We start from the raw sequence: 115,812 nt of genomic DNA, 5'->3' as shown, positions 1-115,812 counted from the left end.
GGCAAATTATGTGTCTGAATCGTGAAAACGTCATCTTCGGTGTCAAGATCGGTATCTAATCTGTTATTGCCGCTGTTACGGCCTGGGTATATTGTCACAGATTGCTTTTGTCGCAATCTTAACCCGCCTCTAACCCGCCGACCCTTGTTTAAACGAGTCGGCCCTCCAAAAAATGTCAAGATTGGTCTCTAAATTCTCTAAATCGTAAAAATGTCATAATCAGTGGCAAATTATGTGTCTGAATCGTGAAAACGTCATCTTCGGTGTCAAGATCGGTATCTAATCTGTTATTGCCGCTGTTACGGCCTGGGTATATTGTCACAGATTGCTTTTGTCGCAATCTTAACCCGCCTCTAACCCGCCGACCCTTGTTTAAACGAGTCGGCCCTCCAAAAAATGTCAAGATTGGTCTCTAAATTCTCTAAATCGTAAAAATGTCATAATCAGTGGCAAATTATGTGTCTGAATCGTGAAAACGTCATCTTCGGTGTCAAGATCGGTATCTAATCTGTTATTGCCGCTGTTACGGCCTGGGTATATTGTCACAGATTGCTTTTGTCGCAATCTTAACCCGCCTCTAACCCGCCGACCCTTGTTTAAACGAGTCGGCCCTCCAAAAAATGTCAAGATTGGTCTCTAAATTCTCTAAATCGTAAAAATGTCATAATCAGTGGCAAATTATGTGTCTGAATCGTGAAAACGTCATCTTCGGTGTCAAGATCGGTATCTAATCTGTTATTGCCGCTGTTACGGCCTGGGTATATTGTCACAGATTGCTTTTGTCGCAATCTTAACCCGCCTCTAACCCGCCGACCCTTGTTTAAACGAGTCGGCCCTCCAAAAAATGTCAAGATTGGTCTCTAAATTCTCTAAATCGTAAAAATGTCATAATCAGTGGCAAATTATGTGTCTGAATCGTGAAAACGTCATCTTCGGTGTCAAGATCGGTATCTAATCTGTTATTGCCGCTGTTACGGCCTGGGTATATTGTCACAGATTGCTTTTGTCGCAATCTTAACCCGCCTCTAACCCGCCGACCCTTGTTTAAACGAGTCGGCCCTCCAAAAAATGTCAAGATTGGTCTCTAAATTCTCTAAATCGTAAAAATGTCATAATCAGTGGCAAATTATGTGTCTGAATCGTGAAAACGTCATCTTCGGTGTCAAGATCGGTATCTAATCTGTTATTGCCGCTGTTACGGCCTGGGTATATTGTCACAGATTGCTTTTGTCGCAATCTTAACCCGCCTCTAACCCGCCGACCCTTGTTTAAACGAGTCGGCCCTCCAAAAAATGTCAAGATTGGTCTCTAAATTCTCTAAATCGTAAAAATGTCATAATCAGTGGCAAATTATGTGTCTGAATCGTGAAAACGTCATCTTCGGTGTCAAGATCGGTATCTAATCTGTTATTGCCGCTGTTACGGCCTGGGTATATTGTCACAGATTGCTTTTGTCGCAATCTTAACCCGCCTCTAACCCGCCGACCCTTGTTTAAACGAGTCGGCCCTCCAAAAAATGTCAAGATTGGTCTCTAAATTCTCTAAATCGTAAAAATGTCATAATCAGTGGCAAATTATGTGTCTGAATCGTGAAAACGTCATCTTCGGTGTCAAGATCGGTATCTAATCTGTTATTGCCGCTGTTACGGCCTGGGTATATTGTCACAGATTGCTTTTGTCGCAATCTTAACCCGCCTCTAACCCGCCGACCCTTGTTTAAACGAGTCGGCCCTCCAAAAAATGTCAAGATTGGTCTCTAAATTCTCTAAATCGTAAAAATGTCATAATCAGTGGCAAATTATGTGTCTGAATCGTGAAAACGTCATCTTCGGTGTCAAGATCGGTATCTAATCTGTTATTGCCGCTGTTACGGCCTGGGTATATTGTCACAGATTGCTTTTGTCGCAATCTTAACCCGCCTCTAACCCGCCGACCCTTGTTTAAACGAGTCGGCCCTCCAAAAAATGTCAAGATTGGTCTCTAAATTCTCTAAATCGTAAAAATGTCATAATCAGTGGCAAATTATGTGTCTGAATCGTGAAAACGTCATCTTCGGTGTCAAGATCGGTATCTAATCTGTTATTGCCGCTGTTACGGCCTGGGTATATTGTCACAGATTGCTTTTGTCGCAATCTTAACCCGCCTCTAACCCGCCGACCCTTGTTTAAACGAGTCGGCCCTCCAAAAAATGTCAAGATTGGTCTCTAAATTCTCTAAATCGTAAAAATGTCATAATCAGTGGCAAATTATGTGTCTGAATCGTGAAAACGTCATCTTCGGTGTCAAGATCGGTATCTAATCTGTTATTGCCGCTGTTACGGCCTGGGTATATTGTCACAGATTGCTTTTGTCGCAATCTTAACCCGCCTCTAACCCGCCGACCCTTGTTTAAACGAGTCGGCCCTCCAAAAAATGTCAAGATTGGTCTCTAAATTCTCTAAATCGTAAAAATGTCATAATCAGTGGCAAATTATGTGTCTGAATCGTGAAAACGTCATCTTCGGTGTCAAGATCGGTATCTAATCTGTTATTGCCGCTGTTACGGCCTGGGTATATTGTCACAGATTGCTTTTGTCGCAATCTTAACCCGCCTCTAACCCGCCGACCCTTGTTTAAACGAGTCGGCCCTCCAAAAAATGTCAAGATTGGTCTCTAAATTGTCTAAATCGTAAAAATGTCATAATCAGTGGCAAATTATGTGTCTGAATCGTGAAAACGTCATCTTCGGTGTCAAGATCGGTATCTAATCTGTTATTGCCGCTGTTACGGCCTGGGTATATTGTCACAGATTGCTTTTGTCGCAATCTTAACCCGCCTCTAACCCGCCGACCCTTGTTTAAACGAGTCGGCCCTCCAAAAAATGTCAAGATTGGTCTCTAAATTGTCTAAATCGTAAAAATGTCATAATCAGTGGCAAATTATGTGTCTGAATCGTGAAAACGTCATCTTCGGTGTCAAGATCGGTATCTAATCTGTTATTGCCGCTGTTACGGCCTGGGTATATTGTCACAGATTGCTTTTGTCGCAATCTTAACCCGCCTCTAACCCGCCGACCCTTGTTTAAACGAGTCGGCCCTCCAAAAAATGTCAAGATTGGTCTCTAAATTGTCTAAATCGTAAAAATGTCATAATCAGTGGCAAATTATGTGTCTGAATCGTGAAAACGTCATATTCGGTGTCAAGATCGGTATCTAATCTGTTATTGCCGCTGTTACGGCCTGGGTATATTGTCACAGATTGCTTTTGTCGCAATCTTAACCCGCCTCTAACCCGCCGACCCTTGTTTAAACGAGTCGGCCCTCCAAAAAATGTCAAGATTGGTCTCTAAATTGTCTAAATCGTAAAAATGTCATAATTAGTGTCAAATTCAATGTCTGAATCGTGAAAATGTCATATTCGGTGTCAAGATCGGTATCTAATCTGTTATTGCCGCTGTTACGGCCTGGGTATATTGTCACAGATTGCTTTTGTCGCAATCTTAACCCGCCTCTAACCCGCCGACCCTTGTTTAAACGAGTCGGCCCTCCAAAAAATGTCAAGATTGGTCTCTAAATTGTCTAAATCGTAAAAATGTCATAATTAGTGTCAAATTCAATGTCTGAATCGTGAAAATGTCATATTCGGTGTCAATATCGGTATCTAATCTGTTATTGCCGCTGTTACGGCCTGGGTATATTGTCACAGATTGCTTTTGTCGCAATCTTAACCCGCCTCTAACCCGCCGACCCTTGTTTAAACGAGTCGGCCCTCCAAAAAATGTCAAGATTGGTCTCTAAATTGTCTAAATCGTAAAAATGTCATAATCGGTGGCAATTCTGCAGAATTATATAAACAACATGATTATAGAATTCTGTCTAAGAATAGAATCATAATAGAAAAAATGAGTACGATAAAAATTACATAAAATATGAAAGGCAACGAGATATACTGAGTAATCAGCTAAAACACTCGCAACAATTCTGTAATGTATTAAGTAATTTGCATTGAATAGATCGGATTGACAGGATAAGACAATGCACAATGTAAGCATCTGCCAAAAGGGATGGACTTCTATGAGAAACTGGCCTCCATTTATCTATTATTTAACTATATTGTTTAACTGTTGTTTAACTATATTGAAAGTAGTCACGAGTGGCATTGTGGAGATTGAAATTGTAATTTTAACAACAGTTTCTGGTATTAAAGGTCTTTAGCTTAATTTACTAGCGTTAGTATAGCAAGGGGAAAACAATAAGAAAAACCTTGCCGTCTTATATCTAGGTTAGTAATAAAGAAAATAAACCAATCGTCTCTCCTCCTTCTCCTCCACGGTTGGTCGCATCACTAGGGGTTGCGAAACCATAAAGGAATAATAATGCGCTGCCTCCGAGCTGAAGTGAGCAGCCTATTTAAGGTTTGCTCCACAGGTTCCGATTTGCACCTGGGAAATCTATAGGCTGGAAAGTCAGCCAGAAAATGGGTGAGCCTGCGCAACTTCTCCACCGGCGTCTCGTCCGGCTCACGTGGGTGGTGAAGAACGAAGAGGTTCTCGCCCACCACGTGTTTAGCGAAGTGCACAGTGTCCCACAACGCGTACTTCGTCAAGTCTTCGGGGGGTTCCGAATGCCACTCATCACCGAACGGATCGTACGGCCGGGGATGGAGTTCCTCCTGCACCCTATTGTGCAGGTCCCAGAGACGAAAAACGTCTCCGAACTCCATCCCGTCGACCGGACCGATCCCGTCCGGTTCGGCAAAGAATGTCTCTGCCAGAACCAGGAGTGATGAGAGATCCGTAATGACCCCGTGATCCGACGAACTTGGCAAAATATTGCCACCCCCTTCCTCGAACCGAGAATCTCCCAGCAGGGAAACCAGAACTGAGGAAACGCGCACCGACTCCTCGCTTTCCGTCGGAAGGGTGATCTCGCGAATACCCTTGACGGAAAGAGAGTCGTCGCCAGGCTCCTTTCCTCTGCGGAATCGCCCCCTCAAGTTCCGCCACCAACTCCTCACTTTCTCCATAATCTTCACCCTGCAACAAACAAAAATTAAATTACATTGTTAATCAATGCAATATAATTTGTATTGCAATTTCAAGCATGTTGGTTGTCTCAATCTTTCTTGTTTTGCACAATTTCTATATAATCAAGGTTTTAATATACAGGGGAGGGATGCAAAAGTAGGTGTACAGTTGTTGTTATGGAAAAAACCATACAGGGAGAATATAGGAAGAAAAACATTTCTTTTTATGTACAAATTAAATCACAAGTAAATAAGGAATACGAACTAATAAAAGGTAATAATACTGAAAACCAAACATTTGTATTTCTCAGATTCTCTACTTTTGCATCCCCCGTAGTGCAATTAATTAAATGGTAAAACGTTTAATGACAGAAGAAATATACGTAATAATTTAGCCATTATTAAAATAATTTTCTATTAATTTAAGAACAGAAATTTGTTTAAAGGTATTTGAAATGAAGTTGACCAAACGTCCAGTTCTAAATTCGGCCGAAACGGATATTTTACGTAATTGTCTCGAGAATTAAATCTTACGTCACGGATTACGTATACATAATAACGAAATAAATTCGAAAATGTAAAAAAGAACGAAATTCCGTTCGCCGCTCTCTCGTAATATTTATTTAATCGAATATTCGATTAATTATAATATTAATTACGACTGGCTTTAAACGAAAATTAGAACATGAAACGGCTAATTGCGAGTTAAGCCTAATTGGAACGGAGCCCGTTTCGGTGGTTTGAATCTTTGCGGATAACCCCGGAACGGACGGCCGCCATATTGAATAAAGTAAAGGATGCTTACCTAAAGAAGAACAAAAACGGTCTCGAGCAAAAAAAGCAAACAGGCTCCGAAAAAGCACCAGAACACAAGAGCAAAGCGCAGGCACGTCCGCACCCAAGAAAACTGAAACAACAACTGCGACGTTTGCCATTGTCATGTGTTGTAACAATACTTTTATTCTATTGTTGACGAAAAAAATATTTTTTTAAATTTTAAAATAAATTTTTTAATTAAAAATTGAAAAAAAACGCTCCGAGAGCGGGAAGGGGGTGCTCTTTCGTTCAGTTAGAATGAAAAAAAAAACAAAAGAAACTCAGCACTGGCAGAAGGCCGGAATTTTCGAAAATTATCGGAGACATTGCGATTATCTATCTCCTTCCCAGCAACATTAGTTAATTATAACAACAACATACCTGAATTTTATTTGACGAGTTTTTTCTCTTTATTCCGAACGTTTTCAACCTATTTTGATAGGCCATCCTCAGGTTATTATTCATCGTTCCAAAATAAAACCTTCTGTTCGAATTCATCTCATTTAAATTTTTAAAAGCAATGTCAGCAAAATTTTTTTTATATTACATAAAATAAAATAAAATAAATATTATTAAACATGCTGTTAACTTAACACAATTAAATAACCAATTACACGAGTCTAATATTATTAATAAATTATAACATATAAGTTCCAGTTCATTCCTTATAGATTATTAAAACCCAGTTATTTCGATCTTGTATTTCCATGCTGTTGGTAAAGCATTGGCATCCTTTGCATTCAGGCAGCGGTTCCTCATTTTACTTTTGTATATCTCTATTTTTTCCATTTCCATCGCAATGGATGGCGAGTGTATCGTTCTGACGATCTTCGCTTCATCCCATTTAAACATTGTTCCGTCTGACTGTGCCATGCTTGCCAGGATCGTCTTATTGAGTCCTTTATTAACACTGTATTTGCGCTCCTTTACACGTACCGCTAGGTTTCTTTTGGTCACCCCTACATATTCTTTATAGACCCCTATTTGTTAGTTTTCAAATGGAATTCTGTACACTCCCGCTTGCTCCTCCACCCTTATTTTGTCCTTATCGTTCCCAATATATATAGTATATATATCGGGCGCTCGCTTGTAAATTATTTTTGCGTTCCGATGTATATAGTTTATTAAGGAATGATTAGCCGTTTTATGTTCTAATTTTCGTTTGAAGCCAATCGTAATTAATATTATAATTAATCGAATATTCGATTAAATAAATATTACGAGAGAGCGGCGAACGGAATTTCGTTCCTTTTTACATTTTCGAATTTATTTCGTTATTATGTATACGTAATCCGTGACGTAAGATTTAATTCTCGAGACAATTACGTGAAATATCCGTTTCGGCCGAATTTAGAACTGGACGTTTGGTCAACTTCATTTCAAATACCTTTAAACGAATTTCTGTTCTTAAATTAATAGAAAATTATTTTAATAATGGCTAAATTATTACGTATATTTCTTCTGTCATTAAACGTTTAACCATTTAATTAATTGCACGACGGGGGGATGCGAAAGTAGAGAATCTGAGAAATACAAATGTTTGGTTTTCAGTATTATTATCTTTTATTAGTTCGTATTTCTTATTTACTTGTGACTTAATTTGTACATAAAAAGAAATGTTTTTCTTCCTATATTCTCCCTGTATGGTTTTTTCCATAACAACAACTGTACACCTACTTTTGCATCCCTCCCCTGTATACTAAAACCTTGATTATATAGAAATTGTGCAAAACAAGAAAGATTGAGACAACCAACATGCTTGAAATTGCAATACAAATTATATTGCATTGATTAACAATGTAATTTAATTTTTGTTTGTTGCAGGGTGAAGATTATGGAGAAAGTGAGGAGTTGGTGGCGGAACTTGAGGGGGCGATTCCGCAGAGGAAAGGAGCCTGGCGACGACTCTCTTTCCGTCAAGGGTATCCGCGAGATCACCCTTCCGACGGAAAGCGAGGAGTCGGTGCGCGTTTCCTCGGTTCTGGTTTCCCTGCTGGGAGATTCTCGGTTCGAGGAAGGGGGTGGCAATATTTTGCCAAGTTCGTCGGATCACGGGGTCATTACGGATCTCTCATCACTCCTGGTTCTGGCAGAGACATTCTTTGCCGAACCGGACGGGATCGGTCCGGTCGACGGGATGGAGTTCGGAGACGTTTTTCGTCTCTGGGACCTGCACAATAGGGTGCAGGAGGAACTCCATCCCCGGCCGTACGATCCGTTCGGTGATGAGTGGCATTCGGAACCCCCCGAAGACTTGACGAAGTACGCGTTGTGGGACACTGTGCACTTCGCTAAACACGTGGTGGGCGAGAACCTCTTCGTTCTTCACCACCCACGTGAGCCGGACGAGACGCCGGTGGAGAAGTTGCGCAGGCTCACCCACTTTCTGGCTGACTTTCCAGCCTATAGATTTCCCAGGTGCAAATCGGAACCTGTGGAGCAAACCTTAAATAGGCTGCTCACTTCAGCTCGGAGGCAGCGCATTATTATTCCTTTATGGTTTCGCAACCTCTAGTGATGCCACCAACCGTGGAAGAGGAGGAGGAGGAGAGACGATTTGTTTATTTTCTTTATTACTAACCTAGTTTTAAGATGGCAACGGGTTTTTTAATTTTTTCCCCTTGTTATACTAACGCTTTACATCCAATCGCTAAAATAACAACACCCCTGACGGTAACACACACGGTTCCAACGACAACACAGTCGTCGCATCCATCCACCCAATTTCCATTCACACGCTCTGTAAATTACACAACTGACAACACGAACACGCTTCCCAAAATCCAACCTCTGGGTTCACGTCCCGGGAAGTGTTAACATCATTCGACCCATCGTCGAATGATCGCCAGAGGCTCTGGTGACAAGATTGTTTTTGATTTAGACCTTTAATACCAGAAACTGTTGTTAAAATTACAATTTCAATCTCCAAAATGCCACTCGTGACTACTTTCTCATGTTGTTTATAGAATTCTGTCTAGGAATAGAATCATAATAGAAAAAATGAGAGATAAAAATTACATAAAATATGAAAGGCAACGAGATGTACTGAGTAATTAGCCAAAACACTAGTGGCGTGCCGTCATTGGAAGCGATGGAATCGCCGATTCCACCTTCCAACGACCTTCCCTTGTATTTTATAAAATATAAATTTTCATATTTTAACGTACTTCGCATTAGTTAAAATTAATATTTTATTATAACTGCATTATGTATCTTTTATACATCTCTATACTACATGTGAAAAAAACGATAAGATTGCTATTGTATATTCGAATAATTCGATGGCGGAAGGAGTGTCGAAACCGAGTCAATTTCCAATCAGCCAGATTATATAGGCATTGGCACATGCGGTTTACGGAGCACCAACCTCACCCGGTTTAGCTGGTAGAAGCAACACACGCATAAAGCATCTAATTTTATATCCCGGACCGGTTCTGAGCTGATAGCCGCCTGCCTGCTAGATATTCGGCCGCCCTCGCCCGATTATGCGAATCATGAGTAGACTAGATCAACGGCGGGCAACCCCCGGCCCGCGGGCCAGCTACGGCTCGCGAAAAGTTTCTATCCGGCCCGCGAGATCTTTAATAGATTATTAAATTGGAAAAATAACTAATTAATAGTTATTTTTCCAATTCTTTGTAATTTTCGAAAACGTTAAGAGAAATAAATGTAGTAATTAACTTTTTATTTATTTATTTCATATTTGCAGACTAAAAAAATTACGAGTCACAAGAAAGCGTCAATTAACTACTACGGCCCGCGGAAAAAACGTAAAATTTATTTTGGCCCATGTTATAAAAAAGGTTGCCCACCCTAGACTAGATTTATAACTTAACCCAACCGATAGGAATTTACTGGCATGTTTTTATGATAGTTCTGTATAGTTGACAGGAGTTTTAAAAAATCCATTAAAATATTTGATATATTTATTCCGCGTTTATTCCGCTCTCCCATCTTATATTACTTACGGATTTCAATGTTAAACCGGTGATATTACGATTTAGTACGTCCGATCTGTAAGGGGATGCAGAAAAAACGTGTACAATTCTAGTACAGTGTTAAAAAATTAACTGTTACTTTGGTAGCATCGTTTACAACCAAATTTAATGAATGAGACGTACTGTACAATGGTACAAAAAGGCTCTAGAATTTATTTTCCTCAAATTTACGATTTATGTATCGGTTGTCATAAAAATTTCTTTCCACTTCTTTCCCAAGACTACAGATATTCAAGTACAAAGTAACCGGTTTTAACTTATTTCTATTTAAGAAGTAGTTAAATAATTAAGCGATTAGGGAATTAGAAACATAAATAAAACCCCGATGAAAGAGCCGAAATTTTACTTAAACAGAAGCTTAACCGAACCAATCTCTTGCCGAGTACAGTGGGGTCTGACCTCTTCATAATATTAGATGTAATAAAGACAGAAATTTTTCCAGTTCAATGAGAGTGACCGAAAAGTTGTAAATTTTGGAAATTTCCGTGAACACTCGGTCCTAAAACGAATTAGTTAGAAAACGAACGACGGACAATCTGTTAAGTTTAACATATTTAGATTTTTACAGCTATGGTGAGAAACGTTTAAGATCTACAACAACTCCGTCGCGTCGTTTGATATATACTAGTGATGCGACAAAAGAGGCATTTGACATTGACCGGTATCGGCACCCTCGGGATTTGGCACGCACACACCTACCTGGACCGTCTCTCATTCCATTCATTAGCCACTCGTAGGGAGCTACAGTATTTCACTAAGTGGATTGTTTTAAGATTTAAAAAGTAAAGAATATTTTATTTTTATGTACGATTCTTCACAAAGTTATATTTAATTAAAGTTTCTTTAAAAGTATATTCGTACAATTAAAGAATTTTTTTTACTAGGTATGTATATTCGTCACACATTTTGTTTTACCAAGTAAGTTTTTTTTATAATTTTAATTTTAGCCCTTATATCGTGGCTAGTGATTCAAAAATTTATTTTAAAAAAGTTTTGGCTCGAGACCATATAATGAAAAAGAAAACGTTATTAAAAGAAAACGACCAATGCCTAAATTAAATATAAATACGTCGTCAAAAAAATTTCGACATTTTGACGATAAAATTTATAACAAATGACGATTCTTTCGTAAAATTGAAACAATTTGGAAATCAAAGAGGAATAGAATTTAACATTGGTAGACAATATAAAATAAATATTGAAAATTATAACGAGATAATTACGATTAATAGATGTTATATGTTTTTTCTCAAAGCGAGAATTGGCATTTACAGGGCGTAGGGAATTTATTGAATCTAATAACGGAGGTAATTATATTGAACTTTCTTATTTATTAAGTACGTCGTATAATCTATTAAAAATACATTTAAAGAAGTATACGGTTTTTACTGGCTTATCGAACAAACGAATACGAACGGGCCCTGACGCGCAATTAATTGATTGCCCCTGAAAGTCGGCTTCTTACAGAAACAGAGCTTCCCTATCATCAAATGTCACGGCACGCCACTGCAAAACACTATCGCAACAATTCCGTAATGTATTATGTAATTTGAATTGAACAGATCGGATTGATGAACAATGTAAGCATCTGCCAAAAGAGATGGACTTCTATGAGAAACTGGCCTCCATTTAACTATTGTAATATCAGATACAATGTGGGGAGAAAAAATATAACAGTCTCACAAATACAAAACATCTAGTATTAACGACATTCTATACACAGAATTACAAAATTAGAACAACAGAAGATAAATTAAATTAAATTAGTGAGGCTCTGTCAATATAAAGCTCTGTATATATACGAGCATAATTTCTTTTTTTATTCAATTTAGAGATAATTAACACGTGCTTGTATCGATTAAGCGGGTTGTTCGGTTTATACTGTATTTTACTTTTCAAAAACAATGTGGTAGGCCGATCTGCACCGAACTGTTCTAATAACGGCAGACATAAAATAGATTTTTTTCGGCTTTCCGAGTGATGAAAATCGTCCAAAAATATAGCAAATATATTCGAGAAGGGCAGATTGGTCACCAAGTAAATACAATTTGCTATGTTAGGTAGGCATTTTGTAATAAATTTCACCATTTCGTATTGATATTAATATAGGTTTATATATATTGATGGAATGTCTTGCATATCAGGTAAATTATAATTATTTTTGACAGAATAAATTTAGTAGTCTAGGTCTAATCAATCATGTCTGAACACTAAAATCTGAAATATTGCAAAATTCACGATATTAATTATTCCGGTCTCAATATACGCAATACGAAACTTTATTGGGTTTGATATTGCATGAATACGTGAAATGTCTAAATTCATGTCCACGGAGGAATCTTTCCGAAAGCAAACATTCAAAATCTTCAGATTTCGATTTATTTTGTTTTCACTCGACTATTGTAAAAGTTATTTTTTACAGAATGAAGATCTTCGAGCGGATCCGCAGGATGTTCCTATGGGAGATGGCACAGGAGAAAGTGAGTTCTTCGGACTGTTCCAAAGACGAGGGGATTGACTGGGTCTCTGACAAAGCGACTCATTTGGTTTCGGAAGAGACAGGGTGGACGCTCTTTCCGTAGTGTTTATTGTACGGGACTCTTCCGGAGGCGAGTTCTTGGACCATTCCACTTGAAATTCATCTGGGTTCGTCTAGTATTGTTCTGGAGGGTAGAAGGGATAATGATTTGTCCAAGTTGTCTTCCCGGAGTTCGTTGTCAATCCCTGTAGCCGCGATTTCTGCCTCTTTGTCTGTCACATGGGTGACATCGTCTTCCGAAAGTTGGAATGAGGAATCGGAGAGGAGAGCTGCCTTACGCGGGAGACCGTGTTGGTGTGGGTGTGTTGGCGTAAACTACTGCTTACACCAAGGAACCACATCTGATGACCCTCTTCGGATTTTCCAACTCGTCCTTTTTCTATCCTGATGTGACTCTCACTGGATTTGACTACTTTTCGTCTAGACTCGACATCCTTACCCAGACATGACGTTCTTTTCCAGGTGTTACAATGGACTTGTCTCCCGAATGTAATACTAGGCCAATAACAAATTTGATTTCCCGAATGTGACGTGGTTCATCACCAGATGTGACATTCGACTGACCTTTCTTCCTAAACAGTCGTTATGGGGATTTAGCTTTTGGTTAGGTTAGGTTAGTTCAGGGCTTTTTGCTCCTGTCATAGTTGTTTGCAAAGAGACAAATAATTCGTCTTCTGTCTGATAAAAGTAATTACGTTGCTATTAGATAATAAATGAACTTGTTGCTTCCTCATTATCTTGCTTTTTGTAGGAATATTTGTGAGAAAGATTTCTCCCCCCCCATCTTTAGAGGATGATATGACCACTCATTGTACAAGTAAATTTTTTTTCAAAATCTCAAAGGTTGATGGTTCTTCCGTTTCATTTTTCTATCAGAATTTAGGCTGCCAAAAGATATTCTAGGAATGCTCACGTTCAGACATAACATTCCTCTACAGAAAGACATACATTGTTTAACCTTTACTCAATCCTCACACGCATACACCTCACTCTGTAATTCAACAAAATGAAACAACCTGAGCACTTGCTTCTCACAAATCCAACCCCTCGAGTTCTCATTCATTGGAAATGCCAATTTTAAAGATTTAAATTGGCCTTAAAAAAGACCTTTAAATTGGCAGCTGGAAGGGACTCTGGTAAATCACAATTCAATTTAATTTAAAGAAGCATGCAAGTAGAACTAAGTGAAAAAGTGACCAAACCTGGCCACTAGCATTCACTAGCACGATTACATATTTTCTATTTTCTTAATCTTTTATTCTTTTTTCAACATCACCGAAAAAAAATTGGCTTGTGGTCCTATATTTTTTATAGACCGATAAAAAGCTGATTTGCCTTAGCATGAAAGGTACGATAATTTGCAAAGTTTTTATAAAGAAAAAGAATATTTTGAAATTTTTAATCACAATTATCAGAAATACAGTACATTTTGTATTGTTATAAATATAAAAATGACAATTTTTTTATATTTATATCATTGACTAATTTGAGCAACCTCCAAATATATAATTTTCTATAAAACAAGAGCTTTTGGAAGTCTGCTCCTTCCCTCAGAATATTTTGTCCCTAAAATACAAATCCTTATAAGAGTACATCTTCAAAAGCATTTGGTTTATAGAAAACAATGTATTTGGAAATGTCTGTTGGAATAAAGCAATGTGTTTTGATGATAAATGGTAATCAGACTGTAGTCATTTTTATATTATTTAAAAATCAAATAACGTTGAGTAAACAGGTTTATATAAATATTAAATGTGTAACCAACTGTATTCAGTTGATTATACTTTTGACATGTGCTAAGAATGATGAAAATATATTTTTCTACTTAGAGTCATTAGATTAAGGCTTGAATTGATAAATTAAATGTTATGTTAATGTTTCTAATACATGAAAGACTGTACCGAAAGAAAAACACAGTATAGTAATTGAAATGAACTTTAATAGAACAACAAAAATGAAATTTTTATATTTATAAATGAATGGAGAAAGTTACAGTGGCATATAAATAATAACATCTATTGTGCAAAAATACACAAAAACAAATTTATTAGATGATGTTTTGCATAAAAATTTTTTAATATCCAAAAATATAATTTGTCAAAAAATTCTGGTATTATTATTATTAGCATTATTATTTTTATCACATTTGATTGAATTTTACGTTTTATTTTCAATATTTTTAATTGTGAAAAATTACTAATTTTTAATATTAAATGAAATTTACATAGGTATTAGATGAATAACAATGCAAATCATGAATTTATTATATTAAAAACTAATAAGCAATAATTACAATTATAACATTTAACACTTTAAAACCTGCATGACAAAAAAAATCATATGATTGAATAAATAAAAGTAATAAACTATACTGACATTAAATAACAGATTGGCTTTAAAATGCATAACATAATAAGGAACTTTACTACATAATAAAATCGATATTCTTATAAAAATACAGGAAATTTCTAAAATTTAACGAAGTTACAAGAATTTTGAACTATTATTTTAAATGAACTCTTTAAAAAATTGATATAGTTAATAAATATAATAAGCATAACAAAATGAAAATCTTATACTTTGATTTTCATATATTATTATATTAAATTTCTTATACTGCTTCCGACATTTTCCAGTTGATTTCATAATTACAGTAATATCAGAGTATTTCATTTCAAGCATTACCATATACAAATTAAATATTTTTTAAAAATAATTATATTCCTTTATTTAAATTAATCGATATATTAAATTACCATCTCGTTATCATTAAGTTATTAAATAAATTATAATGTTACAATCGTGTTTAAGTAGTACGAAATCGACTCAACAGTGCTTCGGTTTTTTGAGTTTTATGCAATATCTAAGTAGGAATTATTTTACTGAATTTAAAATTTTCAGTATATGTTTGTAATGTAATTTTTTATGTTACTAGTATATATATAGATGTCTGCATCTGCTTGTAAATTTAAAAGACAACACTGTGAAAAAGTTTTTAATAATGACATAATCTAGTTTTATAAAATTTCATTCTTTGAAAAAAAATGGTCATTTTAACAAAATTAATAAAGAAAAATTCAGAATTTTTTAAATGTACTTCTGCACATTAATTATTTATTAACTTGGCACAAAACCATAATTTTTAATAATACATTATTTCTTGTAAAGGCACTAGAAAATGTTTTGATCATATAGCTGTACCGTATCTGAGATTCTTGTGTATAGCTATATAATTTTATTTTATTATATCAACAAAATTGTAATTGCAGTAATATTTCCATTTTTCAAATTTTTGATATTCTCATAAGATTTGTAATAATATACAGTGTATATTTTGAAACAGTTATTTAACATTATTAAATTTATAATGTTTAACATCAGAAAAGATGACACATACATATATATATATATATATATATATTTTTATATATGCAAGAAAAGGAAGCTTGCATCTGAAGCAAATTTATTTATTTTTATACTTAGGACAAATTTCTTTTTTTTCACGATTCTTATAAAAGCTATTTATAGTGACTATACAATTTTCACTCAAAATTGCAACTACCTTATCACATATTTGTATTTTTCTATCTGCCAGCTTACTGTACATAACAATTCTAATGATAGTCTTTCAACCAATCATAAAATTACCTAACATTGAGCAATAACTAGTCAACTGCTGCAAAAAAGCAACATGTCTTATTTTAACCATACAAGTTTTAAAGTTTTAAATAAAATATTATCTTTAAACACATAAGTATATTTTCTCCCTATATTTATATATATGTATTGCATGTTTTAGATATGTAAAAGATTATTTTTTTTTTTAGTACATTTATGTATATACATTTGATATTAAGCAATTAAATTACTACAAAATAATTAAAAATAAATGTACTAAACTGAATTTAAAATACAACTTAAAATTATCTATATAAAATTTTTGTTAAAAGCTTAATGTAGTAACAAAGTATTTAAATTAAATAATATTGCCTCACATAATTTAAAACATACCGATAAATAAAACTTTTCTTAATATAATAAAATATATATCTACATTTTATACAGTTTTGTTAATGTAGTCATTAACTTTTAGTTTGAATTGTCTCTCTTTCATTAATTCTGTATTCAATTATAATTCCAAACATCAACAATAATCTTAAGTAGCAATCTTTTAATGCTATTTTTCTAATGTTTGTGCCAATCACAGGCAAATGACAATTGTCAAGATTTAAAAAGTGCCAATAAGAAAGAAATGTGCTAGCCAAATTTCCTGTTTTCTTTTAATGCTACCATATTTTAACAGGAAAAGTAATGTTGACGAAACCAGGTGATGCTCGTGTTTCCCAATATTTGTGAGTATAAACCCAAGCCTCTCTTCCGTCATCTTTTTCTTTCCTAAATATTACATCAAAAATAAATAATAAATGAAGTAATATAATTTATTATTTGTATTACAAAAACACTCACTTATTTTTTAAGTTTATATTACGTAATTACTTTAAAATTGTATTTAAAAGTTTATTGGTATTTACTTTTATTGCTTAATTTTATGCTCATAAGGATAAAATTTTATTGGAAATGTTATCCAGAACAACAAAAGTTGAAATTTATGTGAATTAAAACTGTTTTTACTAAATGGCATATCAAAAGTGTTCAATTGGCAGCTGTCATTGAGTGCCAACAAAACTGTATGTCATCATCTTAGATCTTGATGTAATAACAATCATTAACCAAAGAAACAATTGATATCCAAACAAAAATATTTGAGATTTTAAACTGATAGATGACAGTTTTTACAAATTTTTTCTTAGTTTTTCTTTGATAAAGATCAGTTTGGCATTCAAAGCAAAATATATAAAACAATAATACAGGTAAAAATCGTGGGGGTATCACTTCAAACTGCCAAGCCTATCTTTACAAAAGAAAAATTCTTAAGAAAAAAATCTCATTTAACTTGTCACGTCAAAATTGTCATAATTTTTTACTTGTGCAAATTTTTTTACATCTCAAATGTTTTTGTTTGGATTTTATTGTTCTTTAAAATATGAATATTCACAAAACTTTCTAGTAAATGAATAATTTATGTTCATATAATTCAATATTAGCAATTATAAATAATCTACACATCCAAACGTTACACTGAAAAAAATTATAATGAATTCAAAATGCTAGACACTGAATAAAGAATTAGGATATGGAAAATTTATAAAAAGTTAAGTTATAAATATATCAGGTAACCAAAAAAGTTCTGTCATTTTTTGTTGAAAGAAAACAAACATAAAAATGTATAGGAAATAACACAATTTATTCATTAAAATAACCACTCTCACATTTAATAACCTTTTCCCAATGGGAAACAAGCTTATAAATTCCATTTTTATAAAAGTCACGATCTTTAGAGTTGAAAAACTTCTCTAACTCCGTTTCCATAGCCTCTCTATTTCTGAACTGTCAATTTCGCAGATGATTATCTAGGCTTAAAAATAGGTGATAGTCAGAAGGGCTAATGTCAGGGGAATAAGGAGGGTGCAAAAGAGATTCCCATCCAAGGGTCTGAATTGTGTCAGAGGTCACACACATGACTTGAGGCCTATAGCATTATCGTGTAGGAAAAGAATGCCTTTACGGTTCACTAAAGTTGGCTGTTTTTTCAAAAGTGTTTGGTGAACTCGACGGAGTTGGTCACTGTACATGTTAGCAGTAATAGTCTGGCCAGATGGTATAAGTTCATAGTGAACAATTCCATTTGCAGTCCACCATACGCACAATATTGGCAGGTGTCAATTGATGAGCTATCCATTTGCTGAGCTTGTAAACTTTCCTAAGACTATGCAAATGTAAACGGACAGTTTCATCATTTACGAAGAACCTTTGTGCTAACATCTGACAAGTTTGAGCAGAATCTTCTTCGATTGCAGCCTGTAATTCATCATCATTAATGACATATGGCCACCCTTCTCGTGGCACATCTTTAAAGCAACTCATCGCCGGAAGAAAATTTTCTAAACCACCTTTGGGTGGTGCGAGTGCTGACAGAACCTTGACCGAAAGCCTGGCATATTTTTCGAGCCGTTTGCACAGCATTTGTTCCAAGTTTAAACTCATACGACATACAAGCATGAATTGTAGAGTTTGGAGTACTCATCTTCAGGTCAATTTTTATAATATTAAGAGATAACCTTTCCACTTCTCTTTATATAAGATGAGTCAGCATTAAATCTTGATTAACATATTGCTGGAATTTTAGTGCCATCTATTGTGTATTGCATGTAACATTGTTTAAACTTTGTAGTTTCACAAAAAACGACAGAACTTTTTTGGTTACCTGATATTATTGTGTTCAGAAACAAACTTACAAAAGTTACATAAAATCCAATCTTAAAATTAAATATTTTCTTACCGAAACCACATTGGAATATGTTCAATATTTTCTTCTTCGCGTTTCTTTCTGCGCTCTCTTTGTGCTTGTTCCAATTGATTTTTTATAGTTTCTGCCATTTGGACACTTCCTTCTTCTAATAATCTATTAAGAAATCAATAAAACAAATGAACAATTATTTATTGTGACATTGTCACAATGCAGGGCTGCAATTTTTAATCATATTTTTAGTTTATTTAATTTAAAATATATGCTATACACATCAAATTTGTAGGGTCTTGTCCCTATACATCATACTTTTCCATTAACAATAGTTGTGCCAGTCATCTATCTAACACCTGTCAGGGGAATATTTTTGAATTGAAATAATGTGATTTCCAGTTTGCACCAAAAGTTTGTATATAGTTAAGTGGGACCTCCTACCTCTAAGGTTTTCATACTTGGTCTCATCGTTCATCTATCTAACTCAGTTCTCAAGATTAAAGAAAGACAGATAGATGACAGTGGGAATTTATAGGTATACAATTTTTTCAAATTGCAGCCCTATAACACACAAAACATAATAAACTGTTTTTAGTTTTAATCTATTTTTTTATTATCACTTACTCAAATAAAATTTTAATTGATATTTTTCATTATGACATAATTCATAAACTACATGATTTTCAATTATGTAGTATTTTTTATCTTCAGATAAAATAATTTTAAGGCAAGAAAACTAAAATAACCAATAATTAAATTTAAACTGAATTTTATCGAGATTTAATGTAATCATCAATTCAGTGTAGATAAATAATTATACTGAATAATTATATTGCTTAAACTCAAAACACTTTTGTCCAGGTATAAAATAAACTATGAAATGATTACAATTATACAGACCAATATTCAATTTCCATTTGGGACAATATATCCCTCTTTTCTATAAAGGACAATGTGAGGATCACATTTGAGAAGGAATATATGGCATGATTTTCGAACAATACCATTGGTGGACCAATGAATATACAAGGTGAAGGGTCACTTCAATCAGTGCTTCAGTCGTGCTTTAGTCACCCTTTAGCCACAGTACTTCAGTTATGTTCAGTCATACTTTAGCTATATAATAGATCCTGCTCATTTTGACACCCTTGCCAAGTGTCAAATCGTGAAGAACTCTCCAAAACTATAGAACTCCCTAATCTCCATCTCCAGATGTTGTTAACACTCTGATATCTTCATCATATTTGAATGTATTGTAAACAGGTAACAAATTATTATTTTTGATGTGAACTCTCTCAGGTTGAGGTCTGTTGAGATAATGAGTACTTAGAGCAGGGATGGGCAACCTGCGGCCCATGACACATAAAATGTGAATAAATATATCAATTTCCCAGCTTAAGAAAGTATGCAGCAAAAATTCAAACGTTATTTTCTACAACTTATGTATGTGAATAGTTTTTCCCGCAATGAATTTAGTAAAAATTAAAACAAGAAACTGGCTAACAGCCACATAAAAACTAATTTAAAACTAGCAGTGATGAATATTTAACCAAATATTTCCAATATATTACGTTTACATCAGTTCCAGAAGCTAAATCAAGTATACCTATGCTAATTTATAATTATATATGAATAAATAATTCTAATTTAACATTTTTTTTCTCTCTCTCTTGTATGCAGCCCGCATCAGTTCAAAAGTCTTAAAATGTAGCCCTTACATAGAAAAAGGTTGCCCATCCCTGACTTAGTCTGTAAACATCTCTATTTATATTTTTGTATAGTTACTTCTTTGATTAATTCATTTTAGTTATCAATATGAGTAGATTTAATTAGTTGTTTAAATAAATAGTTTGTTATATTTTAACTCATCTAAGTGCCTAACTCCATCATCGTTCCCATGTATATTGTCAATTGTGTGTAAGGTAGACCCTCCTATATTTTATGCCACTCTGATAAAATTAAGTTCAACTACAAATCGTGAATTAGGACACAAATAATAACTATCCTAACTGGTGTTAGGCTCCTGACGTATAGGACAGAGAGAAATTTTACTGATCTCCCTTATCTACTATAATCAAACCATCCTGAACAAAAGGTGATCATCTCACAGATGATTCTCACAATTGGTGTCAGGAGTTTGGGGTATTTATCCTGGCAAGACCTAATCTTACAATTTGTGTCACAAAGCTCTCACAACAGATTCTCTTAATGTTTTTTATCATCATTTCTTGTTCCTTACTGCAGAGAGATTACTGCAAAGATCTATAAATTCTAAGAGACTAAATTTTTTGATTTATTTTAATTTATTGATATATTCACAATTATTAATTAATCAATAAATCTGTTTTCATCTAATTAGTCTGTATCTTACTGTAACTCAATTTATTAAACTAAATATAGAAAGTTAATTATGTTATAATTTAATTTAACCAACTATTTCTTAAAAATTACCTTTGATCAGGTCGAAGCCTTGTATCTGTGGGAGGAAGAAGTTTAGCCACATCAGGATCCAACTCATTTAATTCTATAGCAAAAGTCGTAAAACCATAATACATTTCATAATCTTGAGGCATAGCACCTTTTAGAAAATAAACAACAGCTTTAGTTAAAAATGGTTTAAATTAATACAACATCAATAAATTATTAATTATTATAATGTATTTTATTTCCATATTATTATATAAATTTTATATAAGGATTAACAATTGAGTTCAAGAAATATTTTAAATAAATCTAGTAACTCTAGTAGCATTGTTACTATTAAGTCTTTTGCAAATTATATATAATGTATACTCTGTATTCATAAAAGTGTTTTACTTGCAAATCATTTTGAAAAATAAGCAATGTTCTTTAAAGGCTAAATTAGAGTAATAAAATAAAATAAATTTCATTTGATTTAGTTTTATACTTTACTAATGACTACTAACTACTTAATCATCATTCTAAAATGAGCCCACAGCATGAATAAGCTTGTTTTTACTGAAATTGTGGCCTTATTAAATGAATTCTTTTAAACAACTGATCAAAATTTCCTTATAATATGCTTTTATCATTAAATGACACAGTGAGATAAATTCCTTGATATCAAATATCATCACATCATTATAGATTTTGACACTGATAATCAAAATATTTTTGTATCTCAGAATGGAATAAAAATCAATATACCATATTTTTTGTGTGTATTAATCATGGTGGCATATAATCCACAATGATGTATACCATGTAAAGTATAGCTAAAACAGAAAAACATTTGCAAAACCTGTTCTACTGTATATATCAATACAGTAGGACAGGTTGGTATAATAGCTGCTCCTCAGATGAGTTATAATTGGAATTTAAAATTGGCATGCAACCCACATCTTTCAAATTGTCTTTTAAATATAGATAACCCACAAGTAATCTGCACAAAAATACACACTTCGTTCTCTTTTTATTTGTGAATCATATTGAAAATATTAATTTCATCATTTACTATTATACTTGCGAGAATGCAACAAAACTTAATGTTTGTAGTGAGAGAGCAAAGAATAAACAATAACATGAGTATGTACAGTTCAATACAGACTTTATTTGACTGTGGGAATAAAGCAGAATGTATGACTAAATTTCTAAAGAAAACAATATGATTAATCAAACACTTTATGAATTTATCATAACTGAGCTCAATAAATGAATGCAAAATCTTATTCAAGTAACTTTGAAGTAACATACAGAAATTTGGCAAAATAATCTATTAACTCATTGATATTGAACTAAATATAGAACTGGCATATGGTAAATACTGATTTGAACAGAATTTAAATTTAAATCTTGGTCTAAATGTAACTTATTGTGGTAAATATACTCATTAGTTATTATATAGATAGGAGAAATTATTAAAATTTTATCAGCTTTCAAAATACAGATTCAAGTAGAAGTGTATAATAATATCAATTAAAGCTTGATAATATTCAATTGCCACTTACTGTGTAATGCTATGCAAATGTTAGCTGTATGGTGTTGTTCTAACTGCAAACACTTGTAATGTAGTATTTATTTTATTGTCATAATTAATTAAATTCACTTGCATTTTATACTTTGTGGTTTTTTAATATTTTGATATCATTTTGTAATGTTAGGCAAAAGTTAATTAGCACTTCTTATGTGACTTAGAAATTTTGGTTGAAAAAAGGGCACTAAAAAGATGCTGACCCTGCAGTCACGTTATTTTCTATTTGAGAACATTATTTCAACTTGGATTTTATCATGGTTGGTGGCAAATTTTTCCTGCTTAAATAATGCAGGCTATATTCTTCAATTCATAATAAATAACTATATTTTTCAATTTATTTACTTTATAATTTGTTTAATATAGGTCTAAATATCTTATTTTATTTCATTCAAACAACCTTTTATTCATAGTAGTATTATATGTGATGAAACTTCTAATGAATGGAAATGAATGCATAGATGATTAAGCTGTCAGATTACCACTCTGGAGACCTAGAAACAACACCAAACCTGAAAGGAGATACCTCGACAAATGTACTTGGTGGTGGAATGAAGAAGTGCAAGCAGTGGTTGGAAAAAAAAAGAAAGCATTCAAGACATGGAGACAGTCAGGTGCCAAAGATGACTATTGATACCAAAACCTCAGGTCCTCAGTAAAAAGCGCAGTTGCAGCAGCAAAGGCCAATGCAGCCTAGTTAAAGTGGCAACAGTGCACTGGCATCCTCTGTGACCACCGAATGCAGACCCGGCTGAAGGCGAAAGTCTACAAATCCGTCGTCTGCCCAGTGACCTATACAGGTTGGAATGCTGGCCATCAAGCTCCTGTCATGAACACATTCTCCATACCATGGAAATGAAGATGCTTTGCTGGTGCCTCAGCTTTACCTGACTTGACCACATCCTGAATGAAGACATCCAAAAGATCATGAAAGTGGCCCCAATATCTGAAAAGATGTGAGAAGCAAGACTCAGATGGCATGGACATATCATGTGTAGTGATGAACACTCAGTGGCAAAAACAGCATTACAAGTCAGCCACCTGGATGAGGACCCCGAGGGCGTCCCAAAATGAGGTGGATGGACCAACTGCAAGATGACATGAGAAGGGCAAACATCACTCCAGCAGATGCATTGGACCATACCAAATGGAGAAGGCATACAAGAAAGCAGACTCTGCATAGAAGCAGGACCTCAAAGCTAGGAAGAAGAAGATATTTAGTTACAGTTAATTGTTTATATATATTTTTAATGTTCTATTGTCTTGTTTATCTTGATGGTATGTTGCCTAGAGGAACAATAAACCCAGTGGAGAGGGTGGAAAAAAGGATAAAGGATGTCACTTTCAACAAGGACAAGAAAGAGGAAGATTGCCAGGTTGTAACAGTCCTGATTGTATTATGAAGCTCTGATGAAAAAGAAGAATTGCCTGACATATGACTGTTCCTGTTTTTATGATACTATTGAATAACTAACACACCACCACTTTGGGACTACAGGTATTGTACAGTACCTCTCTTACATAAACCCCCTTCATTTCTTCTATCTATCTTGTACAGTACATCCATCTTAATTTTAAGATAGGTTAAGGCATCACAAGTTTCATCATTATACATTTGTAATGGGAATCACAATAGATAACTGTTGTTTTATGTTTGTATGTACCTTGTTGGGTTCCCATGCAACCCAGTTTAAAAACAAATCTCACTATACCTTTACCATCTGGTTGTCCCACTGTGGGCCTGGCCAAATCCAGACTAATGGGTTTGATAAAGAGGCCCTCTTAGTGCCCACAGGATGGAGAGTGTAAAAAGCAAAAATGAATGAAAATGACCATGTTTGCTTTGTAAATATACTGAAATAGATAAGCGAACTTTACAAGTATGACTTTGCAAATTTTAGTATTTTATTTATTCTATTATATATGATGAGTAATCACCAAATAGATTAAGAAAAACAAAAAGTGAGGAATAGAACAAAAGATGAGGCAAGCATATACATGTCTTTGGTGGTTTTCAAAAAATTACAACAATGGATGTGTGCAAGAGACTTTTCAATTTTTCATGCTTTATAAAGACACTCTTTAGTGTAGACAAAAAAAAAAGTTATCTAATGAGTTAATAACTGCAAGTTAAAATTGGTAGATAACCCAAAATAATTCATAATCATTGCATAACCTGCACCTACTTTTAAACACAAATAACCCATGGATTATTCACAGGATATTACAATATTAATTTGAAAAATCTTAAACTTACAATGAGTAATATGATGAATTCATTATATATTTCTAAGTATAGTTTATAACTTAAATTTTATACTTCTTATTAAATTTTCTATGGTAGCTGTATTCTATGTTGATCTAGTAATAGTCTCTTTAATCCGAAAAATTGACGGTAGACTGCCTCACAGCTTAACAGGTTCAAACTTCTTTGTTGCCTTTTTACAAATGCATTTCGGGTCAGTATTATCTTCTCTGACCCCTCTTCAGTGCTATAAAGCAAAATTTGTATATGTAACAAAAACTAACGTGAGAAGAAAAAACAAGAAACAATTTAAAAAACCGTTTTTCCAATATCTTAAGTTCTTCATAAGTATAGGTGTAAAAGGAGTGTATGAAGAACTTAAGGTATTGGAAAAACGGTTTTTTAAATTGTTTCTTGTTTTTTCTTCTCGCATTAGTTTTTGTTACATATACAAATTTTGCTTTATAGCACTGAAGAGGGGTCAGAGAAAATAATACTGACCCAAAATTCATTTGTAAAAAGGCAATAAAGGAGTTTGAACCTGTTAAGCTGTGAGGCAGTCTACCGTCAATTTTTCGGATTAAAGAGACTATTACTAGATTAATTTTTATAATAAATATTTGAAATTCATTTTCATTAGATATTATTTATAATACCAGGTCTCCAGACACATCTTGCTGTTGGGGCAACACCACAATACAGAGATTCTGTCCATTTTCCAAACAAATTATGTATTACTTCTCCTTCACTTGTACTAATTGTTCCATATACTTCATGCCGCTTATTGGACCAATAGCTAGCCTATGGATATTTGAAATTAAATACACCAATAAGTAAAACATATTTATAAATTATATATTTTAATGCAATTTTTAAATAACACAGTAGTTTTATATAACAACTTTAAAAAACAATAATTTTTTCCCCTACCTAAATCAAGCTGATCATTCATTTAGATTAAATATCAAAAATATAGATTTTATAGTTTTTCTAACAAAATTAAGTAGAAAATGATTGCAATAAATTAAGTAATGTAATGCTTCTATCAATAAATAATAAAAATGTAAGAGAATTTTAAGAAAAGCAATCTCAGTATCATATATGTTTTTTAACATTAAAAGGTTAACACTGACATTCAATTCTTATAATTTTTTGGGCTGCAATTTTCAAATTGCAGACCTATACATTCCCACTGTTGTCCATATGTCTGTCCTTCTTAATCCTGAAAATGGAATTAGGTAGATGAAAATCAAGACCAGATTTGGAAAGCCTAGGGGCTGGAGGCACCTATTAACTATATACGAACTTTTGAACTAGACCAGAAGTCATGATTTCAATTCAAAATTTTCTCAAAAATGGTGTTAGATAGATGACTGGTCATACTCAGTTGTTTTCAGGAGAAGTATGATGTACAGATCAAGATGCTATTAAAATCCAGACAAGATATGGAAAGCTTAGGAGCTAAAGACCCAAATTAACTTTATATGATTAACTTCCAGTGTAAATTCTTTTAAAACTTTTAGACCACCTTTTGACTAGCAAACATCCCCAGTCAAAATTCTTGAAATAAATTATGCCATACTACCTAAGTACTTTATATTGTTAAAAAATGTCTTATGATAAAACAGAGTAACATAAACTTTCAAAGAAAAAATTAACTGATACTATGAAATATATTTCAAAATAAATAATTTTCAAAGTATAATTATTAGAATTAAATGAAAATGAAATAAACTGTACCTTTACAAAATTTAATTTACAGTTAACATCACCAGTTTTATCTGTAATAATCATTTCTCCGTACTGATCTACCCAACGCTGTCCACTAAATAAATTATGTACACAAGTTGTTACTTTGTTCCAGCAATATTGGTCCCCTGTTCTAAAAGAATATCAGATACATTAATACTTCTTATTTTTAATATCTCTTAAGTTTATTTGCGAATTAATTAAATTTAAATACTAATTTAAACTGTTCTCAATTTAATCAAATTTTACTTCAAATGATTTTATAATAGTAAATATGTAAATAATGAGAAATAAACTACATTTGTGCAAGACTTGCAGTATTGTATATAGACTTTATCTATAGGATTGAAAGCTGAAATATATAAATTTATATATATATAAAAAAGATAACACATTTTATTTAAATTAAAAGTGTAAATAAATTTATTTTTTTACTTTTTTACTTAAGTTATCATTACTATATACAAATAAATCATTGCTACATAAATTAATTCTTTATGTAATCTATTTTAATTGAAATAAGTTTAATTTCTTCATATTAACACTCAGAATATTCTAGAAAAAGAATTTGTAGGTTCTCTTAGATCTCTATGCCCTTAATACTATCGTAAATTATCATCATCTACTAGGACTTCTGTATATTAATAAAATTTATTATATTGGTGTAATCCATTAGACACAAACAGGTAGCGGTAGTCAAAATTAAAACAGTATTTCTTTATTTTCATCTGTTTCAGTTTGGTTACTGGTTTTTATTCATTTAATTGTTATATATTGCATATTGTATATTAAAAATTGTATATTGTGTATTGCAGATCTAATGATCTGAGCATTTATTTTGTAATTTTATGTATTTCTATTACTTTGTTCCTCATAAAAAGGGTGAAAAACCTTGTACTAAATAAAATAAATATTTTCATCTGTTTTACCTGCCAGATGAAAATAAAGAAATACTGTTTTAATTTTTACTACTGCCACCTCTCTGTGTTCAATTGATCGCACCAGTATAAGTCCTTTTAAAATATGAAAGTCCTAGTAGACAAAAATAATAATTTACAATCTATTAAAGGCTTTGTTATGTAATGTAGTTAAAATATATATATATATATTTTAACTACATTACATAACAAAGTGTTTATATATATGTATATAATATTTTTTTCAAAGTGTTAGTATGATTTGGATTTGTTATATATAGAAAAACTTATTTACAAAAAGTCATATAACAAATTTGCAAAAGTGTAGTATGTATATACAGTCGACTCCACATAAGTCGACACCCCAAGGGGAAGTAGAAATGTGTCGAGTTATCCGATGTGACGACTAAAGCGAAGTTGGAAAAAAACCACAAAATTACAATTAGGAAAATACAGTAGTGCGTTATACAGTAGTATAGGCTTACAATACAGTGTGTCCTCCATTTACAATTATTCTGTACATACATGAAAAACTGAAAAATTCGTTTAGTGTTGTTTGTTTTGAGCACTTAACCGTCTCGACTTTCTTTTTCAACGATCATGAACACCTTTAAAACATCATCTTCGCAATTGTCAATTGTTGGCAAGTAATGTCTAAGGATTCTTAATGCCTCTGGCATGAGAAAATGAAAAATTGGATTCTGGTGTGACGTTGGCGTAGATTGTATATTTTCTTTTTGTTTATCTGTTATTATTTTATACATAAAAATATATAAAATGTTAAGGCATTTTTATTAATATGTATATATATATTAATAAATATATTAATTATATATTAATAAATAAATTGACTCCCCCTCCTGAAAAAAATGAGTTCGCACCACACATGCAGAGTGAATTCATTTTTTTCAGGAGGGGGTGTGACTTATCAGAGTGTGGGACAGCAAAAGTATGTCAACTTATCCAGTAGTGACGAGTTAAACGGTGTCGAGTTAACTGGAATTTTTTAACATTAATGCCTATGTAAGTTGGCCGGGACCACAGAAACTGACTACTTAACTGATGGTGTCGAGTTATCCGGGTGTCGACTTATGCGGACTCGACTATATATATATATATGAAGAAATGTAAGATACAAGGAATTTATAAAATCTCAGTTCATTTTAATTAAAGCATTAAAAATTTCTGTTTTTCTTGTAAATTTTGGAAAATTTAGTGAAAATGTTAAATTTGGAAGAGAAAATAACTAGTAAGTGCATGTTTGAGTGGATTAACCTATGTAAAAGTTAGAAAAGACCTTAACTTAGGTGACAATTTCAAAAACCTAATCCTGTGAAGACAAATATTTGTATATAAATTTTGGCAAATATTGGTTGAATATTTCTCAGAGTATGTAAAAAATGAAAAACATTCAATCAGTCTCTCTGTATCTAAGAGACATTTCAGAAAATGTTCAGGAAGAGATTGTATGACACTCTTGCATCTCAACTCTGTGCTACAGTAGAGAGCTTGATATTCTATACATCACTAAGTGGAAAATCTTCCATTTTATTTTAAAAAACAAGCTTATCTTCAGGTACTTTGTAAACTTGATTCCAAAGATTATGAAGTTTATCTAGCAATATGTTAAGATCTCATTGAGATTGCAAACTGCAAAAATTTGATAAACACTTTATTCAGTGACAAGACTATGTTGTATGTATTAATTTATACTTGTTGCATTGTGCTTGATAGTTCAATAAAACATTTTTGTGATTATCAACTTTTTCATTACAATGGATCAAGGCTTTATAAACATAATGCATTTTTCAAATTACATTAAAACATTTTTCAAACAAACATTTTCATAATCTAACTTTTTCAAGCCCTGATGATTTTTAATAAATATATAAATTATGTGTTCATCCAATAAAAGAAACAAAGAGCAATTATCAAGTCATTGAGCAAATTCAAATTTACTAATTATTAAATTTTGTAAAAAATAGTTAACCTATAATTAAAAAATTTTAAATCATTAATTTATACAATTAATATAATTCTAATTAAATGTTTTTTTTAAGTGATTGAGCATCTGGTAAGGTTTATTCTCAGATCATTTATATCTATTAGAATGCTCAACCTCTAAATTATTATACAGTGGATTCCAATGTAATGTTATTAATTATGTAAAATCAAAAAATATTACACGAAAATAAAATTATGCGAGATATATTTTTTATATGTAAATTGGCTATTTAGTGTGAATAGTACTAATATCTATTAGTATAATGTCATTATAACTTTTTTTTTTATTATGCTAAAAAGTGATAAAAACAATTGAAATAATATTTATTATTTTATATGATTGTTAAAACTAATTAAATCACAAAAAAAACCTAAACTATAATTATAAATTTTTATCTTCTAAGTTTAAAAAACCCTATAATTAAGAGGAAAATTCTAAATTTTAACATTGGTGCAAGATCTATGCTTTGTCACTCACTATGTTACCATTCATCTATGCTTCACACACATGAAGAATACATGTGCATGGTTTCTCATGCAATGTTACATAATCTATAAACAAATAACATTACATGAAAATAACATAATGCAAGAGTCCACTGTATTTAGTGATATTCATTGATTTTAAATAAAATGAATAAAAATTACTATCAATAAAAGAAATTCTTGAAAAGTTGATTTCAGGATGAAAAGAACCTACCTTGGTAGATGCACATGAATAGATCCTATAGGAAGGATTTCCATTGATTTTCCCCAAAATTTAGTCTTTACTCTCATATCTATTAATAATAAAATATTTTCAGAAAATATACAATTATCATATGTAAAAGCACTCATCATTTTATTAAAAAAAGTGTTGACATGTATTGACAAAAGCATCACTATATTGATACTTTAATTGTATTATATAATAATTTAACCTAATTTAACAAAAAAAAAAAAAAAAAATTTAAATAATTTAGTAAATAAAATCTGAAAATAAAGCTGGAACAGATAACTTCAAAATCAATACTATTCTAATTAAATATCAAACTCAGCTTTTTTAAAAACACTTAATATCGCTGAGAATACTTTATTTAATTAAACACAAACGTTCTCAACCTAATGTAGTAGGCATCCTCAGGTGAACTGGCATTAGAATGTATTTCAAAATTGTAATAAATGGAATGTTCGATCATTATATATTCAAATTTAAAACAAAAAAATAAATAAATAAACAAAATAAAATATACTAAATACACTAAAGCCACGACAATATAAATAATAAAATAAATAAAATAAAATTAATACATAAAAAGGCATCACAATATAAGGGCAGAAATGGACTAAGAATTTTTATATTTTAATTTTTCTTTTATGTAGAACTTCCATGCAGAAGCTAATCCATCTGCATCCCTTGCATTAATACAGCCATCTCTTAATTTACTTTTATAGATTTCAATCTTTTCTTGTTGCAAAGGTAATGATGGGGATGGCATTGCAAAGTTTAACAAAATCTATTGAATGGATTTTGAGAATGAACACAATTTTGTAAGCCTCATAGAAGCTTTGCTAACACTCTGCTTCAATAAATGCTAATGATGAGTAAAACTTTGTTTTTTGCCTTTTTATAAGAAATAATACAAAATTATTTTGTAATAGAATCTCACAGCAGATGGTGTCACATATAATATTAACTTAAATTATGAATGCTAGGAAAGTCACACAAGAGTCATGCATCCAAATACAGTGGAACCTCACTTAATGAGCACCTCTCATAACGAGCAAAACAAACTGTAAAAAAATGACTTGCTTAACGAGTGACGTTTCACATAACAAGTAATGAGGAGAGGGGAAGCCCCAGATTGTGCGCATGCTACGTCAGTCTGTGTTTAGAACTCATTCTGCTAGCATCTTAGTGTCGCTTATGATCACACAATTTTCCAAACTTGTGTTCAGACATATTACATATAAATATCAACAACCATAGCCTGTTATATAATAAACATGCCAAATGATATGCCAAATTCTTGGGCTATGTAAAGGCTATAATTAAATATTAAAAATTATTGTATTTCGATTTTTTTTTTGTTTTCTGCAAATTGAATTTGTATTCCAGATTGGTTCATTCCATGCTAGAAGTAAAGATGATGATGATTCATGCTCTTTAACATATATTGTATAATTTTCTTTGAATAAATGTTATACATAAAATATTTGAGTATTTTTTCTGGTATGAAATGCATTATTGTACTTTACATTAATTTATATAGGAAAAATTGTTTTGCTTAACAAATGTTTCACTTTACTAGTAACATTCTAAAACGAATTATGCTCGTTAAGTGAGGTTCCACTGTATTACTAAACTGCTATCATTGTTATAAAAATGTATGAAAACTATCACTTTTGAATACAAAATTATATATTAAAAATACACTTTACCTTGCCAGAAGATGTAATTCCTAGATTCTGCATAACATGCAGAGATGGGAGGATGATGGCTAACCTTTTTAAGAATAATAATTTAGATAAATATACTTTACAAATAATATAAAAATAATATCAATTATAACTATTTCTTCAGTATAAATATGTTCCAAAAATTTACAAATGTATTGTTAAACTAATTTAAAATTTCACATGACAAGTAACTGTGAAATTCTTTAATACAAGCTATTTATATCACTTTGAAAAAGTCAAAATTATCAATATAAATTAGATACATTATTCTACAATGTTTTCAAAGTATCTAAATTATTCTACAAGTATTACTAGGATATTTCTTTTTTAGCCATTATCTCATATCAAATTCATTTAAATAAAATTTAATTATATTGTTTATTAAAATTCTTTTTTTTTTTACAAATTGTTGCAAATAAATATTATCACCTTCATTAATTATATAATTCTTATTTCCTGATTAAATCCCTATTGAATGGATTAACTAGAGTGATAAAACTTAAGTTCATAGTATCTTTCAAATTTCATTAAAAAAAATTGAAATTATTATTTCATACAACTTATATATTAAAACTTAATTTTAGATATTTTTAACCATACTTTTTATTATTTCAATATTAATTAAAGAAACTAGTAGTCATATATAAGTTTTAAACGAGAATAATATAAATTTAATAAATCAAATAAATTCAGTATTAATTTTACTTTTAAGAGTATTTTTTCAGAGATATTTCAATTTGAAAAACACGACTAACAGACTGATCCTTAAATCTCATATAAAATTAGTAATTTAAAGTTGTACAACATAAAATATTTCAAATATTAAATAGTGTATGTAAATCTACCAATAATACATGCATTCTACAAATTGATTTACTCATTAGACAATTTGTTATCATTTGTATAAGCATTTATATGTAATAGTTTACAAACATGCAAACTATTATATTTTAATTGTTTATTTGATATTACAGTAGTGTCTTATTACGTCAATAATTATAAATATAAATATAATACATAATTATATTCATATCATTATTATTTGTTGTTTAGAATTACTTCCAAATATTTTTAATTTTATTATAAATATATTTTAATTTGTATTCGTTATTATATTAAAAATATTTAGAATACATGTCCATATCCAAAATCGAAATATAAATACATATTTTCATGTACCTGCTCAGCAACAAAACGGAAACCTTTATCTTCTCTAATACACTCATATGTTTCACCGAGTAATGGATTAAATGGTTTGTGACCAGCTCTGTAATAGGAAGCACTGTATGCTGATACTGCAAAGGCAGCAATGTACACCTAAATTGTAAGAAATTTTATAACAAACAATAATTTCAAATATTAAATATACTGAACTAAAAAAAATATATTAAACTTTTTTAACATTATATAATAAAAATATTAAACAGACTTTTTCTACGTCAAAACCTCTGATTTTTCAACTTTAGTAAAGAGCAACAAATTACATATAATTTGTTGTTCTTTAAATTTTTATATACTTTTTGAATAACATAATAATTAAGAAAATAATGATGATAAATATTTAATGTTTTATCTTTAAGTAATATATGTATTTTTAACAAGTTATGATGAAAATATATAAGCAATCAAGCCCAAATCAATTACTAATAAAATTGTTAAAACATTAATACTCCATATTCTTAATTATTAGTTAACTAAAATAAATCTGTGTCAGTATGCCATAGTTTGTTTTTTTTTTCTTTCTCTTTTCCTGTATTTTTTGTTCTACATTTCCTTTATGGCTGTACACCATTGTATAATTTTTAGTTTAATTCATAGTTTTTTGCATTTCTCCTTTGTTCTTTCTTACTTCTAGAACCTCCTAATCTTAATCTATTCTCCTGGATGGTGAGGGCCACTTCGTGGAATCACAAGAACAATGAAAACGATGTTACCTGAGGGCATGTGTGCGGAATATAGGACAATTTTTAGCTGGTCTTCGTGGAGTGAAGATGAAGAAGAGTGCTGTGTTTTCGAGACCTGAGAGACAAGTAAAATTAAACTGGTCTAAATGAAAAGTTTTGAGCGTATTGGAATGACGGCACAGTTGAATCTCAGATATACAGAAAAAAGGAAGACAGAAGCACAAAGTTAGTCCAAAGAAGTTCCACGTGGTCCCTCATGGAAGCTGAATGATGTTTGCACATCCTGGGAATTCTAGTCCTTTTTTTCCTATCAGCTATTTTTCTATTTCTTGCCTCTATGCTCTGATCTCTTTTTCCCCTTAGCATAAGTTAATTTTTGAGGGTTAGTTATAAGAAAAAGCCTTATTGTATTACGCAAGCTTGGATCCTTTGTAATCTCTCTGATATTGTGTAATTGTTCCGCCGACATTTTGGATTATTTTGGTAACCGCCTGTTATACTGTTAAGAGTTGGAATCCATCAAAACCTGCATCTTGTATTTGTAAATAAATAATATTTCCCACAATCTGCTGTGCATAGTTCCTGTTTAGTGGATTCACCCTCGTCAGCAATGATGATTCTTTCTTAACTTCACACTTTCTACCATTTTATAACTGTCTTTTTTCTTTACTGAAGGGGGTCTACACCAATGTTGTCCTGGGAAATGCTATCCTTTTGTTGATAAGAACTAGTCCAATAGGTTTTATAGACAGTATATACAGGAGTAAAAGAGCCTCAAAAAGGAACTTTTTGATGAACCTTTGGATGAGAATAGAAAGGAGATGACAGTTTCACAAGGTGTGTTGGTAAGGTAAGAGATCTTCACAATCAGAGAAGATTAAACACAGAGTGACACATTTTGAATTTTGGAGGTTATTTTGTGAGAAGATGGCATCCCCATTTCAGTCAAGATTGAAGAAATCATTCTATAATCCAGACCAGGTGACCTAATTTTTCAATGGACTTGATCAACCAAAGAATTGTGGTACCCCTTTGTTCTCGCTCAACTATTCTTCTATCCTTGACTTATGTAACTTGGACTCAGTAAAATCCTTTCTTATATTAACATTAAGATTATTATTCATAGTTAGTTTTAAATATTTAGTTTACTGTTTCATTCCTGCAACATATTAAACCTTTGGTGTTAGCTGGAATTCTTTGTATGCATTTTTGTGTTTTTAGTTATAGACATAAACCTGCTATTATTGAAAAATTGTGTTTGTAACTGTTAGTAAGACTGTATAATCAATATTTCCAATTCATATTTTTTAAATACAGTATAATATATTATTCTCTCTGTTTATTCAGACTTGAAAGACATAACTCTCCAATAGTTACTGTTCAATCATGAAAAACATCATATTTATTACCATAAGTCCATTAATTTATGTTATACTTTCATTTCAAAACATATCAAAATTTATAATTAAAAAGTAAATATCAATAGATGTTTCATTCAGCATCTTGATTAAATATTCGTATTTAGATTGAATTTATGACAGAAAAAGGAATTTCTTTTCGACATAAATCAATTCAAATCTATAGTTTTAACTTAAACTTAATTTAGGAAGACAGAGAAAAAATACTTAAAACTTTACTAGCTTTACTAGATAAAATACCAGTAATGTCTAAGTATTTTTAAATCTATTTTAAATCAAACTATAAGAATCAGATAAAAAATATGAAAATTGTTATATATGTAAATATTGAAAACCAATAAATTTACATAAAACAATAAAAAAATTATTAGCATTCTGTCTTATTGATGACAATAAATTTATTTTAATTCAGAGAAAATTTGTTGACAGAGAAAAAAAAGTTTAATATTGAAATAATGTATATTTTAAAAATCATAAAACAACTCAATTTGATCGCGGTCTTTTTTGTGCGATTTTTTACACGTGCAATGTGTTCTTGTGCAATTATTCTTTGTGCAGTATACCAATTTGATTGAAATTCATATACCTGCACACAAAAAAATCACACAAAACAAATCGCACAAAAATAGACCGCACAAAAACAGGTTTGAGTGTTATATCTTAAAAATCATAAAACAACTCAATTATAAAGAAACAAGTAGCAGTCTATTAACTGTAAACCCCATAGACCATGTGATGACAGTCAACAGAACATGGCGGCGATGGACTCGTGCTGGTCACTACTCTGATATCTAGGTACACTAAGCGTGAGAGGTAGGTGAGAGGCTCTTAGTTGAGTTTGGACTGTAGTCGTGTGTCAATTGTGTGTGGTGACATTTATTTACTATTAAAGTGCAGTTGGTTATTTTTTATGTACAGTCAAGTTTATTTTTGAAGTTTTACGTTAAAAACATTTACAGTACATACATATGTACATTTGTAGTTGTTTTAAATGAGTAATTTTAATAAATAATGTACATGTGATTGATTTGAATTTTATACTTCCCTTTAACAATCTTAATTCAACATTATTCAAGTAGCCTAAACATTATATAATTGTAAAAATAACGTTGCATTTGAGTTTTTGTGCCAAACATGGTCTTTTCGAGTTACGAACTTTTCGACTTGCAAACGGCCGCTACGAACAGATTAAGTTCGTAAGTAGAGGACTTACTGTATATTAGTTCATTATATTAGTTTGATAGCAGAATAAAGTTTTGATTTCAAGCAAATGTATGATATAATGCGTGATAATTTTACAACAAATAAACGTACATGCATAAATGTTTTATCGAATTGTACAAAACAATATTCTACATCGTTCTGGCTCAGTGCCAGTAAGAATGAAGTAACTGGACAATGTTAATTCTGACCAAAAGAAACAAATTTTCAAGTTTGAATGTCAGTTATGATATATTATTTTTTTTCTCATAAATTTCTCTAATAAAAATTATTGACAAATATCGTATTTAAAACTAAAGATATTAATAAATGTACGTGATTTTTTTTCATATCAATATATTGATAATTTGATCTTTGGTGAATTTTTAAATTAATATTGCCTGACTGGCCTTGACTGACCTATACTGACCTCAGCTGTTTTACAAAATAAACGTAAACAAGGGGACGGGGAATTTGTCAGGCAAAGGGTTAAACTATATACTAGAAATATAATAAAATTTTGTTTATTTAAAGAACTTACCATTCGTTCATAAGGATCAATTGTTTCTGATGCTTTATCTAATAACTCGCTATATTCCAACTCTTCACACAATCTCTAGTTTAAAAAAAAATAATGTATTAAATGATTTTATTTATACATGCTTACTGGAAAACTATAAAATTCAAACATTCTATAAAATGCCTAAAGTTAGTAGGCAAAATAATAAAAAATCTGTATATCCTTAATATTCTTTGCTTAAATAATGTATAGACAATCAGATTCAACTATGAAATGGACTGCACAACCACCAACTTCAACCACTGGTACAAAATAATCTTTCCTTTTTCTTCCTGGTTATATATATATATATATATATATGATATGTGTAGAGCATTTGCTTTCAAGGTTTGCAAAATAGTTGCAAAAATACAAATACCACAATACAAATGTTTTACACTGAGTTTTAGAAAAAGGCACGTTCTGCAAAAAAAAAAAAAAAAAATTGTTTTTCTCACAAATGAAAGTTATGAAGATCTAGCAAGAAAAGGGAATAAAATTAAAATCATGGAGAAGAGTATCTATCTCATCATTATTGCTTATAAACAACATCGCTAAACCCGATGTATTATAAGACTAGACACCAACCAAATGCTGAAACTCTAATTCATTTAGTAATTAGCCTTAAACAAGCCAGATAGAGTTTCGGCATTTGGTTGGTGTCTAGTCATTATTGCTTATTAAAGAAATAGTGTAATGATGATTTGGGAGAGACAGAAACAAATAAATCCAATAGAAGAAGGAAGCAGTGCAGTCAAATTCAATTTATCAAATAATGAGCCATTCAATATACATTTTGATAGTCATGATTCTATTGGTAATGATAGGCATGACAAGAAAATGAAGTTGTCAATCAGGTATACCAATATTACTCATCATGAAATAGAACTCTTCACACAGCTCTGTAAACTGTGTAGCAAGCTGAACCCCAAGTTAAAGAGTTGCAAGAAAGACCTAGTAGTAAAATCATTTGTGTTCCTCTAAATTCACTTCTCATTATCAAGTTGATCTGATAAATTTTCAAACTCTTCCTGATCATAAATTTATATTTATTTCCGTTTACCAAGATCACCTAACAAGATTTATGCTGTCGGGAGATGTCAAATCTAAGAGATGATGAAATATTTTAGTATTTTCTTAATACATTTATTTTTCTTGGAGCACCATGAACACCTCAATCAGGTACCAGAACAGAGTTTAGAAACATAATTATTTCCAGTTTGAAAAATTCAACTTAAAATTGCCATGGGAAATCCTAGTCAAAGTCAAGAAAGCATTAAAAGAACAAATAAAGATATTGAAAATATTGAGAAATGTTGTGATAATATCACAACACAAAGCAGGATAAAAAAAAAACCCTACTGGAGTGAAGGTACAGTATAAGAATCCAATCCAATTAATAAAGAACAGGGCCCATCACTTAGGTACCAAAAGATCTCCATATGAAATGCTTTTCAGTTGCAAAATGTAAGTTTGTTTGAGCACATCATCTTTACACACAGCAAAAAATTTTGAATAATATCATAAAAAAAACATTGCAAGATATTTTGGATTTCATTCAAGAAAGGATAATGAATATGGAGAGAAACTAAATGATGCATCAACAATGAAAGAACAAACTTACAGTTTGAGAGTACTGTCTACAGATTCACATTCGATCTAGTAGTCAAAAGAATAAGATTTCTTCTGTTGTGTCTACTTAAAATCAGCTTGTGAAGCCCATTAATTTCCAGATTGTGGTCATAACATTCACACCATTTGTGAGAATTCTACTGATGTGGATGAAAAGGAATTTGGTGCCCATGTTTATCTGTCTTCTTTGTTTTAAAATAAAAATACTTTCAGTTATCAATAAGACTCAGCAATAAATCTAAAATTGCAGTCAAAGAAATAAAAAAGCTCTTTGATAACTTATTCCCATCCAAAGAATAAAAGGCACACATGTAGTTCAAGGAAATGATACAGTAGACCAGTGTGCCGCAAACTTTTTGTGTTCAAGGTATACCTACCAAATCAAGAAATTTTAGGAGGTACACAAAAGAAAAAACCAATGTTTATTTAATATTTATTTATTATGAAAATCAGTACAATATTTAATGAGAAATGTGAGCCTGCTTAACTGAGCACAGGCGATCAAAATTTGGAACAATCGTTGATAAGGCTGCTCTCATCTCTTGGTCGATCATCCTCAGGCGTTCTCTTTTTCTTGATTTAATCATAGTGAGAGTTGAAAACCCCAACTCGCATAAGTAGGTCATGGCAAATGGTAAGAGAATTGCAATAGCATGCTTTGAAAGCAGTGGATACTCATTTTTTATATGCAGCCAAAAAATGTGCTAGCTCTGTTTCGAAAAATTTTAGTTTTAATGTCCGATCAGTTTTTAGCTCCATGAATTCTTCTTGCTCATTTATTGGTAGGTGTCCAATGGAAATGCTATCTGAAAATTAGTGATGTAACGAATATTCGGTTACTACCCGGTATTCAGCCTATTCGGCCGAATACCGAATATTTAAATCACTATTCGGCCGAATACCGAATACCTCAAAACAGGAGTAAGAAATAACAAAAACACAGTAAATTAATCATTTTGGTAACTTTTATTAATGCTGAAAATTAAATTATAATTATTAAAGTTAATAAGAAATAGCGTCTAACTCTAGTATTAAATTATTTCGTAATTAAATAATATTATAGCGTTTATCTAGCCCGATATCTTATGGCATTGATGGCGTGTAGGTTAGAATGTATCGGGCATTAATGTTATTGTTTAATTACGTTATATTCGTATTCGCGTATATTTTAATATTTTTTACGATGTTTTAAAATGATTTACGAAACGTTTTATTGAAACTTATCGTATTTAAAGAAAGAATTATTTATCTATTTCTAGAAGATGAGTAACTAATATATAATTTATTTTATATATAAAACAAAGAACGAGCATTTTTCATTATATGCAAGAGATAAGATTTGAAATCATGTTAATTTTAAAAATATTGACAAAAACGATAGCAACAAAATATCACAAAACGTCACAAATAGAAAACCCCCAATAATATATTTGAACTATTCCACATCTGGGAAGAAACTAGACCATATTATGTCACCACTAAAGTATATCCTTAAGGTACTACTCAGTCTACAAATACGTAGTAAAAACAAAATTTTAGTGCTTAATTAAAGAGTTAAAAAGATCGATTGCAAATAAAATAACTTATAAGTTATAACTTACATCTAAATACCAACAACTGCCGAATCGTATCGGGCTATTTACGGCTATTACATAAATTATAAACCAATTTGGCACTAGAGGTAGACAGTTAGGCTCCATCTAATATTAACTTTAATAATTATAATTTAATTAATTAATTAAATAATTTAGACCTACTGAAAGAAAAAATCGTAGTGACAGCGGGCAAATAGAGAGCAGGGTGCGCGATCCTTGTCATAATTTTTGCACGCCAATTTTTGTACCTGCGTTAATCAAGCCAAATAGTTTGGCCAAATATTCGGCCATTCGGCCACGCTCCTGGCCGAATATTTGGTATTCGGCCACTCTCCTAGCCGAATATTCGGTATTCGGCTGAGGTCGAATATACTATTTGTTACATCACTACTGAAAATGGATTTCGTACACAGCCCGTAAGTTGCAGGACACACTTAGGAAAATAAGAGTTCATTTTTTCTCCTAATAGCTCCAAGTGTTTCACCATCAAAGCCTGCACTTTTTTTCTGAATCGGCAGCCATGACATTTGGGAACATTTCATTACTACCATCGGTAGCATGGCTGATCCATAACACCAACTTAGTGCAAAAGCTTTCAATCTTGTCCGATAACGTTAAAATATTAGAATTCCTGCCTTGCAGTTTTTTGTCAAGCTCATTTAAATTGGAAAATATATCCGCCAGATATACAAGTTTTGCTACCCATTCTTCTCTTTTAAACAGAAAAGTAAAATCTGAACCCTAGGCCTCTAAAAATGTCTGGGTCTCATTTTTTAGCTCATAAATTCAAGAAAGCACTTTTCCGCGAGAAAGCCATTGTACTTCTGTATGAAACAGAAGTAACTGATGATCTGCTCCCATTTCCTGACACACTGCATTAAACAGACGAGAGTTCAGCGGTTGCGACTTGATGTAATTGACAATTTTGACGACTTCTTGTAGGACAGACAATTCATCAGGCAGAGACTTTGCCATCAGTGCTTCCCTGTGTAAAAAGCAATGTACATTTTTAATATTAGGGTTTTTTCAAAAGCCCTGGTTATAAATCCCCTAATTTTTCCCGTCATAGCTGCTGTTCTGTCCATGCACATGCTTATGCAGTTGTGCCATTCCAAATTATACTCACTGAAGTATTGGTCTGTTACTTTGAATATTTCTTCTGCAGTGGTATAACCAGGTAGTGGCAGACAAAATAAAAAGTCCTCTTTCATTTCATATCCGTCAGTGTACCTCGCATTTGATATGAGATGTGCGTGACCACTGATATCAGTAGCCTCGTCGACTTGTAGCGCAAAAACTCCACCAAGCCTTAATTTTTCAATTAACGTTGATTGAATGTCGCTAGAAATATCATTAATTTGACATGAGATCGTATCTGCTGACGCAGGTATTTTTTCAATTTCCTTAGCGGCTTCTTGGCTAATCATAATCTTGACAACTTCTTTGCAGACAGGTAAAATTAAAGTTTCAGCGAGAGAATGAGGCTTCTTGGATTTAACAAGCATATTAGCGATCACGTGGCTTGCTTTCTGCGCTTTGTCTGATGTTTTGAAAGACGAACTCATAAGAGTTACCTGTTCTTTAGACTAGTCTTTCAAACATTGAAAAAAGGCTTTGTCTTTTTGAACCACTGATGGGTGTTTAGTAGTTAAATGTTGTAAAAGTTTACTGGGCACCATCGAATTATTACCCAAAGTTTCTCCATTTTGGGATTGTGCATGATTCGTCTCCGCAATATATAAAGCTATAACGTACATAGCTCTCATCATATTTTCGATTAACAAGCTTAGGTTTTTCTTCATTGACTCTGCTTCTTGGGAATCATTAGTTTCACTTGACAAACTTGCGGTAGGTTTAAGGAATTTATATACACACATATATATTTACCATTATATACACATACATGTATTAGCGTCTATTTATTTGTAATAAAAAATGTCAATTACATCCGCGACGACATATTCACAAACTAGCGGCTAGTTACCGGCGAAAAGCGATTTGTTTCAGTTTACAAAAGCGCGTGACAACAATGACTAAGCGGGGTGCAGCGTTACAATATCACACTGAACACGTATGCGTGCGGCGCGCAGGTGGACTGTCTCGCTCCTCATGCAACAAAGCGCTTCGCTTGCATAATTCTCAGCTATGTGTAGGTGCATTAACTTCACAAAACTTGACATTTTCCTGTGGCACACTAACTATTGACCACGGTACACCAGTGTGCTGTGGCACACACTTTGCGGAACACTGCAGTAGACCCCCTATAACACGGTAGATACATTCCGTGTTATATGAATTTGTGTTGTACGAGTCACTTACATACATGAGCAAATCACAGCCCGGCACATGTGCAGTTTAGGGGCAACAGCTGTTTGAAAAGTTTTCTTCCATAAAATTAACCAATTCTAAAGTAATTTGACTCAACATTTCCAAATCACATATAATTTTTTGGGAATAATCCATATAAACTATGCTATAAACAAAAAATTGTAGGATTATTTACCGAGTGCGCACCGTTCGACAACGCTATTGATTAAGCTGGTTTTCGTCGTGGAGCGGCTCATCGAACGGCAGACACGCGTTTCCTGATCAGCAAATTTTTTGCAGAAAAATAACTTAACTTTGGAGACATCATTAATAAAAATATAATTTTTATGGCGTCGAATAATAAACGTTTTTTAGTAGGTCCGCTGCTTGTTTAAACTCAACGGTTTGTAAAATATCTGCTATTGGTCCAGATTCAACCAATCCTGTCGTGACACAAGTTGGCGATGACGTTTTACTGTGTTATACGAATACAATTGCAATTTTTTCGCCATGTTATACGAATCCGTGTTATATGAACCCGTGTTATAGGGGGTCTACTGTATTTATTCATCATATTAGATAAATATTCAATATGCATTGTTTATCTGAAAATGATTTCCAATGATTTCTAATTAATACTTCATTTCTTATGAAATACTTTACTATCCATATTGTATTATTTCCAAACTGTTTTACCAATATAATTTGTTCAGTTTTACAAAAAATAATTAAAAATTTCTCTGTATATGTTATTGTTAATTTATATAAAGATTGGAGAGATTCTTCTTTCTTCTGTGAAATCAAAGAAACTAAAATGTTATACAATAATTAATTCAAAGATATAAACAAATAATGCTTTTATCTTTTGAAAGACAGTTTTATTTATATTGAAATATGATATTGCTTTAGCTTTATTCTGACTGTCACTCAGATTATTTAGGAGTAATGTAGAAGATCAAACACAGATTCAAGCATGTGAGAGTTTGACAATTCTTTTATTTTTTGAAGATCTAACCAAAAGAGTTAGTCCATTTCCTATAAACAAATTGGATCTAGACTAAAAAATATATATCTCAATCATTATTTCTAATTCCATAAAAATTGGTGTGCTGGCTCAAAACATCACATGTAATAACGACAAATCACTATTTGAATATAAAATTTTTAAAAATTTAATCAGTATAAATAGAATTTAGTCATAAGGCATGCATAAAAAAAAAAATAGAAATGAAAATGCAAAATATTTAAAATGAAAGTTCTATTAATTAAAAGGTACAGAAACAATAACATAAATGATTGAAAACAAAAATATAATTCTCAATCACATTTGTTATTTAAGATTATTTCAGTTAAAACATAAAATTTTTTTCTTTATGAAACTTACTTGTAAAACATTTATTGGTTCATTGAGTGTAACTGGCATGCTAACTTTTGAAAGGTCTTTTCCAATGTTTTTGCATAATAAATTCCATAAACTAAAATCACCCAAATCTGGTTTAGGAGCAGGAAGTTTTGATCTTCTCCCTGTATTTCTTGTTGGAGAAGAAACTAAATCTGAAACTTAACAAATGAAATTTTAAAAGTTTTAATTTCTAGTTTAAGATTAAAAATAATGATTTATTATATATTAATATTCTAATTTAATTGAATTTTGAAGCAAAAAAATTTAAAATTTTGAATATAGTTCCACATCTATTTAAGTAAAGTAAATCCAATTAGTTACTTCACAGACAAAAAAAATTTAAATTCAAGAGTACTCAGGGAGCATCTATATATTCAGATATATAGATGCTCCTGATTTATATAAGAATTCTATTCTACAAACTTGTTTATAAGTCAAGTTTTATGTTAATCAGAATTTTCTTCTTAATAATACATTTGAAATAGTTTCATGTCAAAGTAAATTACACTAGTAACACTTTTAGAATTGAAGACTTAAAGACTTAAGAATTGAATGAATTTCCAAGTATTGAGCTCAAAAAACAATCAAAAAATGTAAAAACAATGACAACACAATGTGGCAGATCGTCCAAGTGTCGCATGGCCATAACTTAACAAACAAACAGATAACACAGTGCTGGCAATTTACTTTGCTGCATCTGCAAATTTTATTTTTAGATAAAATATAAAATGATTTATAAACTTTGCAAAATAATTTCAATTGTGAATATATATATATAATCATGTCCAGAATATTGTGACCTTTTATCTCCCATACCATTTACATCATCACTACATATATATAAATATAACTTTTAAGTGTTACAATAAATAATATTTATATATATGTTACCGGCCAAACCCGATTTCAGGCCAAACTGATTTAGAATTATTATTCAAGTATATTAATGGTTAAAATAAAATTAAAAGGCAATCAATTAGATGAACAATATTTATTTAAACATAGTCTACTTAATTATAAAAAATGGGATTAATGTTACCCTAGGAATCGAAGGTGGCGGCTCGTCTCTAATTCCAGCAATCAGAAGACAGGGAACAGTGGGGACTCACATTCTAACCTAACCTATTCTAATAAATTACCATAATTATTAGAAACCAAAGTATTAGAATAGGTTAGGTTAGGTTAGAACGTGTGTCCCCACTGTTCCGTCTTCTGATCGCTGGAATCGGAGACGAGGTGCCATCTTCGATACCTAGGGTAACATTAACCAAAAACGGTATTGATTAGAAATGACACAACACTTGTACAAAACTATAAAATAAAAATAAGCTAATCAGTACTTATCAGTTTGTATTTTTTTTATTAAGCCATGCACTTTTAAAGGTAATTAACTTTCGAAAATATTTTCAAAAATTCAAACGAAATAATAAAAATAACTTTTAGAGTCAAACTAAGATTAAAAATAAACTTATTTGTGCTTCTTAGAGTAACATATAAAATATTTAATCTTTTATTTATTTTTATAGGGTGTACTGTGGTGGCATTTCAAATTACACAAAATCATTTTTTTTTTACACTGGCACCTGTTTATAGTACATAAATCAGTTCGACCTGAAATCAGGTTATATATTGATAATGTATATGTTCATAATGTAACCAAACCTATATGAAATATAACATAAATTAATACTTTTTTCCTGTTTCCTGCTCCCTTTTTTAAACAATCAGTTCAAAACACAAATTATTATTATTATTATTTTATTGTTATGTTGGGTTAAGTGAGATATACTCGGTTAACACTGGTGGCTGTGTACTATGCCGGACCAAAGTCAAGGCATAGTATCCAAAACAGAAATTAAAGAAGTGTATCAGTGTGTGTGTCTGTATTCAGGAATTTTCTCACAATATGACATGTATTCAATATAGTGGCCTTCTGTAGTGTGATGTATGTGTTTCTATTCAATTGTAATGTGCCCAGGCTTTTGTGTAGTGTGTGTGGATATGACACCTGTAGAAGAGAGAACAACAGGTACAATAAGCACCCTATCCATCCTCCACAGATGCCTTATTTCCTGGGCGAGTTCTGTGTACTTGCTAATTTTTTCAGTGCATGCATTTTGTATATTGTGAGTGTTTGGAATGGATATGTCTATAATGTATGTGATTTTATTGTGTTTGTCAATGAGTGTGATGTCTGGTCTGTTGTGGTAAATTGTTTTATCTGTGATTATGACTCTGTCGTAGTACATTTTGTGCGTGTTGTTTTCCAATACTGTCTGTGGAATGTATTTGTAATATGGTTCGTGGATGTCTACTAATTTGTGTTTCCTTGCAAGCTCTTGGTGTATTATATTTGCTACTTGATTATGTCTGTGTAAATAATCTGTTTGTGCCAAGAGCTTGCAACCAGAGGTGATGTGTTGTATAGTTTCTGGCATGATGTGACATTTTCTGCATGTGTCATTTGTGAGTGTTGCATCTTTGAGTATGTGTTTTCTGTAGTTTTTAGTATTTATGACCTGATCCTGTATGGCAATCATGAATCCTTCCGTCTCCCCAAAGAGGCATCCCCGAGCTAACCAGCTGTTTGATGCAGTTCTGTCAACAAAATCATGGGCCAGATCATAAGGATGCCTGCCATGGAGTGCCTTTCGAGCCCACGATTGCTTAATGGTGTCTATGCTTTTTATATGTTGTGTTGTGTCCATATGATGTGAGTGTAAGTTTAATGGTGTGTTATTTGAGTCTGCTAGAGTTACTGCTTTATGTAATTGTGATGTTTCTTGTTTTTTGTAGAAAAACTCTCGCAGTGACTGTATTTGTTTGTAGTGAAGGTTAACTATGTCAATCAGGCCACGTCCGCCATCTTTACGTGGAAGGGTTAATCTTTCTGTGGCAGATTTAGGATGATGTTGTTTATGCTTAGTAAGTGTTGTTCTTGTTTTCCTTTGGAGTTGCTCAAGATCTGTGCGAGTCCAATGTATAACTCCAAAAGAATATGTGAGTACTGGGATGACATATGTGTTTATTGCTTTAACTGTGTGTTTTGCATTTAACTGTGTTCTGAGAATAGCATTTAACCTACTTTGGTATTCTTTAATTAATCTTTGCTTTATTTGTGCATGTTCTGTTAGTTTGGCCTGTTGGAATCCTAAATACTTGTAGAACTCGCCCTCTTCCATGGATTCAATAACGTCTCCATTTCCAAGTGCAAAATCTTCTTTCTTCAGGATTCCTTTTTCTATGTGAAGTGTTTTGCATTTATCTAGGCCAAATTCCATTTGTATGTCCTTGGTGTATGAATGTGTGATTTGTAGGAGTTGATGAAGTTGTTTTTGTGTGGATGCATAAAGTTTTATGTCATCCATGTACATGAGATGTGACAGTGTATACTGTGTTGTTTTTTCATGCCTGATATTGTAGCCATATTGTGTGTTGTTTAACATGTTGGATAATGGATTCAAGGCTAGGCAGAACCAGAGAGGACTCAAGGAATCTCCTTGAAAAATTCCTCGCCTAATAAAGATTTGGTTTGCTTGTATGGAAGTGTTATGAACCCTGAGATGTAGTGTTGTTCTCCAGTGCTGCATGGTGTTTTGAAAGAATGTAATGCGTGATGGATGTATTTTGTACATGTGTAGAATATGTAGCAGCCAACTGTGTGGAACACTGTCGAATGCTTTTCTGTAGTCTATATATGCCATGTGTATGTTTCTGTGTTGTTTGTGTGCTTGCCGTAGAATGACTGAATCTATGAGTAACTGTTCTTTGCATCCCCTGTGGTTTCTACGACAACCTTTTTGTTGTTCCGTTAGAATGTCGTGTTCTTCAACATGTTTGTATATTTTGTTTGCAATACAGGATGTCAATAATTTGTAGAGTGTTGGAAGACATGTAATTGGTCTGTATTGTGTGGGGTCTGTGGTATTGTTGTTTTTAGGTTTCATGTAGGTGATGCCCTGAGTAAGAAAATTTGGCATGTCTTGTGGATTGATGATGATGTGTGTTAGTGTTTAGCTAGTTCCTGGTGCAGTGATGTAAACTTTTTGTACCAGAAATTGTGAATGTTGTCTACACCAGGTGTCTTCCAGTTGTGTGTTCTGTTAACAGTGTATTGGAAATCATGTATGTTTATTTCAACACAGGGCATAGTTGGTATGTTGTGTAAGTTTTTGTTCTCTTCCTCGATCCAGCCTGCTTCAGCATTGTGCGTGACAGCACTGGACCAAAGAGAAGACCAATATGTTGTGAGTTCTTCTTCTGTTGGTGTGCCACTGTGCTGTGTATCAGTGTTTGCTTTGTTATTAATTTGTCTGTAAAAGAGTTTTTCATTGTTTGTAAATAATTTATTTTGTTGTTTTCGTAGTGTACATGTTTTGTATCGTTTGAGTCTACGTGCTTTGGCAGCAAGTTTTTGTTTTAGTGTATCAATGTATTCTGTAATGTGTGTGTTGTGACGTTCATGTTTTGTGTGTGTTTTTATTTTCTTGAAAATGTTTTTGAGCTGTTTCCTTAATTTGGGTGTTACGTTGTTTTTAGTGTATTGTGTCAGCCTGCCTAATTGCTGTCTAATGTCATTTATTTGTGTTTCTATTCTTCTCTGCCAGGCAGGCTTGTGATAGAATTGTGTTTTCTGTGTATTTGTCTGTGATTGTACTTTCAGTCCATGTTGTGTCACTACTGTGACTGCCCCAGCATAAACTAATGTATGAATGTCTGAGAGTGTAGAAATTGAATGAATGTAGTGTGGTAGTAAGTGAGTGTTTACATAATTTAGTGTTTTTCCTACTTCCTTCGACGTGTTGATTTTTGGTATTCGTGGTCTTTGTGTGGGATCTGTGCCTGTATATTTAGTGAGTGTTTCCTGAAATATAAGTGAGAGCGTATTAACTAAATCCATGTCTATGTTATCAGTAATGGATGAGGAAGTGTCTGTAGTATCATTAGTGGTAATTGTTGTATGTGTGTTATTATCAATGCTTGTTGCTGGATTATCCTGACAGGTTACATGATCTTCATTAATGTTAGATGTTTCTGTCTGTTGATGTATTTGATCAGCAACCTGTTGTTTGATAAGTTCAAGTGTTGTTTGTGGAATAAGGTTGTTGTGTATAATTGTTCTTTTTTGATCAACAACCCTTTGTTCGGTGACAGTGAGGTGAGAATACTGTTGTGTGAATCTATGGTATAGTTGTTGTCTGTATGCTGTCATGTTTGTTTCGAGTTTTGTGATCGTGTAGTAAGTACGGATGATAAACTCGTTCATTTCTACGTCCATTTCATCCGTTGGCGTGGTTTTCCAGCCTTTGTGGTCTGCGGATGCATTGCCACAGAAACACCAAGGCTGGGTTGGTTCCTCACATCTGTTGAGGGCATTGCAGTAGCCATGCTTGGGCCGGTGCTGCTTTCACCACCGGTAACCAAGGGAGACTGTGGCCTATTTTTCGAACGTGAGCCTCTGCCTAACTCATGAACGCGGACCTTGTTAACCCGGGCGACGTCCGAGCCGGTATCACATTTAGATCTGGTTACTACCATGATACGTATCTCCACAGAATGTGGGTGTGTGGTCACTCTTAGCTTCATTTCTCCCCATAGAGCTTACTGGCATGGGTGTCCCTACCAGGAGCTTGTGCTCCAGCCTGCATTGCCCTATGGATCAGTAAAATTACTGGGCTCTCCCACCACGACCAGGTGGAGACCATGGGAGAGCTATTATTATTATTATTATTATTATTATTATAAATTAAATTGATATTTTATGTATATATAAACATCCCAAAACCTGATGTATTAATACTAAAACCAAATGATAGCTGTAATTAATTGGGCTATTTTTTGCTATTATTAATAATTATAAATTAAGTAATTTGGTATTAGAGCTAGATGTTAAGTGCCAAAATTATTATTATTATTAATTTTGATTAGAGATGGTGCCTAACATGAACCCCACATCCTGAAGCGATCATTTTTATGTTGTCCACAGACCAGGATCATTGGCGAGCCCCCACTCGAACCCGACACCTTAGTGGTGTGAGGCGAGGGACTTAACTACTTGGCTAGATTTGAGGGACCTAACCTAGAATTTTAATTAAATTACGTCAAAAATTAAATATTCCAATTATCCTGAACTCAATATTCCATAAGAAAATCCAAGCAAAGCAAAGCAAATAATATAAGCTGTCCATCTTCATACCGACCCCCTGACTAGGATCCAGTCAGTCACTACCATGTGGGGGCCATGGTGCTTAATGTCTACCTCTAATACCAAATTATTTAATTTATAATTATTAATAGTAGCAAAAAATAACCTGATTAATTATGGCAACCATTTGGTTTAGTATTGATATTTATGTATTACAAATTCAATCATTATAATTAAGCAAAAAATAAAAATTAGAAAAACTGACTTACCACTAGGAATTGGAGTATACTCAGTACCTTCTTCTGAAACATCACTGAGAAAACTTCCTGCATCATCTGATGAAGCCTATTAAAAGATATAAATAAATATAAAATTAATAAGCAGAGTACTTAAAATTATTTATAGAATTGCAGACAATATTGAAAAAATACAAAAGCAACGTAAAAATGATCGTACCTCTGACGAAGTTGTACTACTAGAAAGATTTTCTTCGGCATCAAAATATTCCGATGCAGATAAAACAGAAGAACTTTCATGAGATAATGATGGCTGTAGAGGTTGATGAATTAGCTATTATAAAAACATAATAATATACAAAAATATAAAACTTATAATTACATGTATTATGTGTTTGTTAAAGAAGTGACAGAGACTATTTGATAGCGACAGCAAATAAATAGTGGAAAAAGCTATGTACAGTAATTAAACGATGATAATTCAAAAACTAAATTTTCCAAATATTTATTAGGTAGATCTTTCTTTGAAGATCAAACAAGTATGAATGACTAAATATGAAAACTGTTAAAAAAGTTTAAATATCTTCAAATCTTTAAAATGGTACGCAATGTTAATACGAATAACTATTTCTGTAATTTCTTTCTTAGTTATGATTATCTAAAATAAAGCAATTCATGCACATATTATGTACAACACACACAGTATAAACACAGCTAACTATATCAACAGGCCTAACCACAAATGTCACCACTTTGCAAGATGGCTGACATTGATGGCCTATGACTCCTACTTTCAAAGTTTATCTGGATAGATTAAGTATCCATTAACAAACAACCAATCAACCTATTACATTTCAAATGGCTCTATCTCTTTATTCAAAAAGATCAATTTGCTCCATTTGCCACATTCAAAGAAAACAAAAACAATGTTTATCTAACAAAGTTCCTTTGTAAACTGTAAAATGTTCTTCAAATGTGTAAAAGTCTATTAAACAAAGTTGCTAAAATGGTTTAGTTTAAATAAAGTTTATTCTGTAAACTTTTCTAAACTTCAATATTTTGTATTTAATCTAATATTGAAAAATGTATAAAATTTATTCCAATTAAAAAAATTTTTGAATATAAACAAATTGTAGTTAATTAATAAACTATTTTCAATAAAACAGCAAATTACAAATTAACACATCAAGATTAAAAAGAAGTAAAGTTGAGAAATGTGGAATACCACCTTATCTATTAATATACATTCATGCCACCTACCAATTTACTGTGAAAATTAAAACAGTTTTAAAGAAAAAATGATGGTACTGTATAAGAAATATCATGTAATCTGTGCTTTGTTTTGTTCAGAGGCTCAAAATGTATTTTTTCACATTTCCGAAATTTTTAAAAGTGCTCATTTGACATACATATCAATAATTGTCGGAGCTGGATCTACCACAGTATATAAAGACACTGAACACACATTACACACTTTTCCAGTAATTAACTTTAATTAAATTTTTAAATAGATTCTCTATTTAAAAATCTGATGAAGGTTTATAAATCAGTCCAAAAATATTTATTTTAATTAAAGTTAATTGCTGGAAGTGCGTGTAAGGTGTTCATTGTGAGCTATAAAGTTTTTCTGTACAGAAATTTTAATTCAACATAATTCAATAATTTTAACATAATTCAATATTTTTGGGATTGCTCTATTATGGTCGTGTCTTCAAGAAAATGGCAGGAAATAAAATGTCAAAAATGAGGGTACTAAATGGTAGTCAAAGTGGAATAGTATTCCACATTATTCAACTTATAAATGTGTCCAGTTTTGTTTTGTTATCGTTGAATTCATTGAGTCAGTTATTTTGTAAGTACTCAAATAATTCAGCTAGATTCTTATTGGGCTATAATATGTCTAATTTATATGTAGTTTTGTAAGTATATTTGTATAACAGGAAAATTATGTTTGTCTGTTTAAGACTGTAGTCAAGATGCCAAAAAAAAGAAGTAAAGCATAAGCAGTGGTTGTCTGACGATATTATGCAAGCAATTCAAGCTACAAAGGAGGGTAGAATGGTTTTTACGCTAGCTGCTAAGATATTTTCCATTCCATGGTTAACATTTTTCTGTCTGATAAAGTATCACATTGAAATAAGCATTGATGAAGTTACAAGGCTTCTTGTAGATCAGAACTCAATCCTGTCCAAGGAACTCGAAAAACAGTTAGTAGAGTATGCTTTAGAAATGAAACAAAAATATTTTAGTATGACAAGAAATTTGTGCTCCTTGCAATTCATATAGTTGTCTGAAATGTTCTTTGACATGCATTTTCTCTCACTAACCAGAGTGCAGAAAAAGATTAATTAAGTGTTTATGAAAAAACAAACTAACAAACTGACCTTCCATTGTCCAAATGGCATGTCTGATGATAGAGTGAAAGGATTCACTAAAGAGAATGTTCAGATTTTTTACAATTTGATATGTGATAGATATGATTAGTACAATTTCATACATGACCAAATTTTTAATACCAATGTAACTGGACTATCAATTGTGCAGAGCAAGCAACCTACAGTTGTGGCATCAAGAGAGAAATGACAAGTTGACTTCTGCTGAATATGATTCATTAATAATTATCGTTCTTTGTATAAGTTTTGGTGGCACCTCTGTCCCAGTGATGATTATTTTTCCAAGACAAAATGATAATGCACAACTGATGATGCATGCACTTCCAACATTCTAATGCTGTATATCACAAATCAGAATGTATTCAAATGGAACTTTTCATAAAATAGTTTCATCACTTTGTATCCAAAGTAAAGCCATCAGAAGAAAATCCAGTTTTACCAATTTTGGATAGACGTCACAGTCATACAAAAAACATAGATGATATTGAAGCTCACAGAAATCATGTGATATTAACACTTTCACTCCCACCTCACTGAACCTACAAACTGCAACGTTTTGACAAGTAATTCATTAAACCTGCAAAAACATACTACAATGAAGAAATTTGTGTGTTTTTGAAACAGCATAACAGAAGAATCACACATTTCAACATTTCTGAACTACAGTGGAACCTCGGTATACGACCTTAATCCGTTTCCGATGTTTAGCCTTATATCGAATAGGACATATACCAAACGAACCTTTCCGATAAAAAGTAATGTAAAAATGATTAATCTGTTCTCATGTAAAAAAAACTGTTCTTGATATGGTATATTAATGGGGTTGTAAAATAATTGAAACACTGTTTGAGCACATTAATAAAAGAATAAATTTTATTATAGATTTTTAAAGTTATTACAGTAATAATTGCAAATAATTGCTTCTGATACGCTGTTGCCAGCACATTGTTTTTCAGTTATTGAAAGCAAAAGCAATTTCTCAACATGATCTAATGTCTCCGATCTCTGTTTAGAAATTGATTTAACCCCTTTTGCAACGTTAGCAGATTTAATAATGTCTTTATTTTTCACGATTGTCTATATCATCGTTCTCGGAATACGGTATGCAACAGCTAAATCTCGAACACGCATGCCACCTTCATATTTCTCAACAATCTCTTTTTTCAGTTCCATTGTGATTCTAGTCATTTTTTTTAGTTTTCTGTTGCTTTTCATTTGCCTTTTTGCAATTCATGATTAATAAGAATAATAAAGTTTTACTTACAAATTAAAATCATAAGAAATTTAACAAAGTTATAGACCGTGGCACCGCGTACGTCTAGTCTGGTCTAGTACACCGATAGTGCTACCTGTTCGTAGATGGTGCGTATAATTGAATTAAGTTGTATACTGAACAAAAGTAGTATACTGAGCAAAATTTGTTTTGTTCAAACAGGACGTATTCTGAATTGGACGTATACTGAGGTACCATTGTATTTGCAAAGACTTATATCAAGTGTCAGACAGCTGAGATAGCCATGAAAAGATTCAAAGTCTTCCTGTGCACTTAAAAAATTCAAGTGCACAGGAAGACACTGAAACAAATGTTGTAAATTTAGCAAACCAAGCAGAACCTTTGCCTTGCACATCCAAATTTCCAACAAGATATATTAATCTCCAGCCTGGAACAAGTAGAGAAACAATGTGTTACTGAGAAAAAAAAACTCAAAAGAATCACTCAACATAGGTACAAGAATAACAAAATTTTAATACTTTGATCATAAAAATTATTCCAACAACTCCACCAAACAATTATTAATATATATACAGAAATTGGGACGAAAAATACAAATTGACCAAAACAACCCATGCAAACAACAAAAAACTTAACTAATATTACAACTAATTGGATGCTAGAAACAAGATGGGGTTAGACAAAAATTAAAATAATTAGGAAAATTAATACATAAGACTTTAGAGAAAGAAACAGTTAGCAGAAACAACACCTGGAGTTTTCTTTCTTTGATGATATGGTGGTAATTCAAAGTTGTTGTTCTCGTTGCACATGTTTTACTTCTGTAAATCACTCGTTTTGAGCAAAAACTACATGGAAACCATTATAACTAATTCTCTTACTTTACACTTATGGAAGTATTCTCCAATCTTCACAATTCACAACTTCGTCTCTCTTCCTTACCTTGACAATTAAATTGGATTTCATCCCCCTTCAAAAAACTCGACCAAAAATTCTTTCTTCTCGACCAAAAATTTTGTCTTCCTTCTCATTTATACCCCTTCACTCTTTAATTTTCCTGACCAATCAGGTGACTCCCTTTCTGTTTGAAAGAGCCACTAAGGCCAACCAATAAAGACAAGGCTAGATAGACAATGGCCAGAAGTAATAAATTTTAAAAGAAAGGGAAGAAAATTAAAGAAACATGGCTTGACCAAGCCACAAATATCACCATGAAATGTGTCTCCAGTTCCTTTATTTGGAACTGGCAAAGACTATTCAAATAAGACACAGCACTACCAATTCACAAACCATTTCAAGTAAAGATTGTGAGCCTTGTCAAAATGATTATTTCATTTTGATATTGAAATTGAAAGCAACTTTCCTGAACCAGGAACTAAATGCGTAGTCTGTAATAGTTGTGAAAAAGCAGACAAATGCCACCAAATATGGATTCCTTGTTTGGTATGTGATGTGTGATCCCACACTTCATATTCAGATGAAAAATCAGCTGTTTTCATTTGTAAACAATGCCAGTAAAACTGATATAATAATAAAAAAAGCATAAAGAACATGTTAAAACTGTAAAATAAATGAAGCATGCAATGCCACAATGTTGTAAATGCCAAAAAACAAACTTTTCAGGAGAGATAAAAAAATATTTTTTTTAGTGAATGAATTAATTTCAATTTTCTCACTTTTTTAACTCACTACGTTACAAATTCTCTGAAAAATCAAAATGATGTAAATATAAGTTGTAATGTTTTAGGTGCCAAAAGTTATGTGAATATGCCACATAACAATCAAATACAGATCAAAATGCAGAATAAACAAACTATTAAGCAATAAAAAAACTGCATAGTTATATTAAAAAGTAACCAAGACAGGCATCAGAATAAAAATGGCAATGCACATTACCTGACTTTACAATATATCATTCCTCAAAATTTTAATTATATTAATTAATTAATTAAATTAATGCAGATAACTTAAAACCAGACTGGAATCAAAAGCATATCAATAACTTCCAAACTATTTTATTTTTCAGAGTAGAAATCATTGCTAAGCATAAGACATTTTTTAAAGAAAGTAAAGAAAAAACAGAAAAGCAAATACATTATGGAAAATGTGTAAGATGTTAGATATATTTGGATGCGAGTATTGCAAGAAGTTTAAAAGTCATGTCAATAAAATTATTTTATTAATGTTTTTTAAATAACATTTAATTATTTTTATCATATTATTTGCATTATTATTTTTAATATTTAATTTCTAAAACAGTAAAACAATTATTAATAATTCAAAAATTATAAATAAAAATATATCTTTTCACACTTACTGTGGATTCATCTGCATTTTCTGCTGTAGGTGTGCCTGAGATATATGTTGTAGTACTACCAACATCAGAGGTTGCGTGAATCTGTTGAAGTCTCATACGTAAATCTTTATTTTGCATTAAAGCCTGAAGAAAAAATTTATTAAGGGAAAAAAAACAAATAACCTAATACAACTAAACATAAATAACTCTTGTTATCTACAGCTTTACCTTTCTAACAATGTTAATTTCATAAAAAAATTTATTTAAAAAAATTATATTTTTAAATACTTGCAGTTATTTTAATGAGCTGGTGAATATATATATTTAAATTACTACATATATAAATTTGTTATTAATCCAAAAATTATGGGAAAATTATTTTTTAAATACAAAAATGAGAAATACAAATCATTATTAATAAATTACTTTTATGTTATTAATTTATTGTGCAACTTATAAACAATAAAACAATCTTATTTAGTCTTGGCTGCTTTATGAAGCTTGAATAAAGTACAACAAGGCACTTTCCCCATTTCATCAGGTCCTTAAAGTACTACTTTCTTATAACGATACATAAACCACTTGATGAGCATTTGCAACAGCATCACAGACACATTTACATTATTATATTTTAGATTTATTTACACTAGATTCATGAAGCTAACATAACCTAACATCTAAAATGACCAAACCTGTAATACACCTAACCAAATTGAGAAGTGTCAAGTGGAGAGCTGTTCAGTTGGATAAATCTAGAAATATTGCTTCCTAGCATATCAGTTGACAAAGTGTAGATCTACCAGACTCTATAAACACTATAAATAAGATGATATATCCAGATAACACATCTTAGATGTTTTATATTAAGTAAAGCAACATCTAGGCATGTAGATGGTCATTTATGATATTAGCTGGAGAGTTATTCTGCCTCTTTGTAAGAGGCCAAATGATTAGCATATGCAGTTAAATGGTACTGCGAAAGAGTTATTAAACATTTTCCATGAAAAGACAGATAGAAACATAATTGGCAACAAATGGTAATGTCAGAAAAAAAGAAAATTCTCTAGCAAAAACAGTTCTGTGATATCCCTTTTCTGGATCCAAAACAAAACCCTAAGAAAACAATTGCTTAAATAAACAATAAATACTTTAGCATTTTGATGTAGAAGGGATCAACTTTGAAACAAAGGAATAATTTGGTTATTGTTTGTTCTGTTGTTTAAAAGAACCTCTTACTTGCAGCTCACTATCTTAACACGTTAACTGCCACCTGTAATATGATATTTTGCGTTTTATCAGGCTAACTGTAATATGATATTTTCCATTTTTTCAGGCCACAATGAGAAAATTTGATATTTAATATTTTATTATGATATAAATAAAAGGGTCATTATATAACAGTCGGTAGAGTGAAGATAAAAAAAATATATCAGGTTACAACAGATGACTGGCCATCGTATGGCCTGAAACCGGAGACTATAAGACCATGAAATATTTAATATTAATTACTTTATATGTAACAAAAGAGAATAATTAAACTAGTTTTCGATATTTTTTTCCTTTTAACTATTCACTATTAGATATAAAATAGCTTTTTATTAAAAAACCTACGACAGCCGGCCGTCGGACCACTTCTGAGGCCATACGACGGCCGGCAGTCGGAAACAAACTTCATAGACATCCGCGAGAGGCCGCCACTAGGATGTAAAACGTCTTACGAAGCCAGGATAATTTAACCTTGAGTGAAACTACATTGGTTATAGTGATGACGGGCAGTCGGATGGCTCTGTACGGCCCTAACTAGTATGACCGCCGGCGCGTCGGATGGCTCTGTATGACCCTAATTAGTACGACCGCTGGCGTGTCGTATGGCAGTTAAAGTGTTAACAGTAAATTTTTTTGAATAAAGAATGAATACAAATTAAATATAAAAGAATTAAAAAAGATAATTATTATATTGTTTAAATTGGCTGATGGTATTTACACTTGAAAATATAAAATACATGGAAGATACAAAATGCCATCTTCTAATCACTAGTGACACACAATCCTCACCCATAGAGGCACAGTCTTCAATAAAAGGTTGTCTCTGTAGGTGAGGATTGTGTATCACTGATGATTGAGAAGATTGATTTGTGAAGAAATTAGCTTTCGCATATTTCATAATTATTATAAATAATTTGAGCTTTCTTAAAGAAATTTATTGTAGACAGTTTAAGAATATATATTATCATTGTAATACCACTGGTGATGGTGTTGATGATGGGTAGTAAAAAGTCACAAATAACTAAAATCTTTCTTTTTCTGACTTTTCATAAATAATTTATATTATATTGAAATAATATATTTCATATAAAATATCAGTTAATAACAAATTAAATATCTAACAATATTCATGTTTAAAACTGTAAGATAACAAGAATTATTTTTAATCTGTTAGATGATAAAACTATTTGGACTCATATTTGAATAAAAGATAATTAAGAAATGAGATTCTTATTTAAAAAAACAGACGAAAATAAAAAAATTAAAAACTTAAGAATTCAAATTTTTGAATATAAATGCTTACAAAACTTTTTGGCTTCTTCAGATACATTTTAAAACTGAAAAATGAAACACTCTGAGCATTCTAATTTTCCAGGAAAGTCATCACCTTGGATGTTATTTCTTATAAGTTTTAATAAATTCATAATAATAATTTTAACGATAATTTTAACGATTAATATATTTTAACGATTCATTTAAAATAATTCAAAATAAATAAGCTAAAAGTTATATATTCCTATTATTTTATATTAAAATCCATCTTTGAAAAACAAGAAGTAACAATTGGTTATGATTATATATAAATACCTATTTTTGCATATAGTTCAACTGCTCAAATATTTTTCTTAACAAGAATTAAAAAATAATAATTTGTAACTTTCCAGTTCAATAATTCTTTTAATTGTATTTTTTTTTATACTCAAAATTTTATTATTATTTAAAAATTAACATTTTGTCAATTCCCTTGGTTTAGAATTTGAATAAAAAACAAACCAACTTAAATCACAAAAAATATATATCTGTTTTGTGATCTTTTTTATATATATAATTAAAAAAGGTGTTTATTTTCAATCAAAATAGTCAGAACTCTTATAATTGTTTATTTTGGAACAAATCAATAGATAACAAGAAATAAACATTAAATAGGAAACATGTATATAGGAAATTGTATCATTCTAATATAATTGTAGATTAATTTATTGTATTAATTCTGGAAGCTTTTGTCACTGGCTGTTGCTTTCTAATTCTTCTTACCTTTGATTTGTAAAATGTAGAGTTCATAATTCCTAGTTATAAACTATTTATAACATTTTTGAAAAGTTGAATTGATTTTTATAAAGTATTTTTATTCAATTCATCTAATAATCCTAATAATGGAGAGAAAAACCAAGAAGGCATGTCAAAAATATAGTGCTGGATCAAATGGCAATAAAATAAAAAAGCAGACACTTACTATCCAACAAAAAGTGAAAGTATTGATAAAAATAGATTGCATTGTATCTCAACTTACATTAAATAGATTAATTAGATTTTCAACCTTGTTTATCATTAAACTTTATGTTAAAGATCTTCTAATATCACATACATCATAGAAAAATATATTCATACTAATTTATTTCTTATCATACTTTATGACCCCTATTACATACACCGTTTTACTGTTGAAATGTTTTGTTTCAACAGGTCTGCTCTATTGGAGTTAAGCTCAAACCTGAAATTATCATTTATCTGGGAACAAGTCAAATATCAACTTTCCAGATTAAATTACTATTGTAAATCTTCATTTTGTAAAAATTTATATAATGAACTATTTTAAGGACACAAATATTGTGAACTGTATACAATTAAAAGAAATATGAACTTTAATAACTAACAATAAAGAATTTTCTATTTATACTATTTATTTATTTATTGTAATTTAGATGTAGTTGGAAATTTGTGCGTAAAAATGATATGAGAAAATTAAAAAGTTTTGAATTTTCATCTATAACAAATCTGATATATATCAACAGCCATTAAAAATTGTAAAGTATTGACTTTCCTGTATTAATTTTACTTTTGGACCAACAATTTTAATAGCAAAATGTGAGTGAGTGAGTAAACAAGCATATTAATAATTAATTTTATTATTGTAAAAACTTTTATGAAACTAATTAGCAGAAATGAGAGCAATCAAATCAATCTAGTCCAAAAAAGAGAAGACTGGAGAGGAGAAGTCATGACAGTTAAAAATTTTCATATAGCAATAGTAATTGTGAAGATTTATATTATTTAAGTTAAGAAAATTAAATATATTTATAAGAAAAATAATAAGTTTAATCATTTAAAAAACATACTTGATTTAAAGAATTTTTAAGCGTAGTGATAAGTGATCCACTGCCACTTTCACTTGGAAGACCTTCATTTTCAAGTATCTGTTTCAATCTTTCGCGTTCAGTATGTAATGAACGTAACATAGATCGCAGTCCACTATGAACTATAAAAAAAATTTATTTAATGCATTCTTAAATATCTAATAAAAATTATAGATAGCCCTTAAAATTAAATTAAAAAGAAACTATTTTTAAAATTCTTTTTCACTACATTAGTAATTTTCATATTAATTTTATACAAAATAATTACAAAATTCATAATAAAGTCAAACCTCACTACAATATTTCGAGGACCAGGAAAATAGTAATGTTATACCAGGGTTATTGTTGTGAGGTCCTGAAATTTAAGAACTTTCTTAATGATCTCGGTCATTAAGAAAATGACGGTTAGTTTAAATATATTCTGTGCCTGCATTTCATTAAACTAATGGAAGATTGCACTGTCGACATCTTCATAATTAGGTGTCTTCAGACATTTCTTAGAAGGATCTATGTTTCCACTCACTACAATGCACTTGATTGCCTTCAGTTTTCTTTAAAAACATTGCTAGGTTTGGCTAAATAAAAGCCATACTTCTTTGCAACTGCTGTTTATTTCATTTCACTATCAATATCTTTAAAAGTTTCTAGCTTTATTTCCAAATTTATCAGTTTCTGTGCTTTTGTCATTTTTTTCCACTACATGCTAGTACCACTACCTTCTTCTTTGCCACTAGTCAAAAGCTTTTATCTGGCAGAAAAAAGGAAATGTTTGGAAATTGTGCTCTTGCAGTTCCTCATAGTAGCATTGTCTGAGGCAGTGATGATGGTTGCAAAGCCACTAATTAGCTAGTTGTGGGCCAACCATTCTGAAACACAAGCAGCACCTACTTGCTAATCACGTTACCTGTGTCCACAGGTAACATGATTAGCAAGTAGGTGCACCTAGCTTTTTACTGCATAGTTCCTGCATTAGTCATCACCACAATGAAGCATCTATATCAACTACAGGTTGTGCCAACACATCCCAATAGTTGTATAATTGTATCACAGTTTTTACTATCATTATATTAGAGGTTCGAATGTAATTTTAAATGTTTGATTAAATTAAATACTTTTAATTTAATTTCATACGAGTAACATAACCATTATTATGGATAAATATATTTCCATCTGTTAAGAATTTTAACAATTAGCTAATTTAGTTAAATTTTGAGAAAACAATATTCCATGACATAATTCAAACCTTCAATTCTTACTTCATGTACAAATGCAATATCTCATAATACTAAAACACTAATAAAAATTACAATATTTCTTACATTACTCAAATATTTTATGTTGGAATCCCACATTAAGGTTCAAGACATGTATCAATTTAAAATTAATGTGTAAGTATAACTATTATTTGTTGGAAAAATATGAATTCCTTTCCATCCACAGAACTTAAAATACATTCAAATAGCTATAATTTACATATTCTAAGGTTGTAAACATATATAAAAAATTATTATTAGCAGCCTAGTTACTATAAATATGTAATATTTAATAATTCAATATTAAAATATATGAATACTTTTGGTAATAAGATATTTAATTATTTGGATAATTTGATACTATAATTAGAAGTTTTGTAACACTCTGCACAATCCTTATCAGTTTTGGCTTTTTGTAAAATTCACTGAAATTTTAGTATGTTATGTTATCGTTAATGAATAAATCTCAATGGACACAGATTGAAAATGGCTAGTTTTTTCTAGATCCACTCAAACATATGAGAGTTGGTAACAAAAGTCTTTCCACAGCCAATTATTTCAAAAAGTAATAGATCAATCACTAAAGAAAAAAACATAATTATTTTTTAATCCATTCTGAAATATCAAATGAGATTCTAGAACAGGTTGTCAAATACAACAGGAAAATGCTTTGCAGCACAACACACAAGAGGTAGCAGGCATCACTGCATAACAAATGCAATGAAGAAGTAATTGAATGTATGGTTAAGTTTAAATTAGTAGTGATACGATGATCAAATTAGTGCTGTTTTATTTAATGGTGTTTTGATATTTTCTATTAAATTAAATAATTTTCATATCCAAATCATTGCTAACTCAGCTGCACATTCAGCCACTCCCATATTGTATTTGTGCTATGCAAAGATGCATTGCATAACACAAATACTTCACTGCACAACCTGTGTGTTGTGCAGTAAAGAATTTACTTGTCGTATTTGAAGCTTATTCCAGAATACCACTTGATAATTCAGAATGGATTAAAAAAGAATAGTATGTATTTTTCATCTACAATGATTGATCTATTACTTTTTGAAATAATTGGCCAGAGAGAGACTTTTCTTGTCACCATGTATGCACACCTCTCACATATTCCAACAGCTTTAACAAAAAAACCATACAAAATACATCTAGTAAAAAAACCATCCAATGATGGACATAAAGCTAAGCTTTGAATCCATCACTGAGACTTTTCATCAGTTAGTCAAGAACTACAACATACTAAAATTTCAGCCAAATTCCCCAAGAGACAACACCTGTAAGGATTGTATGGGGTCCTTTCATAGATCTACTGATATTTGTAATAATGTGTGTTTATTGTAGTAATATGTATAAATTATTCAAAATGCATATCTACATCATCTATTATCATATGTGTGTATTGTATTCTATTATTGCAATGTTTTTATTTTAGTAAAAAATATTAAATAGAAGTTGTTATAATTTTTTTGTCACAACTTACTAAAACTTTTACTAACCTTCTTTTGCCAAACATAAAAATTCTTCCTGATATTTATGCTGAAGACTACTTTGAGAACATGAGGATGCGGAATCTGTTAGGGCACAATTTAACATAGAAGAAGAATCAGGAAGGCTATGTGGTCGACTAAATTCTGCATCTCTGACTAGAGAAGGATGAGAACAACTTAAGTGAGCAGAATCTTTTATTGATAAACCAGATGGTACCTAATAATGAAATGACAAAATAGGTTTTTCTTAATATAATTTGATATTGTTTGATTATATTAATACTAAATTAGATTTGTTTATCAATCATCATCATAATTTATTATTATTAATAAAAAGATTAATATGAATTAATATAATAAATTAATAAAACTAGGAAAATTGTGCAACTTTGTTGTATCATGATAAAATTGAAGTGGAACATTACAATTTTCTAATTTAAAATATTTTAATTAATATTAGTACATATAAATTATCTTTCACTCCATTTAACCTGAATACTGGCCCATGTTTGAGTGTGTAATCAAAAGAAAACAGTTGAGGGCCACACAAAAAGGAATCCTTACTTGTTGACCAGAGAGAAGTGATCCTTATATTTGCTGATGTTGATTGCTTTGTTCTTGTATTTTTTTGTTATTGACACCAATTTTCCATTAGGCATGTGCAGTACTTTTTGTTTTATTTTCATTCCCTAAATTCCATTAGGTATGCTCAATCACACCAGGCACCAAGGACATTGTCATTTTGACCACACTGTATTTCGAAAATAAAGCCATGGACTCTATTTTTAGATTCCTCATTGTAATTAATGGAAAGTGGCAAATTTTAATCAAAATTGATCAATCAAATTTTGAGAACAAACACAATTCTGTAAGTCACATAGAGGATTCACTAACATCCTGCCTCAATTAATAACTGTTAAAAATAATTTGAATTTACATTTCTTTCGTTATTGCAATAGAATAAGAAGATACTGATGTTTCTATTAACTTTCAAACATGTGAAATGCAAACTGTGTGTCCAGTAATAATGTCCAAGAAGTCAAATGTTAATTCATATGTTTGCAGGATAAATTTTCATCTTTTTACCTGATTACTTGATGTACTGCTATGATAAGTGTCTCAACAAACAAGATAATAATGTTGAAAAATATGTCAAATATATGCCTATATCTGGTTACATGTTTGTGATAAAACTTGTTTTTTATTTTAAAAAATAAGAAATGTTACTTTACGACTTTTCTTTTTAATATGAAATTACCTGATGACATTGTTATTTGAAATGTCACATCTATCTTCTATATTCAATTACATTTATTTACATAATTTGAAAAAATGGTGCATTATAATATTTTTCACTATCCATTTAATACTTTTAACCTCTAAATAATTTTGAATGAAAACTTAATTTTTACTAATAGGCAAATAAAAAATATGATGGTAGTGTTATTACAGTAACATTCTTTAATTAACCTGTCCTGTGTTATTCCTGATATATCTCAGGGTCGTGACCTCTGACCTTGTTGAGATACCTTGTTTCAGCACCGGAACGTTTTTGAAACTAGATGTTGCTAGTCATCATAATTTTTATATTAAAACTAACTTTCAAAATATAATTTTTTTGGTTATTACATTTATTAATATATCTATTTTGTTTGTGCAAAATAAAAAAATAATTTTGGATGATACAATAGCCACAATTATTCTTTTCAAAAACATGCAATTTTCGCCAGGCTTAACATCGACGAAAATTCAACATGGTGTCATACGCAATGGAGAAAACTTTGACCATCTGATAAATTAATACATGACAACTGATTAAACAGTATTCTTAGATTCAAGTTGATACTATGAATAACTGTTTAAGTTTTATAACTTAAACTTATACTAAACTTAAACTATATACTTTTGCTGGTAAAGTACAACTCATTGCTGGATCTTTACTAAAGCTTAAAATATTGATTTCTTCAGCTATTTACTAGAAAGTTTTGAGCTTTTCACTTTGCCAATAAAGTGAACTGTCAAAAATCCAGACTAATTGGGAACAGGACCCATCCAGATTTTCAAAATACATGTAAATTAGCATTTTAAATACTGTAAACTCCAAATACACTGTAATTCAAGTTTAGGTGTCCTAAGTTCAAGCCAACATTTTACAAGGAAAGCGGTAATATTAATACTTACAAAGATTCAAAATATAATTTAATGAGTCACTCTATTTAAACAAAAAAATACACTAATCACAATTCAAAATTTAAAAAATTACAAATTCTGCCACACTAAATTTAATAATAAAATCATTGTATTTTGTATCTCAACTTCTCTGTATTGCCTGAATTTCTTTGACAACCCAGCTAATATTCAAATTTCAGTGATATTAGTGCAAAATTTCTGTCAAAAAATTTTTCAACTGAACTTTTTATCTGTGAAAGTATGTATACCAAATATGGTTGCATGTGGTCCATTTGTTCTTTCTAAACAAAGCTTTAAACAGCTCCTGTTTAATTACAACCACCCTTTATAATTAATGCACAGAAATACTAGATCACACTGATAATCAAACACTCATTTAAAATATCTTAACAATAGTCACAAATGAAAACATACATAAAACAAACCACCAATGGAAATATAAACACAATATTTATAACCAATGACATTACAGACACAGAATTAATTCAAATATTTTCATTCTTGTTACAAGACACCCAAAATAAACAAATGCCTTGGCCTTGGTCTAGCATAGAACTAGATATCGGTATCAGTTAAGTAGAACACAATCCACTATAATAATAATAATAATACAGTAGAGCATCGTTTATCCGAATCAATTGGAAACTGGGGTTGTTCGGATAACCGGTTATGTACGAAAAAATATATTAACCTATCCGATGTTCAAATTTTTCTCTGTGGCATGTCACTTTGTGTTGAATTTTTCTCCGTTGCGTGTCGCTTCGTATTGAATTTTCGTCGATTTTAAGCCTAATGAAAATTTTTATAATAATAATCGAGGCTATTGTATCGTTAAAAAATATTTGTTTACTTTGTACAACGAAATAAATATATTGAAAAATATAAAAACAAAAAAATTATACTTTAGAAGTTAATCTAGTATCAAAACATTCGATTTAGCACAACACAGTCGAACTGAAAAGCTTTCGGTTAACCGACGTTTCAGTTGACCGGTTTTCGGATAAACGATGCTCTACTGTAATACAATGGAACCTTGCTTAATGAGCATAATTTGTTCCAGAACCTTACTCATAATGTGAAACACTCGTTAAGCAAAACAATTTTTCCCATATGAATTAATGTAAAGTACGATAATGCTTTCCATGCAAAAAAAAAAAAAAAAAAAAAAAAATGCTGAAATATAATTATGTATAACGTTTATTTATTTGGAATTGGTCATTAAATTTAATATAAGATAGCAGCATAACTGCCTACCTCTAGTCAAATTATTTAATTTCTAATATTTAATTATAGCCTTTACATGGCCCAAGAATTTGGCATATCGTTTGATGTGTTTATTATATAATGGGCTATGATTATTGATGTTTATATGTAATATGTCTGAATACGAATTTGGAAAAATGTGTGATCACAAGCAACACTAAGATGCTAGTGGAACGAGTGCTAAACATAGACTGATGTAGCATGCACACAATCTGAGACTTCCCCTCTTCTTGTCACTCATTATGCAAAACGTTGCTCATTAAGTGAGTCATTTTTTTTACAATTTGTTTTGCTCATTATGCAAATTACTCATTAAATGAAGTTCCACTGTAATAATAATATAAGCTAAAATAACCTTGAAAAAATTTAATATAAAATATTTTAATGTCATGAATATCTGATGATATTGGTTCAAAAGCAGATCATTTAATTTTTATTCAGTGTAGAGATGATAAAACTGAACATGTGAACAGTGACATATGATAAAACTGAAAGACAGTTTCTAGTTCTCTGAAAATCATTATATAAAAAAATGGGAAATTACCAGAAACTTCAGCCAATATGTCTTTACTGGGTTAAACTTATTTATCCAATAGAAAATAAATGAGTGTCTACTAACATTAATTAAAACATGGATGATGCATAGAAACAAATGACAGAAAACTAAAAGTAACGCAGGTACACACATACATATTTATACACCTTCAGCAGTTTCAGGAAAAATCACAATGGCAGATGAATACGTTAGTAAAACATAAAGATGTTTTCACAATTTTAAAGAAGTTCTTGTTAAGTTTAGAAAACAAAAACTGACAAATTGAAAACTAGAGTTAATATCAGTGGATAGCTGCATCATTACATACTTGCACCTGTTTTCAAACTGACTTGTAAATACAGATAACTGGTGTTATTGACAAGAAATTATAGTAATTGTATGTTAAAATATATAATCATTTTATTTTCTGATAAATTACTTATCAATTTACTTAAGAATACAGTCAAACCTCAGGTTCAAAACTTAATTTACCATTCAAAAACCAAAATAAATTTTCCCATAAGAAACAATATAATATATATATATATATATATATATATTAAAAGCAAAATGTTCCACCACTGCCAACCAAAATCAAAACTAACACTTTACAAAGAGGTACTATAATTAGAGACTCAACACTGCCTGGATGAAATACAGTATAATCAAATTAATCAAGATAGACAAGTACCATATCTACACTTTTCGAAATATTGTTTCGATTGATTTGATTTCAATTTTAATTTAAATTAATTAATTTTATTTTTAATTTTAGTTTCAGTGTAAAGACCAGTTTTAACTATTATTTTATTATTTATAAATTTCATTATTATTTTTAGTTTTAATTAACTGGCTATCTAGTATTAATAAATATTAAAATTATAATATATAATATTACATTAATAAATTTTTGTCATTTAATTTAACTTAAGCATACTTAAACACGAATTCTTGAATGCCATTTATATTACATAAATGTCAATTAATGCGGTTTTTATTAATTAATTTGATTAAATTCAACTATGGCGCATACCGAAAAATGAACAAAGCATCTTTCCTGCATGCGGATTAAAATGTAATTTAAATAGCAATGTCTTCGATGATTCGTATCATGACATGACGTGATCTCGGTGCCACTAACTTCTAAACTGGTTTTCCAGTTGTTCACTGGTTAGGCCATTGACTTTCTTTAACATAGGAAGTATAGAAAGTTGACCATCTGTGGCCAGCTCTGCCAAGTAGCTTGTTTTGCATCAGGGCCATCAAATTTTTGTTTGTAAACCAAAATGTTCATAAAGCGAAGCATTCAAAACCCGTGGTTTGACTGTATTTAAAATACTTAAATACAAATTTTTTAAAATTATTTTAATAAAATACCTTTTTCAACTGATTATTTTCTGCTACATCACTAATATTTTCTGTGCTGCTACTAACACTTGTATCTCTGAGAACAACTATTTCTATTTTTTGTTTATTTCCTTTCTTGTTTCCTCCTAATGCTTTTCCAAATCCTGCACTCTGTAGACTACTTTGACTGGTCTTAGTATTTTTTTTCCTTCTTAGAAGAAACCTGCGTCTTTCTTTTTTTAAATTATTTTGATTCATTTCTGGGAGCTGTGGGAAAATAAAAATAAAAAGTAATGTATATTTTGTTTATAGTTAGATAATTATAAATAGTAGTAAAATATAAAAATTTTTAATTTTATATAACAAGAAAATATAACATACCTCTAGATGATTAACTAAACATGAATTTGATGTTACTTCAAGATGTTGGATAATAGTATTCAATTGAAATAGTTTATCTTGTAATAACGCAATTTCTAAATAAAAGAAGTCTTTTATTTTATTTAAATTTTAATATAAACAAAATTTGTATTACAGTGGAGCACTGTTTATGTTTCACATTCATACATTGTTTTATATTGATCCCAAAACATTTCCTATTCAATGAAAAATCATGAAATAGTCTGTTTATACATTTAAATTTACAATGAGTTTCATTTATATGTTGCTTTCTTTCTAATGAAGACAACAGATATCACAATATTCTTTTAAAAAATGCATTCAGAATGTCTAGGATACATTCTTTGTATTATTTTGAAACTCCTCTCTTTACATTCCTAGAATTAAATGGTATAAATTGACCCAATCAAATGTATTATTACTCAAAGAGGAAGGAATAGTTATAGATTATTGGCTAATGGTATGAAGTGATCATAATGTAGAGGAAATCAGGGAAAGACTATACACTGACTCAAAGACCTGAAATGAATATTAGAAAATAAAGTCATTTTTCTAAGTTAATTTAGTCATCCTCCTTACTGAGTGTTTGATAAGTCCAGAATAATAAGAGTCTGTTTGTAAACTAAAAGTGCATTAAAAAATATTATAACAGGAAAGCTTAACTTAAAAGGCTACATACATTTATAGTATCTTGTAACAGCAAGAGTCTATAAACAAAGAATGTTCCTTTAACAAAACAAGTTTATTTCTGAAACTATCCCAACATATTTCATAATGATTCTAAATTGCAATTATGTCTTTTCAGTAATAGAGAGTGGCATGTAATTCACTTTATCATTTAAAACAATACTTTATTGTTATTACAAATTCGTAAATTTTTGTTTCAGAGTAAAAATTTTTCCCTAGGAAAGACCATGCAACTTTCTTAAGAAAAGTGGATTTAGGTGAAATTGGTTAAAATGAAATATGCTGTAGTTTATGAAGTCATGATAAAAAATTTCAATGAGCAGAATGATCAAAAACGGACAATTTTCTTGTTTCAGGTTTGCAAAATGTACAATGCCCAAGATTTCAAGTATTACATCCAAATTGATAACAACATCCTTTTCTGCAGTTGCAAATCACTCTGCTGACAATATTTCAACCACAACTTATTCTGTAATCTTTTTATCATTTTGCACCACAACTATGACCAACAACTCTTATTAACCTATGCAAATGCGATTGCAGAAAAGTTTACGAAATGTATTGTGGTAATTGTTGACATTGCAGATTGGGTTCTGGTCTGAGATGTAATTGAATCTTTTGTCATGAAATGGGTTATAGAATGATTTGCCAATAATATTGTGGCTATGGAACAGGTTGCAGTAGAAATGTCTGTTGTGAAATGAATTGCTCAAACTAGTCAAAAATGCTATCAGACTAACATTGAATTTGAATTTTTGCCAAGTCTATCCATAGATATACAGTATGAAAATGTATGTAAATGGACCTGGTCAAAAAAAAATTGCTCTTAAAAACTAATTGCCATTTTATTAGTGCTATTACGTAGGTATAGACAGTATACCTATGCACTAATATAATCGCATCATGTGAATACAATACTGGCACTTCACTCTGAGATATCTTAAAATTTATAGCAGTTACAGGAATAAAATATTTTTTTATGAAAGATAACTTCTTTTGACAAAATTGTGTAAACTGTACATTTTGAGAGTCAGTAGCAAAAACACTGTCCATTTTTGAGCTGATTGTCTTTTGGGGCATTTGACCAGAAAGGACCTCAAACTTCAATATATTTTATTTTCAGCCAATTTCACCTAAACCCATTTTCCATAAGAAAGATATGTGGTCCTTTATTGTGGTAAAATTGGAAGCAACAAATAAAAATCTTTTAATTTTATTTTCAAAATTGGTGTTTCATTGTTGTAATGCAAGAAGCATAGACTTACCATCCAACAGCTTAAAGACATTTGGAAAGAAATTCAAGCATTGGAGCCAGACATGTTAATGGCTGTTATAGAAAATTCTGTAGAAAGAACCCATGCTTGCAAAGCAAAATATAAGGGTAATTTTTATGTGACATCATTTTCATACATAGTTTAAAAAACTTTTATATAATAAAGTACAGAAAATGAAAAATAAATAATAAATACAAATAATTAAACAAAAAAAATTTATTCAATTTTTAAATAATAAAGCATGGGCTACGCTTTTTACATCTTTTTTGTCCAGTTTCTTGAGAGGTGTGTAATTGGTGCTCCACTGTATCTATATTTTGTATACAATATACATTAAATACAAATCATTTTTTAAAATTAATTGTATTTTCTTATCTTAGCACATGTATATTTATTTTATCATAATAATGTGCCATTAAAATAAGAATTTCTTAATTTTAATATATTATTATTACTATTTTTAATTGTAAAATTAAACTGTATGAAATAGAATAGAACATAACAAAAAGTATTGTTCTATTTTTAATAATTTGAGAGAAAAAATTAAAGCCTATTTGGACTCTGAAACAAAGCGATTTTGTCTTTCACTTGAACATACATTTTCCTCAAAGAAGAGGTGTCATCCTTTGACAACAGTGAAAATCCTAATGGAATGAGATACAAAATAAAGTGTTGCTGTCTGAACCTGATTGGGTAATGGGCCTCATTAGATTTTACATAAATAGGGAATAAGCAAAGAAAGAAAGAGAACATTAGTAAATCAGAATAAAGATAAATGAAAAACTATCTTGGTTACTCATTACATCAACCAAAAGCAGTGTAGTGATCCTCATAAAATATAACAGACTAGAAACAGCACTATTGCACATCAAATTTCTGAAGTACTTATCTCTATAATTGCAGGAACACTAGATTTTATGTCACTGGAGATATTTGACTTGTAAGATGTACTGTACTTCAGATAGATCAGCTAGAACAGTGTTGTCAACCTTTCTGACTTCACAGACCACTAAATTCGCAATTTTGAATTCCGCAGACCATTATCATGAATTTTTTAAAATAATATAAAATAAACTCTATAGAATAATGACCATAAAGTTCCATTTTACGTTATTAATATGAAATTCACTTGTTTAATTATAAAAAATTAGTATGAAGTTAGTTGCTGTAATTAGGAAAGTGATAATACCTGACAAATTGACTAATTAAAATAAAGGAAAAAGTCGGGCTTTTAGGTGTCTTTGAGTATATTAGATGCATACTCAATCTTCTTGCCACAAGAGAAGGAGATGACATTGCTATGAAATGACATGCATGCTAACAGACAGATTAAACAGACAAAATGATCTAATGGGCACTTGCAAAAAACTTGCAGAACGTTGATAATTGATGAAGAAAAACAGTTATGTAGCTATGAACTGATGAGCAGAACAAACAAGGTGACCAAATGGAATAAACATTCAAACAAGTAGAAGAAAAAGTGCAATATTCATAAAAGGCCATAATTAGTAATGAGGTTCAAAGAAAGGATAAAATTTTGAAAGTAATTTGGAGATGGACGAAAAAAATTTGACTTTGTAATTAAGAGCAATCTGTTACAGTGCACCAATCAGTGATTAGACAGAATTATCCAACATGGTTTTACCCACAAACAGAAGAGAGGAAATCCCGAATTTAGCACACAAATCACTATGTAAAGATCACGTTGGTAGCCAAAAAACAGCTAATGGAATCCACGAAATATTCTTTTGGCCAAACACATGAGCAATAACAGAAATAAGAACAGAAAAAGACTAATAGAAAAATGCTAGGACCTGAACTTTCAGGAATGAGAAAAGCAACATTAATACCAACAAACTAACAAGAGAAACCAACTAACTGCACTTTAGAAACCTCAAGATGACTGAAAGAACTAATAATAAGCATTTGTAATTCTCTCTATCTGCAAATCAGTCAAAAATTGCATTATATAACATATGTAAATATAATAGAGTATTTCTCCCCTAGACAGTCAATAAAATCTTTATTATTAGGAAAATTAGTTGTTTTTGAGTGAATCACTCTCTATAAGGATTAATGTGGTCACATTAATTTCATAAATACACATCATTATGTAAACCAAGTGGTTCACATCTAGTTAATGCTTGGAAACAACCTCATAAAAGCCCTAATGAGATCAGAAAAAGCTTTTCATTTATAACACATTAAATTTATTCTTAAGATATTTCATAAGAAGAGACTAAAGATTAATCAGTAAAAAAGCCAGAAAAAAATATCAGAAAACTGCAAAGTCTTATATCAAGTATTTAGATCATATTGTAGGTTCAGAATAGTATACTGTGGCCATCAGCCATATTGTTATATGCATTTTAGTTATATTTTTTTATTTATCTTTATATTTGATTCTTCCCTTTTGTCATAACTTCTTTCTAGAAGCTTCTGTCTTAAATCTCATTGCCGTAAGGAGGGATTAACTCTTCTCAGAACTCTTGGTAGAACAAAAGGGTAGGAGAATTATCGTTTCTCCAAATTTTCGGGGGAAACAAAAGAAAGGCAAGGACTGGAGGCAAAACTGCCAACGGAAGAGTCATTCTTGGTCAAGATCTCAGAGTGGATGGCAGGACAAGGCAGTGCTCCAAACCAGAAGAAAGGACAAAGGGGACTGAGAAGCCGTGGGAAACCGTAGAGGTCGAAAAGAACAGAAAGAGAAGGGTCGTAAAGACAGTGAGTACGACTATAAGGCACCATGTTTTTTTGTTTCTAAGGAGGGAGGCATCTGAGAGCACGACATTGAAGATACACCTTCCACATTGATACCTATCACTTAAGAAGACCCGGGTATTTTCTACCTTCCTCTGTTTACCTGACATACTTCCATAAGTTTCTGTTTCTTCCTTTTCTTTCTTCTTAGGTTTAAGATAAGTGTAATTCGGTCGGGTTGATACTGTATGTATATGCGCGCATTACCTATATGCTTATGACAGGACAATAGACCACCCTTTTGTTAATTAGTAATATTAATATCTGTAAAGTTGGGATCTGTAGTAAAAGAACCAGTCTGGAGAGAAATAAAGGATATTTTGTTTGTACATCAGTTTTATGTATCCCTCTTAGTAATGTTTGTTCGCAGGCATTACTATCTCTCAGTACAAACAACCACAATACATCAGACTAGCTTGAATAGCATCTATTGCAAAGTTAGAAAGGCTATAAACAATGAAACAGATGCAACCTTTCTAGAAATTTATGGTTACTATCATGATTACATCTCAAAATATAGGCTGAGCTCACATTCTTCTTAGTTAACACAATCTGTCAACAGACACTAATATTATTTGTTGAGATGAGAATTATCAATAAAGCTTTTATGGAAGTTGAGTCCTATTACTTTTTGCTTCACAAATGGATCAACCATTTATTTATAAATGCATTAAAACACTCAGTATGACTTTGCCTGGAACTGATAATACTAGATAAGAAGGAGAGACTAAAAGCTTTAGCCATGAGTAAAGTGGTGTTGAACTTAAAATAATAACCATATAAAAAGAAGCATACATCATAGCTTGAGATTTGAAAGTTTCATCACTGGATTTATAAAAATCATATAATTGTTATAATTTCTGTGTATCCAGTAGTGACAAATTCTTGTGCTCATTAAGAATTTATTAGTTATAATAAAAGTTTATCATAATGCACTTATAAAATATTTTATAATTAATTAAAGTATTTCAAATGCTGAAGAGTTACAAATTTAAGTGTTATATTCAGTCACTAACAAAGATGCATGAAATTTTTAAAATTATAAATAAAACCTCAAACTTTCAAGAATAATTTGACATCTTTTACCTGTAAATTTTCACTGTGGATTTAGCACTATTTGAACAATTAGAAACAAATCATAAAAAGCAAAAAATAAATATTTCCCTACCTTTATTACCCTGATCAATAGCTGATGAATCTAAAATCCAAGCAGCAACACGATTCTGTTGACCAACAGGACTTCGCACATGGGTACTCTGACGAGAGGTGGGAGTTTCTTTACCAATAAAATTATGTATTCCTGAGATGGGAAAAACTATAATATAAATTTCATATTAATATAAAATTTATAGAATTTAATCATCTCAACTTAGGTTATTTTAATTGTTAATGTTTAATATTTTTTTTATATTTTATAAACATTCTTGCAATATAAATACTGCTATTTAATTCTAATGAATACTATAAAATAGTCAACCTTCAAATACAAAAATTGTTTTTATTTTACAAATGTTACAGCTTATCAAAAGCCATTTTTTGTTCAGTTACAAACAAAATTAAAATTTAATAATTTCTAGAAGCAAAACAAAATAGAACAAGTATAAAATTTTAATTATTATGGATAACTAGAAAATCTGTAGTGAACTTGTAATAAATGAAAACTATATAAGATTATTTAAGCAGTCAAAAGCTCAGATTTGGGCAAATAGGATATCAATTAAACTATTAATTTATTACTAATGTATTTACATCAAATGGCATAATACTGATATTAATGTTAGAAAAGGAAAAAAATAAAAATTCAAATAATTCACAATTGTTCTTTCTTCATTTTTTCTGTTTCTCTTTATCATTACTGTTATGATTATCGGTTCAGTTTCTGCTTTGTCATCAAATTCACTATTGTGAAGTCTGATCTATGTATTAAAAAATTTTATGTAAAATAATATTAGATTATTGTTTTGCACTTATTAATATAATTCCTATTTTTATAAAAGAGGAATTTATTTGATTAATAAAATTTTTATGTAAAATAAACATTCTGAAACACTGTCTTAAAGTTTCAGATCTATAGTACTAATACATTTGCCTATCCTTGTCTATTTAAATATATAAAAACATAGAAATTTTTATTACAGAAATAAACTCTTCCATTGCAGAGGTAAAAATTATATTAAACAACAGGAACAATACTTTAATTACTATTATTATACATAATTATATTACTTAAAATTTTTAAATATCATATAGACTAATTTAAATTTTGCAAATTGCTCTATATTATGTAAATTCTGTTTCTAGAATATTTGTAATTTGAATTTTGTTTATATTCTATTTTTCACATATTCTATAGTTAGTCCAAAGATGGTATTCAGAAAATATTTATTCAATGAAAAGATTTGTTGAATTTGTAAGTTGATTATTTCATGTAAATATCTTTTATATATTATGTAGTTCACAAGTTCTACAAAAATTTATTCTATCTTAAGATCATATCATCCTAACTTTAGAAACCAGTTCTACAATTATTAAATCAATTAATTTCAAACAATTTTTCATCCAAAATTGTTAATATTAATAAATTATAAAACTTAATACTTACTATAAATCTGAAAGTTTTTATAAAATAATGTAATACAACATATGTAAATGGTTATAAATTCATAATAAGAAATAATCTTACAGAAAAAGGGCAGAAAGTTACTACTATAAAAAATATTAAAAAAAAACAACAAAATGTGAAAAAATTTAATATTTAGCAATCATTATAATAATATGGTTGAAAGAAAAGCTTATATACGAGACATGAATAAAATAAGATTATTATTTTAAATGCTTTATCCATGTAAAAATTTCTATAATGTATAATTATTTTTTACCTCCAACAGGTGTCTCTTCGACGGGAGTTGTGATTTTTGGGGCTTCATGAGTTCCAAAAGCAATTTCATTTTGACGATATAACCGATGCCGACGAAGCTGAGCTATCCACTGATGAAATAAAAGATTATTTTTTACCTAAAAAAAGTACAAAATCGGATATTAATACTTTCATTCCTTACTTATATAAAAAATAAAAAGTAACAAAGTCAAAAGATAACAGTTTTAATTTAATCTTTCAATGATCAAATTTTGGTATTTACAATAATTTGATAAATTATATTCTTAATTTTATATTATCTAAGCTTTTGATCATATCTTGCAACATTGCAAAATAACAACAATTGTATTTTATGAAACAGCTATTTGATATTTATCTATAAAAAATGAAAACTAAGTTCTGAATAGAATTTTTATGCAATTAATTATAATTCAATTCAATATTACTATTCAAATTATCTTGTTTTTCTATTATTCTAGTAAGGGAAAGATATAGAGATATCTATCACATCAAATTTTCTAAATTTAATAATGAATCTATATTAACTTTTAAAACTAATAATTTTGATATAAAACAAGTGCTGCATAATTTCATAGTGTTCTCAGATGATACATATTTCCTAAACTAATTTAATAGTTCATTTATGCAAAATACAATCAATTTCATATCTATTAACTATATTGTGTCCTTCACATTGATAAGCCTTGAATTAATCATAAATTTTATTTTAAATCATCTCTTATCTTTACTAAAATAAATATTTTATACAGTTGAATCTGTCTATTTCAAATCCCAAGGAAACACAAAAAGTCAGATATAGGTTTCAAGATGTAGAGGTTCCTATGGAGTAAACAGTAATATGTTTGGAGTACAGTATTTTATTAATACAGTAGCAACTATAGTACATACTTGTATTAGATACAAATAAAACATTTTGACATGCCTTAACAGAAATAGTTTGCCAATAGTTTCTGATACCTGACTTTCTTCAACCAATAAGATGCAAGACAAACTCATAGTCAATCAGAGAAAAGCAGTGTAAATTACAACTATGTACTGTATTGCAAGAGATGTTTCTCAACTACAATTTATGCTATCAAAACGTAGTCACTGAGCTTTGAATTTGTAATTGGCAGTATGAACTGTACACCTATTGTTTACCTTTAGATGATAGATAAATTCTTCTGCATCAATATCAATCCTACGATGGCGTGGTTTTGATGAAATAACAGAAAGACCAACATCTACTGTTCCATGTATTTTGCCTCTTGCCATCTAAAATAAAATCAATATAAAATCATTTCATTTCTATTGCAGTAGAATTATAATTTAACAATAATTAAATTCACACTATTATTTTAATATTTAAATGAAAATAAATCATTATATAGTCAAATTTATCAACTGATTTTAAAATTTTTAACAATTTTAATTATGTAAATGGATTAAATTATGCTTACATTGGTCTATGCGATATTAAGTCATTAATAAATGCTTGGCCATCTCACAAATGTAGAAATAGTTAAGTATGCATTATTGATGTATTATTGTTTTACTTCTTTTTTTAAAACATCTGAGTACTTAAACATTCACTATCACTTTTCCTATCACTAAGTTGATACCGTTTTCAATATGATATAAATAAAAACATGAATATATTCAATATTCTTTCTCAAAATTTAACATATAATAACAGAAAAATGCATCACATATGACCAAAAAAAAAAAAAAAACCCCCATGTTTCTCAAAATTTAGACACTACAAACTGTATAAGATGTACCTAAACACAAAAACTAATTTGAAACGATATACTGATTCACAAGGATTTCATTTCCAACATCTGTAAGAGCATGTATTTAATCTACCAAAAATAAACAAAAATTCTTTTTCCATTTCATTATGCAATCAAATATATGCCATGAAACATTAATTCAATCCATTAATTCATTTTTTCTGCACATTTAAACTATTATAAATCAAATCTTTACTAGATAGTATTAGATTAATATAAGAACCATCAGACAGTTTACAAAGAAATAATTTCTTGTTAAAATATTTTATTCACAACAATAATATAAAAAAATTTACCAACAAGTAAACGTCAATACTATTTTATGAAATAACAGCACTTACTGTATTACTCTTTTTACAGATATCACATCTAACATCATTCTAAGGAAACTTTCGAGATATTTTGGTGGATAACATAATCAAGATTAATTTTTATTGCTTAACAATTGTTCTAACTCAGTCGTGAGCAATTAATGGCCCATAAGGTCATAACATGCAGCATCCAGGATTTTGCCAACATAATTTTATTTTCCTTATTTCTATCTCATGGTATTATGCAGATGATATTTGTGACAAGGACTATTCAGAAAAATTTTATTGGTGAAAAAATGAGTATAAACTATACATTATTTTTAATACTTAGTATACTGGTTGTTATGAATTATGTTGGTACTAGCAGGCTTTAAAGCCTACAAAAGCCTCTGAAGTTCCTACGTGTTCCTCATCCAGAAAGGTTGCACATTACTGTTTTAACAATATTTATCGAAACACAAGGAAGCTTTGCTGATACAAAAATAAAATCAAGAATATATATTTAATAGAGTTCACACATCCAAAAAAAATTCTGTGTAAACACTTTCATGCTAGACCATCTTTACCTTTATACAGGGTTCCTACTCAAAATTTTTGTTTTAAATTCCCTGACTTCCTCTGACCAACTTTGTACGAATTCCCTGACCCTCACATCCCTTACAGTTTGCACATTGATGAAATAAAACAGCATATGATTTACTATACAAATATGCTATTGCTATTTAAACTTTTTAATTAGTTTTTTTTTTTCTAATTAACAACCACATAATTTTTATAATTGCTGAATAATTAAAATTAAAATAGTTTATCCTGTTATTAAGCCACATAAATCTATATGGCTTTGAAAACAAAAATAAAAAGCCATTATTTATTATTCATTAACAAATCCTATATAATTCATGTACAAAAGTATATAATTATTAAATTTATCTCTTAATAAATTTCCTGGACTTTATAAAATATTAGTAAACTGAAAAAGAAATCAGAAATTATTTTCTTACACAATCAAAATTATTAAAATAAAAAAATGATAAATAATTTTAATTTAAATGGTATTATTTATCATTTTTTGTACTTTATCATCACTTTTTTTATCCATTCATTAACATCTGCGCCCAGACTGAATGTGTAAATGGTAATCGTGAAATTCGTACAGTTAAAATATTTCAAGAAAATTTTAATCAATGTTAGATTATTAAGAGTATTACAGACTTCTCTCTAAAATTCATAATACTGCATAATTAATACGGCTGTGTTAAAATTTACAAATGACAATTGACAATGCCCTATATTTGGGACTTAGTTTGACATTTTGCAATGCTCTCCTCCCTGTTGTATTTTATAATTCTTTACATAATCAATACTAGTTTTAAAAATTAATCTGCACTATCAGCAAAGGAAGTAAACATCTGTAACAATTATATAAACATTAAAGAAAATATAAAAAATACACAAAGCGATTACAATTTATAAGGTCTGATTTTGAATGATTTTAAAATACAATCTTACAATGCAACAGAATAATAAGTCTTATATGTAATAAGACTTACTTATTGAATCTAAAATTGTAAAAAAATGTAAAAATTAAAATTAAATTTTGGCTGATGGTATTTATGACAAAATATATATATAAATATATCAAAGCTACAAAATTGACTTTGAGTTCCTTTAATTACAGAATATGAAGACAATGTTGTAGCTGCAATATATTTTATTTATTCATATTTTGATATAAAAATTAAAACTAACTCATTTGATATGGTTTGCAAAGTTTAAAGAACTGTTTATGAACTTGGTCTTTAGGTATAGTATCAAAAAATAAAAATTGATGAATAGTACTTATGATGCATTTGTTACATTTCTATTATACATATCCCACACATTAAGTCAACATTTCACTCTAAAAGTTTTAATATTCTTATTATCAACAGTGCATTTTTATTTAAATTGTAAGAAAAACTTCATACAAATTTTGAAAAACTGGAAGAACTACATGTACAAAATACAAGTACAAAATTAAGTACAAAATACCCCAATGATATGCATTAACCTAGTGTTTCTCAAACTTCGCCTTCTCGTAGACCTGTTTAATAAATTTTAATATGCCATTTACCTAATATGCATAGTTTGCTGTCAACATATTTGCATACATTCACAGGAATCCATGGACCACACATAGTTATCTGCTATCTGAACTATCTCAATTACCTGGATGTGAAAATTTTTACTATTCAACACTACACACTGTGCAGAAATTTTCAGTGTTTTCAGATGATGCTATCATCTGAAAACACAAAAATCAATCAACAAGGCAGCCAAGGAGGCAAATTCCCTGACTTTCTGAACACTAACAAAATCCTTGACTTTCCAGGTGCGTAGGAACCCTGTTTATACTATATCTAAACATGAATATATAAAATCCATTAAAGCAAGGTTTTTACTTATTGAAATGATAGAAAAAAAGTAACTGAAAAAAAGAGAGAGAAAAATCAGATTTTCTATATAAGAAAAATTAATAATTGTTCAGTATTCATTCAACACGTCTTAAGAGTAAGGTGTATATATATCCATAAAAAAGAAAAACCACAAATCTGATTTTTAAGTAATGCCAAACAATCTGCCACATTATTGGGCTATAATAAAAACACTAATTTAATAATTAGATATAAAGTAATTTGATTAGAGGTAGGCAATTATACTGCCATCGCGTGATAATTTTAATAATTACAACAAATTAATTTTTAATTTACAATTTCTGGAAGAAAAGAATTTGCATGGAGTGTGACTCAAAGTCGCAGCTCCTGCTTACTATTCAGATGCAGTTGCCAATTACACTACTCGGACCTCCATCTGATTTTCACATCCGGAGCTATTAATTTTACATATAACCATATGGTCACTCATCAAAAAAAATTAAAAATAACAACACTAGAAGTGAAAAGGAATGTGATGTGAAAACAATTTTAATTTTTCCACTGATTATCAAGATCATTTTGTAGAGTTTCAGCCAGCAAGGTTATTTTTTACAATGTTGCACTACTGTGCAAAGCAAAGATGGTCTCTCTCTCTCTGTGTGTGCGTTGTTGTGTGTGCATGAATGTTTTTAATACATATCTGAACTTATAAATATATATAATTTAAAAAAAATTTATACTATACCTCAGTAGAAGATTTGGAATATGTCAAGATTCCCTTATCACAGCAAAAGTATCTCTGTAAAATAAGTTATGTTACACATTTTTAAACAAAATATTATTCAAAAATATATCATAAAATTTTATATATATATATAAACATTAAACATTTCATTTTTTTAGTGTGATGTTATAAAAATTATTACAAATACTATACAATGTTTGTAATTTTCATAATATAAATCTATGATCATCCAGTATTAGAAATAAAAAAAAAAAAATTGTATTTTGGATTTTGGAAAGATGTTGAATTAAAAGAAACAAGAAATATGAGTTTAAAGTTCTAAACAATGAGAAACACCATACCATCTTCAAGTAAAAAGTTAGATTTAGATAGTGTTACATAGCCTAATAAATAAGATTTAACAATTTGGAGGGCTTATCACACCAAGAGTGACAGAAAAAAAATCAGATCTTTTACAAAAAAGTTAGTCTTTAATAATCACTTTCAAATTTAGGTAAGGATGCACTTCAGGTACAAAGACCCCCCATCAGCTTACAAACACATAGCACTAACATATAATTATAACACTAAAGCCCTGGTCACACTATGTGATTTCCAGCCGCGCAGGCGATCGCAACTGCAACAAGCGCGAGTCGCGCGCGTCTTCTCGTGGTCACACATTGTTTGTTGACGTTGCAACTCGGAAACATGTGACCCTACAATAAACCAATAAAATTACAGTAGCTTATTTTTGACTATTTCCGTGAGTTTACCAACATTTTACGTTCTACTTCATAGTATTTACGGAATTTTTGCCACTTTTCTTATTAAAATGGTAAGCAGTCCCTTTTCTGGAATGAATAAAATAAAAAAAGGCAATTATTTTGATATAGCTGGCGAGAATACACAAAAAGATAAAATCTTCGATAAAACGAAGAATTACAATCCCACAGGTATTCGTGAGCCCGAATAAGCTCAATCAATCTCGATTCTGTAAAAGTATAAATCCTCTAACTATCCACCATGAGGATGAACTATTTTCAGTGTTGTCACCGTATGACATGGCACAAAGGCATTTGCTGATTGGATGCGTGTTTGCAATCAGCGTGAGTAGAACAAACTTTTTGTTTCTAGTAGTGGTTGCAGTCGCACTGGTTTTCGAGGGGGGATTACTAGTTAACGGGAACAGCCGTCGCAGTTGCAGTCGCCCGCGCGGCTGGAAATCGCATAGTGTGACCAGGGCTTAACAGTTAACCAATAAAAGGAATTTTTGATATATACAGTACACTGACAAAAATTCCTTTGTATTGTTTAACTGTTAGTGTTAGAATTATATATTGGTGCTTTGTGTTTGTAAGCTGATGAGGGGTCCTTGTACCTAAGCACATCCTTACCTAAATTTGAAAGTGATTATTAAAGACTAACTTTTTTATAAAAGATCTGATCTTTTTTTCTGTCGGCCTTGGTATGATAAGTCCTCCAAATTGTTAAATCCTATTTATTAGGCTATCTAACTATCTAAATTATGTTGTGGGCTAAAAGCATCATTTATTATTATTAAAAAGTTAGAATTTGATTAGTGAAATCATTTCATTTTTCATAGGTAAGAATAAACATCGAAGTTCATTAAATAGTAATTTTTTAAAGTAAATATTTATACTAAATTCAATGGTTTTTGAAAGTAATAGATATTCTAACCTGAAGAAGGCCATTCAAAATAGCCAAAAACAAAATCAGAACCAAAAATGAGTTCTGATTTATTTTATAACTGACGTTCTATTTTTATTTAACCTGAAAAAGGCCATTCAAAATAGCCAAAAACATTAGTTACATTAAAGAAATTGCTAAAAAAAGAAAGAAAGGTGTTGTGAAACTTATTATGAGATATGTCTACAGAATTGCCACAGAATGCCATGATGTATTGCTAATACTATCATTATTTTATCAATGTGACACTTAAATATAAGTTTATTTAATATTATGATTTATATGAGTTTGTGTAAATAATCTAGAATCTTATTTCTTAGGCCAATGATGTCTTGTCTGTTTTCTCTATCTTTAAATAGCTTTTCTATGATTCACAAATTGGTTTTTAAAAAAATTTTTAGTAATGTTAATAGAATTCTAATTCTTATTCTATGTAAGAAAACTTGATCTGTACTCAATTAAAAATCAATACTTTTCTTTTTTTACATTTTCAATACTTAAGATATTTAAGATATTCAACGGTTATTTATTTTAAATAAGTTATATACATTTCTTAAATTTTATATTTTTGAAATAACTCTTTATTAATTAATTATATAACTGTATACTTACTTTATGCCAACCTTTCAATGGCCATTTCCTTCTTTTCATCATGTAACCTTCAAATTTTTCAGGCCTTTCCTCAAATCTTTGGCCATCTTTAAGACCTTCTAATATTTCCCATTCACTACCTCTTCTCATTTGTCGCCTTTTACTTGGTGCAACTTTTTTCGTTTCTAATTTTTCTTCTTCAATTTCCTCAACATTCAATCCACTTATTAATGGTAAATTTAATGTCAATGATGATTTCATCTGAGGTGGAGGTTCTGACTGAAGAGATGCTTGGGATACGCTTGCAGTACTGTTGCTAATATCCTACAAAAATATTTAAAAAATAAATATAAAAAACTAACAAATAAACCAATTTTATTAATTTAAACATTTTTTATTATTAAACAGCAAAACAGTTTACTATTTAATAAGTTAAAACATTTATTTAAAAACACTACTATTAAGATTACTTAACAAAAAAATTTTATATTAAACAAATTTTGAATTTGTTTAATAGATTACTAGTTGTTTTTAGTTATTTTTAAATTTTGAATTTAAAAATAACTAAAAACAACTAGTAATCTATAAATCCTCAAAAAGAACCAAATCTATAAACTCAAAAAATACTGGAACAATTTCTTATGCATGGAGGTCACTATAAGAAAGCCCTTGACAATGTTTTCCTTCAATTATCTTTGCTTGTTTTAAATTTATTTTTTGATTATGTTCTTATTATCTGTCTTACTTCATCTTTTATGTGTAAATTTTATAAATAATTGCATATTCCAATAATTTTGAATTTGACCAATTTTCTACAATTCAAAAGAGTATTATTCCTTTTTTGTTCTTTTACATATGTTATGTTCAACGAAGAACTTAAGGTAAGCCTTTAAAAACACGGTAAAAACATTTGTTCTAAATAAATTTGAGTTGCTGGAATTTCAAAAGTGTATTTGTTACTGTTATTGTAAACATCACTGTTCCAAACACTGATAAAATATATATATAGTGAAAATTTTAGTATATATTCAGAACTCACCCATAAAATGAAATGTCTTTGGAGAATGAATACGGTATTTTTTTATGTCTGTAATCCTTTCTTGTGCAGGCATCATATCATACACACTACACAAAAATCTATGATTATTATTGCTTTAAAACAGCACATACATGACATTACAGAAAGCAGCCATACTAAACATATACCAGATAGGAAATTCTTCAATACAGATATATACATCAACTGTGCATAACCATAATAACAGTTTTTCTGTAACTTCTAAACATAAAATAACCTCAAAATTTATAATATCCTATAATAAGGATTTAAGGGATGTTTTAACCATGCTTTATGAACCCTTGTTATCAGTTTATTCATTGCTGCCATTGGAGTAGCAAGAGATGTAACAAGAGAGGTATCATCTGATAGTATCTCAAACATGTTCAGTAGATAAAAGATCCTGTGAACAAAATGGCTAGGCATCCATGAGCTTGATCAAGACACTGTACAGAGACCCAGTGCCTTGATAGAAATTTAAATTAATGTACTATAAGAAAATAACAATTAAAACAATTAATGCTTAACATTTAAACCCCTAATTAAACTGATAATATATAATTGTTAACAGGTGTCTTTTTTTTTGTGAAATCAGTTTTAACATGTGATTGGTAATAATCTTAAAACTGCCTACTTAACTGAACATAATGATACCTATAACTCAAACTTGGATTACAATAAGCAAATTCTACTGTATTTATCAGTAATTTATACAATCATAAACATTCATATCATTTACTAAATTGTAAAGTAAATTATAAAATCTTATGTTCTACTTACAGAATCCGAATGACTAGATGTTCTGTCATGATTAACAGCATCATCAGGATTGCAAGCATTACCAGCTAATTTTTGACTTAAATTAGCTGGTTCAGTTGCTATGTGACGAAGAGAAGACATGGGATACAAACATATATACAAAACAATCCCAATTTTAGAGTATCTTGAAAATTTAGAGAATATTGAAAAGAAATATGATGATCATTTTATCTGAAAAAAAGTTTTTATTTAAAATGATAAACTTATGAATTATGATAATATATGCTAAATATCAGAATCTCATATTAAAAACTACTGCACAATAAAAACATCACATGCAATTTAAAATAAGCAACACAATATATAACATGAAATAAATATTTTTATTTTGAGAATAATTATAAAATGAAACTACTTTTATTGGGCTGCAATTTGAAAAAACTGTAGACCTACAAATTCCAACTGTCTGTCTGTCTTTCCTTAATCTCGAGAATGGTATTAAATAAATGAAATTCAAGACTAGATATGAAAAGTTTAGAGGCAGGAAAGCCCAATTAACTATATACGAAGTTCCGATGCAAACTGAAAGTCACGTTATTTCAATTCAAAAATTTTTCCCCGTAAGGAGTTAGATAGATGAATGGCATGACTCTGCTGCTAACTGGAAAAGTATTATGTGCAGGGGCAAGACGCTACTAATTTGAGGAGGAAAACATATTTTAAATTAAATAAATTATAAAACTATGATTAAAAATTGCAGCCCGGCATTGTGATGATGTCACATAAATAACTGCTCGTTGAACAATAAAAAATCTTACATGATTCAATTTATGCTGAACTTACGTAAGATTTTATTGTTCAATATGTATTAATATTCAAGAAAAGTTATCAAAAGTATTATTTAATTATAGTTGTGTTCAACTTCTGCAGAGAATTTTTAAGTACATCTTTTCCAATATTTTTGCATCATCTTCATGAAGATTGGAAAAGGTCCCTTAGAAATTCACTCATCAATATAATAAGACTATTTTTATCAAAAAAAAGGTAAATATACAGGTATATGATATTGTATTTACAGGATACAATGAATTTTTAACAAAGATTATTTCTCAGTCTGACATTTAGGTTATTGCAATGAAAGTAAAATACAGTCAAACCTGTTTTTATGCGGTGGATAGGGACCGCAGAAAAAAAACGCATAAAAAAAAAAAAAAAAAAAAAAAAATCGCACGAAACTTCACGAATGGCTATAAAAAATAGTTTTCGCAACACAATTAAAAAAATATTTTTTTTTTATGCGGTCAATAGGGACCGCATAAAAAAAGTTTCACATAGAAAATAACTCAAAACCGTACGAAATAGAATTTATTGACTACAGATGTCAGCACTTGACTGCATCGTCTCGTCTATCGTCTGTTTTACATATTTTTGTCCAGGTGGTGTTTTGTTGACTTAAAAAATAAATTATTTCATTTTTCGCATATTCATGCAATAATATTACTATAATAAGTTCATTTATGCTATAATAAGTTTATTTAGCTATAATAAGTCAACGTGAGACACGACGAATCGCACGAGACTAGTCGCCAACTATACCGCACAAATAAAAAATCGCATAAAAAAATCGCACAAAAAAAGACCGCATAAAAACAGGTTTGACTGTACTGTATATCTTTCTCCTGCATTTATATTAACTAAAATTAAATTTTAAATAAAGTTATGTTATCAACACTTGAAATTAAAATCATTATAATATGTTTTTACAGTTATAGCATATTGTATTTTATAGTGACAAAGCACTTTTTCTGTACACAAAATTTTTGTATTGATTACACACATACAAGTGTCATTTTCACATTAGAAAAGGCACTTGTAAACCACTAAATGTATTATTTGTGTTTTCTAACATTACCAATAAAATAGTAAAAGCAGATTCAAAATGGTCACTAAGTGTTTTCTCACTGTTTGAATCATGACTTCAACTCTGTGTTTTATAATATATTGTTATAAAATAACACTATTTTAAGTCATTTATTCATTTAAATGCTGTTCTAAAATTTGTAATAACACATTTACTAAAAATTATTGCTTATACTGTATAATCAGTTTCTTCTTTTTCAGAATAAGGAAGAAGTATACAAAATATATTTAGACTTAGTATCAATGGCAAGCCATTTTGTAGTAGGAAATAATCATTAACGGAAGTATCCTCTTTTGATATATATAGTGTAATAAATAAATCTTTTCACATCATTTTTCTGAGTGACTTAACATCAAATTTAATATACAGTAGAGCGCCGATAAGTGGAACGTCGATAAGTGGAATGGCCGGAAAGTGGAACGATTTTCAGTCGGACTGTGTCGTGCTGAATCCAATGTTTTTGATACTAAATTTACTTCTAAAGTATAATTTTCATGTTTTTTTATATTCTTTAATATATTTATTTTGTTTGTACAAAATGCAGAAATAATTTTTAACGATACGATAGCCTCGATGATTATTATAAAAATTTTCATTAGGCTTAAAATCGACGAAAATTCAACACGAAGTGACACGCAACGGAGAAAAATTCAACAGGAAGCGATATGCAACGGAGAAAAATTTGAACATCGGACAGGTTAATGTATTTTTTCGTACAAAGTCGGAAACTGGAACAAATCATTAACTGGAAGGACCCCAGTCCCCAACTGGTTCCACTTATCGACGCTCTACTGTATTTCATAATCTCTCAAAGCCTACTCAGAGGCACACTGTAATATTATGTGAACAGCTCATGGGCTGTGTGTGATTAAAAGGCAATTTGAAACCACACACAGGTTATGCAATGGGTGAGTTATAATCAGAGCTAGTGCTAGACCTAAAATATTCTGAGACATTTTGACTCACGGATCACAGGGATATGAGAGTCAAGTACAAAAAAATTAAGAGTCAAATGTAAATTTCTTTTCTGTTAGTCAATGATTTCATATACTTAAATACATATTTATGACTGAGTTTGATTCAAATTCCTTACTTACAATAGTACAAATCTTAAGAATAATTACAAACTTACTACAATACCCGTGTATTTGCCGAGAGAAGTTTTTATTAACCAGAATTTTCAGTCTACTCCCATAGGCCATCATCAGGTTTTTAAATCTGTTGATGGTCTACGGGAATAGGCTGAAAATGTTTTAATAAAAAATCTTACAGCAAAAGCACAGGTGTTGTTGTAAGTTTGTAATTTATCTCTGGTGATTACTTCTGGACTGTACTTAAGAATATTAGATGAGAATGTTACAAGATAAAAAAAACTTATTTCTTTCTTCTGTCTTTCATGCATTCAAATGCTTCAATAGCTTCGCATTTGGAAACTGAAAAACTGATGATTCTTTAAGATGATTGTTATCAAGGTTTTTAGATTATCTTCTTTCAAGCAATTTTGCTGAGAGCACTTTATCCAATTCTCTGCACTAAGTGTTCTTACATGAAGCACTTTCAGTGGTAAAACTAGAATATACAAGTGTGATGAGGTTGCCACAATACATTTATTAAACAAGGCTTCAAATTGATTTAAGTGTTTAATATATTTACACTTCTATAAAATTTTATAATTTACAAATATTAATTATAAAATCTTGAATTATTTTTCATTCCTGGTAGTTATTTTGCTACATGAATTCACTAAATTTAGTTACTTATTATAGATTTTTGTTCATTATCTGTTAAATACTTTTAATTACTTAATAAGAATAATTGACAAAATTAAAAGATTAATGTATAGTAGCATGCTTGCTTGTTGTTAATAAGCATTTACCTATCAGTAGTTTCAGTAAATTCAGATAATTAAACTATTCATCAGAAAAATTAAAGTAGCCCAATTTCCATATTTTTGCATAATCTAGCCAATCTGTGTATGTTTGGTCATTGGCCATGTTACTAACAATAGTGAAAGATTGGTCATGTGCATTTATTATAGCAATTATATGTAAATCAGTAAGTGCCTGTACTTATGGTGTTGGGAAATACAATTTGAAACTTTGACTTGCAATAAAAATATTGTGAGTCAACTTTGACTCATTTTTCGAAGTCAGAATTTCCCAAAATTTCAGAATTCTTAGGAAATTTGCAAGTAAATGCAAGTTCTGGTATATACATAATTTTAAATTGTAATTATGCTGTATATTCAAATTAATATTTAAAAAGCTTTTCCTTCGTAAAAGCTGATAAATTTCCAGTAATTGTTTCCTATCCACATAACCATCAAAGTTTTCTTCTGAAATTTCATTAAGATATGTGACAATAATTATCATGTAAACTCATTGACTTTTTCATTGCTATAAAGCAACGATTCTCAACCTTTTTAGCTCTGCGACCCCCAAATAGTAAATATAAATAAAATTAATATTTCGTGACCCCCACCCAAAGGAATAATAACAGTAAGCCTTACTATTACTAATTGAATTTCGACTGTAATTATAAACGTAAATTTTTTTAAATACAGCGCTAAAAAATAAATAGGGGAATCGTCTTTTATCACTCGAAAACAATTTGCTTTTGTGTGTTTCTAACGTAGATCCACGTATGGAAAAAATTTTAAATGAAAAACAAATGCAACCATCACATTAATTTCTTTTCTTTACATGTGTACTTATTGTAAGTAAGATGTTTATAAGTTTATAATAATGATATTTTCTCATAAAATGATTTCATTATTGTTTCACGGCCCCCCGTTAATATCACCACGACCCCCAGGTTGAGAAATGCTGATATAAAGTAAATTTTGACAACTAAATATAATTATACTATAAAACAATAGTTCTAGCTTGATTGTGCAATGTTTCATTTTGTGACAAACAGCAACATAGCTTTATGTCATATGCTAACAAATCAAAAATAATGATGTCGTTACAATTCTAGATCTTTTTACCACATTTTTTTAAACTCTATAGTTAAAAAATTTGTTTTGTATTAATTAAAGAACATTTGTATATAATTTAAATTATTATTAAATAACTTTTGAGCTATAATATTTTCTAAACAGTAATTTGATGAATTATCTGCACAAAATGCTTACTTTCAGGTAGCCAACTGTTTAAATTTTTCACAAAGAAATGTTTTCATCCTGTTTTAGGATAGGTTCTACCTCTTAACATACACAAGTCACAATTCCAACAAGTTGGAACAGTGACTTGTAAATGTTAAGTATTTTATACATATAATAATATGTAACCAGAAACACAAGAGGTAATGTTTAATGTAATGAACAAACAGAATCTCTGCAGCTTACTGGATGGTGCATAATCATTATAATCAAAGTCTTTACTATATGAAGTAGTACATTTTTTGAACCCCTTAGCAACCAAATAAAATTTTTATCATCATTTTGCTTCTTTTCTGTTTTATTTATAAAATATTAATATGAGTTATATATTTATAACCAGTAACTATAAAAGTCAAGTAAAGTCTATCTTGAAAATTATAAATGTTCATTTACAATACCTTTTGAACTTATAAGTTTAATAATATAACTTCAAAAGTATTACATTATTGTATATTATAATGAATACAATATAATAATGTTATATTCATTACAATAACATTATAATTCTTTTTCAAATAAGCTTCTATTCCACATTCAAGACATATTGACTTCTTGTGTAACAACCGAAGATTTCCTTTTTTCCATTCTACTATTATATTTACTTTCTTGTCTTTCTTCTGAATTGAGAGGCAGATTAAGACTATGCCTTTGGTAGCACAAAATTGGAAACTTTACCTTTAATTCTACTTTAATTACATGTGTATTTATATTATTGTAAACAATTATTATTTAATATTTGTTTGTTAAAAACCAAACAAATTATTTCATTAGCTTCTTTTTCTACATTTTTAAATTCATCAGAGAAAGTTTTAATAAAATTTGCCAATCACTTTGATAACAAAGAATCTCTAAATACCATATACTCAGAGATGTGCTTTAGAAGATTTGTGGGAACCTCTAATTCAAATTTTTATATATCAGCAAGTCCCTATTACATAATTATACACAAATTTATAGATATAGTATAATAAATAAATAGTATTTCCCATAAAGTATTTGTGTGCGTGAACACATTACATCTTATTTATTAATTATAATGAAAAAATATAAAGAAAGAGATATGAGACAAATTAGATAAGTTCTAAGTTTTATGCAGTTCATTTTAAGAACACCAAATTACTAAATGCCATCTGTAATATCAAATCTCTCTTTCATTCAATGTATCAGGTAGACAATTTCAAACTGAGAGTAAAATTAAACTACATAAAAAAGTTAAAGATATTTTGGGAAAAAATTCATTTTGTTGGACTAAAAATTATTGATTGTATTGGCATGTACAGTACTTTAATGAATAAAATATCTTTATAACTTCTTATGTATGGTTTAATTTTACCTTCGAAATGGTACAAACTTTTTGGTTTCCTGATAATAAAGCAGTAAATTATTTTCAAATACATTTATTTGTATTAAACATATTTTTTAGATTTATTGCTTATTTGTATATAGCATGAGCAAGACATTTCTTCTCTGTACTAACGAGAATTTATTTTGTTGTAATTATAATTAATTTAAAGCATTTGGCTTTATTCTCAAACAATAAAGCATATATATATATATATATATATAAAAATCACAAAAATATTTGCTTATTAGTAAAAAAATTACAATTATTTTTGTTTAAGTTAATTATCTATTGGGGCCCCTGATGACTGCCAAGTATGACATCTGCTTAAATACACCTGTTTAGAACACTTGGTCCAGGGTGATAACATTTGCCTCCACATCTGGGGTCTACAAACTAAAAGGAATTTTTAAGCTGTTAATAAAGCATATGCAAGGTTTAAGACAAACTTCTGTAAAGAATATTTCATTTTATACCTTTCATTATAGTAGCAAATTGCAAATTAATCTAAAGCTGTTTTATTCATAGCTAAATTGTGTTTTTGTGAAGCTAACCAAATGCTGATTATTTCGCTATATTTTACTATATTTTACATTGTCACTTCCAGTTTATATTGTTTTCGAAGAAACAATTTGTTTTCTGTTAGCAAACATATTATCAACAACCTATTAGTTTCTGAGATACCAAGCAACTCATCAAGTTGTTTGTGTTAAAAGTTACAAATCCTGAAGATGAGAGGATACAAAAATGTCCAGAAATCCTGTATTCCTGAACGATGCACAAGAAACGTGTTTGCACATGGTTTTTTAATGGAAATGTAGAAAGAACATTCTCTAATGGCTTTAACAGATACACAAGTTTCATTAAGTTAGTTAATATAACTTGACTATATAGACTTACGTAAGATTTTATAACAGAAAATCTTTAATAAAAAGGAAATTAAATAAATAAATAATTTGTTTGAATTTAAGATAAATTTCAATATTAATTTCAAAGATGGGCCCTACAAAAAATTTGTGGAGGCCCTACATTTATCTGTTAAAATGTTACCTTGGTCCTAAAACACAACATATAGACAATAAGTTCTTGTAATATTCATTCATTGATAACTTATATTTTTAGTTTTGATTCTATTATAATAAATATCTAACATTATGAAAAATATGACCATTGGCCATCTATATATTTTTCTCATACAACAGTATTTAGAAAACTTTTCATTCAATACATCAGAAATAATCAGTTATTACAGTCTCTGTAGTAACTGATTATTTCTGGTATTCCCTGATCTGGAGTGACACTCAGAATAGTGCGTGGTAAAAATTAGAACCACAGATTTATCCCTATTTGAATTGGTTCTATTCACCAGTGGCAATTCATGATTGTCTGATATGAGTGTGTTGAGTAACTACTATTATTTTTTTTATAACAAACTATATACATACAGTGTATGTACAGTACAGTACATTATGCATATATAACAGAGGTGGCAAGAAAGAGTTCAGTGGGAGCTGAAATGTAGGTTTTGCAAAATGCATGGGAGCCGCAGTTCTGTACTGTGGTGGTGGATAGTATGGTAAGGCAGGGAAGAATAGGGTGTGCCCCATCTGGGTCAAGAACTTGTTTTAAAAGAATAGATTTGAAATGTCAATTTAATTTATTGCACCAACTTGGAAATAAATTACTAAATATTACATGTATATAATTACACATATTCACAAAATTGTGGAAATAAAATTGTAAAAATAATAATAAAAAGCAGAAATTAACACTTTCAGCAAGAGCTGCATGTAACTCAAAAAGAGCTGCATGTGGCTCTCGGAGCCACATTTGCCCATATCTGATATATAAATTGCATTCATAAAATATATTTTTTAAATTTAATTAAAACAATTTAATTTAAGATTCAAACTTTGTCTTTTTCATATTAACATTTATTGTTCATGGAGTACTCTGCAACTCTGTCCCGATCCAATAACTAATTTCAGCTGCATAACCTATTGTGACATTATTATTAAACAGTACAGTACCATATCAAACACTTCAATGTATCACAAGATGCAATGGCCAAACTGAAAGACTGTTTTCCCCAAGTGAGAGAGGACCTCGAGATGGCACTGTAGTGTTTAACATTGTCGTTGTATGTAACATTGTGTGACATGCAAGCATCCTAACAGAATCATTTTTATTTTGTACACTTCTGGTTTTGATTAAAAAATGAATTTTAACCATAATCAAATGTACATAGTTATTGCTGATAAAAATTGAGACATTATTATGATTTTATCTTTCTTTGAGGCTGCTGCAGTTCTATTCTGTAATGCTTATCACAAGCTATCACCACTATTCACATATATGCCAATGGATATATCAAAGTGCAGAATATGTGTAGTGGATCATTTTCCATTTGAAATGTAGGTGGAAACACTGTAGGCTCACACTGCAGTGTCACATGACGCTGCTGTCACATGAAGCTACAAACAAGCTGCATTCGTTTAGCACATCAGGCAGATACTCCATCCAACTTTCAAGTATGGATGCATCAACAATTCAGCAATGAGTAGTAGTGTGTTTATTAACTGCAGAAGGTGTCGACCCTATGCTATCCATCACTGCATGAGCAATGTGTATCAAAACTGTATGGGTTTGACAACAATGAAAGACTGGAGTAAGCACTTCTGAAATGGTCAGTCATTGTTGACTAATGATGCCAGACCAGGGCAAGCACATCGTGCAATCAATGAGGTTACAGTAGGGAAGTGGACAGACTCATTTAAGACGATAGACAAGTCACTGTAGAAGCACTGGCAACCAAGGTTGGAATAAGTATCAGTAGTGTGCACACCATTATCCATGAGCATCTGCAGTACCAAAAGATCCACATCTGGTGGGGGCTGCTCAACTTGATGTCTGTGCCAAAAGACCTTTGCATGGGTCTGTCATTGGAACATTTGCTGTGGTACCACAATGAAGGTATCATCATTTCATACAAAGAATCATTACAGAGACAGAACATTGTGCTTTCATTTCCAACCAGAAAACAAAAGACAGAGCATCCAGTGGAAGCACATGTCGTCTCCACCACCTAAGAAATCAAAGGGAATACAGACAACAAGGAAGGTAATGTTGACATTTTTCATTGACAACAAAGGCCCATTGCTGAAAGAGTTTACCACCTTTGGAGCACCATAAATGCTGCTTGGTATGTGGAAACTCTAAAATCTCTGTGAGCTTACACCAAGTCCAAGCAGCCTGGTCTGCTTTCACAAGGTGTTGTCCTTCTTCATGACAATGCCTGCCCTCACAACACACACACTGTACAGGAATTCCTTGTGAAATTCAAGTCGGAAACACCCCAGGATCGCAAACAGTCTTGATTTGTCTCCATATAATTTCCACATCTTTGGGGAGCTTAACAGTCACCTGAAAGGGCGTAAGTTTCAATCAAATGCTGAGGTAGAAGATGCAGTTTGGGAATGGTGCAGACATCAACTCACTGAATTGTATGTGCAAGGAATCGAAAGTCTGGTGTCACAGTGGGACAAGTGCCTTACTCATCAGGGGGAATTCTTTTAATGTAATATACTGTACTACTAAATAATATCATTAGTTGGGTTTCATTTAAATGACCCTCATATATTCACATATATATTCTATAAACTCAGAACTTACTTTCCTTTGGGTAAAAGCATAAAGTGTAGTTAGTTTGTTGGGTCAGAATTATTGAACGATCTGTCTATCATTATTTTTCAGAGTACTTACATATGTCACACCTCTCAATTTTAGAAGATCCACAAATTCCAAAAAACTAAATGTTACCTGCTATAACATTGCAGTTTGAATGGAAGATTAGCCTATATAATTGTAAAACGGGGTGTGTTGGCTTTAGATACTGTTAGTCATCTGCAGTGTTACCATCTAAGTTTTCACTATATATATATATAGAGCCATTGTAACATTATTATTTTATTCGTTACTCAAATATTGTAATCGGTGTCTTATCTGCAAGGTTTTTATGGTATGTACCATACATTTTGAATTGGCAATGATATGAAAATTTATAAGCATCTCACAAATGAACATATTAGGTCCAAAACTATAAATATTTAGACAACTTTCAACAAAACACATTGAATACATTTGAAATTGGCACTTTCAAATCATTCTTTTTTTTTTTTCCTTCTGGTTTCAGGATTATCAAATCTTAGATATAGTTAGTTGTGCTGTAAACCTTTCACTCATAACAGAATGTTGGTTGTGCCCCAGTGAACAATGAAATGGAAAATTGGCCAATAATCATTGACCAATTTTCCATTTCATTAACTGACCAAATGTAAGTTTTCTATTGTACTAAAATTAAAGTATCCTACTTCCAGTTTTATGTTGCTGGGATACAATTTGAAAAAAATTGTAGACCTATAAATTCCCACTGTTGTCCATCCATCTCTCCTTAATCTCGAGAACGGAATTAGTTAGATTAAATCAAGACCAGATATGGTAACCTTAGAGGTAAAAGGCCCTGATTGACTGTATATGAACTTCTGGTTGCACCGGAAGTCGTGTTATTTCAATTCAAAGTTTTCCCCTGAAAGCAGTTAATAGGTGATTAGCATAACTCTATTGTTAAAGGAAAAGTATGATGTACAGGTGCAAGATACTACTAATTTGAGGTGAAGAGCATATATTTTAAATTAAATTAATTAAAAATATGATTAAAAATTGCAGTCCAGCATTGTGATGATCTCACAATAAATAATCACTCATTTTCTAATGTGTACTTATTTACAATGCATTCTGTAGATCAGTGTTTCTCAAACTTTTTGGACCGCGACCCCCCTTCTGCACTTAAAAATTTCAAAGGACCCCGAAGAATGAGTATGTGTCGAAAAACATCCCAGAGGAAGGGGGTTAGGCTCGTATTTAAATATTTATATTCTTTTTATTATTTATATGTGCAATTTATTTAAGTAAAAATTATTTTATATAGTTTTTATTTCTATTATTTCTAAACATGAATCCATAGTAAATTTATAAAATATTTGAAAAAAATTGATCTAGAATCAATTTTTCAGCGACCCCCAAATATTTTTCACGACCCCCACTTTGAGAATCACTGCTGTAGATGTTATCTACAGAATGTACCATAAATATCATATAGAATATCATCTGCAAAGCATTTGTTAAAGCATTCATGGTTGAACAAAGATCAAACAGCTGTTGCAAATGTTAAAGAGTCAGTAGTGCAGAAGGAAATGACTTGCATTTGTTTGGCATCATCATGATGGAGCCACTTCCAAACAACATCATTCTATGAAAGAACTCTACTATGAATACCTTGATCACTTGAAAATCAAGTTCAAAGAACCATCCAAAAACTGACAAAATCCAATACTGCCATGACAATGCAACAGAACATAGAGCAAAGGTGACCTTAGAGAAGCTGACCAGTCTGGGCTGTTAGGTTCTGCCTCATCTACCTCATAGCCCAGACTTGGTGTCAACTGACTATTTTGAACTCCATACAACCGTATTGCCAATAATTTATACAATTCAATGACAATACCCAATACTCAAGACTTTCTTCAAAGAAAAACCAGTCATTCTATGCATTCACAGGATTGAAAGTTTGCACCAAAGATGGCAAGATATGACTGATACTGATACCATGCTGGGGTTAAAGTAGAAACTGAATGAGAGCTACAAAGGGCCATAGGCGATAAGTTGTCATAATCAGTGTCATTAATGATCAATATGGTTATATCTAAAATTAGTCTGGCTGCAGAGATTGGATGGAGGTCTGGATAGCATAACTGGCAATGTGTCTAAAGAGAAAACAACACCTTTCTTAAATTCCAGCAAAAGTTTAACTATATAAAAACGTTTTCAACTGATTTCATCAGTCTTCTTCAGTTACTCGAACAAAAAAATGTGTCTGCACAATAAACAGGAGTTATGGGTTCGAGTTTTGCTCTGGGCCAATCTTTTCTTCCAGAATGTTCTAAAATTAAATTAATTATTTTTTTATGATTATTATTTAGGATTCATTTTATCATGGGGTCCTCCCCTCACTGCCCTTGCCCTTTTTTGGTACTATTTAGTTCTACAGTCCAATGGCGATAATTTCATTAGTTTCTGGTGACACACTCGATGTGTCACCTTAAACAAGGAAACAAGTCCATGGGAAAAGTTATAATCATATCCTTTATGATTTTTTTTTCTTTTGAAAAAAAATTTTTTGAATAAAATTTTTCGTCAAGTCTGGGCTCACACAAATATCAACATCTAAAACCCAATAGTTATATACTAAAGCCAACTGCCAGATAATATTGAGCCTACCTCTAGTGCTAAATTATTTAGCATTTAAATATTAATAGTAGTAGTAATATAGCTTGATATAATCTGGTAATCATTTGGCTGTAATAGTTCAGAGTAAAAAGTATTTGATTTTATAAATTATACTTATAAGATTAAATCTAACAGATTTCAACTATATGTTATAATTTATTTTCTAAGAGTCAAAACATAATTGAATTTATAAGGGCTATTTTATTAGCATTCTAGTCCTGTTAAATTCAAAGTTTTATGTTCTATTTGCATTCCTAAAACCCTGTTACAACAAATTTAAAATATTCAGAATTTTTTATGTTCTATTATTATTCCAGAACTTTTGTACTTAATTCCATTTATATTTAATCTTTTTGCTTGATGATAAAGCTTTTACTGAAAATAATTTCTTTGTATTGTCATACTGTGTTATTAATTTATTAAAGTAACAGTGTAAAAGAAAAACACAGAAAAAACTAAGTATCCATTCTCTTGAAAATAAAAAAAAGACAGATTGTTTATTAAAAATTGTTTAGATTGATTAAAAGATTGTTAATAAAAATAAATAATACAGGAAAAATATTAGGAATAAAATAGTGAATTTGTATTTAAAGTTGTGCATTTCAAATAAAAGGATAAGCAATAATATTAGTCTTCTATTTTCATTTTTTCAATGCAGAAAACAAGGTTTTTAATACTAACAATCCTGTTAAATGTTAAATATTCAGCTGTTAATTTCTCATAACTAGGATTATATGTTTATAATTAAAATCAGATCTAATGCTTGTCATTCCCCACTTCTTTCTTAATCCTAGGATTCTGGGGATCTAAATTATAAATCCCAAACTTTTAATTTTTTTATGAGAGACACTATACTCATCTGAGCTTTTAATAAAAAATTTAAAAATCACCAAACAGATATAACAAATTATTAATGGCTAGTATATAACTCTTGTTAGATTTATCATCTTTTAAAAAAGGAATTTAATTTATATTTGTATTTGTTATTTCATTAAAAGGCTTTACAATGAAAAGATATCAAAATGAAAAAAGAACATGCTGTAAATTTCAAATATAGCTGTTTTAAATGCTTAGGCCATATGTTAATCCATTCTGAAAATGTAATTTTAATAAAGATAAGAACAGTGATTACTGTGAATATTGGAGTCATTCTTTATTCAAATTGCTACTTTCTTATGTTTTGTTTCTCTTCACTTTCCCATTTTACAATTTTCTTCTCCATTATATCAAAGTCCATGTATGTACTGGCTGTAACTTTCTGAAACATCTACACAAGTTATTTGGTATTTATCAGAAATTATTCTGATTTTTAAAACATTTAATATAAAACTAAGATACTATCACTCAAAAACTGGGTATACTTAAACTAAAGCCACTAAAATACCTAATATCCAGCAGAGAAGTTTGGAGATGCTAATGTTTTTGCCAGTGTTGAACAGGCATCATCAGGCAAACCAATCCCCCAGCTGCTGAAACAAAGGGGATTGCAACACATGTGTGAAGAGGGGAAGGTGACATAAGAAGCACTTCCCTCTTCACTTCATTCTCTGCTGGATATTAGATTTTTTAGAGGCTTTAGTTCAAGTATCCGTTTTTACATCACCTCCCCTCTTCACACACATACAGCAATCCCCCATTGTTTCAGCAGCTGAGGGATTGCCTGGTGATGTCCGTTTGCCTGATGATGTCCGTTCAACATGTGCGAAAATGTTAGCACCTCCAAACTTCTCTGCTGGATATTAGATTTTTTTTTAGTAGCGTTAGTGCAAAACTAAGTAATAAATAACATTTTGCTGAGTAAAACTTACACAATTACAGTAAAACCTTGATTTAACAGACTTCAAGTTTAATGGACAAAATTTTTAGTCCATATGTCATATGGAAAATTAATACCTGGTTAATTTTTAAATGCTTTTTAAATGTAATTAAATTAACAGAATTTTTTTTCAAATCCAAGAGTCACTGCTTTTAAAAACATTATTTATTTGTTTAGGTTGTAAGGAACTGAGTCCAAACCTTATTTTTTATTTTATTATTATTTCCGTTTTATTATCTTTTTGTTTGGGGTTTATGTTTATTTAGGACGAAGGTTCCCCACCACTCTCTTGTTAGTAATGAAAAATGAAGAAAAAACAACTCACGGAGAAATAAGCGCCATAGGAAACATCTTGCGCACTTGCGCTACCCGGCGGAAGTAACAGTCCGCAGAAAAAAAATGGGGGGGAGTCCCCACAATCACTAGTAGAGAAATACTTGATAAACCATCTTAAACATCCCAGAAAATTATGATAAATATTTTGTAAACGGTTTATAAGCTTTGTCGGAAACTTAAAGCTGCCAGAACGAAAGTTAATGTTAGCAACTAAGTATGTAAATAAGAGGAGTAACCCAGCTCAAGTGTGACGTCACCTCACAGTATAAAACCCGTACGTTAACCGAAGAAGGAGAGGTGATTTCCAAATCGAGGCGACTGTGAGAGCGAGGTTAATTCGAAAGCGAAGTATTTTCTGATAGAAGTCCCGATTGATAATTGGACGATCCAAGGTGCTAAAGAGGAGTTCGATTGACGATTTGACGATATCGAAAGGATTGAGGAAATAGTTTCTTCGTATAGTGAGGTGAAGGATAGACGTTTAGTTAGTAAGAGATTTTGTTCATAGTTGCTAAGTATTTGATTTGTCGAATTTCAAAGGGGAATTACTATTAAGTTAAGCTAAGTTTATTGTCGGGTGGACTTGTTGATTTTCGTTAATAAATTTTGTTTGGAATTATTGATATTTGTACGTAGTACGTTCTAGTTGCTAATTAAATATATTTGAACTTTTGATTTGACTTGATATTTATCGTTGTTATTACTAATTTTTCGGTGCAGGCTTAAAAGCCCAGGCCTGGCAAACTAATCTCGAATCCGTGTAAAGTACCCGTTAGGTTAACGGAAGTTTTACCGACCGTAATTATAGTCGGTTTCCTAAGATACTAAAAAAAATAGTACTTTACAAGGTTAAATACAATTAAAGTGTATTTTCCAAAAAATGTTTGTTTATTTCGATTTAGACTGTATACTTATTTATTACAGTCTCAGAACTACAGTTAGTACATAAGCAATAATATATATAGAAAAACTTTTCTGTAAAATTAAACTTCTCACACATACTTAATTTTAACAACACGAACATAACTACATAAATAAAAAAAATATTAACTAATTTGTCAATTTTTTAACACACAGCATTTGGAAAACCTACTTTATTATAAAATGGACTTTCTGTTTTAACAGACGTTCCCTCACTCAAATTAATCCATTAAATCAAGATTTTACTGTATTCAGATTTCTAAAAGTTTTCATTAATTTAGCAAAACAAACGTTTACATTCTCAAGAAGGAAGGCAGAAAATATATTTTTTTATTAAATACGTAATTAATATTTTTTAACGTTTATCATTCCATCATCAGATTTTTGTAGTTTAATGAATGTTTGCATCACAGCATTTAAACAGGAATAAATGATTTAGAACACTGATTCAAATATTTATTGAACTATAATCATATAATGTACAGGTACATAGATTAAAAAACAAAAGAAAAAACCATAAATATATATATATATATATAAGTTATAATCTCGTAATAATGTTTTAGCTGATGATCCATGTTGATTAACATTTCAAAACAATTGGTTTTGCCACTGTAAGTTTTATAAAAAGATGTAAATTTACATTGTTTTGTGAGTTTTTCCTATTTACAGAATTTCCAGTAATAAATCTTATAATATTTATTATTTTCAAAATAAAATAATTTTGATATAAAGAAAAAAAATTCCTTGTTTTTCCTTAATGTATTATTTCAAGTATTATAAATTTCATTACAATCATTTCTTGAAACAGTTTTGAAATATCAAAAAGTGTAAATTTAAAATAATTTTCAAATTTTGAATATTAATAAACTATACATATTTATTTCTTATAAAAATATTATTCAAATTCAATTCTATATAACTGAAAGTTCTTTAAAGCTACTTAATTCTTTATCATACAATTCTTGTCATAACCTTAATTTCAACAATATTGCAAAACTCCATCAAAACAATCAAGAATTTTTCAAATGTAAATTTACACAAATTGACATTCAAAATTCTAGTTTAATATAAATAAATGAAAGCCTTTCTGACTTAAATATTTTTGAAAAATAAAAACTATTTATTTTCGTAATATATAATAAAATATTGTGAAAATAAGAAAAAGTGAACAGATTTTCTTTACTTATCACTTCATTTAAATATCGAAATAATAAACGTTTATTATTTAATTGTATATATGCATACGCCAGCTTTTATAAATAATTAAAATGTTTTAATTATATATATATATTTCAACACTAATGAATACCAATAAAAGAGAAAATAAATTCAATTTTTATTAAAATTTAATTTATCATTATTTATTGTTTTATATTACCATACTTCTTTATATTATATATTTATTGTAATTTATTCGAAGCTAGCATATACAGTATAAACATTATCTGAAATTTTTTAAAACTATTTGTTTTATTCATAGATTATATTAAATGAAAACCTCTAATAAAGGCAAGATTCCAAAAATTAATTTAAAAAATTAAGAATGGGATAATTGTCAAGTCAGCCAATTAACAATTGACGATTAATCAGGATTGTATAATCACATAATTGTATTTTTTTTTTTAAATTTAGATTTTATAGAGCCTTTTTTTGTACTACTTTAACCTTAGTTTAACCTATCTTTTTTCATGTGGATTACATACTTTCTTGGCAGTTCTATACTAGTGCTATTCTGAGCAAATATTTTTGATGATTGCAATTTTTCTATCATTAATTGATAAATTAATTACCTACGTCAGAATTCTTCTGCATGTTAGACATCTCAATCATCAAAATACTGGCTTAATAAGTTTTTCATTTTTGCTGGTTATTGGTGTTTGTGGGTGTGATTTATCAGACATCCTTTAAGTGCAATGTAATTCACAAAACAATATTAAATAACTGATAATGTAATAACAATCTACTTGTTTAAAAATGAAAAAATCTCTCTCAAAATTAAGCAGATGATGCTGAAAATTAATTGGTCAGATGTGATAATCGGCTATAAATGAGATCAGAACTTATCCCTTAAAAAATGCATACTGTATTTCTAAAAATTTATTAGTACCAAATTAGTTAAACTAGTTAAAACCAAACTAAAAATGTTCTAAACATTTTCAGTCTGAAAACACAGATACAATAAGCTAGAAGTTTCTAACAGAACTGGATGTCTTATTGTGATTTTCTTAAAAATACCATTATTAATAAACTTATTTCTTTAATCATTATTCATTTTTAATGTTGATTTAATAATTTTAAATTTAAATAGTAGTAGCATTTTCCAATGGAAAGATTAATTACCAATTACTCCAATTATTGGAGAATTAAACATTACTTGAAAACTAATCAGTGGAGGAGACGATTAGTACTATTAACAATTAGCAAATGATTAATTGTTATAGCTCTAAAAATTATATTGATTTCTACAGAAAAACAAACTATATAACTAAAATATCAAAAAAATAACACACTCATTGACAAAAAAGTTATACACCAAGAAACAGGCATTATAATTGAATAAAACTATTAATGAGAATGTAATGATGGTAGTAAAAATGATTTCAATATCATAACAAAGATACAATTTAAAGCAACCTTTAGTACCTTGTAGGACCTTCTCTTGCCTGGATATATGGAATAAGCTTGTGTTTACAGGCCATGTATATCTTGCAATAGATTTGCCCACAAATATTGCAATTATCATTCCAGATCCTTCATACTCTTAGATGGTTGAAGCTGGCATCCCATCTCGTCCCACAAATACTCAATGGGCAAAAAATCTGAAGACTAAGAAGAGTAAGGATGTTTGGCAATATGACAGATACATTCTGGGAAACACCAGCTGTGGGGAACCTAATACCTTGTTCGCACACAATCCAATCTCGATTTACCTACAATCTGGATTGTGACTGTCACCAGTCGAACGTCGTGGCATTCGCACAGGCATAGTCAGCTTGAGAACAACCTGGCTATTGTAAGCGATGATAAAACTGGCATAACTACTCGGTAAGTCACAAACACCAACACACACAATGGAAGTTTTGATTAGAAATAAATACTTTTTCTTGCCATATATCTAATACTAGACAGATGTCATCGTCTCTCCAAACATCGTTTTTATTTCTTTGCCGATAGCCCGACACGTGTTCTGTAGCCATCTTGTATTTTCTCACGCGCGTGGGATTGTGGGATCTCTCTTATGACTGGATCTAGTTTCAAGAACTCTCTCGAGTCAATCGCGATTGAACCTCGTTTCAGTCGAGATTGAAACGGTTGAGGGTGTTCGCACCAAGGCACAGTCGCCGACCTTCGTCACAATCTAGATTGAAATGCTCGGTGCAAACGGGGTATAACATTACTTTGCTGGAAAATGTCTGTTTGCAATCCTGCCAGGAAAGGAAAACAAGAGTCCACAATTTCACTGGTGAGTTCTTCAATCTTGTCTTTACTATTAAGATATCCCTTATACCACTACTAGGAGTGATCAATGTGACTTACAATATGCCACTTGATAGTAAAGACAAGATTGAAGCACTTACTACTGGTGTTCCACACTAACATGATAGTCATTTTCTTTCACAGAACAGGATCTGTTACTAAAGACAATATGCTGCCAGTCCATGCTTCTCTGTCCCAACATCACTGCAAATGATTGTTAGTGCACTAATGGCAAGATGCATGGTAGTCACCAGATATGCAAATTTACTTCTGCTAATCACCTGCTAATGGTATGAAATGAGGAAAGGTTCTGTAGCAAGGTTTCCACCTATTTCTGGAAGTAAGCAAAGATACAGTTATAGATATTTATGCTTTTTCTATGATCAGACAATCATCTCTGCTGGTGATCTGTCAGGGCCATCCAGAGCCTGCTTGCTGTGTATATGGATCTGACATCTCCACTATTTTTAACCATATTACGAGGCATGTTTTTAAAATAAGTACCGTAAGTAAAGTTTTAATATAATGCCGCTGGAGCGCTGCAGTCGGCACTTAGTGCATGCGCGCTGTGTACCTACATCTGTTGGGAAGCCACAAACGCCATTACGGAGCCAGTTGACTGTGTTTACTGTTGTTTGTGTGTTATTGAAATGCCGCCACTCATTGAGAATTCCACCAACTGCAAAGTGCGTGCCGTTATTCGTTTTCTCAGTGCTAAAGACTCGAAAGCGGCTGAAATTCATCGCCAAATCAGTGAAGTTTATAGTGAAAGCGTTATGAGTGATGGAATAGTACGAAAATGGGTTAGTGCCTTTAGTAATGGCCGCACAAACATTCACGATGAGGAACAAAGTGGGCGACCTTCAGTCATTATCGACGATTTGATTGAAAAAGTGGACTGTAGAGTGAAAGAGAACAGACGATTCACGATTTCATCTTTATCTAAAGAGTTTCCTGCAGTTTCAAGAAGTGTTCTCTATGAAATTGTAACCGGACGATTAAATTATCGGAAGTTGTGTTCCCATTGGGTGCCGAAAATGTTGACGGAGGAGCACAAAACCAAACGTTTGACCAGTGCATTGACTTTTCTTGAGTGCTACAGTGACGAGGGAGATGATTTTTTAAGCCGTATTGTTACAGGCGATGAAACGTGGGTAGCCTACGTTACACCGGAATCGAAGCAACAATCCATGGAATGGTGACATTCATTATCTCCAAGGAAAGTCAAGTTGAAGCAAACAATTTCTGCTCAGAAAATCATGTGCACGGTGTTTTGGGACAGATACATAGTGTTGCTTGTTGATTTTTTGCCTCATGGTGAAACAATCAATTCAGCTGCATACTGTGAGAATTTAAAAAAACTGCGCCATGCAGTACAAAACAAATGGCGGGGCTTACTGAGCAAGGGTGTCGTTTTGCTCCACGATAATGCTCGTCCACATACGGCAAATCAAACTCAAGACCTAATCACATCATTTGGCTGGGAACAATTAGACCACCCTCCATACAGTCCCGACCTAGCGCCGAGTGACTATCATTTGTTTCTGCATTTGAAGAAGCATCTGGCAGGGCAGCGCCATAACAATCACGACAAAGTCAAAACGACCATTCTGCAGTGGTTGTCTCATCAGGCGGCAACATTCTTTGAGGATGGAATACAAAAGCTGGTCCCACGATACGATAAGTGTCTCAATATTAATGGGAATTATGTAGAAAAGTAGTGTAAAATATGGGCTTTCACATAAATAAAAATTTTGTTAAAAATGTTTGCTTGTTTTTTTTTATATTTCAAAACGGTACTTACTTTAAAAACACGCCTCGTACAATCAGGTCAGAACAGCCCATATGGTGAGCAATTTGGCAAAACAACCTACTTCCCTCAGCCTGATGATGTGGCCTTTCTAGCTGTGCATAATGTCTTTGATTACATCATACAGACATACATAGCATTCAAAGACCTCCAAACAATGGATACACTGAAAAATCCTAAACACAGTGAGCATATGCAAGCCTTTTTTATAGGATATTGGGGTAATCGTTTTAAGGCATTCTAGTGGAATTACCAAGTATAGTCAAATCATAAATGTACACATTTATGTATCTACCTGTCTGAGACAGCTGTGTGTCAAATTTTGCACTTTTGGACAATTCTATCTGGCTGTGTAACTTTTTGTGAATGAGTGTATGACAAAACAATAATATGTAGTCTACAAATAAAAATAATCTTCATTATCTTTTATGTTCTTTATTTTCTTTTTTGCTAACAATATTAACCTGTAGTATATTACCTACCTTCAAGACACCTCTCTTGGCAGTGCCTGTTGCTTATTGATGAAATTTGCCATCTCTATGTACTTCTGTCTTTCATTCTGTTATTATAAATAATTAAAGCAGTTAGCAAAAACAATTAGTATTTAAATTATGTATTGTTAGTAGTATATTTCAACCAAATTTTCTCACTCAAGTATGAATTTTGGAAGTCATTAAATTATATTTCTTACTATATTTGAAGCCATTTAACTTCATCATAAAATTGCAGATAAGAAAATAATATAGAATTTATAGTTATAGAATAACTTTGCATATTTTAGTTTTCAAACAATTTTTTAAATGTTATTGTTATTTATTAAAACTTTAACACTTATACCTTGTGTCTGAAAGAGTAAAATCTGATTAACTGGACATATGGGCAACAAATACAAATATTTGAGTAAATTTTCATTTTGACATGGTGTAGATTATTCTCATAAATACACATTTTACATATTAAATCTATTTAAATTTGAATTTAGGATAAGAGTTTTGAAATAAAAGTTAACGGATCATAAAAAATTGATGCAAAGCAAACAAACATTATATAAAGTGAAAATTTGTAAACTGCCAAAAATTGCTGAAACTAATATTAGTTTATCATTATTTATTTATATCAAAATATTATTATCTACAAAATGAATGATTAGATGTCAGAAAGAAGATAGATAAAATACTACAGGAGTACCTAAACAAGTTTAGATGTGATAAATATAGATTTTTTTTAACAGTGTTAAATAGATATAAAAGTAAATAAATACATTTTGAATCATTATTTAGCATAAATGTTGGCATTCAAATTTATTTTTCACTTGAGCCCTAGTCATTCAATTTCAAATAAGAAGTATTCAATTTGTGTTTATAACAAATAATACCAAATAGCAAAATAGGTTATTAATTGAATATAAGCATTTTTATATTCATATTTTTATAAGCAGCTAGTCAATGATTGATTAAATATTAAAAATGTTATTTATAACAAATTTTTCAAGAATAGACACATACAATATAGAAATACATGATTTATGAAGTTATGAAATTGATTCTAAGCAAATTATTTTATCATCTATGTTCAGGCAGAAAACATAGAAAAGATGAATTATTTTATTGACTGTTTTCAGCAGAAAACATACAAAACTGTTATAAATGCATATTTTAATAAATTGAATATTATTATATCAAAGTAAATATATTTTTGCAATAACCAAAATGTTAATGACTCTGAAATTTCTAATTTTAAATTAAGTTATATTTTAGTTATAAATGTAATTTTAATTTTTAACATTTATTAATGCATACCTATTTTAAAGTAATTAAAATCTATTTACCTTCTGAAAAAATAAAGTATTGTTATTTTAACAGTTGAGGCATTTCTTCAGATTCTTAAAATGTCAAAAAACAAATCAATAATTGTTTCCTATCAATAAAGCATATAGATTTAATTAGATTTTAAATCAAAAATATTTTTTCAAACATTTTAAACATTTTATGGATCATATTATTTGGTCCATGATATAATATTAAATGATCTGTAGTCCATTGAATAGACCATAGATTATTTAATATTTTGTTCATAAAAATGCTATTATTCTTCTAATAAATATTTCATTTAAATTTTTATATCTGTAACATGATGAATAATAATTCTTTAAAAAATAAATTCTATACTAAACAAAAATATAATAAAGTTTCAGTAAATGAATTACATATCATTCATTAAAAATTGACTGTAGTAAGCATTTTCATTTATTCTTAAGATTGTAAAATGTTAATAAGATAACTTTTGTGAATTTTATCATCATTAGATTTATTTTAAAATCTTTAAATATAAATTTGTAAAAAAATCATTCAAATCACTTATACACTGAGTGGCCAAAAAATTAGACACCCTCTAATAATGAGTTGGTCCACCTTTTGCTCTGATCACAGCCAATATTCTTCTTGGTATGGACTCAACAAGTTGCTGAGGAATGTTGGCCCATGCTAACATAATGGCAGCTCTAAGTTGGGTCAGATTGGATGGTGGCGTTTCCAAGCTTTGAATTGATCTTTTGACTTTGTCCCACAAATGCTCCATAAGATTCAGGTTAGGGGACTGAACTGACCATGGAAGCAGGTTAAACTATTATTGATGTTCATCAAACCAATCTGAGATCAATCAAGCATGGTAACAAAATGCATTGTCCTGCTGAAAGTGACCATATGCATCAGGGAACATTACAGCCATAAACGAGTGTACTGTACGTGATCGGCAGAGATGTTGAGGTAAGCTATTCTATTCAGAGATGTGTCCACAAAATCAAGGGACCCAGTGTACTCCAGGAAAACATCCCCCACACCATAATTCCACTGCCACCAGCCTGAAGAGTTGTCATTTGGCAGGAGGGGTCCATGAATTCGTGCTGTTTGCACCATATTCTGATCCTGCCATCTGCATGATGGAGCAGGAAACAAGATTAATCGGACCAGGCTACTTTTTCCAGTCCTCAAGTGACCAATTTCGTTGTTCCTGGGCTCACAACAGGTGCCTTTTCCTATTTTTCTGTGATACCAAAGGCACTCTTGATGGTCTCCTGCTGCTAAAGCCTATCCATTGCGAAATGTTTTGTTGTGCATTGGGATATGCTTTGTGATGCACCTGCATTGGATTAAGCTGTAATTTGTCGTGTTGTTGCCCTTCTGTTGTTGCGGACTATGCATGCTAATTGCCTTTCACCTCTCTTGTTCACCAGCCTTTTTCAACCAGAATTATCCTTATCACTTGAAGTGTTTTTCTCAACTGTCACTCTCTAAATACCCGCGATACTGTTGGGCAAGAAAATTCTAAAAGAGTCGTCGTTTCAGAGATGCTGACACCAGCTCTTCTTGCACTAATGATCATCCCTCGTTCAAAGTCATTTAAATCTTTTGTCTTACCCATTTTAACATTAACTTCTGTAATAACTACGCCATGCAAAGCTGAGCATACCATATATAAGCAACTCTGCGTTGTTATGTCACTCTACATTACTGTCAGACTGATTTACTTTCAAATAAGGGGTCTCTCTAATTTTTTGGCAACTCAGTGTATAATAATAATTATTATTCTAATTATAGTTATAAGGGAAGAAGTAAGAGTATAATCTAACATCAAGTTAAAAAAAAAAGAACTCAGAATTGCTACTAAATAAATAAAATAACTCCTAATACTCATTAATCCACAGTTACAGTCATCAATATTTCCAATGCAATTACTATTGATGTGCCTCTAAGACATTTACTGATGGAAGATCCTTAAAAAAAAAATAAAGCTAAAACTATTTAAAGAATATTTCATTAAAACTAATAAGATATTACACTATTTGCTTTGAAATTTTATAAATGATATTTTATCATTTATAATCAATTGAAAAAAATAAAGTTACTTTTTAAATATTAGCATTTGATTGATACAATTGTTAGATGTTAGATTTCATAAATTTTATAAAAATAAATATAGATTACATTTTGAAATCATTTATTACATTTCATTGAATATAGTAGTGGATTTTTAGAAACAAGGATTACATTACATTTTTAAACCAAGACAATAAATTTTCTACTAACTCGAGACTTTTTACACTTATGTAACATGTTTTCTCTCATTATAACTTTCCACTGTTAATTTAATTCACTATGTATTGTTATTATATAATAACAATTTACCTGTTGTTAATTAATTTCAGATAAAAATTTAATCTTATCTTAATAGAAACAAATCTATATATTCATTTTCAGGTAATTATTCTATTTATAATACTGGAAGAGATTTACAAAACTGGGAAGAGATGAATATTTATATTAAAAATTTTAATAAAACCAAAAATCAAAAAAATATATCAGATATTCTTCAAGATATTAAAAGAAATAAAACTAAGAATTTTCCATTAGGTTTTCTTTATATTTTTATACTGTAGACTTAATTATATTTTAGTTTTAATACATTTAAAATGTTTACTTAATTTTATTATTATTTTCTAATAAATTTTAATAAAAATTTAAAGAAAAGTTTTAAAAGTACACATCTTATAGAAATTAAATATTATAAAATTATAATAATCCCATTGAAATAATTCAATAAAAATCCATATGATTAATCTAAATTTATAACTAAATCAATTTCAAAAGAAAAATTTCTATACTTACAATATAAAATAAAAAAAAACATTACATTTTTAGCTGACATCATCTATTTTATGTCATTTATATACATAGGTCTGAAATATTATAATTATAAAGATACAAGCAAAATTTAAAACTGGAAATTATTTCAAAACAGAAATTTTTAAGCTTAATTTTGCTAAAACATTAAAATAATTATAGAAACTTATCTACTTCATATATTAAAAAACAAACAGACATTTTATATTTCTACAAAAAAATTTTGAAATATTAAGATAATACAAAAATAAACAGGTTCTATATCTAAAAATGCCACATTAGAGCTTTATGAAACCATTTAAAATATTTTAATGGAATTATTATAGGAATACGTCTACTTCATACATAAAAAAATCTCCCAATTTCTATAGAAAATTTGAAATGTGGAAGGAAAAAACATTCCAACTAAAACCGATACCAAAATCAGGAATTTCATATAATGAAAAACAGAAATTTCTACCAAAAAAATTTGAAATATTAAAATCATACAAAAAATAAACAGGACTTATACCTAAAAATGCCACATTAAAGCTTTACGAAACCATTTATTTTAGTAAAATTATAGAAACATGTCTACTTCATATATATAAAAAATTTCATGTAATTTCTATAGAAAATTTTGAAATATTGAAGGAGGAAAAAAAAAAAAAACACATTCCACATAAAAATCAAATCAGGAATTTTCAACATTTAAAATATGAAATAATCAATTTTATGTAATTTCAACAGAAAATCTTTCAAATATCAAAAAGTAAAAAAGATTTTCAACTAAAAACCATGCCGAATTGGTCATTTTTTAAGCTTAATTCACCCAAGACATTGAATAATTATAGAAACATGTCAATTTCATATACGAACTGTATAGAAATTGACAAGTTGATAAAGGCATTTTACATGTGCATGAAAATAAGAAAATGCTATTGTTATAATATTAGAAAACGCCGGACGAAAAATAATTCATTAATCGGTTGTTTTATTACGTATATATATTTTTTTAATGGGGGGAAAAATGATTTATAAAAAATCAGGTAGGCAGACGACATCAATGGAACGCGCCAAAACACTGCGGATAAATCTGTAAGAAGCCGGCTTTATACGTTACGCTTATACATTTAAAAGTACTGTAATAATAAAGAAGATAAGTAATTTAAGTAATTATTTAATTATTATTAATAATAATTAACTAAATATAATTTAAATCTTGTAGAGTATAAATGACAAACCGGGGCAAATATTTACCGTTATACCGTCCTGCACCACCTGCAATAATAATCGAACGGTTAGATTCATAGACATCGCGACTCTCTATGTTTACGTATACCTCTCTACCGATGTATTATATTTAAAAGTAAATTTCAAATAAAGTAAGATTAATCGATTTTAAAATAATTTATATAATATATCTAAGATTATTTTTATATTAATATTGTATTTAATTTAAATTTAATTTTTTTTTATTTTGAAATAATAGCGAGGTTGAGGCCGAAGTTTTAAACGCGAAAACGTGTACGTCGGAAGCGGCGCCGAACGTCCGACGTACACGTTTTCGCGTTTAAAACTTCGGCCTCAACCTCGCTATTAAAAGTTCTTATTAATATTAGTTGAAAATGAATGAAATTTATATGAATGTGCTTTTGTCATTTATTTTAATTTCGTTTATGATGTTATGTTGAAAAATATACATATATATATATATCAGAAAGCAAATTTAAGACTATCGGATTATCATAACAGAGACGATGACACAGATTTAAAAACAATACGAACAAAGTTTACAAACAATAAGTCATTCGTTATGTTAAACGATTCTTCGTCAAAATATTTTGCTAGAAAATTTCAAAATAATAAGAGAAATTTCTGTAAGATTTTCAAAATGGATGAGCGGTGGACGAACAATTCCCGTGAATCTTCTTGGATGCGTCGGGCCATCCTTCACCACACCCCTCAATTGTATGTCTGGCCAAACCAATGATGTGTACAATTAGAAAGATTTTCTTTTAGTGCCCACAGGCGAAAGAGTGAAAAAAATGAATAAACTTTCAATGATTATACTAATTATAAGATGATGTAGGTATATGGTACTTACAGACTGAAGCAAAATTCTTTCTTCTTATTATTAATTTATGTAAATTCATACAAATAAATTCATGAGCATATATACTACTTAATGATTTGCTATTATTATTATTCATATTCTAAGATATTCAACAGTTTTCTGACTTAATATATGATAACTTTTCCAAAAAGTGTAAAACTAAAACTTTATGTAACTTAAATTTGAATTTCGATCTCTACTTTTGAATCATAGTACAGTACAGTCTTGCCTCATGCCAGGGTTGTATGTCAGCGTGACATTCACAATGCGAAAGGTAGAATGTCGAAAATAAAATGTCGAAAGATTAATTAAATGTCGAATCATCCAAAATGTCGAAAGATAAAATATCGAGGCAATGTAAATTACAGCCTGCTACCTGAGCAGGATCATCTAGCGCTTGTTTGGGGCCAGGGAGTAGTGGGGCCTCTCTTTTGCTTTTAGTTTTCTTCTTTTGAATAAATGAAATACATAGATTGTTTTTCTATTAATAAAATGCATTCTTAAAAATTAAATTGTAATACTTTATGGGTAATAAACACACCGTATAACAATTATTTAGAAGTTTAGTTAACTACAATACGGTTTCTGGCATCAACACCTAAAACGAAAACAAAACTAAATTTCTGCGAAACTGTCCCAGATATGGTTCCAGACCGAACAGGGTCTGAATCTATAACTGTAATTTCACTTTAATAATAACGTTAATGCGAATTAATAATAAACTAATTAAATAAAAATGAACGCTAATAACGAAATTAATTCCACATGAAGACTGCAGTACGCTATTTCGGTACGATTTGTGATTCCTTTGAAATTTGTTAACTTCTTGCGTGTTTCTGTAAATCTTTGTTATTAATCCTTACATATTTTGGTTGAAAAAAATCTCAGTTACATTCTTATGAGGTCCCATAAGTATTAATTCATTTACTTTTTTTACTATTAAACACATTTCGTTCTGCATGTCTTTTAATTCAATTAATACAATACAATGTAAAGTGAAAATGAATGAATTAAATAAAAATGCAGAATGTTAATTTTTTTAGCAGTTTTTGCATAACATCCTACTATACTCCATATAACCAGATCTAATCAATGTAAAGATAACTCAGCATGACTAAAGACCTATTTATAATGTATCTGTAGATACGTAACGGTATCATTCCGACAACAACATCATTCGACATACATTTAAATTCCCACTACCCTTTAGACACGGACTATTTCCATACAAACAAGACACTCAGATTTTCAGACGGTTAAACATTGCGAAACAGTTACAATTTATTATTTGAAGATTTACTTTTAGTAGCACTATTACGTATTGGATGAAGATGACGGGAAAGTAAAACGTTGTCGTGATGTGTTTATATAATGTTAAAGAATAGGAAGATTCACGAAGAATACTGGACCCATTTCAGAGGACTGATGGACGATGAAGCAAAGTTCTTTTCACTACTTTAGAATGTCTCAGTGTGATTTTAAACGTTCTATTGGAAAAAATAGAAAACTCCCTTAAAAACAAGACATAACCATCGTGCTTCAGATGAGATTTCTCACTACAAAACAAAAGCTGTCTGAATATAATTCATACCATCCAGCTGTGTCAGTTCATACTTGTTCCAACATGTTCAGCCTTTCAGGCAAAAACACTATAGCGAAGAATGTCGGAAGTT

At 30.3% G+C, this 115,812-nt stretch overlaps 1 protein-coding gene across 1 annotated transcript; it reads right to left on the bottom strand.

Moving 5' to 3' along the window:
- Positions 1-14,848: 14,848 nt before the first annotated feature.
- LOC136978345 (oxysterol-binding protein-related protein 6-like) lies at positions 14,849-109,275 on the bottom strand. Its single transcript, XM_067274052.1, has 25 exons — positions 109,194-109,275; positions 107,848-107,924; positions 86,253-86,462; positions 84,437-84,739; positions 82,139-82,192; positions 78,037-78,150; positions 76,877-77,012; positions 75,166-75,312; positions 69,259-69,353; positions 68,908-69,144; positions 63,552-63,759; positions 60,767-60,906; positions 56,406-56,528; positions 50,682-50,795; positions 50,495-50,570; positions 44,063-44,238; positions 37,127-37,201; positions 33,243-33,380; positions 32,046-32,109; positions 30,325-30,403; positions 26,695-26,836; positions 25,611-25,755; positions 21,170-21,296; positions 18,758-18,880; positions 14,849-16,752 (listed from the first exon to the last, which is right to left on the bottom strand). Exons 3-25 carry the CDS (start codon positions 86,370-86,372, stop codon positions 16,644-16,646), a joined length of 3,045 nt encoding a protein of 1,014 aa, XP_067130153.1. The 5' UTR covers positions 86,373-86,462; positions 107,848-107,924; positions 109,194-109,275; the 3' UTR covers positions 14,849-16,643.
- Positions 109,276-115,812: the final 6,537 nt, after the last annotated feature.

The sequence above is a fragment of the Centruroides vittatus genome, unplaced genomic scaffold, assembly GCF_030686945.1.
Source record: "Centruroides vittatus isolate TY-2023 unplaced genomic scaffold, ASM3068694v2 contig_506, whole genome shotgun sequence".
Lineage (NCBI taxonomy): Eukaryota > Metazoa > Arthropoda > Arachnida > Scorpiones > Buthidae > Centruroides > Centruroides vittatus.
The sequence above is the reverse complement of the archived record's forward strand: the minus strand, read 5'-3'. Positions and strand labels throughout refer to the sequence as shown.

Bases quoted from the DNA above. Each gene is read 5' to 3' on its own strand.
- LOC136978345 (XM_067274052.1), bottom strand. From the start codon at position 86,372: ATGTCTTCTCTTCGTCACATAGCAACTGAACCAGCTAATTTAAGTCAA. The intron at 75,313-76,876 runs GTAAAAAATAAT...TTTATATTATAG, and splicing joins CGAAGAGACACCTGTTGGAG to TTTTTCCCATCTCAGGAATA. The intron at 69,145-69,258 runs GTATGTTATATT...ATTTTCCCACAG, and splicing joins GTTTAGTTAATCATCTAGAG to CTCCCAGAAATGAATCAAAA.